The 144179-nt window shown below is 43.1% G+C and overlaps 2 protein-coding genes and 1 pseudogene across 4 annotated transcripts; 1 reads left to right on the plus strand and 2 right to left on the minus strand.

Moving 5' to 3' along the window:
- Positions 1-6481: 6481 nt before the first annotated feature.
- On the minus strand, positions 6482-21682 carry LOC135553422 (beta-galactosidase-1-like protein 2; annotated as a pseudogene).
- A 2353-nt stretch (positions 21683-24035) lies between these two features.
- LOC135553034 (beta-galactosidase-1-like protein 2) lies at positions 24036-60081 on the plus strand. Of its 2 annotated transcripts, XM_064985092.1 has the most exons (20): positions 24036-24219; positions 24906-25091; positions 25186-25254; positions 25352-25447; positions 25974-26082; positions 26339-26431; positions 26584-26665; positions 27148-27212; positions 29129-29213; positions 33118-33261; positions 33882-33962; positions 38990-39096; positions 42980-43126; positions 43247-43318; positions 43944-44022; positions 44194-44281; positions 44716-44830; positions 45032-45148; positions 45429-45536; positions 59231-60081. In XM_064985092.1, the coding sequence occupies exons 1-19, from the start codon at positions 24137-24139 to the stop codon at positions 45513-45515; spliced, it is 1905 nt and encodes a 634-aa protein (XP_064841164.1). In that variant the 5' UTR covers positions 24036-24136; the 3' UTR covers positions 45516-45536; positions 59231-60081. The 2 variants fall into 2 exon arrangements, with proteins under 2 accessions (XP_064841164.1, XP_064841163.1); XM_064985091.1 differs by lacking the exon at positions 59231-60081 and having other exon boundaries at positions 45429-46020.
- Positions 46050-60163, minus strand: LOC135553035 (galactosylgalactosylxylosylprotein 3-beta-glucuronosyltransferase 1-like). 2 transcript variants are annotated; one of them, XM_064985094.1, is made up of 7 exons: positions 60077-60163; positions 59259-59401; positions 57627-57698; positions 57017-57528; positions 50736-51032; positions 49452-49558; positions 46050-49195 (listed from the first exon to the last, which is right to left on the minus strand). In XM_064985094.1, exons 2-6 carry the CDS (start codon positions 59368-59370, stop codon positions 49472-49474), a joined length of 1080 nt encoding a protein of 359 aa, XP_064841166.1. In that variant the 5' UTR covers positions 59371-59401; positions 60077-60163; the 3' UTR covers positions 46050-49195; positions 49452-49471. The 2 variants fall into 2 exon arrangements, with proteins under 2 accessions (XP_064841166.1, XP_064841167.1); XM_064985095.1 differs by lacking the exon at positions 57627-57698.
- Positions 60164-144179: the final 84016 nt, after the last annotated feature.

Raw genomic sequence — 144179 nt, forward strand, 5'->3', positions numbered from 1 at the left:
CTTCGTTGTAATAGTCTGCATTCTGCCACTAAATGTCTTGTTTTTCAATGTATGTAACTTGCCTTATGACTGTGTTCTAGGCTACATATAAATACATGTCTATTATCACATTCAGACCCATCCCATAACACAAAAACAACATTACATACATACAGCGTGTTATGGTAATCATAGCTTTGTATTTTACCATGTTATTACTATATTATAATAACTTGCTGTGTCATTGTTTAATTTAAAATATTGATCATTTCAAAGCAGAACACAAAATGGATGTTTGTATACATCAATTGTTTTTCCATGATCAGGATTTTCAACAAAAACAAATTTATCATCATCTTTATGCTTCTCGAACACGATGATCTAAAATAATGAAAACAAAGAAAACACAGATCCATTTAACAAACTATTCTAGCCAGTATCAGTGTCTTGATTTGAGGATAAACTGTACAAATAATGGCTGATAAGCAATTTATAAGAATACATGACACTGTAAGCATAAGAACAACTTCTGAAAACACCTCAGAATACTAGAATGCTATATCTCTTGGAATTTATACATTTTTTCAGTTGTACCTGATTATTTCCACTTTTAAGCCAAGGTCCAGGGAGGTAAAGGGTTTATTGGGGAACGACAGACCTGTGGCGTCCAAGATTCTGCCCGTTGATAAAGACCACTCCTTTACTCCAACCCCGTTGCTGGAAACACTGTAATCAGTGACTTGACACTGAGAGTTAAGAGTTTCTCTAAGAACGTATTTTATCACTACTGTATGTGTGTCTGATGAGGGATGGGCCTACTACAATATACAGTACACCAATAAGCCAGAGATAGGTCTACTATACTATACGAATAAGCCAGCAGGGATACAATATGGGCAGGTGGTGCTCTCTCTCATAACCACAAAGCCTGTTGGGCTACTTTACACACAGGCAGACTGATCAAATTAAATTAAATTACATTTTATTGGTCACATACACATGGTTTGTCAGGACCCGGTTACGAACCCGGGTCTCCGGAGTGAGAAAGAGTCACTTAACCAACTGAGCCACGAATAGTCGGCAGAACCCAGAAGATGAGGCAGACACAGCAGTATTTGAGACGGTGTATTTAATAAAGTAAAAAGGGAAGTCCTTCAGGCAAACATATAACTCCACAACGTCAAAAGGAATTCCACGAGAACAAAGGTAATCCTCCAAGACAAAAAGGTAAATCCACAAGGTGGTAGGTATAGCATGAAAAAGCCTCAAAAGATACTCAAAAATAAATAAACAAGAACAAAAACAGAATTCCACAAGAGAGTACAACGGGAGCAACAAAAGTTCACAGCATACTAGGGCTGGGTGCTAACATACAAACACAGAGCAAAGAACTGAGGAAAACTAAGGGTTTAAATACAATCAGGGAAAATGAGGCACAGGTGCAAATAATAACGGGAAACAAGGGAAAACAAAAGGTCAAAAAGCACAATGGGGGCATCTAGTGACCAAAAACCAGAACAACCCTGGCCAAGTCCTGACAGAATCCCCCCCCTAGGAACGGCTCCTGACGTTCCTACCAGCTTTCTCGGGGTGGAGGGCCCTGAACTGACGAATGAGGTCAGGGTCCAGTATGTCTTTGGCAGGAACCCAGGAGCGCTCCTCGGGACCGTAGCTTTCCCAGTCCACCAGATACTGCCAGGACCGCTGTACCCGGCGGGAATCCAGTATCCGATGGACGGTATAAGCCGGCTGGCCTCCAATGACACGAGGCGGAGGGGGAGGTCTGTCTGCCGGGACAAGGGGAGAAAAAACAACAGGTTTTAATAAGGAAATGTGAAACGTGGGATTAATCTTAAGGGATCTGGGTAAGTGTAGGCGATATGAAACTGGGTTAACTCTCCTGGCAACCTTAAAGGGACCAATGTATTTTTGGGACAGCTTGCGAGACTCCATCCGTAGTGGTAAGTCTCTTGTGGAGAGCCAGACTCTCTGGCCGGGGTGCAGGGTAGGCCCGGGACGGCGACGTCTGTTGGCTTGTTGTTGGTACCTCTGTGAGGAACACATAAGATTAAGACGGGTCTTCCTCCACATAAGCCGACAGCGTCTGACGAACTTCAAGGCTGAAGGCACTCTGACTTCTGCCTCCTGGTCCGGGAACAATGGATGGGCATAGCCAAACTGACACTCGTGCGGGGACATACCAGTGGAGGAGGAGCGCAAGGTGTTGTGCGCGTATTCGGCCCAAACAATGAAGGACGACCATGTGGACGGGTTGTTACGAGTCATACATCGGATGGTGGTTTCCAGCTCTTGATTCATCCTCTCTGTTTGGCCGTTGGACTCCGGATGGTACCCTGAAGATAGACTGTCAGAGGCCCCCATGAGTTGGCAGAAGGCCTTCCAAAACCTTGAGGCGAACTGGGGACCTCTGTCAGAAACCATATCTTGAGGAATGCCGAAGACTCGGAACACATGATTAATTACCAACTCAGCCGTTTCCTTGGCAGAAGGTAACTTAGTCAGAGGGACGAACCTGGCCGCCTTTGAAAACCTGTCGATGATGACTAGGATAGTAGTATTGCCATGGGATGGAGGAAGGCCAGTAATAAAGTCCAACGAGATATGGGACCAGGGTCTGTGGGGAACAGGTAAAGGGTGAAGGAGTCCTTGAGGGCGGAGGTGAGAAGATTTGCCCTGGCAGCACACGGGGCAGGCCTTGACGAAAGTGGCAACGTCTTCTCTTATGGTGGGCCACCAGAACCTACACTGGATGAACTCCAAGGTGCGACCTACGCCCGGGTGACAGGTGAGGCGAGAGGAGTGCTCCCACAGAAGGACCTGAGTCCGCACTGCCTTGGGGACAAACAACCGATTGGCAGGACCTCCTTTCGGGCCCGGTTCGATAGCTTGAGCTCGTCTCACGTTATCCTCAACTTGCCACGAGATCGGGGCCACGATCTTAGCAGCAGGAAGGACAGGCATGTCCGTGTCGTCTCGAATGGCAGGAGTGTAGACTCGGGACAGGGCATCCGGTTTGAGATTCTTCGACCCGGGCCGATAGGTGAGGATAAACTGGAATCGATTGAAGAAAAGAGCTTGTCTGGAGTTCAACCGCTTCGCCTGCTGGATATACTCCAGATTTTTGTGGTCCGTAAGCACTTGAAACGGGTGAGAAGCCCCCTCGAGCCAGTGTCTCCATTCCTTCAATGCCATCTTAACCGCTAGGAGTTCACAATCCCCCACATCGTAGTTCCTCTCAGCCGGGGTAAGCCGGTGTGAGAAGAAAGCGCACAGGTGGAGCTTCTTGTCTTCACCCCTCTGAGACAGGACAGCTCCAACACCAACCTCTGATGCGTCTACCTCCACCACAAACGGTTCATCCGTAGTCGGTAGTATCAGGATGGGAGCAGAGAGGATGCGCTGCTTGAGTCCTTGAAAGGCCGTCTCAGCTTCTCTTCCCCACAAAAACCTTGCGTTGCCACCCTTGGTTAAAGCTGAGAGAGGGGCTGCCACCAAGCTGAAGTTCTTGATGAACTTGCGGTAAAAGTTGTGAAGCCCAGGAAACGCTGAACTTCCTTAACGGATTTGGGGGTGGGCCAATCCGCTACCGCCCCTACCTTCCTGGAGTCCATTTGGACTCGACCGGCTTCCACTACAAATCCCAGGAATTGTACTCGGGATTAATGGAATTCACATTTTTCCGGCTTAACGTACAGATGTCTGTCTAGGAGGTGTTTGAGTACTTGTCTGACATGCTTTGTGTGTTCTTGAAGGAAGCTCGAAAAGATGAGGATGTCATCCAAGTAAACAAACACAAATATGTTAAGCATATCCCTAAGCACATCGTTTATGAGCGCTTGGAACACAGCTGGGGCGTTGGTCAGGCCGAAGGGCATCACCAAGTATTCGTAGTGACCAGTAGACGTGTTGAAAGCGGTCTTCCACTCGTCACCAGGTCTGATCCGCACAAGATGGTATGCGTTCCGCAGGTCAAGCTTAGTGAAAACAACTGCTTCCTGGAGCAGCTCGAAGGCTGTGGCCATAAGGGGCAGCGGGTAACGGTTACGGACGGTTATGGCATTGAGTCCCCGGTAGTCGATGCAAGGACGTAATCCACCATCTTTTTTGACCACAAAGAAAAACCCTGCTCCTGCCGGGGAGGTGGATGGACGCATGAGGCCTGCTTCCAGAGCGTCCTTGATGTAGGTATCCATAGCAGCTCGTTCGGGAGGAGATAGGGGGGGGCAAGTGCCCGGAAACAGGTCGATGGGGCAATCATAAGGTCTATGGGGTGGTAGCATGGTGGTCCTCTGTTTGCTAAATACCAGTTTGAGGTCATGGTAACACTCGGGAACTTGGGTCAGGTCGATGGATTCTAAAGACCAGTCGATGTGAGGGTTATGGCTGTGAAGCCAGGGGTATCCAAGGATGAGAGGGAACTCAGAACAGGAGATCAGATGAAAGTTCATCAATTCCTGGTGTTGTGAAACTGAAAGTCGCAAGGAGGTAGTGACATGAGTGACAAGTCCAGATCCCAAAGGGCTTCCATCCAATGTAGTAACCCTCATGGGGTAACTTAGAGGTTCAGAGGGAACGCCATTCTCCTTCGCCCAGACACCATCCATGAAGTTACCTGCGGCTCCAGAGTCTACCAAGGCTTGAAGGTGAAGCTTGTGGTTGTCCCAGGAAAGGGTGACTGGAATGAGCAGACGGAAGTTGGACGGATGGGAGGAGGTTATGTTTCCCTTTACAGTTCCCCCCGGTCTGTACGGGACAGAGCGTTTCCCTGGAGCCCGGGACACGTGGAACGGAAATGGCCGGTTTGCCGCAATATAGACAGCGTCGCTCCCTCATCCGGCGGTCTCTCTCAGCCTGGGAGATGCGTCCAATCAGCATGGGTTCCGGTGGAGCCAGCGAGGATAAAGGTGGGGACTCGCAGCTGGGACTGATAGGGGCTAAATGTCTACGGTTGAGTTCTCTCTCTCTCAGACGCTGGTCAATGCGTGAGGCCAACTTGATCAGGGACTCGAGATTGTCCGGTGGTTCCCGAGTGGCCAATTCATCTTGGATAGTGTCGGAAAGGCCCTTCAGAAAGCACACCGTGAGCGCCTCGTTGTTCCAGCCACTCGCTGCTGCCACCGTGCGGAACTGGATGGCATAGTCCGTCACGCTGCGCCGACCTTGGTGGAGAGTCAGGAGCTGTTTGGCTGAGTCAGGACCACTGCTTGGGCCTTGAAACACTCGTTTGAATTCCTCAGCAAAGGCAGAGTAGCTGGCACAGCAGGGACTATGGGCATCCCACACAGCAGTAGCCCAGGCCAGGGCTTTTTCCGACTGCAGGGTGATGATATATGCGATCTTGAACCGGTCGTTGGGAAACGACGAGGGTTGCAGCTCGAAGGAGAGAGAACATTGGGTGAGAAACCCTTTACAAGCACTTGGATCACCTGAGAACCGTTGGGGAGGTGGAAGACGAGGTTCAGCCAGGGAGTTAACTGCCACGGGTACGTGAATCTGAGGTACTGGGACGGGAACTGTTGCTGGGGTAAGTCGATCAGATATCTGCTTTATGGAAGTCAGCATCTCCAACAGAAGATGAGAATATGAGTCATCTCAACTTTAAAGGTCCAATGCAGCCATTTTCATCTCAATATCAAATAATTTCTGGGTAACAATTAAGTACCTTACTGTGATTATTTTCAGTAAAAAAATAACAAAAATGGTTTCTTAGCAAAGGGCTATTTCTCAAACAACAATTTTGCTAGGACTGTCTGGGAGTGGTCTGAGGAGGGGAAAACTGAAAATTAGCTGTTATTGGCAGAGGTTTGGAACTCTTTCTTATTGGTCTATTAACTAATTTACTATATGGTGATATCACCACGTAAGGCCAAAAATTCATTCTACCAAAACAGGCTGAAATTTCAGGAGGTATTTTCAGACAGCTCGTACACTAAAAGTGCATTATGTTCATTTTCACAATTTTGCAGTATTATTCCAACCTCATAGTGTGGAAATATATATAAAACATAGGAATATATCACATTTATGAATGCACTGCGCCTTTAAGACAACCTGATATGCCAGTTAAAATTGCATTGATAACAGATGACAAACTGTAAGAGCCAGAATGGAAGTTGTATAAATTAAATGATCAGGACAAACCTCTTTAGGCAGTTTGGCTTCAGATCCAAACAGTAGATTGTAAAGCCCTTTAGAGGCACATGGTTCAATACAATGTCTCCCACCAGACCAAGAACAGGGTGACTTGTGACTAAAGATTAAGGGCTGAATGGGCGAGTATCAATACAATACAATTATTCCAAGACCTCATGGATACTGTCGCTATTTGTTGAGCATTCAGGTCTATCCACTTGTAACGACTATAAACTGATGTCACAGCAATAAAGGATTACACACAAAGGTCTACAGTACCTTCAATGTATGCTTTCTGCCATGGAATTCTGATTGTTAAAGTGGTAGCAACTAAAAATAGAATAACTTTTCACTGATCATCCAGGGATTTCCCGTAATTCACTCTTCCACAGTTCTCCATAAGTAAACTCAATGTTCTCTCTCCCTTCAATGAAAAATACATAAAACATGTTAAAACCACTAATTGAAGCACTGCAGTCAACAATGCATAGGACACAGAGGCAATAGAGGAAACATGGCTTTCAGTCGGACTGCAGAGAGTAATTGATCATTGAAACAGCAGATTTCCTCTTCGTCTGAAGAGGAGTAAGGATCGGACCAAGATGCAGCGTGGTAAGTGTTCATGATGATTACTTTAATACATAAACTGAACACTATAAAATACAAAACAATAAATGTGAACATGAACGAAACAGTACCGTGTGGCGACAAACACTCACACGGAAACAAACACCCAAAAACCAACAGTGAAACCCAGGCTACTTAAGTGTGATTCTCAATCAGAGACAACTAACGACACCTGCCTCTGATTGAGAACCATACTAGGCTGAACACAAAAACCAACATAGTGTCACACCCTGACCATAGTTTACTTTGTATGTTTCTATGTTTTGGTTGGTCAGGCTGTGATCTGAGTGGGCATTCTATGTTGGATGTCTTGTTTGTCTATTTCTATGTCTGGCCTGATATGGTTCTCAATCAGAGGCAGGTGTTAGTCATTGTCTCTGATTGGGAACCAATCAGCCTGGGTTTCACTGTGTGTTTGTGGGTGATTGTTCCTGTCTCTGTGTTTGTTGCACCAGAATAGGCTCGGTCAATTTGGTTTTTCTTTTTTCCTTGTTTTGGAAGAGAAGAGAACGAGCGCCATTCTCCTTGCGGAGATGGTGCAGAATACATCAACACGGTCGGTCCCTGGGATTGGGCTGGCCAACACGATTCGGTTTGCTTGGAAGGAAAAGGAGTTGGAACCTTTAGGACGGGAAACTTTTGGAAGGATAATATTGATGGGGATTCTAAAGCTGACGGTGAAGGACGTGTTTTGTTTCCAAGGCAACTCGTTGGAGGGAGCATACGACGTGGCACTAAATACAGAGGAGAAACATGATGATATCCTGAGAAGAGCAAGAGCAGTGGGAGGTGAGAGGCCGATGAGCCATTATGAAATAACAAGCCTGGCGAAGAACAACTTTAGGGTTGTAACTGTCAACATTTACAACACTTACGTTAAGGACGAAGAGGTGAGGGCCTTTCTGGGGAGATACATGGATAACGTCTCCTCAGCAAGGCACCTCAAAGACTCCCTTGGGTTTTGGAATGGGAGGAGAGGCTTCCAGGCCCTCCTCAGGGAGGACTCAAAGGGACATGGTGGCTACCTCCATCCTCCTGCTATGTTCTCCCTAGGTGCTGACAGGGGGACGTTGTTTTATGCACGTCAGCCCCCATTTTGCAGGCGCTGTATGGCCTACGGCCACATTTTCGCCTCGTGCAGCACGAGAAAATGCAGATTTTGTGGATCTGAGGAACACGAGGCGAGGGATTGTGACAAGCCTAAGGCGTGCCATGGGTGTGGCTCGTCAGCACACTTGTGGCGGGGGTGCCTGGCTTGTCAGAGGTCATATGCGTCTGCGGCTGGGGGGGGAGCAGGAGCGGGGGATGGGGGAAGAAGAGGAGGGGAAGGAAGCACGCCTCATGACCAGAGTACAGGTCCAGAGGGGAAGGCCGCAAGGAAGGAGGAGGAGCAAGAAGCGGCGGATGGAAGAGAGAAGGAAACAGAAGGCACGGGAGTAGGAGAAACAGGAAAAGTGGCGGAAGAAGGCAACCGAGTGGAGGAGCATGAGAGAGAAGAAAGCGAGGGAGGAGTGTTGGAGAAGGAGACGGTGGAAGAGCAAGTGGACTGGGGGAAAGTGCCCTGGTAGAAGAGATGAGGGGTATGGTGGAGGAGCTGGCGGGGGGGAGGGTGGTATCCCTCCACTGCCGCCATCACCAAAGAAGAGAATGAAGAGGAGGGTGCGATTGGCCGACAGTGAAAGGGAGGGGATGGCCAAGAGAGTGATGGGGGTGGGAGAAACGTCTGGGTTGCTGCTGGTTTCCCCAGGCCCTCAAGTTCTGTTGGGTGGGGACACACCTAACAAGACTCAGGACTGGGTACAGGAGGAGGTGGGGAGTTTTTTGTTTGGGGACTCAGCCTCCCCAATTTCTTTCCAATCCTGCTGCGGCACTGGGGAGGGGGAGGATTGTGGGGGTAGACCCAGGGTGCAAGGCACCCCGGAGCGAAACACTATTCCTACATCCTGGGTTGGTGAGATGGAGGAAGAGGGGGGGATGTCGGGAGTACGGATGGTGTTCTCACCGGTAGATATGGAGCAGGGGAGTATCGGGTGAGTCTCCTGTTTTTTTTTTTCTGTCTGGGTTTAGAATTTGAGTGTATTACATGTTTTTATTTTATTCTTTCATGGGGTCTAATTTTACTTTTGTTAGTTTAAATGTAAGGGGTTTAAGGGATTTTGTTAAGAGGAGGGCGGTTTTTAGTTATTTGGAGGGTGTGGGGTTTGATTTCACCTGAGGTATGGAGGGGATGTTAGTAGGTTTAAGAGGGAGTGGGACAAGGGGGAGTCGGTTTGGGGTATTGGGGGGGTGCAATCATCGGGGGTAGGGATTTTGTGTGGGCACAGGGAGGTAAAAGTGGAGGATTCTTTTGTGGTAATGCAGCGGAGGGTTATAGGGGTGGATGTCACGATAAGGGATTGTAAATTTAGATTAGTGGTGGTGTATGGGCCACAGGTGGTGGCAGACAGGAGGGAGATGGTGGACTGTCTGACGCCCCTGTGTGTCACAAATTGGAAATTAGTGATAGGGGGGGATTTTAATACAGATTTAGGAATAGGAGGAATAGCAGTGCAGGCGCCATTGCCGGGCTAATGGCTTGCCATGGTCTGGTAGATGGTGGTCTGCACACTACTCCGAGAATGGCCGGTCCTACATGGCGCAACTCCAGGGGGGTTGAGCGGAGGCTCGACTATATTTTTGTACCCAGGTCTTTGGGTAAGTTGTCTGGGCGGCTGTTGCCTGTTTTCTTTTCGGATCATGACGGGGTGCTCCTGCAGGTGGGGTCGCCAGTCTGCCTCTTTGGTAGGGGGTACTGGAAGTTAGATCGGGATGTGCTGGGGGAGCAGGCTTTTGTTGACAGGTTTTATGGTTTCTTTTGGAGGCTTGAAGGCCTCCGGTCCATGTGCGAGGGGGTGTTAGAGTGGTGGGAATTAGTTAAGGTGAGGATTAGGGCTTTTATAATAGGAGATTGCAAGAGGAAAAAAAGGGAGGAGAGGAGGGAGGTGGATCGTATCCAAAGGTTAATTGAACTCGAATACGAGGCAGGCAACCTCGGCGGGTCGTTTGACTGGGAGAGCTCAGGGAGTTGCAGGAGCGGAAGGCTTGAGCTTTCCTGGAGCTTTCCTGGAGCGTGCGCATAGTGGCTTTCTAGAACATAATGAGAGTTGTTCTGCTATGTTCTTTAAAACCTCTTGGAACTCCCCATCCTGGATCCGGGATCGTGACTAAAGCCTCAGGCTCATTAGCATAACGCAACGTTAACGATTTCTGAAAATCGCAAATAAAATGAAAATAATGAAAATAATTCGTACATTATATGTCGGAGCGGGGTGCCGAGTTAGTGTAAATAGTCACTTGGGTGATGTTTTTGACCTCTCGTCTGGGGTCAGGCAGGGGTGCCCACTCTCGGCTCTCCTCTTCGTTCTGTACATGGAGCCTCTGGGGGCTGCCATTAGGGCAGACACAGGGGTGGAAGGCTTGTTGATCCCTGGAAGTGGTGGGCTGCGTGTTAAGATGACGCAGTATGCCGACGACACTTCCTTGCTGCTGTGCAAGGACTCGTGCCTGACAAGGTCCCTTGCCATCTTTGGGGATTTCACCCGAGCGTCGGGAGCGGTTCTGAACCATGCAAAGTCTTCCGTCAAGTTTTTCGGAAGATGTCGCGGTAGAACGGATGTGCCCGGGGGGTTATCTCTCTGTGAGGGGGCCCTGAGGATTCTCGGGGTCCATTTTGAGACCTCCGGCTCAGCGACGCTAAACTGGAACATGCGTATCGCAGTGGTACAGAGGAAGCTAGCAATGTGGAAGGCTAGGTATTTGTCTTTTATGGGCAAAGTCCTGGTCCTAAAGGTGGATGTGTTGCCATCTCTTTTGTATTTGGCGTACATCTACCCATTGCCGGCTTGTCTGAGGAGGCCTCTAGTGAGGCTTGTGTTTCAGTTCATGTGGAGTGGCAGGTGCGAGTGGGTCGCCAGGGCACGCATGCTCTGTCCCATCGGGGAGGGAGGTAGGGGGGCACCACATTTCCCCCTCAAGCTGGACGCAATTTTTGTTTCTTTCTTGCTAACGGAGCTTGCTCATCCAGTGATACACCCGTCCGGTTACCTCCTGCGGGTGTTCTTCTCGTATCAGGCGAGAAGCGTAATGGTGTGGTCTAACACGGGTCCTCGGGGGGAACAGCTGCCGTGGCACTTTGGTCATGTAGGTTTAGATCGCAGGCACCTGTACGAGGAGGTCAGAAAGGCAGGGAGTCCGGCGCCTGTAGTGGGCATCTCGGAAGTGGTCTGGGAGGGAGTGCAGGCGCGGGGTCTGGACAACAGGCTCAAGGACCTGAATTGGTTGAGCCTCTATAAGTGCTTGCCGGTACGTTCCATCATGTACCGGTATAGTTTGGTGCAATCCCCCAACTGTCCAAGATCCTCTTGTGGCAGGGAGGAGACTGTGCGCCATGTCTTTTGGGACTGTGTCTTTGCCGGAGTAGTATGGGCTAGGGCACGGGGGTTGTTAGGTTTGGTAAGGGGGGATTTTGTATTGACGTGGGCCAGGTTAGAGAGAGGTGTAGGGAGAGCGAGAGGGACGGATAGGGACAGGTTTCTGCTCTGGGTTCTCATGAGTCTCTTTAAACGGGGGCTGTGGGAAGCCAGGAAGATGGTGAAGACAGGGAGAGATTGGGGGGTGGAAGGGATAGTGAGGAGGGTGGAAGGAGATTTGAAGGGCAGGATGAAGAGGGAGGAGAGGAAGTGGGGGCAGCATGCTGCTTGGGAGACGTGGAAGGGGGGTTTAGGGCTGGGTGTCATTTAGATTTGTAAGGGGATAGATTAGGGACTGGGAGATAGGGAAAGGTAGTTTGTAGGGTGACGGGGAGGGAAGATGCTCCCCTGAGGTTTTGTTTGGGGTTTTTGTTTTGTTAAAATTAAAATACCATTATTGGAGTATGTATGAAAATTATGAATTGTAAAGAATGAATGGTATTGAAGGTAATAAATAATTTTTACATTAGCTACATTTTGGTCCGCTCCTCCTTCTACAGACGAAAGCCGTGACAGAATCACCCACCACAACAGGACCAAGCGGCGTGGTAACAGGCAAAAGCAACAGCAGGAGCAACAAAAAAAAGAATGGACATGGGAGGACGAATTAGACTGAGAAGTACCCTGGGCTCAGCTTGGAGAATATCGCCGCCCCAAGGAAGAACTGGAGGCGGAAAAAAGCGGAGAGGCGCCGGTATGAGGAGGCAGCACGGCGACGCGGATGGAAGCCCGAGAGTCAGCCCCAAAAATTTATTGGGGGGGGGGGGCTCAGGGAGAGTGTGGCAGAGTCAGGAGTCAGACCTGAGCCAACTCTCCCTGTTGATCGTGAGGAGCCAAGGAGGAGACCAGAACCAGAGCCAGTGTTGGAGGTGAGCGAAACAGAGACTGTGAAGGAGTTAATCGGGAAATTGGAGGAGAGAGTAATGAGGGAGTTGCTGTGTTGGTGCTTTCAGTATGGAATTCGCCCGACAGAGCGTGTCGGGGATTTGATGGCACCTGGGTCAGCGCTCCATACTCGTCCTGAGGTGCGTGTTAGTCGGCTGGTGAAGTTGGTGCCAGCCTCACGCACCAGGCCTCCTGTGCACCCCTCTAGCCTTGCATGTCCTGTGCCAGCACTGTTCTCAAGATCTCTCTCTCGCCTTCACTGTCTAGCCCATCCTGTGCCACCTCCACACACCAGCCCTCCGATGGCAGCTCACCGCACCAGGCTTCCTGTGCGCGTCCTCGGCCCAGTACCACCAGTGCCAGCACCACGCATCAGGCCTACAGTGCGCCTCGCCTCTCCAGCGCTGCCGGAGCCTTCCTCATCTCCTGCGCTGCCGGAGTCTCCCGCCTGTTCAGCGCAGCCAGAGCCTTCCTCCTCTCCTGCGCTGCTGGAGTCTCCCGCCTGTTTAGCGCTGCCAGAGCCTTCCGCCTCTACAGCGTTGCCGGAGTCTCCTGCCTGTTTAGCGCAGCCAGAGCTGCCAGCCTGCATGGAGCAGCCAGAGCTGCCAGCCTGCATGGAGCAGCCAGAGCTGCCAGCCTGCATGGAGCAGCCAGAGCTGCCAGCCTGCATGGAGCAGCCAGAGCTGCCAGTCTGCATGGAGCAGCCAGAGCTGCCTTTCTGCAAGAAGCCGCCAGTCTGCATGGAGCAGCCAGAGCTGCCAGTCTGCAAGAAGCTGTCAGTCAGCATGGAGCAGCCAGAGCCGCCAGTCAGCATGGAGCAGCCAGAGCCGCCAGTCTGCATGGAGCAGCCAGATCCGCCAGTCAGCATGGAGCAGCCAGAGCCGCCAGTCAGAATGGAGCAGCCAGAGCCGCCAGTCAGCATGAAGCAGCCAGAGCTGCCAGTCAGCATGGAGCAGCCAGAGCCGTCAGTCTGCCAGGATCCGCCAGTCAGCCAGACCCTTCCAGATCCGCCAGTCAGCCAGACTCTTCCAAATCCGCCAGTCAGCACGACTCTTCCAGATCCGCCTGTCAGCCAGACTCTTCCAGATCAGCCAGTCAGCCAGACTCTTCCAGATCAGCCAGTCAGCCAGACTCTTCCAGATCAGCCAGACTCTTCCAGATCCGCCAGTCAGCCAGACTCTTCCAGATCCGCCAGTCAGCCAGACTCTTCCAGATCAGCCAGTCAGCCAGACTCTTCCAGATCAGCCAGTCAGCCAGACTCTTCCAGATCAGCCAGTCAGCCAGACTCTTCCAGATCAGCCAGTCAGCCAGACTCTTCCAGATCTGCCAGTCTGCCAGACTCTTCCAGATCTGCCAGACTCTTCCAGATCTGCCAGTCAACCAGACTCTTCCAGATCTGCCAGTCAACCAGACTCTTCCAGATCTTCCAGTCAACCAGACTCTTCCAGATCCGCCAGTCAGCCAGGATCTGCCAGAACCTTCCTCCTCTCCTGTGCTGCCGGAGTCTCCCGCCTGTCCGGCGCTGCTGCCGGAGTCTCCCGCCTGTCCGGCGCTGCTGCCGGAGTCTCCCGCCTGTCCGGTGCTGCTGCCGGAGTCTCCCGCCTGTCCGGCACTGCTGCCGGAGTCTGAAGAGCCCCTCTGTCCCGAGCTGCCCCTCTGTCCCGAGCTGCCCTTCTGTCCCGTGTTATTAACCTGTTGCGTCGCACAATCCCGGATCCGGGATTCTATTTATAGCCTCAAGCTCATTAGCATAACGCAACGTTAACTATTCATGAAAATTGCAAATGAAATGAAATAAATATATTTGCTCTCAAGCTTAGACTTTTGTTAACAACACTGTCATCTCAGATTTTCAAAATATGCTTTTGAACCATAGCTATTCACTAATTTGTGTAAGAGTATGCTAAGCTAGCTTAGCATTTTGAGTAGCATTTAGCACGCAACATTTTCACAAAAACCAGATAACCAAATAAATAAAATCATTTACCTTTGAAGAGCTTCGGATGTTTTCAATGAGGAGACTCTCAGTTACATAGCAAATGTTCAGTTTTTCCTGAAAGAATCTTTGTGTAGGAGAAATCGCTCCGTTTTGCACATCACATTTGGCTACCGAAACGAACCGAAAATTCAGTCACCAACAACGTCAAACTTTTTCCGAATGAACTCCATAATATCTACCGAAACATGGCAAACGTTGTTTGGAATCAATCCTCAAGGTGTTTTTTCACATATCTCTTCATTGATATATCGTTCGTGGAAGCCTGCTTTCTTCTCTGAATTCCATGGAAAAATACTTGCAGCTGAGGTTTGCGCACCAATTTCGGCGCAGGACACCGGGCGGACACCTGGTAAATGTGGTCTCTTATGGTCAATCTTCCAATGATATGCCTACAAATACGTCACAATGCTGCAGACACCTTGGGGAAACGACAGAAAAGGCAGGCTCATTCATCTCGCATTCACAGCCATATAAGGAGACAATGGAAAACGGAGCCTCAAAAATCCTGCTGATTTCCTGGATGCTGTTTCATCTTGGTTTTGCCTGTAGCTCACGTTCTAGGGCACGCACAGAGAATATCTTTGCAGTTCTGGAAACCTCAGAGTGTTTTCTTTCCAAAGCTATCAATTATATGCATAGTCGAGCATCTTTTTGTGACAAAATATTGCACTTAAAACGGGCACGTCTTTTTATCCAAAAATGATATAGCGCCCCTAGAGTTTCAAGAGGTTAAGTAGGGTTGCCGTGGCTAGGAGGTCACGGAAGCGGACAAGGTGGGGGAAGACTACGGTGAAGTGGGGGCCACGTCCAGCACCAGAGCCGCCACCGCAGACAGATGCCCACCCAGACCCTCCCCGATAGGTTCGGGGGGTACTGTCACACCCTGACCATAGTTTACTTTGTATGTTTCTATGTTTTGGTTGGTCAGGGTGTGATCTGAGTGGGCATTCTATGTTGGATGTCTTGTTTGTCTATTTCTATGTCTGGCCTGATATGGTTCTCAATCAGAGGCAGGTGTTAGTCATTGTCTCTGATTGGGAACCATATTTAGGTAGCCTGGGTTTCACTGTGTGTTTGTGGGTGATTGTTCCTGTCTCTGTGTTTTGCACCAGATAGGGCTGTTTTAGGTTTTCGCACGTTTGTTATTTTGTTAGTTTATTCGTGTATAGTTTCTTTATTAAAATAAAATGAATAACAACCACGCTGCATTTTGGTCCGCTCCTCCTTCCACAGACGAAAGCCGTGACACATAGAAAGACAAACATAGACTGCCCACCCCAACTCACGCCCCGACCATACTAAAACAAAGAATAAAATAACAGAACTATGGTCAGAACGTGACAATCATGTCCAATCTTCCGCTGTGCTATAGGTTAAGCAGCATGGACTTGTTGTCCATTAACAGGTGGGAGAAAAGTTAGTGATTGTGATTCCTCTGTGTCAGAACATTTGTCTGAAAACGTTCTGTTGGAATAATCCTAGCACCTTAGTGACAAACGCATTTATCAGCATCTCCAGAAGCTTTCACCTCTAACATGGTGTTGAATATTAACTATCCAGTTTTGAAAGCAGCTCAGCAGCACACCTATAGCCTGAATCTAAACACAAAGTATCACTATACCTTTCCCATCAGGAAGTGTAATCTCCACGATCTTATAGTCCAAAACTCCAATAAAGTGTCTGTCTACAAACACCTAGAAGACAAACCAACTTTATTAGTACAAATGATGTATTGTCATACAGTGTGGACCTTTTACTGTAGTAAATACATGTCATGTCGCTGTGTCTGTCTGTAGTCACCAGGGCTCAGTCTCTACAATTTGTCTTGATGGTGATGGTGTTCTCATATTGAGTGTAGCCTGACCATTATTATTGTTCTCCATGTTGACAGGCCCCTCTGACTTCAAGGGCTTGATGATGAAACAATGTCAATGTGGTGCATTCAATTAAATATCAACATCAACCCTTGAGTATTGCCAACTTGCCAAGCAGGCCAGGTCACAACAGACAGTATGCTACTTGACCCCTGGTTCACCTTGTCAGTTAAATGCAGGCTCTCCCAGTGATAGATGCTTCTGAATGATGACAGCCTCATACACTCTCCTGGCCTGGAGAGAGGGAGCCTCAGGAAGCTTCTCATCTGGGACACACAGATACACTCCAAGCTAGACAATTTCACAAATTAAATATGGTGCCTGTTATTTTCCAGAATGCAAATAGTATTGCATGAGAATGTTTGAAAGAGAAAGCTTACTGTGAAACTGGCCGAATAAATTCCTCAAGAGCTGATACTTGGTGGTGTAATCTCCAGCCTCGGATAACGGAGCATCATAATCAAAAAAAAAAAAAGATTCAGATTCAGACGACAACATTTTTCTTGACAAGGAAATGTACATTTGGGAAATGTCAGTTCAAGGGATACATGAAACTGGTTGAATAGCTTCCAACTTGAGGTTTGTAGGTGCCAAGGTACCCCACAGCTCCATTCATGAGGCCAAAGCTGGTTCCACCATGGAACATATGGAGGTTGATGGATACACCTGGCTCCAGTATCTGTGACACCACAGCCAACATGTCTACCAGAGGAGACATCTCCCGCATATTCAAATGTCTACCAGAGGAGAATCAATGCTAGACGGTGGCCACATAAAGTACTTAGCATGATGGATGGATGGTCCACTGTGGCTCAGTTGGTAGAGCATGCCACTTGCAATGTCAGGCTTGTGGGTTCAATTCCCACAGGGTAACAATGAAAATGTGTGCACTCACTACTGTTTTATTTAACTAGGAAAGTCAGTTAATAACAAATTCTTATTTACAACAACAGCCCAGGAACAGTGAGTTAACTGCCTTGTTCAGGGGAGGAGCGACAGATTTTTACCTTGTCAGCTCAAGGATTTGATCTAGCAATCTTTCAGTTGCTGGCCCAATGCTCTAACCACTAGCCTACCTGCCACCCCAGTCGCTCTGGACGAGAGTGTCTGCTAAATGTCTAAAATGTAAATAATAGATTAACTTTAAGCGTTGATATAACTAGGGCTTATATGACATGATTTTCATCTGGTTTGTAATGTATTGATTTGGAGTGAAACATACCCTCTGCTGGAAACGCATGGTGAGATTCAATCCAGACATCGAACCACCCAAACCAGTACTCCATTACATGCAGAGGTTTCTGGGGCTACAGTAAGGGCAAAGTCACACTTAGTCTTTGGACCACTATGTTTTCACAGATGCAAGACAAAATAGAAGAAAACACAGACTCATTGGCACTATACTTGCATGTACGCTAAATATTGTATGGTTCCGTTGGCCAGTCTTTGAAGGTTTACCATCTTGTGAACTTAAGAGAGGAAGGGTCAAGAAAAACAACGTAGCCCCTCCCGGTTGTCTGATATCAGTAGGAGTTCATTGATCCCTCTGGATGATAGAGCTGGCCAAAGGAGATACCGTTTCACTATACATTTAGAGGTCACTGCAAAAGTCTATACTGGGCATATAATATAATGCAGATAGTGAGAAACAGTACAGTGTCACATTACCTCCTTCATAAAAGGCATGTATCGTTCATCCTTTGCATATGAGCCGTACTCATTCTCCACTTGAACTGCAATGATGGGGCCTCCCTCCTCAAACTACGAACCTCTCTGCAAACAGATACCAGGACTTGATACTTCCGGCGCCGACAGAGATGGCGCGAGGCGGCCATAGGAAACTCTGCATTTTTTTATTTTTTTTTTACGTGTTATTTCTTACATTGGTACCCCAGGTCATCTTAGGTTTCATTACATACAGTCGAGAAGAACTACTGAATATAAGAGCAGCGTCAACTCACCATCAGTACGACCAAGAATATAACTTTCCCGGAGCGGATCCTGTGTTCTGCCTTCCACCCAGGACAACAGAATGGATCCCAGCCTGCGACCCAAAACAACAACGTCATAAAAGAGGCAAACGAAGCGGTCTTCTGGTCAGGCTCCGGAGACGGGCACATCGCGCGCCACTCCCTAGCATTCTACTCGCCAAAGTCCAGTCTCTTGACAACAAGGTTGATGAAATCCGAGCAAGGGTAGCATTCCAGAGGGACATCAAGGACTGTAACGTTCTTTGCTTCACGGAAACATGGCTCACTGGAGAGACGCTATCGGAGTCGGTGCAGCCAGCTGGTTTCTCCACGTATCGCGCCGACAGAAACAAACATCTTTCTGGTAAGAAGAGGGGCGGGGGCGTATGCTTTATGGTTAACGAGACGTGGTGTGGTCACAACAACATACAGGAACTCAAGTCCTTCTGTTCACCTGATTTAGAATTCCTCACAATCAAACGTCAACCGCATTATCTACCAAGAGAATTCTCTTCGATTATAATCACAGCCGTATATATTCCCCCCCAAGCAGACACATCGATGGCTCTGAACAAACTTTATTTGACTCTTTGCAAACTGGAATCCATATATCCTGAGGCTGCATTCATTGTAGCTGGGGATTTTAACAAGGCTAATCTGAAAACAAGACTCCCTAAATTGTATCAGCATATCGATTGAGCAACCAGGGCTGGAAAAAACTTGGATCATTGCTATTCTAACTTCCGCGATGCATATAAGGCCCTGCCCCGCCCTCCTTTCGGAGAAGCTGACCACGACTCCATTTTGTTGCTCCTGCCTACAGGCAAAAGCTAAAACAAGAAGCTCCCACGCTGAGGTCTGTTCAACGCTGGTCCGACCAATCTGATTCCACGCTCCAAGACTGCTTCCATCACGTGGACTGGGATATGTTTCGTATTGCGTCAAACAACAACATTGACGAATATGCTGATTCGGTGAGCGAGTTCATTAGAACGTGCGTTGAAGATGTCGTTGCCATAGCAACGATTAAAACATTTCCAAACCAGAAACCGTGGATTGATGGCAGCATTCGCGCGAAACTGAAAGCGCGAACCACTGCATTTAATCAGGGCAAGGTGACCGGAAACATGACCGAATACAAACAGTGTAGCCATTCCCTCTGCAAGGAAATCAAACAAGCTAAGCGTCAGTATAGAGACAAAGTAGAATCGCAATTCAACGGCTCAGACACAAGAGGTATGTGGCAGAGTCTACAGTCAATCACGGATTACAAAAAGAAAACCAGCCCAGTCACAGACCAGGATACCTTGCTCCCAGGCAGACTAAATAACTTTTTTGCCCGCTTTGAGGACAATACAGTGCCACTGACATGGCCCGCAACCAAAACATCTCCTTCACTGCAGCCGAGGTGAGTAAAACATTTATACGTGTTAACCCTCGCAAGGTTGCAGGCCCAGACGGCATCCCCAGCCGCGCCCTCAGAGCATGCTCAGACCAGCTGGCTGGTGTGTTTACGGACATATTCAATCAATCCCTATCCCAGTCTGCTGTTCCCACATGCTTCAAGAGGGCCACCATTGTTCCTGTTCCCAAGAAAGCAAAGGTAACTGAGCTAAACGACTGCCGTCCCATAGCACTCACTTCCGTCATCATGAAGTGCTTTGAGAGACTAGTCAAGGACCATATCACCTCCACCCTACCTGACACCCTAGACCCACTCCAATTTGCTTACCGCCCAAATAGGTCCACAGACGATGCAATCTCAACCACACTGCACACTGCCCTAACCCATCTGGACAAGAGGAATACCTATGTGAGAATGTTGTTCATCGACTACAGCTCAGCATTTAACACCACAGTACCCTCCAAACTCGTCATCAAGCTCGAGACCCTGGGTCTCGACCCCGCCCTGTGCAACTGGGTACTGGACTTCCTGACGGGCCGACCCCAGGTTGTGAGGGTAGGTAACAACATCTCCACCCCGCTGATCCTCAACACTGGGGCCCCACAAGGTTGCGTTCTGAGCCCTCTCCTCTCGTGGCCACGCAGTAGTGGAGAGGGTAGTAGTTTTAAGTTCCTCGGCGTACACATCACAGACAAACTGAATTGGTCCACCCACAGAGACAGCATCGTGAAGAAGGCGCAGCAGCGCCTCTTCAACCTCAGGAGGCTGAAGAAATTCGGCTTGTCACCAAAAGCACTCACAAACTTCTACAGATGCACAACCGAGAGCATCCTGGCGGGCTGTATCACCGCCTGGTACGGCAACTGCTCCGCCCTCAACCGTAAGGCTCTCCAGAGGGTAGTGAGGTCTGCACAACGCATCACCGGGGCAAACTACCTGCCCTCCAGGACACCTACACCACCCGATGTCACAGGAAGGCCATAAAGATCATCAAGTACAACAACCACCCGAGCCACTGCCTGTTCACCCCGCTATCGTCCAGAAGGCGAGGTCAGTACAGGTGCATCAAAGCTGGGACCGAGAGACTGAAAAACAGCTTCTATCTCAAGACCATCAGACTGTTAAACAGCCACCACTAACATTGAGTGGCTGCTGCCAACACACTGACTCAACTCCAGCCACTTTAATAATGGGAATTGATGTAAAATATATCACTATCCACTTTAAACAATGCTACTTAATATAATGTTCACATACCCTACATTATTTATCTCATATGTATACGTATATACTGTACTCTATATCATCTACTGCATCTTTATGTAATACATGTATCACTAGCCACTTTAAACTATGCCACTTTGTTTACATACTCATCTCATATGTATATACTGTACTCGATACCATCTACTGCATCTTGCCTATGCCGCTCTGTACCATCACTCATTCATATATCTTTATGTACATATTCTTTATCCCTTTACACTTATGTGTATAAGGTCGTAGTTTTGGAATTGTTAGCTAGATTACTCGTTGGTTATTACTGCATTGTCGGAACTAGAAGCACAAGCATTTCGCTACACTCACATTAACATCTGCTAACCATGTGTATGTGACAAATAAAATTTGATTTGATAGCTTGGATAATAAGGTAACTTATTTATGTACTTGTAGAGGCTTGATTATTGGGATGAGTTTGTCAAGGAAAGGGTTCTCTGCTTCTATGAAGACAGAGTAGGTTGTTCTCAACTTCATGGTTTTGTCATGGAACAGCCAACCGAAAGGAAAAAAATGTTATAAGGAGGTCTCATTGAACATTCCACATGTTGGCTTGGGTAAAATTGGACTAACCCCTGCTACAAAGTTAAAGGCTTAAAGTAATGGAAACAACCTGGGCAGCACTCCTAAGTCCCACTCAGCACAGATGTAGGGTCCTGGATGCAAAATCACCAAGAGCCCCAACTCTGCTGCTAGGCTGATGTATGGTGAATTTGGAAAGTATTCAGACCCCTTAACTTATTCTAAAATTGATTAAATTAAATATTTTCCTCATCAATCTACACACAATACCCAATAATGACGAAGCAAAAACAGGTTTTTAGAAATGTTAGCAAATGTATTAAAAATAAAAACTGAAATACCTTATTTACAGAAGTATTCAGACCCTTTGCTATGAGACTTTGAGCTCAGGTGCATCCTGTTTCCATTGATCATCCTTGAGATGTTTCTGCAACTTGATTGGACATGATTTGGAAAGGCACACACCTATCTACACAGTGCATGTCAGCGCAAAAACCAAGTCATGAAGTCGAAGGAATTGTCCATAGAACTCAGAGACAGGATTGCACAGATCTCGGGAAGGGTACCAAAACATTTCTGCAGCATTGAAGGTCCCCAAGAACATATTGGCCCCCATCAATTTTTAAATGGAAGAATTTTAGAACCACCAAGGCTTATCCTAGAGGTCATCCAAACTTAGCAATCGGGAGAGAAGGGCCTTGGTCAGGGAGGTGACCAAGAACTCGATGGTCACTCTGACAGAGCTCCAGAGTTCCTCTGCGGAGATGGGAGAACCTTCAAGAAGGACAACCATCTCTGCAGTTTTCCACCAATCAGGCCTTCATAATGGAGTGGCCAGACGGAAGCCAATCCTCAGTAAAAGGCACATGATGGCCAGGTTGGAGTTTGCCAAAGGCGCCTAAAGGACTCTCAAACCATGAGAAACAAGATTCTCTGGTCTGATGAAACCAACATTTAACTCTTTGGCCTGAATGCCAAGCGTCACATCTGAAGGAAACCTGGCACCATCACTACAGTGAAGCATGGTGGTGGCAGCATCATGCTGTAGTGATGTTTTTCAGCGACAGGGACTGGGAGACTAGTCAGGATTGAGTGAAAGATGAACAGACCAAAGTACTGAGATATCTTTGATGAAAACCTGCTCCAGAGCGCCCAGGCGAAGGTTCACCTTAGAACAGGACAACAACCCTAAGCACACAGCCAAGACAACGCAGGAGTGGCTTCGGGACAAGTCTCTGAATGTCCTTGATTGGCCCAGCCAGAGCCCAGACTTGAACCCGATCGAACATCTCTGGAGAGACCTGAAAATAGCTGTGCAGTGACGCTCCCCATACAACCTGACAGAGCTTGAGAGGATCTGCAGAAAATAATGGGAGACCCTCTTTGGAGGGATGAAAGAAAGAGTGATAAAATAGTGAAAGCTGCCATTGCTGCACTGCTATCACAAATGTTCCAACTCTAGGGACATAGACCAAGAAAATCACTTTGAGACATCATCACCCCAAGTGAGCCCGACCAAAACGCGGGCTCATGGACTATATTTGAGCAATATAAATATCTTGGAACTATAATTTACTCAAACCTCTTCTGGACTGCAAACATACAACAGATATACAAAAACGGCAACAAGGACTGTATTTCCTGAGTAGATTAAATACATGTCTGGTCAATAAAAGAATAACAACCATATTCTATACATCCTTTGATCTGAGTGTTCTCACTTTCTGTTTCCAAGCCTGGTACAATCAGCTATCCATGCAAATAAAAACCAACTGCATAAAATAGTTCTGCTGTCAAGCAACATCAGTGGAGTTCATCTCAGGGACATGGAAGCGCTGTTCTTGGAGAGTAGTAAGGGCAGGAGCGAAAATTGCCACCGGCCTGACACCCACTTAACCAAGAGAATCAGCTCCTACTATCAGGCCGCCGATACTGAGTTTATCTTTACAAAACCGCCAGAGCCCAGAAACCATTAATTCCCACCAGTATAAATCAATTGAATAAATAACTGCTCAACCCCTCCATATCCACCCGTCCTAAAATGTCCGAACTGAATTACGGACTGTATCCACTTGTGTTGTCTGTTGTAGTTATTGCTGGGATGTATGTATTTATGCTCCTATTGGTGTTCCCCTGCGGTTGTTTGTTGAGTTGCATGACACATTTCCCGAAAGGGGCACACAATAAAACAAGTTTTAAATTATAGACCGTATAACATAGTACAATATAAAGGTTGAAGCTGACAAACGACGTCAGAAATAATAGCGTCATTTATCGGATAGTTGGGCTGGGCAAGACCGTGGTGGCTACAGTCCATAGTGTGTTATGCGTGTGTGTGAGGGAGAGTCAGATAATTACACATGCAAAAAGATATGTTTCCCCCCCATTACAATCTATAAACAGTAGGTTGGAGCGCCATGTGGTAATTCATTTTTTCGCAAGTCCGCCTGATCTGTCTTTTTACTGATTTTGGTTGTAAGGACAAAAGATTAGTGTTGCCTCCCAGTCGGTTGCCTACAATATACAACTATCCGTTTCATAATGCATATTGAAAGCGAGCAATATCCTACGTCTATCAAAACGCACCTTTAGCGTACAAAGTAAAGGCTATAGCATAATGAACATCAAATTATGATAGCCTAATGAGAAACAGTGTGGGCTTTGTCAGAACTAACAATCAGACTTTCCACTTGCATTATGATTGGAAATTTGTGTAATTCCGGTGAATATCGATATTTTAATTCAATGTGGTCTATAGCGCTCACCTGTATTTTCCCCTAGAGTGAATTGCCTGTACTACAGTATTATTAGCCTATTCAGAAGTCTGTTCTTCCGGTGATGTGTTGTGTAACGCCGGGTCTTTGAAGGTGTGGGCTGTCAAAGCCGTTGTTACGACGTTGGATCGTTCTTCGTATTTTTTTTGTAAAAATACATCAATGGTCGCCAGGCTGTCTCTCATACGACGGTATGCCATTCTCGGTTTTATTATCGTCGGATATATTATCTTTCAATTCACACGGTAAGACTTTATGGGCGGGTCTCGAGTGTTTGCAAAGTTTTGTCCTGTTTGTTGTTGTTTTTTCTAATTTTGTCATGGACCTGCAAATGAATCAATATGCAACCAGTATCCCAAACTGGTTATTTAAGTAAAATATATTATAGGCAATGCTATTAAAGACAATTCATAATGAGAACATTTGATCAGATTGTTATTAGTATTACACAGAAGAAGTAGGCCTATACCAAAGGTGAAAAAAATAATATGCTATCAATAGTCTAATTAATTCAATGCCATTCCATATCCTTCATTTAACCTATCATGAACTTTCACCTGACCCACCTGCCCCGGACCTTAACCTTGTGTAGACACTTCGCTTTTATTTGAACGATTCTTATGGCACAGTGCAGTACTCATTCCACAGCATCGACAGTGTGAGCAATTGACTATGTAAATCTCCTGCATATTCAAATATAGATTTGCATTCTGGTCAAACAAGAAGAGTAGCATGTTTGTAGCGTATTTCAATATTGTTCACTGTGCTGAAAGCTTTGTTGATTTAACTAAAACTGTTGGGTATGTCTTGTATGCTTGTGACAAGTGTTATAAATACTTAGCTACTCACCTTAGATGCCATTGTCAAGTTTCTATGATTCCTATCTAGTCTAACTTTCTGGATTGACCAGCAGTTTGTCTTTCTCTTCCAGCCAACACCCAGATGTGGGGAGAATGAGCCAGAAAGAGGGACTGAGGGCCAACTCCTCTCAGTTCACTCTGGAGGGAGAGCCCTTTCGCATCTTGGGGGGCTCTATCCACTATTTCCGCGTCCCCAGAGCCTACTGGGAGGACCGCTTGCTGAAGATGAGGGCGTGTGGGGTCAACACTCTCACCACGTAGGGACACACGTAGAACACCTTATGTCCTCTTATACCACCACTCACTGCTTCTCTATGGAGAGATACTGAGAATGACTGCTTTACCTTTCAGATATGTGCCATGGAACCTGCATGAGCCAGAGAGAGGGGTTTTCAACTTCCAGGACCAATTGGATTTAAAGTAAGCAAGACTTCCACTTTTTTATATGATTTTGTGATGAAATTGTTTGATAGAGCTGTTGAGATTTTTTTCTGTGCTTTTCTCTTGTGTCTCTCAGGGCGTACATCAGCCTAGCAGCAGAGTTGGGGCTCTGGGTGATTCTGCGGCCAGGACCCTACATCTGTGCTGAGTGGGACTTAGGAGGGCTGCCTAGGTTAGATGTTCCCACGTTTTAACATTTTAGGTTGGTTGGTTGAAGCTCCCTGAATGTATAGGTCCCCCTATACGACGTCTCATCCATTTTTCCTCATTAATTATTGTGATGCTCATTTCCAGTGTGGTGCTATTTCCCTCAGATCTCTGGACAGAAAGTCCCACATTCCTTATTAGTCATGTGGCTAAATAGAATCATAGATCTAAGAGTAAAACCAGATATTGCTCACACACACACACACAGAATGAAAACAGTTATTTGCTGAGCTTTTCCCCCTGAATGAGTCATTTGACTGACTCTGATCATCATCTAAATGGATTGAGGAAGGGTAATTGGTCCAGAAATATCTCATTATGTACTACTAGATTAACCAGATTATAGATATTTGGAAATCTATTAAACTCACACTGCGTTATGAAGCAATCAATGCACTCATTATGCATTACTGTCATCAGTGCAACCAGTATTGAAATGTAACTGCATACATTGTTGATAACATTAGTTTTTATGTATTGTTTCTTCCTAGTTGGTTGCTGCGTGATCCAGACATGAAGTTGAGAACAACCTACCCAGGTTTCACAGAAGCTGTTGACTCCTTCTTTGATCAACTCATTCCAAGAGTTGCACCGTATCAGGTTACTATTTTCTCACTTTCTCACTACTCTTCTATTAAGTGCACTTGGGTTTCCAGTTTTCCGTTTCAATTGTGTGTGACAACGATATCAACGCATAGATATGGTCGTTGATAAGGGCTTTCACGAAACTAAAATATTCTTAAAATGTGAAGCTTGATGTTTTATCAATCCAAAAGGCTTTGAAAATATATTCTTGTGACTTATTCTGGAATCAATTGAAATCTCGCTCTTATTTGATTTATTATTTCAAACTCAGTATTCCAAGGGGGGCCCAATTATAGCAGTTCAAGTGGAGAACAAGTATGGCTCTTATGCAAAAGACGTAGAATATATGCCATACATAAAGGAGGTAAGACAATGCAGTGCATCTATTTTATTACACACACATAAATACACACCGTGCATCACTTTATCTTGACTTCACTACAACTACTTGCATTTTCAATAGTAGAATATCAACTTGGACATATGAGCATGATTGAGATGAGATCCTTGTTCTAGGCATTATTATCCAGGGGGATCGAGGAGCTGCTCCTGACCTCAGACAACCAGGATGGGCGGAACCTCGGGGGTGTGAATGGAGGTATTGTACTGACTGGACATACAGACAGCTGCACAATAGTAGAGCCTCTAGCCCATCTGACTGCAGTCGCTGCCTGGACTGTAGTTGGTATTCTCCCATAACACAAGAGCTCTGTCTGTGCCAAGGACCGGTGTGTGTGTGTTAGGCAGCTGCTGTTAGGCTTCATTAGAACTTCTCCTTGACTAATTCCCTTTCCACTTGAAGCCTAAACACAAAGGAGACAGACGAGCCTGTGCTGTTTAGATGGATACAGATTAAGCTAGGGAGAAAACATGACAAAAATATGATCTGTTAAAATGCAAAGCAGTTTCCTAAGCATGAGGTCACTGTAGCATCCCACTGTGCACACACTGGTTGAATCAACGTTGTTTCCACGTCATTTCAATGAAATGTTCCCAGTGGGATACTGTCATGCTGTATTTTATTTGTGTTTGCTGTGTATTTACTGTATGTACTGTTGAGTTTTTGTTTTCTATCAATAGTTCTAGAAACCATCAATTTTCAGAAATTGAGCCCAGAGGGATTTAAGTATCTGGATGCAATTCAAGTGAGTGAATGTATTGAGGTGTGTTCAGATGATCGTCTACTAATATTTATCATTAGATTTATCCAGCTCCTGTATTGTAATTGATCAGTTACTCAGTTTCATCTGACACCTGTTGATAAAACAGAGGATATTAGCTCTTTAGTCTTAATCTGTGAAATAAATTGCTTTGAACCACAGTCTTTGGATGCCTATAGACTTGGCCGAGTTTTTCAGAAGTTATCTGATTGGATTTCGGCAATCAGATAGGATTAAATGCAAAAAAGCTTTTTGAGAAATGTTTGCTAATTTATGGGAAAAAAAACTGAAATACCACATTTACAAAAGTATTCAGACCCTTTACTCAGTACTTTGTTGAAGCACCTTTGGCAGTGATTACAGCCTCAAGTCTTCTTGGGTATAATGCTACAAGCTTGGCACACCTGTATTTGGGGAGTTTCTCCCATTATTCTCTGCAGATCCTCTCAAGCTCTGTCAGGATGGATGGGGAGCATCTCTGCACAGCTATTTTTAGGCCTCTCCAGATATGTTAGATTGGGTTCATGTCTGGGCTGTGGCTGGGCCACTCAAGGACATTAAGAGACTTGTCCCAAAGCCACTCCTACGTTGTCTTGGCTGTGTGCTTTGGGTTGTTGTCCTGCTGGATGGTGAACCTTCGCCCCAGTCTGAGGTCCTGAGTGCTCTGGAGCAAGTTTTCACCAAGAATCTTTGTACTTTTCTCCGTTCATCTTTACCTCGATCCTGACTAGTCTCCCAGTCCCTGTCTCTGAAAAATATCCCCACAGCATGATGCCGCCACCACCATGCTTCACCATAGGGATTTTTCCTCTAGAAGTGCTGCTTGGCATTCAGGCCAAAGGGTCCAATCTGGGTTTCATCAGACCAGAGAATCTTGAGTCTTTTAAGTGCCTTTTGTCAAACTCCAAGCGGACTGTAATGTGCCTTTTACTGAGCAGTGGCTTCCATCTGGCCACTCTACCATAAAGGCCTGATTGATGGAGTGCTGCAGAGATGGTTGTCCTTCTGGAAAGTTCTCCCATCTCCACAGAGGAACTCTGGAGCTCTGTCAGAGTGACCATTGGGTTCTTGGTCACCTCCTTGACCAAAGCCCTTCTCCCCGATTACTCAGTTTGGCCGGACGGCCAGCTCTAGGAAGAGTCTTGGTGGTTCCAAACTTCTTCTATTTAAGAATGGGGTACCCTTCCCCAGATCTGTGCCTCGACACAATCCTGTCTCGGAGTTCTATGGACAGCTCCTTCGACATCATGGCTTGGTTTTGTCTCTGACATGCACTATCAACTGTGGGACATTATATAGACAGGTATGTGCTTTTCCAAATCATGTCCAGTCAATTTAATTTCCTACAGGTGTACTCCAATCAAATTGTAGAAATATCTCAAGAATGACCAATGGAAACATGATGCACTTGAGCTCAATTTTCGAGTCTAATAGCAAAGGGTCTGAATATAAATAAGGTTTTCCTGTTTTTTATTTTTAACAAATGTGCAAAAATGGTGAAAACCTGTTTTCACTTCGTCATCGTGGGGTATTGTGTGTAGATTGATGGGGAAAACAAATCATTTTATCCATTGTAGAATAAGACTGTAACTTAACAAAATGTGGAAAAAGTGAAGAGGGCTGAATACTTTCCGAATGCACTGTAACTTTTTAAAAACTGGTCCCTGATGTTCATGGAGTAAATACTGTGTCTACAAGGAGTAGCATACAGTGCCTTGCAAAAGTATTCGGCCCCCTTAAACTTTGCGACCTTTTGCCACATTTCAGGCTCCAAACATAAAGATATAAAACTGTATTTTTTTGTGAAGAATCAACAACAAGTGGGACACAATCAAGAAGTGGAACGATATTTAGTTTATTTGTACCTCTCTTTTGAACATTCCCTTTCCTAATTCCTCTAGCCACAGAAACCCAAGATGGTGATGGAGTATTGGTCTGGGTGGTTTGACCTCTGGGGTGACCTTCACCATGTTTTTGCTGCTGAGGGTAAGTCATATTTCCTCAAGCCGCAGGACCTTTGCCACACCGCATGAGTCCCACTTTATAGATTGGTCACATGGTGCTTAGCATATGGTCAGTTCTCCTTTGTGATATGTTTCTGTCAGAAATTAATATGCTTTCCATGTCTGCTTATTTCCAAGCCAAGCATCATAAACTTTTATTCCCCCCAAAATTGTATTTTGATCCATGTAGTCAATTTCAACTGAACCAAGCTGGGATTTGTATACTGTTTTATACTGTGTTATGCTTTTATACAGGCCTTCAGTGTCTAGAACCTTCAAAATAAATGGAAACAGCAAAGTCCCTATGGTCACCCTACATGTGTATATACACTCAATAGAAGAGTATTCCATGCAGTACATTCTATGCAGTACATACATGTGAATCATTCTCTCTCAGCAGGGAACAGTACAGTATGTGAAAGGGCTACTGACTAACCGTTTAATACACACACACCTTCCGCATAAAACTGTAGCAACTGCTTGCTTTAGGATATTTTGGTCATGATGGTGATAAAAAAATAAAAAAACATTTTCATAATTTCAGTGCGTCACTGCAGTAAATACTTGTCAGTTGTCATACAGCTTGGCACTCAGTTGTGGATGTGTATTAATGTCATGTAGATTTTCCAGACTGTCCTTCTTATGTTGAACAACAGCCACTGATGACTCGGGTCCCCAGGCCTGGTTTTGTCCACCTGTCATTGTCAGCAGCATCCACGTCTATCTCGCACACACAGGATCAAAATCAAATCAAATTGTATTTGTCACATGCGCCGAATACAACAGGTGTAGACCTTACCGTGAAATGGTTACTTACAAGCCCTTAACCAACAATGCAGTTCAAGAAATAGAGTTAAGAAAATATTTACTAAATAAACCAAAGTAAAAAATAAAAAGTAACACAATAAAATAACAATAATGAGGCTATAGATGGGGTGCCGGTACCGAGTCAATGTGTGAGGGCACAGGTTAATTGAGGTAATTTGTACATGTAGGTAGAGGTAAAGTGACTATGCATAGATAATAAACAGCAAGTAGCAGCGGTGTCAATGTGAATAGTCCAGGTAGCCATTTGATTAATTGTTCAACAGTCTTATGCCTTGGGGGTAGAAGCTATTAAGGAGCCTTTTGGGGCCTCCCGGGTGGCGCAGTGGTTAAGGGCGCTGTACTGCAGCTCCAGCTGTGCCATCAGAGTCCGCGCCCAGGCTCTGTCGTAACCGGCCGCGACCGGGAGGTCCGTGGGGCGACGCACAATTGGCCTAGCGTCGTCCCGGTTAGGGAGGGCTTGGTCGGTAGGGATGTCCTTGTCTCATCGCGCACCAGCGACTCCTGTGGCGGGCCGGGCGCAGTGCGTGCTAACCAAGGTTGCCAGGTGCACGGTGTACCCTCCGACACATTGGTGCGGCTGGCTTCCGGGTTGGATGCGCGCAGTGTTAAGAAGCAGTACGGCTGGTTGGGTTGTGTATCGGAGGACGCATGACTTTCAACCTTCATCTCTCCCGAGCCCGTATGGGAGTTGTAGCGATGAGACAAGATAGTAGCTACTACAACAATTGAATACCATGAAATTGGGGAGAAAAAAGGGTAAAAAAAGAGCCTTTTGGACCTAGACTTGGCACTGCGGTACCACTTGCCGTGCGGCAGCAGAGAGAACAGTTTATGACTTGGGTGACTTGCTAAACAAGGCATGCTCTGTCACTCCATGCTTGTTATTCATTATCTGGCTGCCCTTGATTTAAATCAGTAAAGTCAGCTCAATTTGAATGTCTAATTAAACATTTGTCTATGTTCTCAACTCAGCAAAAAAGAAACGTCCTCTCACTGTCAACTGCGTTTATTTTCAGAAAACTTAACATGTGTAAATATTTTTATGAACATAAGATTCAACAACAGAGACATAAACTGAACAAGTTCCACAGACATGTGACTAACATAAATTTAATAATGTGTCCCTGAACAAAGAGGGGTGGGGGTCAAAATCAAAGTAACAGTCAGTATTCGGTGTGGCCACCAGCTGCATTAAGTTCTGAAGTGCATCTCCTCCTCATCGACTGCACCAGATTTGCCAGTACTTGCTGTGAGATGTTACCCCACTCTTCCACCAAGGCACCTGCAAGTTCCCAGACATTTCTGGGGGGAATGGCTCTAGCCCTCACCCTCTGATCCAACAGGTCCCAGACGTGCTCAATGGGATTGAGATACGGGCTCTTCGCTGGCCATGGCAGAACACTGACATTCCTGTCTTGCAGGAAATCACACACAGAACGAGCAGTATGGCTGGTGGAATTGTCATACTGGAGGGTCATGTCAGGATGAGCCTGCGGGAAGGGTACCACATGAGGGAGGAGGATCTCTTCCCTGTAACGCACATCGTTGAGATTGCCTGCAATGACAACAAGCTCAGTCAGATGATGCTGTTTACACAACACCCCAGACGATGACGGACCCTCTACCTCCAAATCGATCCCGCTCCAGAGTGCAGGCCTCGGTGTAACGCTCATTCCTTTCGACGATAAACACAAATCCAACCATCACCCCTGGTGAGACAAAACCGCGACTCGTCAGTGAAGAGCACTTTTTGCCGGTCCTGTCTGGTCCAGCGACGGTGGGTTTGTGCCCATAGGCAACGTTGTTGCCGGTGATGTCTGGTGAGGACCTGCCTTACAACAGGCCTACAAGCCCTCAGTCCAGCCTCTCTCAGCCTATTGCAGACAGACTGAGCACTGATGGAGGGATTGTGCGATCCTGGTGTAACTCGGGCAGTTGTTGTTGCCATCCTGTACCTGTCCCGCAGCTGTGATGTTCGGATGTACTGATCCTGTGCAGGTGCTGTTACACGTGGTCTGTCACTGCGAAGATGATCAGCTGTCCGTCCTGTAGCGCTGTCTTATGTATCTCACAGTGCGGACATTGCAATTTATTGCCCTGACCATATCTGCAGTCCTCATGCCTCCTTGCAGCGTGCCTATGACACGTTCACGCAGATGAGCAGGGACCCTGGGCATCTTTCTTTTGGTGTTTTTCAGAGTCAGTAGAAAGGCCTCTTTAGTGTCTTAAGTTTTCATAATGGTGACTTTAATTGCTTGTTTTTGGTTCTTTGTACAAGCATGGGAAATAGTGTTTAAACCCTTTACAATGAAGATCTGTGACGTTATTTGGATTTTTACGAATTATCTTTGAAAGACAGGGTCCTGAAAAAGGGAGTTTATATCAGTAGTTCAAACTTTTTCCCACGGTGCCCCCTTGCAGAATTGGAGAACATTGGGGAATATCCCTATCCCCCCAACAATGTTTGTGGTCTTAAAAAACGAAATAAAGAAAATGTTAGCGGACATGGGCTAGTTGATCTGGACATTTCTGACAAGTTATAAATAGCTCTCTAAGGTATGCAATGACTAACATGACAAGAGGAACTGATGATCCACTACCCAATTTCGAAATTGCACCTTGTGCATTCTACTATTACAACATTCAAGAGTAAGTTTAATGCCAGACTGAGTTCCTTAATTGAAAAAAAAGGTTGGGAACCACTGTTCTATGCAAAATGTGTAGCTAATCAGTATGTTGAGGCAGGAGATTTTGAATGGAGATCGGGTTGTTCCTATAATGACTTATAGTTAAGTGTAATAAGGTGTGGCGGTTTTAATCCATATTGCAATTTAACTGATTTCAAGGGCAATAAGACACTTGGAACGAGTTCAATTGCTTGTCAAATGTTATCATACTTTTTGTTTTACTATTGGGCTCCCTGCCACAGCTCTTGAATATAGAGGTAGAGTTTATAGCAATGGATATGATACAGCTATTACGTGCACCAGGTCTTGTAGTTCTACTATGTCTCTGTACCCATCGGTAGTAAGTTCTCATTTGTCACCCTTCTTTGGCAGACATGGTTGCTATTGTGACGGAAATCCTGAAACAGGATGCATCAATCAATCTTTATATGTTCCACGGAGGAACAAATTTTGGCTTCATGAACGGGGCTTTTGCAATTGCCACGCCCATGCCTAAGCCAATGGTAACAAGCTATGGTAAGTTCTATTTAGATCTTTGTTTTAAAATCAATATGTTCTCATAGTTTACCTTGTTATTTCTCTTTATTGAAACATATCTCTGATAAGGATTGTACACCAGCCAGTTGTGCAGGCGGTGTTACTGTAATGCACTGTCAATGTACTGTTTTTTAAAGGCCAGTAGATGGTGCTGTCACTCTTCAACAGTGCTTGACCTCAGGCTGCATTTTAGCACTCACTGCATAATTAATTCATCAGCTAATAAAATGCATGGGAAATGTAAAAGAAAGACTGCATGATGGGTTTTATATCCTGTTTGGGACTGTTGAAATTGTAACAACCTCGCTACTCAGGAGAATGACATTGATGTCAAACACAGTAACAGTGGCACATTGGCACCTGCTCTTTAACCTTCAAGTTTATCAGTAGTCTGTATTTGCATTTTATTTTCTCCACTGCCTCTTGCCTCCATCCAAACTCCTGCAGCCGTATCTGTCAAGATAACCACAAAATATGTCTCCTGCTGGCTTGAGATGTTTGATAGGAGCAGAGAGAAACTCATCGGACACGGGAGGAGGTATCCCCGCCTCTCGCTCCTTGTGCCTCTTGCTGTTCTGATAGTAGCATTATCTTTTCAGATTACGATGCTCCATTATCTGAGGCAGGGGATTACACCACCAAGTACACTCTTCTGAGGAATGTATTGAGCCGCTATCACAGTGAGTGTCGCCGTGAGGGGCTCTTTGTATCATTCTCCAAAGTCACTTAATAAGACCCTATGGGGAACATTGAGTCTGTCTTGCCGAATCAGAGATGAGTGTGTGAGATTGATGCTGGGTATGGTGAACTACAGGAGCGTTTCTAAAACTCCCCTCCCCCCTACTGGGTGCATGTTTTTTTTTTTTTTTCCAGCACTACAAAGCTGATTCAAATAACAAACTATCATCAAGCGGGGAGGAGGGGGGGGAACACACCCAGGAATGAGTTTGAGATACCCTGGACTACAGTACAGCAGGGATAGGAGGGGACATCAGATTAGGGACACGCCCCACCTCCCACCCCTCAAACATACAGTCAGAGCAATCTTGCATTTATCCAGCCTCCCGGTAAACTAAGATCTTCAGGGCTATCTTAACATGTTTCATCCTTACGTTGTGCAGTATGTTGAACAATGAGCATTGACCTGGATGAGAGAGGTCACTAAAGCGTGCGTCAATGTTCTATTCAGCACCACATGACCTAATTCTGTGTTTAGATCCAACTTGATATATGCTATTGTTTGTCTCTCAGCTCATGAGTTTCATGAGTCATGCATATCCTGTGTAAGTAAGTAGCCTTGCACAAGCCTTGGCTTTGGCAAGCCGGATTGGTTTATAGGAGCAGGAGCCTTTCTTCTGTTTCTATAGAATGAGGCACCTTAATGTACAGTACAAGTACACCCCCTGGACAGGGCGCTAGTCTATCACAGGGCTTTTGAGTAATGCGAGTAATGCGTACCCATAGTCACAGACTAAAACATTATCTCTAATAATTGACCATAAATAGAACGAAAATACTGTCAATTGAATATCTAACACTTGGTTTAATAACATTAAATAAATAGTATAGTTCTTCAAAATGGACAATTGATGCTGTAGTGGTTAAAAGCCAAGGTAATATGATTTGATTATGCATGTGGCAGGCAGTCCAACTTGCACAACATTCTTTAAATTGAGTTCAAATATCAATCCACTGTAGAATCCAATGACATTAAAATTTCAAGTTTATAAGCTGCAGCTGATAACTTTGCCTCATACTTAGGCAGCCTGTTTTGCCACCTTAGTTGTGGGTAGTTGTCTTTGTTAGTGGCCTGTATAGCCCTAGTAAGCGTTGTTTTTGTTGGCGACATTTATAATAAAGTGAAATGTATGCTCACAACGCTGCACCTTGGTCCGGTCATTTCCCTGACGCCGTTTGTGACAATATAACTCCAGCTAGTAGTTAGGTTTGTTAAAATAGAGCCCTAACACAATATAGCGCTATATATACAGTATATATATATATACACTGCTAAAAAAAATAAAGGGAACACTTAAACAACACAATGTAACTCCAAGTCAATCACACTTCTGTGAAATCAAATTGTCCACTTAGGAAGCAACACTGATTGACAATACATTTCACATGCTGTTGTGTAAATGGAAAGACAACATGGGGAAATTATAGGCAATTAGCAGACACCCCCAATAAAGGAGTGGTTCTGCAGGTGGTGACCACAGACCACTTCTCAGTTCCTATGCTTCCTGGCTGATGTTTTGGTCACTTTTGAATGCTGGCGGTGCTTTCACTCTAGTGGTAGCATGAGACGGAGTCTACAACCCATACAAGTGGCTCAGGTAGTGCAGCTCATCCAGGATGACACATCAATGCGAGCTGTGGCAAGAAGGTTTGCTGTGTCTGTCAGCGTACTGTCCAGAGCATGGAGGCGCTACCAGGAGACAGGCCAGTACATCAGGAGACATGGAGGAGGCCGTAGGAGGGCAACAACCCAGCAGCAGGACCGCTACCTCCGCCTTTGTGCAAGGAGGATCACTGCCAGAGCCCTGCAAAATGACCTCCAGCAGGCCACAAATGTGAATGTGTCTGCTCAAACGGTCAGAAACAGACTCCATGAGGGTGGCATGAGGGCCCGACGTCCACAGGTGGGGGTTGTGCTTACAGCTCAATACCGTGCAGGACGTTTGGCATTTGCCAGAGAACACAAAGATTGGCAAATTCGCCACTGGCGCCCTGTGCTCTACACAGATGAAAGCAGGTTCACACTGAGCACATGTGACAGACGTGACAGTCTGGAGACGCCGTGGAGAACGTTCTACTGCCTGCAACATCCTCCAGCATGAACGGTTTGGCAGTGGGTCAGTCATGGTGTGGGGTGGCATTTCTTTGGGGGGCCGCACAGCCCTCCATGTGCTCGCCAGAGGTAGCCTGACTGCCATTAGGTACCGAGATGAGATCCACAGACCCCCTGTGAGACCATATGCTGGTGCGGTTGGCCCTGGGTTCCTCCTAATGCAAGACAATGCTAGACCTCATGTGGCTGGAGTGTGTCAGCAGTTCTTGCAAGAGGAAGGCATTGATGCTATGGACTGGCCCGCCCGTTCCCCAGACCTAAATCCAATTGAGCACATCTGGGACATCATGTCTCGCTCCATCCACCAACGCCACGTTGCACCACAGACTGTCCAGGAGTTGGCGGATGCTTTAGTCCAGGTCTGGCAGGAGATCCCTCAGGAGACCATCCGCCACCTCATCAGGAGCATGCCCAGGCGTTGTAGGGAGGTCATACAGGCACGTGTAGGCCACACACACTACTGAGCCTCATTTTGACTTGTTTTAAGGACATTACATCAAAGTTGGATCAGCCTGTAGTGTGGTTTTCCACTTTAATTTTGAGTGTCACTCCAAATCCAGACCTCCATGGGTTGATAAATTTGATTTCCATTGATAATTCTTGTGTGATTTTGTTGTCAGCAACTTCAACTATGTAAAGAAAAAAGTATTTAATAAGAATATTTCGTTCATTCAGATCTAGGATGTGTTATTTTAGTGTTCCCTTTATTTCTTTAAGCAGTGTAATATATATATATATATATATATATATATATATATATACACACACACATAGGTTCAGGGGTTTGTCAGAAATATTTGTGCTATTTTCACTATTACAATTATTGCCGCACTTGCTGGCGTTCGCTGGGTTGATGAATAAACACAGCCCCTCACTGGCCAATCAGAACGTGCTCCTTGGCGAAATATTAAGTTGTGTATTTACGGTCTTTTATGTATTGCCTTGGAATCATCTCCAATTCCAATGTTAGTCTGTTATAGTTTGTTAAATGGCTTACAGAAACAAAATGTAGAACCAAATACATTAACTTGAACCCATTTGCAGTCCACGTTGTTCTAAGTAATTGCGTGGCTTCAATAGCATTCACACTGATATAGGCTCAGCCTATACTTCATTATTGACAAGGCCTCAAAAGAGAACGAATAATTAAATTCAAATTCTAAACTAAACTTGTTTCAAATAGGTTGTCTCACACTTACAGGCACCATAATTTCTAGTGTTTTACGCAGACCCAAACTTCACAGTAGCTGGACAAAGATCCAATATAAAAAGGGAGATTGTCCACTCACCGTTATACTGCTCCCAAATAGGCCTGTGTTTTATTTACATAAATTGGAACCATTTTACAGATCACATTCACACATCTCCAGATGTTACTATCAAGGCGAGACCCAAATGCAGACACAGGAGGCAGATGGTTAGAGTCTTACAATGTTTATTATTCCAAAGGGGTAGGCAAGAGGATTGTCGTGGACAGGCTAAAAGGTCAAAACCAGATCAGAGTCCAGGAGGTACAGAGTGGCAGACAGGCTCGTTGTCAAGGCAGGCAGAATGGTAAGGCAGGCGGGTACAAAGTCCGGAAACAGGCAAGGGTCAAAACCGGGAGGACTAGAAAAGGGAGAATTCAAAAAGCAGGAGAACGGGAAAACCGCTGGTTGACAAGACGAACTGGCACAGAGAGACAGGAAACAGGGATAAATACACTGAGGAAATAAGCGACACCTGGAGGGGGTGGAGACAATCACAAGGACAGGTGAAACAGATCAGGGTGTGACAGTTACATTGCATTAACGGTGAGGTGAACCATTCTAATGCGATTTGTTGGAATAACATTCAAAGAAAAACAAGCACGTAAAAAAATAAATAAAAAAAACGACATGAAATACATGTAAAATGTAAGGATGTCATAAAAAGACTGGCATGGCTGTTGAAACAGCCTTCGTTATAGTCGGCCTAATGGAGGGCTTGAGTTTTCAACATATGAAATGGGAAAAAAGCAATCGTTAAAGGTTACAGATAACTTCTGAATATGATGTTCACCGGTATTCACCTGAGGTTCTCATCTCTCGTTTCATGATGGATGAAAAGTAGCCTACATCATGGAGGGGTTTTTATGCACGTCCAAAATGGGACCTGCATGGCTAAAATAATGTGGGCCTACCTACAATGCATAGATACAAAGGGAATGTCAGCTCTCTGTTTTACTCATCTCAAACGTTATATTTTAATAAAGGTTTTGGCGATTTAAGATTTATTTCCAAACGGTCTCAGGAGCCAAAAATGTTATGGACAGTCTTGACTTGCATTTGGCAAGGGGGGAAAGGCCTTAATTGAGAGGAGGGAAGGCTATGCTAGATTTTAACCAAATAAAATGAAATGGGAGAAAACTTTTAGTTTTTTATGTTTCTAAATACGAAGTACGCAGGCACCAAAATCACATTAGGCTACTCTTGGTCCATGCGCATATGAGCAGTGTGCTGGATAGGCTGCGTTTCCACTGCCAAAATTAATGCCGTAACCAACTGTGTTACCACTAAAACCAGCTTTTGGTTGGTCTTAAATATCCCTACCAGCCCTGCCTGAAATTAGCACTTTGGATCATGTTCTGATATAAGACTGGTAAATTGCCGAACATGGCGTTAGAGCTTGATAATGCTAGTAAGCCAATTTCTACATGACAAAATTGCAAACTAACATGCGTTTGACACTAGCGACAAAAATAGAGCCCTTAGAGTGTATTGATGTTCCTACAAAACCCTCTGTTCATGTTGGTAAACTCAAAAGTACAGTTTCTATCCACCAAGAGACTCCCACTCCCCCGCATGTTCTATATCTGACTGTATTTGTGTAACTCAGGTGAGAAGCTTCCTGAGGTTCCCTCCCTCCAGGCCAGGAGAGTGTATGAGCCTGTCATCATTCAGAAGCATCTGTCACTGTGGGAGAGCCTGCAGTTTACTGAGAAGGTGAGCAGCTAGGGCCCAAGTAGCACGCTGTCTGCTGTAACCTGGCCTGGACTGCTTGGTTGTGATGCACAGGACTTGGTTGAATACAATATCACAAGAATTGGTTGTATATCTATCACTAGAATTGATTGTATAAAGTATCACTAGAATTAGATGTACACTGTATGAGACCTCCTTACATGCACTCTTCATTGTATATTTTCTAGGCAAATGTAGCAGCGTGTCTGGTACTTGCGTAAACCATTAATTATTCACAAGCCATTGCTGTAATTTGCTCCCTTATGAGACGACAATTACTTTCCCACCGTCTAAATCCAGACACTTGTAGAAAGAATGTATTTCATAATTATGGTAATTGTCTTTCTAAAAATGGACCTTGACCTTTATATTATACAGTGCTTTGGAAAGTATTCAGACCCCTTGACTTTTTCCACATTTTTTAAATGTTACAGCCGTATTCTAAAAGGTATTAAATTGTTTTCCCCCCTCATCAATCTTAATGTTTGCTAATTTATAAAAAAAAAAATAAAAAAAATGAAATATCACATTTATATAAGTATTCATACCCTTTACTCAGTACATTGTTGAAGCACCTTTGGTAGCTGTTACAGTATTGAGTCTTCTTGGGTATGTCTCTGCAAGCTTGGCACACCTGTATTTGGGGAGTTTCTCTAATTCTTCTCTGCAGATCCTCTCAAGCTCTGTCAGGTTGGATCGGGAGAAATGCTGTACAGCTATTTTCAGGTCTCCCCCAGTCTGAGTTCCTGAGTGCTCTGGAACAGGTTTTCATCAAGGATCTCTCTGTACTTTGCTACGTTCATCTTTCCCTCAATCCTGACTAGCCTCCCAGTTCTTGCCACTAAAAAACATCCCCACAGCATGATGTTGCCACCACCATGCTTCACCGTAAGGATTGGTGCCAGGTTTTCTGCAGACGTGACGCTTTGAGTTCAGGCCAAAGAGTTCAATCTTGGTTAAATCAGACCAGAGAATCTTGTTTTCTGGTCTGAGTGTTTAGCTGCCTTTTGGCAAACTCCAAGTGGGCTGTCATGTGCCTTTTACTGAGCAGTGGCTTCCGTCTAGCCACTCTACCATAAAGGCCTGATTGGTGAAGTGCTGCAGAGATGGTTTTCCTTCTGGAAGTCTTTCCCATCTCCACAGAGGAACTCTAGAGCTCTGTCAGAGTGACCATCGGGTCTTGGTCACCTCCCTGACCAAGGCCCTTCTCCCCCGATTGCTGGGTTTGGCTGGGCGGCCAGCTCTAGGAAGAGTCTTGGTGGTTCCAATCTTATCTCATTAAGAATGATGGAGGCCACTGTGGGGACCTTCAATGCTGCAGAATTTGGTACCCTTCCCCAGATCTGTGCCTCGACACAATCCTGTCTCCAAGCTCTACGGACAATTCCTTCAACCCCCTGGCTTTGTTTTTGCACTGACATGCACTGTTAACTGCAGAACCCTATATAGACAGGTGTGTGCCTTTCCAAGTCATGTCCAATCAATTGAATTTACCACAGGTGGACTCCAATCAAGTTGTAGAAACAGCTCAGGGATGATCAATGGAAACAGGATGCACCTGATCTCAATTTCGAGTCTCATAGCAAAGGGTCTGAATACTTATGTAAATAAGGTATTTAAGTTTTTTATTTGTAATACATTTGCAAAAATGTTTTGTTTTTTAACTGTTCGCTTTGTCGTTATTGGGTATTATGTTTAGATTGTTGAGGACAAAAAAACATATTGAATCCATTTTAGAATAAGGCTGTAACGTAACAAAATGTGGAAAAGTCAAGAGGTCTGAATAGTTTCCCGAAACACTGTATATACACTGCCACTGTATTCATACCCCTTGACTTATTGTTGTGTTAGCCTGAATTCAAATGGATTAAATAGATTTTTTTCCCTCACCCATCTACACACTTCTTTTTTAATACATTTTTGCACATTTAATGAAAATTCTATACAGAAATATCACATTTTCATAAGTATTCACACCCCTGAGTCAATACTTTGTGGAAGCCCCTTGGCGGTGTTAACAGCTTTGAGTTGTCTTATGTATGTCTTTATCAGCTTTGCACATCTGGATTTGGGGATTTTCTCCCATTCTTCCTTCCAGATTTTTTCAAGCTCTGTTAAGTTAGATGGAGAGCGCGATGAATAACAATCTACAAGTCTTTCCACAGATTTTCAATGGGATTCAAGTCTGGGCTTTGGCTGGGCCACTCATGGACTTTCACATTCTTGTTCTGAAGCCATTCCAGCATTGCTTTGGCTGTGTGCTTGGGGTCATTGTCCTGTTTGAAGTAAATCTTCGCCCCCCTTTCTAAGGTTGTTTACAGTCTGAAGCAGGTTCTCATCAAGGATGTGCCTGTGTTTGGCTCCATTCATTGTTCCCTCTATCCTTACCAGTCTCACAGTAACTGCTGCTGAAAAACATCCCCATAGAATGATGCTGCCACCACCATGCTTCACAGTAGGGATGGTGTTAGACAGGTGATGAGCAATGTCTGGTTTTCTCCAGACATAGTGTTTGCATTTAGGCCAAAGAGTAAAATGTTTGTCTCATCAGACCACATAATCTTTTGCCTTATGCTCTGAGTCTTTCACATGCCTTTTTGCAAACTTCAGGCGTGCCCTCGTGCCTTTTTCTCATTTGTAGCTTCCGTCTGGCCACTCTACCATAAAGCCAATATTGGTGACGTGTTGTAGAGACTGTTTCCTTCTGGCAAGTTCTCCCATTTCAGCCAAGGAACTCTGTAGTTCTGTCAGAGTTGTCATTGGGTTCTTGGTCAACTCCCTGACCAAAGGTCCTTCTTGCCCAGTTGCTCAGTTTGGTTTTTGGGTAGTTCCATATTTTTTCAATTTACCAATGATGGAGACCACTGTGCTCTTGTAAACTGTGCTCTTCAACACTCTAGAAATTGTTTTATACCCTTCCCCATAATACTGTATGCCTCATAACAATTCTATCTCGGAGATCTACAGACAGTTCCTTTGACTTTACGATATTGTTCCTGCTATGACATGCACTGTCAACTGTGGGACCTTATATAGACAGGTGTGTTTCTTTCTCAATCATGTCCAAACAATTGAATGGGCCGCAGGTGGACACCAATCAAGTTGTAGTGACATCTCAAGGATGATCAAAGGAAATTTGATGCACCTGAGCTCAATTTGGAGTGTCATAGCAAAGGTTTGTGAATATTTACACGACCGTTCAAAAGACTTGGGTCACGTAGAAATGTCCTTGTTTTTGAAAGAAAAGCTCATTTCTTGTCCATTAAAATAACCTAACATTGATCAGAAATACAGTGTAGACATTGTTAATGTTGTAAATGACTATTGTGGCTGGAAACAGCTGATTTTTAATTAAATATATATTTAGGTGTACAGAGGCCCATTATCAGCAACCATCACTCCTGTGTTCCAATGGCACGTTGTGTTAGCTAATCCAAGTTTATCATTTTAAAATGCTAATTTATCATTATAAAACCCTTTTGCAATTATATTAGCACAGCTGAAGACTGCTGTGCTGATTAAAGAAGCAATACAACTGGCCTTCATTAGAGAAGTTGAGTATCTGGAGCATCAGTATTTGTGGGTTAAGTGACACCAAACTTTTGAATGGTAGTGTATGTAAATTAGATATTTCTGTATTTCATTTCCAAACATTTCAAAAAACATGTTTTCACTTTGTCGTTATGAGGTATTGTGTGTAGATGGGTGAGAAAAAAGCTATTTAATCCATTTTGAATACAGGCTGCAAGACAACAAAATGTGGAATAAGTCAAGGGGTATAAATACTTTCTAATGTCACTGTATCATATAATATATAATCATGTCAGATTAGATAGGATGTTGTTCTTGTTTCGTCCTGGTGCAGCCCTTGAAGTCAGAGAAAGCAGTCAACATGGAGAACCTTCCTGTCAACAATAACAATGGTCAGTCCAACGGCTACACTCTGTATGAGACCATAATCCACAGCGGAGGCCTTCTGAACTCCCTGAACAATGTTAGAGACAGAGCCCTGGTAAGTACAGACAGACACAGCTACATGGCATTATATCATAATTATTTCATGATATTAGCAAACGTCAAGTACCCTATGTCAGTAGATTATTTGTACTAATAAACTTCCCTTGTCTTCTAGGTGTTTGTGGACAAACTCTTTGTTGGAGTTCTGGACTATAAGATGCTGGAGTGTGCTCTGCCTGATGGAAAGGTATAGTGATAGTGTGTGTTTTGGGAAACAGGTAGCCTAGTGGAGAGAGTGTTGTGCCAGTAACCAAAAGGTCGCTGGTTTGGATATCTGAGTTGACAAGGTGAAAAATCTCTCGATGTGCCCTTGAGCAAGGCACTTAACCCTAATTTGCTCAAGGGTCGCCGTACTACTATGGCTGACTGTAAAACAACACATTTCGCTGCAGCTATCCGGTGTATGTGACAATAACACATATTTAAAAAAGGTTGTATTCAGGCTATAGGTGTGCTGCTGAGCTGCTTTCAAAACTGGCTAGTTAGTATTCAACACCATGTTAGAGGTGAAAGCTTCTGGTGATGCTGATAAATGCGTTTGTCACTAAGGTGCTAGGATTATTCCAACAGAAAGTTTTCAGACAAATGTTGTTCTAACAAAGAGGAATCACAATCACTAACTTTGCACCTGCCTGTTATTGGAAAACAAGTCAATGCTGCTTTTCTATCACACAGCAGCAGATTGGACTTATCTGCAGTCCAACTGAAAGCAACATGTTTCCTCTATTGTCTTTATTTAGTCTGCTTTGCATTGCAAACTGTAGATAACACCTCACATTTTTTCCACATCTTTTATGTACTTTTCATTGAAGGGGGAGAGAACATTGAGTTTACTCGTGGAGAACTCTGGGAGACTGAACTATGGTAAACTCCTAGATGAACAGCGTAAAGGTAATAAAATAGTTGAACCTACTGTATCTGGGTCAGTGATAGCCTTGTGGTTGTATAACTAGACACATCTATTAGTAAATCCTTTCAGAATAGGTGTTCAAAAGCAGCTAATTATCCACTGAATGTAGAAAATCAAAGACTGCCTTATTTCAGCCTTGGCTTATTTTTCAGGTCTTGTCGGAGACATTGAGTTGAACAATACCCCACTACGAGACTTTATCATTCATAGTCTAGATATGAAGCCTGGCTTTGTAAATAGGTTTGTACTGATCATGTACATCTTTCGATTTCCGTCTTCATGTTTATTTGTTCTGTTCTGAGTCTCTGTCATTGCTCGTGCCTACCTCTGATTCTGTTGAGTTGATTATCTTCTTAGTTCTCACTGAGCATAGAATTACAATGCCTGCCCAGATTGCAGAAATAACAGCTTTTTCATGTGGTTTCCCAATACCATGTTAAAACCACATTATAATCAACTGGGAAATTAGCGCCGTCTTGAAAATGCTTGCCCACTGAGAACAACACTACATCAAAAGATCAGAAGTGGAATAAAACCATTTACATATCCATAACTGAAGCCATGCCATTGTACACTCTCACAAATGATTTTGTTACATTAATAAATATGACGAGAAATTGTATTAGTCAGTAATTTCCTGTATTATAGTAGGGTGATCTCGTCCCATGTTTCAGACTGAGTGCATCGGGCCAGTGGAACTCTGTTTTCCAGAAGCCTTCCTTCCCAGGGTTTTTCCACGGCAAGCTATATGTGGGTGGCCATCCCAGAGACACCTTCATCAGACTGCCTGTGAGTAAAGCAGCCCAAAAGGCTCTATGGTTATGGAAGACAGCACCACCTGTTGCATAGGGTAGTAGGCCTGTCTCTGGTTTATTCATAGCTAGTGTATTAGGCCTCACACATCAGATCAACAAAGTGGTGAAAGAAGATCCCAGAGAAACTCTAAACTCTGATTTTCAAGTCACTGATTACAGTGTTTTTTATTCACAGGGTTGGAGTAAAGGAGTGGTCTTTATCAACGGGCAGAATCTTGGACGCCACTGGTCCATGGGGCCCCAGCAAACCCTCTACCTCCCCGCCCCCTGGCTTAACCGAGGAAACAACCAGGTACTGATGCCATAACTGTTACTGAAAAATCTCCCTCACCCTCCACAGGAGTTCACTCAGATGCCTCTGTTTGGAACATCACAGGTCAACAATTTTGATATACAGCTATAGCAGCTGGGCCACCCAGTGGGTTTGATGATATTGAACTTGTCAGTGCTTTGCAGGAATAGTCCTCAGACGACTTCCCTTTCCTCTGAACATGTTGTCTCCACACCTCGGCACCCTGCTGCTGTGTTGACCTCTGCTGTGTTTCAGAGCCTTTTGTTTTTGTTGATCTCAGGTTGTTGTCTTTGAGGAGCAGGAAACTGATGGTAAAATCCAATTTGCCAGCGAGCCTGACCTTGGAATGACTGTTGACGTACAGTGAGGATGGCCTGGCAGAATGGAGGTATGGTTAGGAGTTCCATCCTCTCACATTTCCACACTCTGCCTGCCATCAGGGACCTAGCTGGATAGCTACTCAGAATCGATGCACATCACTACACATGGCATTTATTTCCTGTTGGGAAGCCCCAGCCTCTGAATGATCCAGACTAATTAAGCATCCTGCTAGATCTTGCAGACGTAACTGTGCCTTCATTATATTCGATGGGCCACGGCAATATCTGGATTGCAATGTACTGCAATATCTGGATTGTACTTGTTGTTTGTGTATTACCTTTTCATACTGTATGTCTATTGTGATAATTTAGTCAGAGGATACTAATTTGGAGATTTCAGGTATTTTAATGTATAGGTGTTTGTCCGGATTCAAGGACACGTACTTTCACTATGTCATTGTATTTTATTTGATTGGACAGCAAATACATAGATTGTGCTTTTGAGATGAACCAGTGACATGTGATGGTGAATTAAACTGAACGATCAGTGCAGTGGAGACTCTCAAATACAAAGACATTCGCCAAGTACTTAACTTTTCAGTTGTTTATTTGTCTTGATAAATGTCATATGGTATCTCTGAGAAGGAGTCATGAGGAGAAATGAACAACCTTTAGAGTTACATGCAGAAGAAGTGATTCACACAAGGATGGAAGATGACTGTGGATCAAAGTAGGTAAAGGAAGGGGGAGTGTGATTTGCCCTAAGAAAGCATTTAGAGCCTAGTACAGTATGAGCCATCACCTTTGTTACATTATGTATGTACCGCTACGAAGCTAAACACTGGATGAGGCTGTTCCATTACATTAAAGCCGTTTCTGACTGTCAGAACAGTATCGCTCGTTGATCCAACTGTGAGAGTGTGAGAAAGCCAGGGATGTAAGGAGAAGTTTGAGTTTTGTACCGTCAGAGTACTACACTTAACTTATGATTCTATAAGTGATTACAACAGTGTAGGAGCAAGCTCCATTAAATGTCCAAGAGATGAAATTGCACTTCCATTATGTATAACTCTTAGTGTTGTCTGGGTTCATCTCTGCAGACAGGCCCTAACATTTTTCCTAAATTCACATGAATGAACACAATCAATTCTAAGAAGGTCATTAAAAATGAAGGCTATTGATAGCGATTGAAGTCAGCGCAATACAGAATTGATGGAAAATAATGAAATGTTGTGTCTCAGTTTGTTGGTGTTGCCCGCAAACCTAAATGTGACCTCAGAAGAGCTTGTCTGTGTGGTTTTTGAACCTCAGTGGCTGAGAGGCACAGATGAGAAAAGAAGAGGGTGGGGGCAAACATGGACCAAGAAATGTTCAATTATAATTCAATTTGACAAGAGGACATTCATACTTCAAATAAATACATAAATAAATATATTTCTATTGATTTTCGCATAAATATACAGACTTTACTTTACATTTTGGAGAATGGAAACAGATCAGAAGACATTGATTCTTGTCTAATGAAGTTAATGGTACTGCTGTGCAATCCAAAGTCTAAAGATGAGGTCAACATGGACATTAACAGATGTTGTTTGATCGCAAAACATTTGGTTTGAATTCCTCAATTAAATAATACTATTTAATAGAAATGGTCAGAAATGACATGCTGGTGTATCCATTTGAATACCAGTACCTGATGAGAGAGCATATATTGGGGGGAGCCGTATCCGATGGGGGAACAGTACCTGATAGGAAAACCGTATCAGATCTAATACTGCTTTGGATAATTGAATAGGTCATAACTATCCTGGTCATTAATCTCCCTTTTTCATAGTTTGCCATTAGTGTCTTCACCTACATTTGAGGTATTACTGAAGGATACATTAAGAAATTGAAGCGGACATGAAACCTTAATACTGCAAAGGTATAGCTGAGCATGACACCAATTCACTTGTGCTTGTCATTACGTTTTGCCTGTTATATCCAAGAATTGTCACAAAGCGTGTCGCAAAACTAACTTCAACCCGTACATGGTACAGTTTTGTCAGGGCAAGAAACTAGGACTGAGCATGCATGCATAGGATGGTGTTGCAGACTGGGGCTCTAGCATGGGGTATCTTACTAGTAGTTGTCCAAAGCAGAGGATCTTCTTCTAGTTTTCATGGTATATTTGATTTGCCTTCTTACCTGCTTACAGTTCATAGACCCATTAATGAATGATGGTTGTTTCTTGGAAACATTTTAGCATGATTGTCTGTCTACCGCTGATGAAACTGAGGTTGAGTATACAGTAACATTTCTACACTGCAGTGGGCTTATAGATTATTCGCTGTGATACGAGCGCAAATATCTAACTTATGTAGGCAATACACACTGTGAACGTAGGTGCTTTTGCACATTTTACTGTATATCTCGACTGTCAGTGCCTTTTAGCTTAGATAACTTCAATTGCTCTCTGTTGTCCTACTCTACTAGTTAGCTACTGTGGTTATATAAACCAGCATACTATATGGCCATCTGCCAAACTGCTCATCATTGGGTAATGATAATACTGTAACATATGCACAAAGTTGGGTTAAACCTAACGTGGTGATGTGCTGTTCATGGCATGTGATTGAAAAACAGGAGTGAACATGTGCTATGCCAGTTGTCATACATTGAGGTGTTCTTGGCAATGCCTAAGTCAATTCTTAGTTTTTATTTTACATCTATATAAATTCAGTTGTTACATTTTATCTGAGAGGACCTTACTATGAGTCCTCTAATTGTTCCTGTGTTAAATTAGTATGTACACGTGTTTCCACTTAGGAACACAGTCACTAGTGCTTTTAAGTGCTAAGTTATGTTTTTTGGAATTTGACCTGTAATATTGTGTGCCTCCCAAGAGTTAGGAGCCCATCTTGATGTCAGTTATTTCAAGTGAATAGCTTCAGTACACACTGAATTACATGTCTGAGAATGACACTGAAAATGGATGGTTCCCCAGCTTTAGCTTTCAAAATGGAGGCAAGAGTCAGTCAGTAGTTTTGAACTAGCAAGAAAATGCATGTAAACACAAAAAACTAGCAAATTAAATAAAAGCAGACATAGTTTTAGTTATACAAAAAGGACATTCCTTCCCTTTTTGAACTTTTAGTGTTTGCTGAAAGTAGAATTGATCTTCTGAGAGATGACTTGTTCGGATTCTCCATGATTGTTCTGTCTGAAGACGTGGAGGCCATTGCAGTACATGTCTATTAAAGGTCTCTTACAGACCCTACTAAGATCTCAGGATCTCATCCCCTGCCCTGAAGATCCATGTCTATAGAGAGAAAGACAATGGATATCTCATTAGCCTGTTCAGGCCAGTAAACACTTCATCTCATTGGCTGCCTAACTCCCTCCCTCCTGCAATGTTTGTCTCGTGTTAGGACACTACAGACGCAGTATGGTGTCATGCAGGTACAAAGAGCATCGATCTCCCGTTGATCCTTAATGACTCAACTCTCACGTCTGCTTCATGTTGGTGCTGCTGGCAACATTTAACCTGATAAATATTGCCATCTTGTACTAATCTGTGCTTTAATATGATGCATTTGTAATCCCAATATTAAAAGTGTTTAGTTTCAGTCAAGGGGATTAGGATTTGGCCCCCGAGGCAGTCTTTTCTGAAATGATTAAGACATGAACACTGTTTGCACTGGGAGATGGCCTCTTTTTCTTCTCAGGGTCCATATTAGACAACCACCTGGAACAGAGAGCAAGGACTCACTGAGAAATTACACACATTCATAATGAAGTCAATTTGCATTACAGATCAATATAGTTGTAATAACTATTTTAGCCCAAAAATGTGGGTGTCTGTAAAAGCAATGGATGATTTAAACAATATCCCGAAATGTGCTTATCATTGGTATACCATTTCCCTGTTCACCAAAGGTCATACAAATATTTGTATATAAATGAGTAAAAATGTCTGAGATTTGAATAATTGATCTCTTTACCATCGCCCGAGGAGACAACGTCAAATCTCCACATTGGGGTCTGTAAATCCTTTCTTTCCCTCATTTACAAGGACAGGTTTTTCTGTCCTAGTGTGCCAAACGAGAATCTGTAGAGAAATATCAGAGAGAAGAATCAGCATCAGGCAGCACTCTCAGGATCGAACACATACCCATCCACTCCTCCTCTCTCCTTTCCTCTCTGCATGGGCGGTGGTGATGTTCTTCTGAGCATCTACTCCTAGATATAGCAACAAGAACAGTAAAGATGGTACAATAGGAAACCTATCTATAAGAATGTACTCCTGTGTGTCAGCTCGACCTTGCTCAACATTTTATGATAGTGAATAGAGAGTGCTCCTGTTAGTGGAAAAATAAAAACTTGCTCTTCTTTTTTGCTCTTTGTAAGTGATGTAACTCGGTTATTTTGGGTGCGTCACGTACCGGTAACTATAGCCCCAATCAAGCCTTTGGAGTGGGATGATTTGGCTCTGGAGACCGGACTCACATCCAGGAGAGTGATGGTGGAAATGAATCGACGTATAGAGCTCATTTTCTTCCCCTCAGTCTCTGAGCAGCCCTACCTTTCATCTCCTCCACCTCAGTAATGAATTATGCATGGGGTGTGTTTGAGCTGCCTCCACCAGGAGCCAACTCCCACTTTACCCAGGTGTAGATGAGGTTAATAGTCACACTTGCGTCTGAAGAGGTAGATTATAAGGAGGAGAGTTGCCGGAGCACGACTCATCCCTCGCCCTGTGCTCATCTGGGGTGAATGCATGCTAGGATTCCCTCCCCAGCTCTTTTCATCTACTCCCCTCCAGGAGTCCTGAATATAATCAGGCTGAATATCCCATTATGTGAGTGTGAGTGGTGGTGGGCTAAGGCCCCTGGGTGACTCCTCTCTGCCCAGGGAGAGGCTTAGCAGCTGGGGCTAGGGCTCGGGCCAGGCAGGGAACAGCGAGGCAGGAGATGAAATGGGCATGAAACACCACACAGTGGCCTGAAGCCGTTTCCAATCACACCCACTATGTGAGGGGAGCCTGCCAGTTACCTAATGGATCCACTGACATTTTTAGCACCTGGTTATATATGAAGTTGTTTTGGAGAGAGTGAACTTGCCACTGCCTCTGCACTAAGGTTGGATCCACCAGAGGATCATCAGAGTATGGATTTCACATTTGCCTGACATTATATAAAATACCAAACAGGTAAAATGATTATATTCTGGTGTAAAATGACAGAGTATAACATGCAAAAATAAAGCATTTATTTTGCTCTATCTACCTTAGTGCAATTAGATGCTTTGGGCTCCAGGTCGTTGAGTGTGACCAGCTCCCGGAGAAGGCTGCTCTCCTGGTAGCCTCCCTTCACTCCTCGCAGCTTGAAGTAGGCCTGGGGCTTGAAGAGGATGAGCCGCAGGTTGATGGCGAAGCCCGCCATGTCGATGGCAAAGGGCCGGTGAGGGTCAAATACAGTCTTCCAGCCGTACACCTTGCCTGCTGCGTTGACCTTGGGAGACTCGTAGCGCAGACCACCAACAAAGGCCACAGGCCATACAGACACCTTCCTTGTTGACCTCATCTGGATAGAGAAGAAGAGAGGACAGAGAGAGTTAAGCATCTTTGCACTGTTTGTATTTTTAATGAACAGGATTAGTGTATCAGTGTCTATATGAGATGTGCCAACAAGGCAATATACATTCATTACAGGAGACAATAGTTTTAATTCCAAACAATGATACAAATCGAGCCAGATAATCTGAAAGCTATGGTGTGTATGTTACATGTATCACAGAAGCCTTGCAGGGCCACTGTGATGGATCCAGCCTAAGAAGAGTAAACGTGGACAGAGCTAAGTGGGTTTGAGGACCAGGGCCATTATAGAGAGTGGATTGGGAGAAGAAGAGCAGGTTGGTTGAGGAGATGCTTGAAAGGTGCCGAGCCTCTTCCATTCCTCAGAGGCTCAGGTTTGTCCTTTAATCTTCCAGTATCAAACAATCTCCTGGCTGCCCGGTCTTTGTCGACTGTATTTCTGCACCACTAGCAGCGAAAGAGAGCCGCCCAAATCATGAAAGGAAGTGTTCTAATGAGGAGGGCTGAACTGTTGAGTAATTTATCCACACTCAATGCAGTAGCAATAATAAAGGTGCTGGTGTTGTGGAAGTGCTTTTTAAATTAGGTGTTTAGCAGGGAGAGGGGATGTGTGTATGTGCTGGGTGGGACAACACTCTGGAAACGGGGCTCGCTCTGTGTGTGTCCCAGTATTCTAGCCGTATCTGATGATAGCCAGGCTAGTCACCTGTTACAGGAATTCAATTCCTCTATGTTTTAATACCCAATTAAAATGAAACACTCGGTCAATTCACAAAAATTTGTAAGACTCTTATTTGTATAAAATGGACAGAGATCGGTCTTTAAAATCAACCAGCTGCGTTTATTCTCGAGAGTACTGCCCATGATACATTTTACCACAGGTTATAAACTGAAAATGACGTCAGCGTTTTCTAACTGCTCCGTCTCTTCTTGACACTGGTACAAAGGCTGTATAGTTCTCAAGCCATCCCACATCGTCTATCCTAATTTAGATAATTTATGACCGAGCCAAGGCCAGCCCGTGTAGATAAGCCTTCGAGCCAGTCTGGCTATAAGTTCATTCATTTCTACCAAGGAACAGACAGTCATTGTTCTAATTCTTGATTATATTTACACACATTATATTCAGTACTAGGATTATAAAGAAAATTCATACATATACAGTAATATAATAGTATTCTGATTAGTCAGTCCTGATTGAAATGTATACATAATTAGTCATTATTGATAAAAATTCCCTTAACAGTATGATAGGGTGTTAGGGATGACATCACCCTCTCCCAAGGGTCATGTGATTTTTGTACATAAGAAAACTGACCTTTATCACAAGTTTAGATCATGCATATTTCCTACGAGTGAAATAGCTGTTTTCCCTCAATGGGTAGGTTCTGGAATGGAACTGGCTCAAGCATCGTCAAGGGGGTTGCCCCTCTCCCTCCATGCTACAATGTGAAAATTAATGTTTCCAATGCTGCCACGGGAATCATTGCTAAAACAGTACCCCGTCTCTCCTCTGTTTAGAGCTGAGCAGGTGAAAATGCCATAAAGTGACGCCCAATTTTCGTGGACTTGAAGTGTTTGCTCTCTCTCTCTCTCTCTCTCTCTCTCTCTCTCTCTCTCTCTCTCTCTCTCTCTCTCTCTCTGTGTGTGTGTAAGCTATGTTTCCTTTACTTGGGGAGGCCCACAGAGACAGCCTGCCTATGTTCTTGAAGTCGGAGCACAACAAAGGGAACTAATCCCAGCCTCTCCAGGTGTATTAATCCATCTGAAGCGAAGGAGATGGGGATCTGTACTGGTTCACAGAGGCTCTAAAGTGAGTTGTCATCAGAACAGGCTGATACTGCTATCGGGTGATTATACTGCTATAGGTTGATTATCTGTCTTTAATAGATGGAATTGGTGGCTTAGAGAACACAGTAGAAAATGGTTAGTTCAACTCCTAAACTGTTGCCCATTTTCATCAGTACACCACATGATTCCTAAACCAGAAGCAATATCATTATATTATATATATATATATATTATCATTATACCTTTTATATCCAATACTTATTTTATAATTTAAAAAAGTATTCAATTTAGGTGATATTGTATTCTCAGTGATCTGGTTCACAATGTTGAATGTGGATGCTGAAAGAGAATAGAGAAGGAAAGATATGATAAAAATAGAGAAGCAGACACTGCCTGTAAATACTCCTTGTGGCGTTGGAAAGGCAACAAAAGCATTTTTTTTATGAAAGCTTAATAATTAATGCACCCCTTTACAGTGATGAAGTTTAACTATGGCAGATGCATATTTCATGAGCTACACTACATGACCAAAAGTATGTGGACACCTGCTCATCGAACATCTCATTCCAAAATCATGGGCATTATTATGGAGTTGGTCCCCCCTTTACTGATATTACAGCCTCCACTCTTCTGGGAAGGCTTTCCAATAGATGTTGGAACATTGCTGTGGGGACTTGCTTCCATTCAGCCACAAGAGCATTAGTGAGGTTGGGCACTGATGTTGGGGATTAGGCCTGGCTCACAGTCTGCGTTCCAATTCATCCCAAAGGTGTTCGATGGGATTGAGGTCAGGGCTCTGTGAAAAACAGCCCCAGACCATTATTCCTCCTCTTTAAACTTTACCGTTGGCACTATGCATTGGGGGAGGTAGCGTTCTCCTGGCACCCACTAAACCCAGATTTGTCTGTCGAACTGCCAGATGGTGGATCATGATTCATCACTCCAGAGAACGCGTTTCCACTGCTCCAGAGTCCAATGGCGGCGAGCTTTACACCACTCCAGCCAGTGTACTTGGCATCGCACATGGTAATCTTAGGCTTGTGCGCGGCTGCTCGGCCATGGAAACTAATTTCATGAAGCTCCAGACGAACAGTTCTTGTGCTGATGTTGCTTCCAGAGGCAGTTTGGAACTTGGTAGTGAGTGTTGCAACCGTGGACAGACGATTTTTACGCTCTAAATGTTTCAGCACTCGGTGGTCCCATTCTGTGAGCTTGTGTGGCCTACCACTTCGTGGCTGAGCAGTTGTTTTTGCTAGACGTTTCCACTTCACAATAACAGCAATTACAGTTGATCGGGCAGCTCGAGCAGGGCAGAAATTTGACGAGCTGACTTGATGGAAAGGTGTCATCCCATGACGGTGCCACGTTGAATGCCACTGAGCTCTTCGGTAAGGGCATTCCACTCCCAATGTATGTCTATGGAGATTGCATGATGGTGTGCTCACCTGTCAGCAACGGGTGTGGATGAAATAGCCTAATCCACTAATTTGAAGGGGTGTCCACATACTTTTGTGTATCTATAACTTATTTTACTTTTAACAATTCACAGCAGAGTCTCTACTAGAGGTCGACCGATTAATCGGAATGGCCGATTAATTAGGGCCGATTTCAAGTTTTCATAGCAATTGGAAATCGATATTTTTGGGCGCCGATTTGCCAATTTCTTTTTTTTACACCTTTATTTAATCTTTATTTAACTAGGCAAGTCAGTTAAGAACACATTCTTATTTTCAATGACGGCCTAGGAACGGTGGGTTAACTGCCTCGTTCAGGGGCAGAAAGACAGATTTTCACCTTGTCAGCTCGGGGGATTCAATCTTGCAACCTTACAGTTAACTAATCCAACGCAATAACGACCTGCATCTCTCTCGTTGCCTCCACAAGTAGACTGCCTGTTATACAAATGCAGTAAGCCAAGGTAAGTTGCTAGCTAGCATTAAACTTATCTTATAAAAAACAATCAATCATAATCACTAGTTAACTACACATGGTTGATGATATTACTAGATATTATCTAGCGTGTCCTGTGTTGCATAAAATCCAACTGAGTATACAAGTATCTAAGTATCTGACTGAGCGGTAGGCAGAAGCAGGCGCGTAAACATTCATTCAAACAGCACTTTCGTGCATTTTTCCAGCAGCTCTTCATTGTGCGTCAAGCATTGCGCTGTTTATGACTTCAAACCTATCAACTCCCGAGATGAGGCTGGTGTGACCGAAGTGAAATGGCTGGCTAGTTAGCGCACGCTAATAGCGTTTCAACCTTCACTCGCTCTGAGCTTTGGGGTGGTTGTTTCCCTTGCTCTGCATGGGTAAGGCTGCTTCGATGTGGTGGCTGTTGTCGTTGTGTTGCTGGTTCGAGCCCAGGGAGGAGCGAGGAGAGGGACTGAAGCTATACTGTCACACTGAAAATACTAAAGTGCCTATAAGAACATCCAATAGTCAAAGGTTAATGAAATACAAATGGTACAGAGGGAAATAGTCCTATAATAACTACAACCTAAAACTTCTTACCTGGGAATATTGAAGACTCATGTTAAAAGGAACCACCAGCTTTCATATGTTCTCATGTTCTTAGCAAGGAACTTAAACGTTAGCTTTCTTACATAGCACATATTGCACTTTTACGTTCTTCTCCAACACTTTGTTTTTGCATTATTTAAACCAAATTGAACAGGTTTCATTCATTCTACTTGATTTTATTGATGTATTATATTAAGTTAAAATAAGTGTTAATTCAGTATTGTTGTAATTGTCATTATTACAAATACTTTTCTTTTTTTTTAATCGGACGATTAATCGCTATCGGCTTTTTTGGTCCTCCAATAATCGGCATCGGTATCGTAGTTGAAAAATCATAATCGGTTGACCTCTAGTCTACCCATGTCTCTCGACATGGAATGTTTCCTATGGTTTGGTCTGCACTTATAACGGAGGGTAGAGAAGCACAATTTTGCTTCTGCTCTGGGTGAGAGAATCTGCTTAATATGATGTAATGGAGCAACAACAGAAGGTTAGGTTGGCCATTACAGTTCCTTGCTGTACGTATTTGATTCAGCCGTTGTTTTTGTAACCTGTCGTATTATCATATTACTGACAACTCTGGGCAAGAGTTCATGACATTACACTCTTATAAAAAAGGGTTCCAAAAGGGTTCTTCAGCTGTCAGCATAAGATAACCCTTTTTGGTTCAACGTAGAACACTTTTTGGTTCCAGGCAGAACTCTTTTGGGTTCCATGGAAAACCCTCAGAACCCTGTTGGGTTACAATCTGGACTCAAAAAATGGTTCTTCAAAGGGTTCTCCCATGGGGACAGCAGAAGAACCCTTTTAGGTTCTGGATAGCATCTATTTTACATGAGTGTATGAATGATTTAATTTGTACCAGTTTTCATATTTCAAATGTCAGGTCAAGCTGAACAAGCTGGCATCTTTCCATTCAGGTTAATTCAAGTCCAGATCACAACAACATGGCATATCCAACTGCAATCTCTTAGATCAATGTCTACTTTCAACCTCTTCACATGTAGCTGTTATAGCCATCCCCTCCATGACTTACACCTGCTAGCAGGTCGATGAGAATGGTCTGATATTTACTGCTCTGTCAGTTGGGTCGGAGTGGTTTCTCACTGACTCTCTATCGGTCAGCCCAGAGGCAGCTAGCTTAAGCTCAGCCCTATAGGTTGTTACTCCCCCCTATAAAGAGTGCTGGTGCTGGGTGTAAGTGATGGAAGGATTATTGGGAGAGGGAGAGCACTCTGCCTGATTTCCAGGGAAAGGTAATAACCGACCCATCGATATGGATCGCACCATTTACAACCTGCCCCCTTCACACTAACAAGACCTGAGGCTAATGCCTCAGGGCCAAACAGCATCCATTCAAGCCAATCTGTCTTGAGTCAAAATGGATGGCCTGAGGCACTGACTACTAAGTTCAAACTTATCCTCGGACCACTGTTGTTGGCAATGGGAATCAAAATAATTCAGGTAATAACCACAATATATTACTACTGTACTTGGAGTAGGAGTAGCCACCATTAATGTTGAAATAAATAAAATAACAAAAATATGTACATTATGTGCCGTAAACTCCCCACTACCATTATATTCAGTGACACAAAAGTGAATCTAGTGGACCGTATGTGGCCATGAGATGCCAGTGAGCCCCAGGCCTGTACTGACCTCCTCAAACAGCTCCAGGCTATAGGTGTTGTCGTCATCAGCGAAGTAGACAATGCCTGCCTGGCTGCTGTTGGAGTTGAAGGTCTCTCTGAGCCAGCGCAGTGCCAGGTTCCTCTGCATGGTGCCCCGGGGTATCCTGGGATCCCGCGTGTCCGCACGCAGCTTATAGTTCCTGGGAGTCTCCACGTTCAGGTGGGTGTAGTTGAGACCCGTTTCCCGGAGCATGCGTGTAACGAGCGGGGTCCTCCTCTGAGAGTCTTCCACCAGGATCCAGTGCAGGTTGGCCACGTGGAGGAAGGTGTTGGCCAGCCGCGTCAGCTCTGCCTTCTGGACTGGGCGGCTGTAGGTGGGGGTGATTATGTGGATGGTGGGCAACCCATCGGACCATGGCGGTGGCCGCGTGTACACATACTCCGTCCTCACCACCTCCACTATGTCCTTATCAGAGGAGCAGTACTCCTTAGAGTCGCTGGACTGGCCCGCCTCCCTCCGCCCTCTGTCGGCTCCGTCATCTGCAGGGGAACAGGAAGACATGTAAGGCATTAGCACGCCCCGGGAGCGGGCTCGCCCGCTGTATAATCTCAGGTGACACAATGCAAGAGGCAAGTACCTGTGAGTCGGTGTCGATGGACTGCAAGCCTCTCTGGTATGATAAAGATCTCTTTTACTAGGTGGTGACAGGCTGCAAAAAGCGAAAGCAGGCAGCGTGAGGTGAGGGGACATCATGGCTACAGTTTGGTTAGGGCAGCAGCTCCCCTGGCTGCCCCTACTCATTCAGCTGGAACAGCCGTGGCAGGGACAGGGTCTATTCCAGTAGTGGAGCTATGATTATGTGGCCCCCATAGCCCTCTATGATGGATAGAATATCATTATTGGATCATTAACATAGTTAATTTCTCCCCACATTGTTCCATAGCTAATGGCAATCTTTATCGGTGCTCAGTTAGAGCGGAGGATCCTCTTTCAGACATAAAAATGGTATTTCTATGTCACACAGCAGATTAACACAATCTTCTGATGGCCTTATGTTCTGCGGTGGCTGACAGAAAGCAATCTGGCAACCTCCTGCTCCTTTTAAGACCAAACAAGGAGAAGGCTCCAGATGATTTGTGGAAACCTGCCTATATTACCTTGATGGCAAATGGAAAGAGACAAAGAATGCTATTGATTTACTGTCACCTTAAAAGCCCAGTGCTGTCAAAAATAAAATGATTCTGCGTTTTATATATATATATTTATATATATATATTGCCACACTGAGGTTGGTATAATACTGTGACATTGTGAAAATGATGCTAATTCTGTTTTAGTGTAAGAGCTGTTTGAACATACCAGAAATGTTGGCCTACCTGGCTACATCACCCGGCAGTATACATTAATAGACCAATAACAAAGAGTTTCAAACCTCTCTGCCAAAAACGGCTCGCTTCAGGTTACATATCCCTCCCATTCGGTTCATCCAATTAGGCTCCTCACTCAGAACACTCCCAGACAGTTCTAGCAAAATCCTTGCTTGAGATATTGCTATTTTTGTTTCTTTTTGACAATTTTAATTTAAAAAATAATAAGGTAAGGTACTTCATTGTTACGCAGAAAGGATTTGATATTGAGATAAAAACAGCTGCATTGGACCTTTTGAATATGGTTCTGTTCACCAGACAGAGTACTGTACTCACACTGTTGGTTTATTATGTCACTTAGGGTCACATTTATGGGGGGGGGGGGGGTTCAGAATGTGAGAGTGTGGTAACATCTCAGGCTTGTGTACAGTATGTGGGAGCCGCACAAACACATTGACTCAGGAGATTCAATAAAGCCTGCCTGGGAGCTATTAGGGAACAGTGATTATTATTTCAGATGCTGATTAAAGGGCATTAGAAATTAATTTAGTCTCCTTTTGATTTGAAAAGTCTGCTACAGTTTAACTGCTAAATAGATTAGCTGAATGACTGCTGAAGACCATAGCACCAAGCACAAGCTGCAAATGGGGCTGTGTGAATCAAAGGACATGTACCAAGAAGTGCAATTTTGATATCCTTAACTGACAAATTACCTATGTTACAGTCTGATAATGCACACCACCACATAGGGATCTGTAACAGACCCTGTGGAAGGCATGTGTTGTACTGTATGTACTGTACATTATATTCGGTAACTGGGCATGTGACCTGATTGGATGAATTGGCTATTGAATATTTCTACACCATTCAACAGACGACCTATGAGAAAGTGGAGGATGTACCCTTGCGGATGGCGAGCAGCGGAGCGATTGCGCTTTGGTGCCAAACGGTGATGAGCAGAGTCCACGGTAACACTATCAACACGATGGCAAGAATGTCTCTTCTCTTCGGCATCTCCAGGATTGGTTTTATGTCTCGTCATTACCTGCCAGGAGAGAGGAGGAGCGACAAACATGTCAGACACAAAGGCCTCTAGTTTAATTATCCACTCTGAATTTTATTTCAAAATGACAAGTTGTGGTGGGTTGGCTGAGAGAGCCACTGACTCTTTCTACCCTGAGGAAGCTGACAGTCTTTTAGCACAGCGATATAATACCTCGTCAATTCTGTTTATCTTCCCGGCGTGTAAAGACTCCATTTATACACATGCTGTCAGGCAGAAGGCTTCATTTCCAAAGTGTGAATGCATCTGACACATAAACATAAGCCCCATAAAAGCCTTCCACTGATAAAGAAATGGGTCAAGAAGAGTTTTAAGCAGTTTTTTACTGCGTCATTGGAGAGCAGGCAATGGGAAGTCCTCAGAGGAAATTGCCATTGTTGTGCTGCCTGAGTATCTAGAACTGCATACAGACAGACACTATGTGGAACAAATCATTTTGCCCCTTTTCAATATGCACATTTCATTGCTTTGGAATATCAGTGATTAGACTTATGGATCAATGTGTTTGTGCTGTGGAAGGCATACGTGCTGTGAGACTACTATGGTATCATGCACTCATTAAAGCCTATCATAAGCGGACCTATGGCCATATTACAATGGCTGAATGCATTGTGCTAAACATGTTGATGAGTATGGTAAATGACTATGATTCCTCACCCACGGTTAGAACTGGATCACGGCACCATCAATGGTGCAGCTGCAGGAGCCAGGCCCACACAGCGCAGCAGCAGCACGTCTAGCTGAGTGGTTTGATCGTCCACGACATCTCAACCAGCCATGCCTCCTCCTCACACACCCAGGAAACACCACCCGGTGAGCTGGATGGAAAACAACCGGTCAGGGCTTAGTCACTGCATTATGTCATCAGTCCGTCACATTATAGGAAGACATGACATCAGTCACATTAGGATGCCATTCAGACCAAGCCCTTCCAGAAACACAGCCCCATGTTTACCAGCACTCCAAAGATGACAACATCAACTCAGTGAGCTTCATTCTTTTGTCAACTCTAGGAGTCAATAACTGTACTCAAGTATCGGAAAAGGTTGCCTAGCAATCTACCTCAACTGCATGTGCATCCACAATGTAATGTCCCTGTCTCAACCATCACAGAACTACCATTCAAGAGCAGGAGCGGCGGAGGACTACAGTACAGAACTCCAATTAGGGCTAACGTCATTCATCACTGGGCAAAAACTGGTTGAATCATCATTGTTTCCACGTTAGGGCTCCCCAACTAGCGGCCAGGGCCCAGGTTTTAACCCCCCCCCCCTCCAAGTTTCCAGAGAAAAAAGCAACTAATTTTAATTGTTTGACATAAACACCTGTCAAAACACCAGGAAATCAACTCCATGTGATTAACATTTTGGAAATCTGTTTCCAAGTATTCCCAAGCATAATAGAGAGATATGTGATCATATACAAATATAAGCAAGGTTTGAAATAATTATGTTTTAGTCAAATATTATGCTTGGGCTTTTTGCGGTCAATTTGCAGTCTGCACATTATTTGTGTGATCATGTCACTGACCCCCAACCATCCACTCAAGAAAATAATCGGCCAGTGGCTGAATCTAGTTGAAGATCCCTCATCTATGTGATGATGTTGAATCAACGTGGAAAACTTATGGGATTTGCAAAAAGCTATCAACGTCAAGGCAGTTCTATTTCTTTCACCTAACTTTGAAACTAAATCCAATGACAGGTAACAATTTCTGTTGATTTCGAAGTGAATTCAGGTTAGTTGACAACTCAACCAAATGTGAATCGAAACTAAATGTTGAACTGACGTCTGTGCCCAGTGGGTCCTGTTTACAGAAGGAATCTGTGGCAGTGACAGGTTGTTTTCATTTCTCCCTAAGATATGGATACTGGGAGAAGAGCATACAGCCACTTCTCTTGCCAAGATTCTGGTGCTGTGGATGGAGAATGGTGATGTTATGAAACAATTAGCATCCTATCTCGTCCAAAAGCATGGGAATGAATGAATGCCACGGTGAGCCAGGATGTCTGTGTATGCTGCAGCTCAGATATTGGTCGGCTGCAGCTCGACTGGGTGTATAATTTTAGACACTTTGTGATGGAAGATCAAATGAACTGCAAAGATGTTTCTTTTATATTCTTCAGAGCAAACAACAGGGCCCCAGTTTTTTTATTGAGGCATAGTATAAATGCAAATGGCCTCTGACCTGGTAATTCGTTAGGGGGTTTGAAATGCACAAGATTTCTAAACAATCTCTCCTCACAACGACCAAGCTCGTCCAATTAAAAGAGGGTTTTCTGAGAATTCCGACCAAACAGATGAAAGCATGGTAATCAGGAACACTATTTTGAAACCGACTCACTGTAAGTGGAACAGAGGGAGAATACTTCACTGTATTGACAAAAATATCCGTGCTTTCTTCTATCATCGCTGCATCCATGCTCACACAGATGCACAGGTTACATGTTTCTCAATGGGAGTGCTGCAAGAGAACGTTTCCTTTCCTCAGCTCAACACATTGTGATGGATCAGAATAAGACAAACAACCTGTCTTTCCTTTATCAAAGAGAACTAGATAACAGATGCATCCTGACAGCCTTCAGCTTCTCTCTACAGTGTTATGTTATACATCTTGATTGAAAAGGATGAACATGCTATGGTCTTAATCATCAAGAAATCATTAGAAAAACAAAGTCAAAATATTCCCAAATTCACATCTGCTAACATGAGAAAGTTGAAGACACTGAAGTCTAATCTCTGCATGTCTCTCAATGCCCAATGTCTGAGCTCAATACCAGGTAGACTAGATGGTAACCCCTACTCAATACCAGGTAGACTAGATGGTAACCCCTACTCAATACCAGGTAGACTAGATGGTAACCCCTACTCAATACCAGGTAGACTAGATGGTAACCCCTACTCAATACCAGGTAGACTAGATGGTAACCCCTACTCAATACCAGGTAGACTAGATGGTAACCCCTACTCAATACCAGGTAGACTAGATGGTAACCCCTACTCAATACCAGGTAGACTAGATGGTAACCCCTACTCAATACCAGGTAGACTAGATGGTAACCCCTACTCAATACCAGGTAGACTAGATGGTAACCCCTGCTCAATACCAGGTAGACTAGGTAGTAGTCCCAGCTCAATACCAGGTAGACTAGTTAGTAGTCCCAGCTCAATACCTGGTAGACTAGGTAGTAGTCACAGCTCAATACCAGGTAGACTAGGTAGTAGTCCCAGCTCAATACCAGGTAGACTAGTTAGTAGTCCCAGCTCAATACCTGGTAGACTAGGTAGTAGTCACAGCTCAATACCAGGTAGACTAGGTAGTAGTCACAGCTCAATACCAGGGAGACTAGGTAGTAGTCTCAGTTTAATACCAGGCAGATTAGATTGTCGAACTGGGTAGAATGTGCTGGTGTTTTTCTCTCCCCCCACTATGGTGAACAGTAGAAATGGCACTGCTTAACAAATGTGAAAATTAAGGAATACAAATGTGTGTTTGATCTGGAGACTGCTAAAATCAATGTCTGACAGTGCGCTCGACAGCGTTTCACATCAACAACTTCTAACCAGGCGTGAAGGGAGGAATGGAGGGAGTACCTGCTGCTGGTTAAGTATCTACATGTTAGTAATGCACAGTACTATAGAGAGCAGCTGCACTGATTGGTAGGTACTGAACTACATAGCCTTTGACCCCACCCCTGGTGACTGCAACAACAGGAAATGGGAGAGGAGCACATGACAAAACACATATTTCCATATTTTGTACCTACAGGGGGTGAGAATAAGGGATGTGAGGTGCAAATGTACCATTTGAGGGTAGTAAAATTCCAATTTATGATAGGATACAGCTATTCACATTGAAGTTGCATAATTTAAACTCTACAAAAGTCTGACACCGTTATCTTCTCTCATCCTTTTTCCACGTCTCCTGTCTATATGAGAATGTACAGTATGTCATAATATACCACAAGACTGTTATTATTATACATCAGACTGTTAAACAGTCACCACTAGCCGGCCTCCACCCATTACCCTGCCCTGAAACTCAGACATGGTCCCTAGCCGACTACCACCCAGTACTCTACCCTGCACCTTAGAGACTGCTGCCCTACATAAAGTCATTGAACACGAGTCAATTTAATCATGTTTACATACTGTTTTACCCACTTTATATGTATATGCTGTATTCTAGTCAAGGCTCATCCTATACAACTACTGCTGTACTCCTTTTCTATTCACATACTGTCTCTACATATCATTCACGTACATGTATATTATTTTTATTCCGAATTTAGGTCCGGAAGCAAATTTCCTGCAATTCTATCAATTTTGCTCTGGGGTTTTGTACTGTGTATTTTTATACTGTATTCTCAACACTACCGGTCAAAAGTTTTAGAACACCTATTCATTCAAGGGTTTTTCTTTATTTTGAATATCTTCTACGTTGTAGAATAATAGTGAAGACATCAAAACTATGAAATAACACATGGAATCATGTAGTAACCAAAAATGTGTTAAACAAATTAAAATACATTTTATATTTGAGATTATTCAAATAGTCACCCTTTGCCTTGATGACAGCTTTGCACAGTCTTGGCATTCTCTCAGCCTGCTTCACCTGGAATGCTTTTACAACAGTCTTGCTTTTCCTTCACGCTGCGGTCCGACTCATCCCAAACAATCTCAGTTTGGTTGAGGTCGGGGGATTGTGGAGGCTAGGTCATCTGAAGCAGCACTCTATCGCTCTCCTTCTTGGTAAAATAGCCCTTACACAGCCTGGGTGTGTATTGGGTCATTGTCCTGTTGAAAAACAATGATAGCCCCACTAAGCCCAAACCAGATAGGATGGCATATCGCTGCAGAATGCTGTGGTAGCCATGCCGGTTAACTGTGCCTTGAATTCTAAATAAATCACAGATAGTGTCACTGGCAAAGCACCATAACACCATAACACCTCCTCGTCCATGCTTTACGGTGGGAAATACACCTTTGGAGATCATCCGTTCACCCACATTGTGTCTCACAAAGACACAGTGGATGGAACTAAAAATCGTCAATTTGGACTCCAGACCAAAAGACAAATTTCCACAAGTCTAATGTCCATCCCTCGTGTTTCTTGGCCGAAGCAAGTCTCTTCTTATTATTGGTGTTCTTTAGTCGTGGTTTCTTAGCAGCAATTCGACCATGACCATGATTCACACAGTCTCCTCTGAACAGTTGATGTTGAGATGTATTCTCTTACTTGAACTCTGTGAAACATTTATTTGGGCTGCAATTTCTGAGGCTGGTAACTCTAGTGAACTTATCCTCCGTATTGACTGACCTTCATGTCTTAAAGTAATGATGGACTGTCGTTTCTATTTGTTTATATGAGCTGTTCTTGCCATAATATGGACTTGGTGTTTTACCAAATAGGGCTATCTTCTGTATCCCCCCACACACACGCACACCTTGTCACAACACAATGCATTAAGAAGGAAAGAAATTCCACAAATTAACTTTCAACAAGGCACACCTGTTCATTGAAATGCATTCCAGGTGATTACCTCATGAAGCTGGTTGAGAGAATTCCAAGAGTGTGCAAAGCTGTCATCAACGCAAAGGGTGGCTATTTGAATAATCTCAAATATAAAATAAATTTTGATCTGTTTAACACTTTTTTGGTTACTACAAGATTCCACGTGTTATTTCATAGTTTTGATGTCTTCACTATTATTCTACAATGTAGAAAATAGTAAAAAATAAAGAAAAACTCTTGAACGAGGAGGTGTTCTAAAACTTTTGACCAGTACTGTAGCTCATTTTAATATTTCCTCTACTGTTCATTGCATTTTAGTTACACTGTTTAGATATATTTATTTACTGAATTTTTGTCAAGGCTCACTCTAAAGCAATGTAAATCTACTTCTTTACATATCATTCCTAGTATTTCTTCTGTAAATTCATCCAGTGCATGTACATATAGATTACATTTGGATTACTGTTTTTATTTTATCTGTATTTAACTATTCAAGTCAGTTAAGAACATATTCTTATTTACAATGACAGCCTACTGGGAAACAGTGGGTTAATTGCCTTATTCAGGAGCAGAACTACAGATTTTTACCTTGTCAGCTCTGGGATTCGATCCAGCAAGCATTCGGTTACTGTCCCAACTCTCTAACCACTAGGCTACCTGCCTCCCCTGTTACAATGCTATTTGGGTTGTTAATTAGATTCGTTCTGACATTTCTTGATTTCTTGTTGTTCTTACAGTTTTTTATTGATTATTGTGTACCTGTTTGACATTTTACTGCATTGGTAGGAGCTAGTAACATAAGCATTTCACTGCACCCACTATAACATCTGCTAAACTGTGTGTGAGACCAATAAACTTGTATTTGATTTATATCCAAAAATGGAATCTGCACCCTTCCCTCCCCTCCCTCAATGACTCATTCTTACGAATTTGCAAGGACAGGGTAGATGAAAGCTTTATGGAAGAGACTCCTGTTGCATATTGGAGGGTTACTGTAGACTCTTGTTGCCTATTAGAGGGTTACTGTTGACTCCTGTTGCATATTGGAGGGTTACTGTAGACTCCTGTAGCCTATTGGAGGGTTACTGTTGATTCCTGTTGCATATTGGAGGGTTACTGTAGATTCCTGTTGCCTATTTGAGGGTTACTGTTGAATCCTGTTGCCTATTGGAGGCTTACTAAAGGGGCAACATTCCATGTTCGTAATCGAGCCTGCCTCTGACGTTTGAGATACCGTTGGCTCCCATCTGCTCATATGTCTGGGATACCAATAATAACACCATTTTTCCTCGCCATTTTACCAGGGCATCATTTTGATGTACTCTCTATTCAGTTGGAGAGCCACAGAGGAGATATTTTGTGCTTGTCTGTCAAATCATTCACTCTTACTTATTAATTTATTGGTGTCCTACCAACTAGCCAGGCCTTGGAACAGATTTCTGTGACGTCTTGGAGACTTTCTAAGAGAGGGGCTGTGATCGGTCATTATCGATGTCCCTGTCACAGAACAAAAAATACCTTTGCCTGGAGGTGTCATAAATTTTCATTCTGGATTTGTGAGGTATTGATTCACACTGCCTTAATTGCTTTAGAAATGACTGAGAATAGACAGCCTGGCTGAGTGGTTTCTACAATCTCTACTTTTCATTGTGTTCTCTATTGTGCTTGTATTGGATTCAGAGAAGCAGACAGAATTAATACAGGTATTGAAAACCAAGATGGGCCAGATACTGTATGAAAGAATTGATTGCATTTTTGTAAATAATAGGTTCCATAATTCAAGAACGAGCATTGTTTTTGTCCTGTGTGTGTGTGTGTGTGTGTGTGTGTGTGTGTGTGTGTGTGTGTGTGTGTGTGTGTGTGTGTGTGTGTGTGTGTGTGTGTGTGTGTGTGTGCATCCATTCATTCATGTGGGCGCACATACAGTGCTAGCCTTAAGGTTTGTGTTATAACTTCTAGGTACTTCATACAAAGAAATTGAAATACTATAACATAATGAGCTACAGTAAATATAAGAAACTGAAGCACACCGAATTCTATTTACATTCTGTTTACTGTACATACAGCTCAGATGCATCCATTATAATTATAGCCTTCTCCATCTCCAGAGGGAGAGAGACCATACAGGAGAATAGGAGAAAACAACTTGGGCCTATAGAGTATCCTTGGAGCAGAGTATAATGCCACCACATACTGGACCAATGGCTATGATTCACAGAGAGTGACAGAGTCAAACAGGGCTTTGTGTATAGTCAACCAAGTGTCAACCAAGTCTGGGCAGATGTTGCACTGATGTCTTGGTAATGTGAAATTCAGAGCAAAGTGACTACATTCTTCTCACCATCAAAATATACATTTTACAGAAAGAATTCTCTATTTTGCAATGTTCTCTCATGGTTTATTATAAGAATGATACTTTCCCTATTGTAGGCTTATGCTGCACGGAAGTGAGCACGTTGGCGTGTAATCAAAGATAATCCATCTCTGTGCCTAATGGGTGTCTCCTTTTCACGTACAGTTAAGGCAGCCTGTGCAGATTTACACTCCTTGCTTTGCTTAACACAAGGCTGGCACTCTGTCCACTTTAATGCTGCTTAATAACTTAATCAGTCCAAAAGAGTGGCGGGGAGTACACTTTCCCATTTGATGTAGATGAGAATGGCTGTTTAATTTTCTGGAAAAGTTAAGTAAGCCATTTTCAGCTGTGGGTTGCCCTTGATTGATGGCTGGGGTCCTGTCCAGAGTCGGCTGCCTCAGCATTGATGAAAGATTTAGGCACCCATTCCAGGGCAGGTTATTCTCTGTTGATAACCTTAGCCTGTCTACCACTTTCCCCTTGAATTGATGTGCAACAGCTCAGCCAGGCAAGGAAACCTGAGATGAGGCACTCACACCTTGGGTAGAAAGCACACAGACATTCCCTATGACCATGGGGACTGAAACTGAAACCTCGGGCAAAGGGTAAAGATCAGGTCATGTCATGACATGTCTCATAGTGACCAATGTGTGGCGGTAAACTAATATGATTAGGAAAACAAGTAAAAGGTCAAGACGTATGCCTCTTGTAGGAGATCTAGGACACACATAAGATTTTCATTCTATTTTTATTTCACCTTTATTTAACCAGGTAGGCCAGTTGAGAACAAGTTCTCATTTACAACTGCGACCTGGCCAAGATACAGCAAAGCTTTATGAGGGAGACTGCTTTCTGTCGTTGTACCACAGAGCACCACAATTCAGCGTGAAGAGTGAACAGTGACATAAAACCAAGCAGAATCTTTTCACAAAAATATTCATAGGCTTTATTCACCTGACACTGTATTCACTTCATCCTTTTTTTGTCATTGTGCAATTATTTTATTTGACTTGTGTGCTACAGTGATACAACATCAGTTACGCTGTGTACTGCCTCGATTTTTAAATGCTGATTCTCAGTCCTAAAGTAATAATATTGTATTTTAAAGCGCTTATTTCACTGTGTGGAGCTGTATGCTGCTGATGCATGGCTATTCTACACCACAGGCACTGGACACACTGAATAGTTTGTTTAGCAATAATTTGTTCCATGACATCTACAAAATGTGAGATGAATCTCATATAAACGGTTCATGAGCCATCAGCATTGTACTGAATGCTATCACAGCACATTTAGAAATGTAATGGGTGTCAGAATCTGACCTTTTGGTGAAAAACGGTAGATTGTACAATTGTTCAGTTCATTGCCATAATCATGCACCATTTAGAAGTAAATATAGTAAGGTCCCAGTGTTCAGTGTGGAACAGATAAGTATGATTAATCTAGCCATAGATCAGGCCCATTCATAAACATAGACCAAGAGTTAGCACCAGGAGCCTCCTAGATAGATTCATGAGTTAATTAAAGTTAGTGTATTGAGTGGGAGTTTAGGCCAACACTCCCCACCGTCCCCTCCTCTCAGATGCCATAGCATGCCCTGGTGGTAGCCTGTTCCCCTGATGGGGGAGAGATGATGGATTCTTCACATAAAGCCTTCTCAAGAGCCAAAGTCCCCAATTACTGTATATGCCTGTGTGGAGTGGAAAAATATAGCATTATGAATCTGATCATCACTAATTAAACCAGAGGGAATTAATCCAAGGCTGAGGCAGCCAGCACATGATTTGTGTTGGGCTTGGAAAATAATTGGTAAAGGAATAATAAGGAGAGAGAATAATACCAGAACAGACTGAAACCATGAGCTGTGGCTGTGGCTGTGTTTTGATGGTTATTTATTGATGGTATTTATTGAATTACTGTAACACAATACATACAGTATAAGGTAGTTGAACATGAACATAAAATAGCAAAAGCAGCTATTGTAAATGCCTTGACAACATTATGAATCTGAATATCAACGATATGGATGATGACCATTATAAGGGGGATAAACTTTAACTGGACATTGATTTCAATGTAGACTTGCATTAGTGTGTCACCATACACATCATTTACCAGTCTACATGGGCACCATTTCTGTACGTACCTGTTGTTTTCTTAGTTGCATAAATCATTAGACTGTTGGCATGACATGCTTTCATTCGCTTTCACCTGCCACTAAAAGGCAGACTCCTGAAATAAACAATTTTGTTATGGAGTTTTATTTAATAGCTTTGGTAATTAGACACAGAGCTAGCTTTTAGTTGGTTCCTGCACACTTTTGCTTACTATATGAGAGTGATTCAGTTTGGTAATGCAGGCCGCAGGAACACATGTTGACCTTCATACAGGCACTGGATTGGCTACTCTGAAGTTAGAGTTGTGTGTTATGTTTGCCCGTCTAGCTGCTGATTTGAGTCTAAATGAAAAGCTAGTATTGATAGATTCATCTCATTCAACTCAGAGTACAAAAAACAGAATGATGTGGGCCATGGGCATGGCCTATCAAGCTACTTAATACTGAACATTACAGCTAAGGCTTTCTATATGCACAACAAGGCCACCCTGTATTTTGTTTAGTAAAGAAACACGACATGTTATTATACAAAAAATAAACCATCTTATTTATTTAACCTTTATAAGTCTTGAAGGATGTATTTCAAGTAAACCTACTGCAGCCAATTCATCATATGTAACTGACACAGTTTCAGCAATTAATAAATGGGTTGGTTGTTTAGCAAGAAATTTGACACATGACAACTATGGGACAAAACTGACAGGGTTTTATAAGCTATATTTTGTCTCCAATATTCATTGAAAGCATAAATACATTTACACAATGAGCACTTGTTGTCTCTCAAATACATTGTTGCAGTTGTTAGTTAGCTATCGAGCAAATTTTAGCAATATTTTATAATGTTTCAGCAATAGTACAGTAGAAGGAATAGAGCTAAACTAACTGGTAGGCTATTGATAGACGTGACATCAGTCAAAACACCTCAAAACAAGAAACGGTATCAAGAACAAGATAAAAAATAGTTGAAACGAGCCTCATACGATTCCCCACATGGCAGCCTCTTGTTATTGTTGCTAGCTATCTGGCCATCCAGAATTATAACAACACATGGCCTTCTGGCCCATTGAAGCGTGCGCATCGTTGAGGTGACGTTGTCAGCTAACCTGTCTAAAGATAGAGAATGTAGAGTTGAAGCATTTGCTCAGAAACTTCAAAGTGTACTCTACACAGACTGGGATTAAAACATTTTGAGAAGACATGACATTTAAAACCCATTGGTGAAATACCAAATAAGTGTCACCCTAGGCATAACTATTAATTAAGTAGTCCTATTTGTTTAGTTCATCCAGAGGCCTAACTGAAAATGACTCGTCTTAAGTTTAAGTTCACTTCTTAACGAGGGGCCTCTGACATTTCAATGCTCCTCTCTCCATACTCCACTGTTTTTGCCATCTCAAATAACCGACTGCTTGGCATATTTTTGTCAGCCCTTTTACCTCTGCTGTCCTTGTACATCAGTGGTGCTATCCAATATACAGAGTCACATTCCAAAGCGCTGGAGGGAACAGAAAAATGACACTCGCAGATCATTGTTGACACAGCATTTCTGCATCTGCTGATGCTACAGAACAGTATACTGTCACTGTCTCGGCTGGAAGATGACTTTGCAGAGAGACTCATCGTTGACTTTGATCACATGCCCTATTCTGGCTATTCCAACACTCAGAGGTTAATAATCTAGTCAGGATAATCCATTCTCGCCAGCCCTCATCACATCGAGAGATAGCTATGTCATTTGAATGTCTGGAAATGAGACTAGGATCGTCAGATACATACAGTAGAAGGAATAGAGCTAAACTAACTGGTAGGCTATTGATAACAAAGAGGAATACACCATTCCATTATATACTGTACCTCTCCAGTGGCACTGCCAGACAGTGCAACCATGCCAACAATACCCTTCTGGACCAGGTGGCTCAGAAATCTCAGATGATGATTCCATAATAAAACCCTTTGTTTCCATGAACCCTCTGTCTCCAACCCCTATCCCTCCATGACCCTTGCCAGCTAGAGCATAGTGATAGGATCACACAATCAAGACAGCGGGACAATTGTTCCTTCCTTCACACTGTCCATTACAGAACTTATATCTGTCCTGTGGGAGCTGGGAGGCTGTAGTCTGTTTGGCCGGGAGTCTAAACCATGGTGCACCCAAGGGACCCAGTAGCACTAATGAGGACCACAGGGGATGCAGAATTACCAGAGGAAATGGATCCAATTAAAACGCCCAGCTGTAAATTTCAGGGGAATGAGATGGAATATTTCCCTTTAATTAAGTTATTGGGGGTTATGGATGCTAGCACGGCGACTGCAATCAGGTGCCGTCAGCACTGCATTCAATCACACAATCCTTTATCCGCAGACCTGGGACTTTCTCCTCCGATTAGGCCTCCTGATTGGGCAATTCAATGGTTTTTTCCCCCCTACCCTGCATGGCTTGTCACACAAAAGTCACACAAATCCACTGATTTGGAATCTGACGTGATGTATGCCGTGTTTGAGATATTAATCCTATGTTACATTGAAATATGACCAATGCCACAGTGACAATGTGTGATCATTGTGGTTATTATGAAGTCACCCATTTTCGTCATCAGATGAAGTCAGAAGTTTACATACACTTTAACCAAATACATTTAAACTCAGTTTTTCACAATTCCTGACATTTAATCCCAGTACAAATTCCCTGTATTAGGTCAGTTAGGATCACCACTTTATTTTAAGAATGTGAAATGTTGGAATAATAGTAGAGAGAATGATTTATTTCAGCTTTTATTTGTTTCATTGCATTCCCAGTAGGTCAGAAGTTTACATGTACTCAATTAGTATTTGGTAGTATTGCCTTTAAATTGTTTAACTTGGGTCAAATGTTTCAGGTAGCTTGGGTCAAATGTTTCCACAAGCTTCCCACAATAATGTGGGTGAATTTTGGCCCATTCCTCCTGACAGAGCTGGTGTAACTGAATAAGGTTTGTAGGCCTCCTTGCTCGCACACACTTTTTCAGTTCTGCCCACAAATGTTCTATAGGATTGAGGTCAGGGCTTTGCGATGGCCAATCCAATACCTTGACTTTGATGTCCCTAAGCCATTTTGCCACAACTTTGGAAGTATTCTTGGGGTCATTGTCCATTTGGAAGACCCATTTGCGACCAAGCTTTAACTTCCTGACTGATGTCTTGAGATGTTGCTTCCGTATATCCACATAATTTTCCTTCCTCATGACGACATCTATTTTGTGAAGTGCACCAGTCCCTCCTACAGCAACGCACCCCCACAACTTAATAATGTCACCCCCATGCTTCACGGTTGGGATGGAGTTCTTCGGCTTGCAAGCCGCCCCCTTTTTCCTCCAAATATAACGATGTTCATTATGGCCAAACAGTTCTATTTTTGTTTCATCAGACCAGAAGACATTTCTCCAAAAAGTACGATCTTTGTCCCCATGTGCAGTTGCAAACAGTAGTCTGCCTTTTTAATGGTGGTTTTGGAGCAGTGGCTTCTTCCTTGCTGAGCGGCCTTTCAGGTTATGTCGATATAGGACTCGTTTTACTGTGGATATAGATACTTTTGTACCTGTTTCCTCCAGCATCTTCACAAGGTCCTTTGCTGTTGTTCTGGGATTCATTTGCACTTTTGGCACCAAAGTACATTCATCCATAGGAGACAGAACGCATCTCCTTCCTGAGCGATATGACGGCTGCGTGGTCCCATGTTGTTTATACTTGCATACTATTGTTTGTACAGATGAAAGTGGTACCTTCAGGCGTTTGGAAATTGCTCCCAAGGATGAAACAGACTTGTGGAGGTCTACAATTTTTTTTCTGAGGTCTTGGCTGATTTCTTTTCATTTTCCATGATGTCAAGCAAAGAGGCACTGAGTTTGAAGGTAGGTCTTGAAATACATCCACAGGTACACCTCCAATTGACTCAAATGATGCCATTTGATTTTCTGGAATTTTCCAAGCTGTTTAATGGCACAGTCAACTTTGTGTATGTAAACTGACCCACTGGAATTGTGATACAGTAAATTATAATTGAAATAATCTCTCTGTAAACAATTGTTGGAAAAATTACTTGTGTCATGCACAAAGGAGATGTCCTAACCAAAACTATATTTTGTTAACAAGAAATTTGTGGAGTGGTTGAAAAACGAGTTTGAATGATTCCAACCTAAGTGGATGTAAACTTCCGTCTTCAACTGTATATGTTATGTCTATGCACATACTGTACATATGTGTCTGAGTGGGTGGTGAGTATAATAAGAGTTATATTCCCTGAAAATGTTCCACTGTCAATTTCCTGTTAATCCTGGTCATAATCTGTTCCTGGATTGACACAAATGATACTGGCAAGTTTACGTGACCCTTCGGAATAAAGTTGACTCTTGACTCGTGCTGTGGTATTTATTGAACTCATTGTAGACAAGTCAGTGCAAATCGTTTATACAGTTACAATAATGTAATAATGCTGTATGTTTAAGGGTATTATGTGGCCACTGACAGTATGCACTGTTTAAAGATTACAGCTGTGGATATGTTCTATTGCCCAGCTCAACCTTGTCTGGTGGGGAATGCAATAGTAGAATGCACACATTAGGCAGGGGAATGGCTTCTATTCTATCACATGCTGCCTTATTGTGGTAAAGACCTTTACTCTGGGAATGAAAAGGGGCTGCTGCTGCTCAAGCATAGATTGTAATTCCTTCTCCAATTCACAGGGCTCAAACTGAAGGGCACATATTGATTTGACACATCTCGGGGCAAGAGGAGATTCAAGGTTTCTCCAGGCTCAACAATACACAGATCCCTGAGTTATGAGGAAAATCTCCACGGCTCGAATTGATCGCATACTGTTCCTCTCTGCCTCTTAACCAGAACAATCGGTTTCCGTTCCGTGTAAGTGTATAGGCCTATGTGTATGTAGTGTACCTTTGTCTAACTTTACATTCCATATTCTTCATCCTAACTCTGACTCATTAATAATGTCACAGTTCGCTTTTTATTCCAACAGATACACTACATTACAGTCACAGTACACCTGTAGCAGTTCATTTGAATTGGAAACAAAGCAACGCATATCATGCGCATATCATGCATTGCTTTTTTTCCAATTCAAATGAACTGTTCCAGGTGTACTGTGACTGTAATGTAGTGTATCTGTTGGAATAAAAACCAATGTGGTAATTGGTTTCCAACCCTACTGTGTTATATAAGTTTAGTAATCACTTGGGGCCCGAGAGCCAATCCCTTGTTTTCAAACAGCATAAACTGTAACATAGTGGCCATATGTTGAGCCAGAAAATGTAGCAGCTGAAATGAGATTGCCTTAGCGGGGATTGTTACTGCTGTATTGCCGCAGGGTGCACTGCACTGCTGCCGAAAAGTTGGGCATCCATCTCCCCCGGTTGGCCCCTACGGAGATGCAGAAAATCTGGGAGTTTGTGTTTCAGACGTGGCTGACTGTCTCCATCCCTCCCCCTTCTGACTGGTGTGATGGTGGGCTGTGAGGCTGTGATCTGCTACAGTGTGATTAAGTCACTTCATGCAGCAGGTACATGAGATCTCACAGGCAACGCCTCACAGCACAGCGCCTCAGCAGAGGGCTAGTTATCTCATCTTCCAGGGCTCACAGTGTGCAGGTAGTGTAGCATACTGCCAGCCAACTAGTTCTGGGGTATATCCATGCAGCACCGCCTCACATAAAGTAGACTGAACATGCTCACGCCTTATTTGGTTCATCTTGATTTATACTGTTGTTTATGGAGGAGTATGCATATTCAGACACATTCGTTTGAGCATTATTACTTTGCATACATGTTATTTGCATAGCTAAATCGATAACATGCCATGACCATGTACATACCGTATGTGACCTTATGGTACGGTGCCTTCAGAAAGTATTCACACCCCTTGACTTTTTTCACATTTTGTTGTGTGACAGCCTGAAATTAATTAAATTGAGATTTTCATTACCTCTCAAAGAAGGGCACCTATTGGTAGATGGGTAAAAAACAAAAAATATGAATTATACTGTGGATAATGTATTAATACACCTAGTCCCTACAAAAATACAGGCGTCTAGCCTAACTCAGTTGCCGGAGAGGAAAGAAAACGCTCAGGGATTCCACCATGAGACCAATGGTGACTTTAAAACAGTTACAGAGTTTAATGGCTGTGATAAGAGAAAACTGAAGATGTTAGTCCACAATAAAATAAATGACAGAGTGAAAAGAAGGAACCCTGTACAGAATATGCATCCTGTTTGAATTAAGGCACTAAAGTAAAACTGCAAGAAATGTGGCAACGAAATTAACCTTATGTCCTGAATACAAAGTGTTATGTTTGGAGCAAATCCAACACATCACTGAGTACCACTTTACATATTTTAAAGCATGTTGTTGGCTCCATCATGTTATGGGTATGCTTGTCATCATCAAGGAAAATTGAGTTTTTTTTAGAATCAAAATAATCAGAATCAAGCTAAGCACAGTCAAAATCTTAGAAGAAAATCTGATTCAGTCTGCTATCCATCAGACACCGGGAGACAAATTCACATTTCAGCAGGACAATAACCTAAAACACAAGGCCAAATATACAGTACACTGGAGTTGCGTACCAAGACGACATTGAATGTTCCTTAGTGGCCTAGTTACAGTTTTGACTAAATCGACTTGAAAGTCTATGGCAAGACTTGAAAATGCCTGCTTTAGCAATGATCAACAAACAACTTGACAGAGCTTCAATACCTTTTTAAAGAATAATGTGCAAATATTGTACAATCCAGGTGTGCAAAGCTCTTAGAGACCTACCCAGTAAGACTCCCAGCTGTAATCGCTGTCAAAGGTGAGTCTAACATGTACTGACTCAGGGTTGTGAATAGTTATGTAAATGAGATATTTCTGCATTACATTTTCAATAAATGTTCTAAGATTTCTTAAAACATGTTTTTTTAGGGTATTGGGTATAGATGGGTGCGAAAGAAATAATGAATTCAGGCTGTAACACAAAAAAATATGGAATAAATCAAGGGGTAGGAATACTATCCCCAAATAAAAAGGATCTCTCCCAAGACCCGAGTAGCAGATCTCTCCAGGTTCTAAATAATACGGTAATAATTGTTGTTTGGCCATTGATAATGAAAAGTGCATATGTTGAAATGCATAAATCTGCGTATGTATTTTAAGGGAATTTCCTGTATATTACAAAATGGCATGTGTGCACAATTCAGCCTTCAAACTACTGGAAACTGTCACAACTTCCCCCAAAGTCGGTTCCTCTCCTCCTTCGGGCGGTGCTCGGCGTCGCCGGTCTTCGAGCCATCATCGATCCATTTTTCATTTTCCTTTTGTTTTGTCTTGTCTTCCCACACACCTGGTCTCATTTCCCTCATTACATGTTGTGAAATTTAACCATCTGTTCCCCCCATGTCTTTGTGCGGAATTGTTTATTGTAAGTGCATGTGCACGTTTTCTCTGGTGCGCGACGGGTTTTGTACCCATTTGTTTGTTGTTCTGGTTTCCGGTGGTTTTATGAATAAACCTGCTCCGTTGATTACCCAGTTTTGCTCTCCTGCGCCTGACTTCCCTGCCACCAGTTATGCACTCCCTTACAGAAACAATGTTTGCTGGATGTTATGTGCGGTCAGAGAGTGCGTGGGTCATTATAAACACACAGTACATCACTTTTGATGGAAATGCCAAAGAAAGTGTCAACCAATCCATGCGTTTCCATTTCTCGTCCAAAACAATTTGCAATGTGTGACAGACCATGTGCCACTCTTGCCATAAGAAATAGCAATATAAAATGTTTTCATGGCTTAAAAATGACTAGTTCAGTTGTTTGTTTGGAGCTTTACACTCCATCTTCTGAACTTGAATTAATCCTCGAGAAAATAACCATAGTGTGTTGACTATAGTGTAGGTGGCAAATCCCTCTTAATTAATATTAAAGTACATTACTTCTCATATCTTTGATATGTATTTCTGCATGTTTTCCTGCTATTAAAGCCAGAGTCCTTAATCGGTCACGCCGCCTCTGTAAAATGCTGAGGGATCAGCCTGGAGAAATGTGACAACTCTCAAATTCAAAGACTTGGCTATGGATGCAAGGACTGACCATCCATGAGATCAAAATAATTGTTTTTACCATGTTTTGAGGCTATAAAGTGTTTGTTAACATTAAAGATGCGGTTGTGGATAAGTTTATGGACGTGTATTTTTCCCGATCACAGAGAGAAATACAATGAAAGCTTTTGGGGGCTGAGTTCTCACTCAATCATTTACGTTCCAATTTCTTATTCTACAAAAACCTCTGTCTCTGGGGTGTTTATCATCCAGGTCGAGGGAGAAACGCTGTACACTCCAGCAGAACGAGAAATGCTGTTGTATCTGACAGCAATTCTGCTGGGGTGGATGTGGCCTAACCTAAGGAAATAAGTATGACAGTATTTGTGTTGAGGGGATATCATGCTGTAATATTTGAGACTTTAGAAGCAGCATTAGAAAGGGGTATCCCTCAAGATTCCCCAAAACCAGCTACCAACATATGAGTGGTGAGGAATGACTATGCTAGTCATCTGTATTCTTGTCATTGTAGAGGTAAAACCCTTTGAGTAATGTCACGATACTCAATTATGTTGTTGTCCTTCTATAAACCATTATTATTTATTTAACAGGATTTACTCCCACATGCTTTGGTCAGAGCGGGACAGAAGCAGAGATAGTAGGGCTCGCGGGGGTCTGCAGGGCAGCTGTCGTATTTCTGTTGTTAATTAATAAGCAGGGTTGCTGAAGGGTTGCAGGCTGAGCTGCCAGGAAGCTGCACCCCACACTCTCCTACTATCTCTCTCTCTCTGCTCTGACACAGTGGGGGCGGATGTGTCTCTGTGGTCCTCTTCAGAGCTGGAAAGGACATCCTCTCAGTTGAATTCAGCCCAACTCCAGTCTCCCGGTGCTCTAGGACTCAGTGTGTGTGTGACAGCTCTCTCTCTCTCTCTCTCTCTCTCTCTCTCTCTCCTCTCTCCCCTATCTCCTCTCTTTTCATTTCATTTGAATCTGTCAGTAGGTAGCAGTAATGATTATTTCAGCATCTCATTTCACTGGGCCCACAGATTGGCAGAGCTAAACTAGCTCTCACAACAGCCAATCACGGTCTGTAAATCTGTGACGGGAGACTACCTGATTGGTTGGTCTGAACTAATTGAACTCATTTGGGGAATGAGAATGTCATTTATAGCACATTATTTCACAACACAGACAATATGTTCTTTGCCTAGAACGGAATGTACCTACTGTTGTAAAGATATTAAAACACTACTGCGCTTTTTCATTACAGTGTAATTACTTTAGAAATCACAATGATCTAATCCAGAGCCAAACAACACTCAACAGGAAGTCACATAGGTTTTGTTTGTGTAATAATACAGGAGACAAGACAACAATGAAAAAAACTAAAAAACATTGATTGCACCATGAGGAACAATACATCCGATATCCTGTTGTACCCTTTGTTTCTAACAATGAAGATCTCACCTAACAGGAATAGTAGTTGTCTCCCAGGGAACTGCGGTAAAATTATTTTATGTCCATTTTGTAGACAGCGTGCTGACCAGACTTATTTCAGCATTGTTTGTTTGTATCAGGCAAGGCTGAGGGAGAATGAGGAATGCATTCATCTGGCCCAAGTCTTTTAAGTCAAAAAGCACAAAAGACGACAGGCAGCACCCACAGGTTTTTCCCTCCACCAGCTTGCTCACTCCTCCCTCCTTCCACCTCTGAAGTTTATTTTTCTGCTTTTCCATCACATTCACCTTCACCTTCCTTCTTCCTCTCAGACCTCCTTCTCCTCTCCCCTCTCAAGCCGACATCTACCTATTCAACTCGGAGGTATCTGGCTCTAATAATACGGTATCAGGGTCGGGGGCTCACAGATGGTTGAAATAAGTGGATCTGTCAGTTCATTTCGCCCCTGTTTTTTCCTAATCCCTCCATCCCCTGTAAAAAAGGAATAGTGCACAGAGAGTAGGAGTGGCCAGAGGTAGCCCTGTTTTAACCTACATCATCCCACTTATCATGTCCCCTGATATAGACATGATTGTGTCATCACTTTTAAATTTAGCTGGAAATGCTAATAAATAATTCAGCAGTGCATTTGTTCATCTGCTATGAAACAAAACAGAGGGCAACACGACACAGGGCAGCACGAGCCTGACAGATTCTGCTCAGTGTATGATACACATACAGTAGTTTATGTTGGGATAAGAAATGGCACACCTGTTGGCAGGCCTCTGGCCCCGTAATGGATGCCGCCTGATATACAATTCATTGCCTTTTTTATAGGAAACTGTGTTGAAGGAAATAGTTGTGCTCAGTTTTGGCTAGAGACAGTGCATTCCCTACGTACAGTACTTTTGCTCATTTGGAAAATGACCAATGCTTATGGCCAGAATGGCAGCTTTACCTCTGGTGAGAAATGAAGATTCATGTCAACATAGAGCAATGAAGATACTCACAATCAACAGTGTTCTGCCCGTCTGCAGCCAGCAAGGATCTCGTCAGTTTTTTTGTAGTGTGGTCTGCTATTAACCCTGGCCTCTTAAGTCCTCATACATCCCTTAATTGGACAACCTTGGAGGGCGGTGGTTATGAGCGCTGTGGCTGGTGATGAAGAGGAGTGGATCTTTGGCTCTGGAGTGTAGCAGGGCTTGCAGGACGGCAGGTGGTATCCAGACCATGTGCACTGTCACGTCGTAAGGGCAGGCTCCTACAGAAACATGAAGGGAGAACAGGGAGTATTAGAATGGCCCTTCTCATTATAAAACAATGGGTCTTATTGAAGGGGTGGTATGATGGCGCTTCGGTGGGCAGAGGTTGGGAACGACATAGCTGCCATTGGGTGGATGTTTTATTCAAATGATGTAGAGATACATTTTAGTTCACAGACATGCATGCAATGAGGACTATTTACATAGTTTGTCATGTGGGTGTGGCTAGAGAACAATGCCCATGTACAGTTATTCAGGACCCAAGTGGATATTGGCTTTGACATTTTGAAGTGGAAGTGCTGATTGTCAACCAACTTCCATGAATTTATTCTTGGATTAATCATTTATTGGTTTGTTTCACCAAGGACAGGAAAACAGAATCCCGATGGGACGTTTACAGGACAAACCCACAGAAAAAGCCAAGCCATCCAAATAGAAATCTGCCAAGTTATTCAGACTATTATCTATAAATAGCTCTTCCTCTGAGTGTCGCCCCTGGGGAGCAACATTGAAGATGTCCATTTCTGAAAAACAAGACTAACACGCCAGCTGCACTTCTGCCCGATTCTCAGCAATTTCTTCACACGCAAGGGATGCTACCCATCCCTTTTCATAATTAATGAGAGCTGCTCTGTATTTTGCGCCAGCCACAGTATTATTTTGGCTGTGTTTGTCCGGAGGCAAGTCACTGCCACAGAGGACGGCTGAATGATGCCGCATGTGAAAAATAAGGGTGGCTGAAAACCAACACAATTACAGCTTATTGACAAGACAAACAACAGATGCCGTGCAATGACATGCAGCTGTTATAACCCTGATCTAAATCCAATAAGATAAGATTACTTATACGAACCCAATTGATCTCAACCATGACCAAAATATGATTTGTTTTTATCCAGCTAGCTAATTCCCAAACACGTAGTTTGACTCAAGGTCCTCCAATGGCAGGAGAACAACATACACTGTTACTACTCACTGATGTATACTATTTCCCATTCAAATTCTGATACTCATAAATACAACCTTGATAACACAGCACTCAGTGAATTAACAAAGACGCTGAATGAAGTCAAGATGGTAATCTTTGTGGCTTTCCTAAGCTTATTCAAAACTTGGTGAACAGTGATAACCAGGTGGTGGTATTCCCACTATGGTCCTGTTCACATCAGCTGACCACTCTCTCTGTCCCTCCAGTCTCCCTGCTGACAGAGACAAATGAACTGCGCAGACCCACCATGGTATGGATGAATCAACACCATCTCGCTCTATAACCCCTGTCCCCCCAGCTCTCTCCCAGTCAACCCCGACACCCATGATGACCCTTGACCTTTTTTACAGGCCTAATTCCAAACATTGATGATATCAGTGGCCAACGAAGATGACAGAAAAAGAATGAGACTCAATAGGCATAGCCCTATATGATAGAACATTCTAAATATGTTTCTTCTGCAAGACCATTGTGATCCACAGGGATCTGTGGGCTTGTTTTTGCTTTGCGACAAAAGCTGTAATTATGTAGAAAACAATCCATGACTTCAAACAGTCTGGAAGTGTAGCTGGTATTAGCCCATGGGGTCCACTCCATTTTAATTCAGACTCTACCTGATGTTGCTGCAGGGAGCGGTCTAGAGGACAAAGCACACCAGAGCTTTCTGGCCCTGGGTAAAATGAACACCAACTGCACAGAACTCTGGGACGGAACACTGTGTGATCTTGTACACAGGTCTGTCTCAAACAGTTACTTCCTCTCACCATCACCATGGTAACCACTTTCAACCTTTGATGGGCATGGTCTCTGGAGGTTTTTGGAGGATTTCCTAAGTCCCAGTCTTCAGAATGGCACACAGATAATCCTGCCCTTCTCAAAGCTGCTCATGCGGATCGAACCTCGCTCTGTATGGAACAGTCACACAAGCCTTCTAAGGCATACGGACACACTTAATGTCATCGGCTTTCATAGGAGAGACCCTGTGGACCAGAATGTATATTGTAGGAGTTTATTCAGTGAGTGGAAAATGCAACGGTGATGAATAACAAAGGCTGACGTCTATTGAATCTCTGATGCAGGGGTAAAGTGATGCCTGAGATAATGATAGGGGTGGCCCATACTGAAGACATCTGTCATTCAAGTGAATTTGGGTGGGTTTGTAATGAAAGATAATTAATCACGCCTTTGAGCACCGACTCTATTATTAATTCAGGCGTGCCCATGCTGAGTAAATGTTTCTTTATTCTCTCATAAGTGGTCAATATTAATAATGCACAAAGGGCCAAGTTCAGCATCAGTCTTTGCAAAGTTCTTGCGTTCGCAAAACGAAAAGGTTTCGTTAGACCATCAATGGTAATTGGAGGTGCTGTGGGCTTAGGTTTCTGTGGTTGGGAGGGACATACAGATGTAGGATCTTAATTTAATCATCCTGTTGCATGATAAAGTTTCCTGCTATATCAAACTGGCTCAAATTAAGATCCTACATCTGTAATTGGAGGTGCTGTGGGCTTGGGTTTCTGTGGTTGGGAGGGACATACAGATGTAGGATCTTAATCTAATCATCCTGTTGCAGGATAATCTTTCCTGCTATATCAAACTGGCTCAAATTAAGATCCTACATCTGTAATTGGAGGTGCTGTGGGCTTGGGTTTCTGTGGTAGGGAGGGAGGTAGTGGCTTGATCGATCCATAGGATAGCTGAAGGTAGGCACCAGGCAGCTCGTCAGCTCTCTGTGGAGGTTAAGAGAGAGGCTCCAGCGTAGCTGTCCTCTCACACACTGGACAATCATCCAAGTTGAGGGTCGCCTCACGGACCCATCCAATTAAATGAAATCATAATTACAGTAATAATTGAGTTGGATGGTAGCTGGTTCTAATTACCTCCACTACTGTCATTTAAAGATGCTTTTAATTATTACTTGTAAATTATATGACTTAAATCACATTAGCGCCTCACTTGAAATGTCTATGGTTTATAGCGTAATGTCATAATCCTGATTATATTTTAAGAATGTGAAGTATATGAAGCAAGATTGTTTGTACACCATCTCCCAATGAAGATATATGTTTTCTGCTCTACATGACATTTTAAAGAGTGATCATGCTGTGTTTCCTTTCTTCATTAAGGCTGTGGTGAACGGCCTCCTGTTCATTCTTTGCCTTGTTTATGATTTACTGAAGAAAATAAGAAATCTGTAGTGAGCTCCCCGACCAGACCAGACCAGCCATGGTTGCCATGGTGACATGTTAACTTTCACTGTCATCTTTACGCTGTCATTGGGAATGCTTCTCACTCAGAGGTTTAACCACAACAACCATTTACCATCTAACTGATTGTCTTCATCATCACCGGACCCCCCATGTTAGTTTGTGGCGGATAGGAAAGGCAGAGGGCAACAGCACTGTTTTCATGTGTGAAAATCCAAAAGGACAATGCCTCTAATCTCTGTGGAGTCTTTTTCCCTGGCACCTCATGTAATGACATTTGGTTTTGAGATGGCCGGTAATTGCTTACAGGTACAGATGATCTCACCTTATGCACCATGGAGAATTGGAAAAGTGAGGAACTGATTGAGGGCAGACCCATTCAGAGGACGAGCACATTCGTCATTTATGGCCACTATGTAAAAGAAAAACACCATGTACTGAACATGTATGTCCAGTTTCCCTATCATGCCTTGGGCTATGTTACTTCTGTACAGCGCAATACAGCATCTGTATAGAATACAACATAATTTGGAGGAACAATGAGGTGGATGATAAAAGTCCTATGCATGCCCCTCATGCACATTCATGTCGATGCCCGTACTCATACTTAAAGGACAGTAGACAGTGGACTTGGTTTGTCTGATGATATTTCCTCCACTTTATCAGCACTTGTCAATGTTGTTGGGTCCAGCCCTATGACCACTAATGTGTGAAAATGAATCAATTTATCTGCCGCTGACCATGCTAAAATCTCCTCAAAGTACTGGATTAGAGAGAGGCTGCTATTAAACCTTCCCGGCTGTGGGCACAGCAATGGCAGGCAGGGAGAGAGGTAGGCAAGCAGGGAGGGAGAGAGGCAGTTAGGGAGGCAGGCAGGCAGGCAGGGCCTGGTATTAGCAACACCAAACACGCTCCCTTCAGGAGGTTGGCAAGTAGTCAGGCCATGGCTCTAACCAACTCCCATCCCCTGCTCTCCTCTCTCACCCAGTCCTCCTCAGAGAGGGCTTAGGTTCTGCCAAAGACAGAGGACAGGAGAAGGTTGTGGCATTACAGCAACCCCTCACCCCACACACACACACATGCACACACACACACCCACCTATTCCCTTCCTCGTCTCCTCTTCTGTAAAAAGATATACTGATCTGCGCATAGAAATCCAAGCCCAAGGCAGAACAGTAGAGTGGTTCAGTATAGCGGTAGGCAGGATCCTGCTGCAGATCCTCCTTAGGGTGTAAATAAATAATAGCCCCTGGATGTACTGTATGCAGTGCTTGCTTTAGGAAGAAGGTCAGCTACTCTTGAATATTATACAAAATGCCAAAACACAATATCTGCTAAATACATAAATAGCAACAGCCTCAAGTATGTGTGTTAATTTTGCACAACGGCACAATGACCCTTAATTATTTCATCCATTGGTGCGGCAGATTTAATTTCTCTATAAAACCAAAGACTGTCGTGAATGTTTTCAGTGCCATTAATGTAATAGCTCTCTCAATCCCAATGTGAAGTAAAATAAAGTGGTTCCTAAGAGCACTTCCTGAGGATGGCGAACTCCAAGGAGGGAAGGACTGTATGGTCATTTCCTTTACAGTAGCAGACTGGCAGTGCACTGCAGAGCCAGAGCCCGACCTTTCAGTCTATCCCATTCATCTGCTACAGCTGTCACTCAACCTTTCAGGTTCATTCTGTAGCTGCAAGGGGTTCAATTAATCTTGGCAAAATGGGAGGACGGCTCATTTTCACCCTTGGTGAGTAGGTTACAGCTCTTCTGGTTACTTGGCTGTTTTCCCTCTGCATGTTTGTCCCTAGTCGCAATGCAGCCAGAATAGCAAGAGCCTTCAGCAGCATCGTCACCAGCCACTTTCAGAGGGACTCAGAAGGTGATGACATGCTCTGGGATTCGAATTTAGTCCCCTGCCTGTCCAGAATGTTTATGAGGGTACCATTATTGGCTTCAATAATAGACCTTTGGGAACAAGGGGAAATGGTGTTGTGAAATTGAGAGCTCACCTTGACATATTTATCACTTTATCGTCCCTAATTAGTCCTTCACAGCACTACATTTGATTATCATTTGAGGTAGCAGGCCTCTCCAGAACAATTTTGTTTTATTATTTATTGAGAGACTTTGTGGTCTACTTGACTGTCATGCAAAATACATGGCCATTGGCCAAAACCACACTCAGATTGAAGCAACAGAAGACCAGTTATGTCTCTGTTTGACGTGGATTATGATTTGGGTTGACTTCATTGTCTTAAAGTACACTTCCTTTATAAACTCAGCAAAAATACATTTCCTCTCACTGTCAACTGAGTTTATTTTCAGCAAACTTGACATGTGTAAATATTTGTATGAACATAACAAGATTCAACAACTGAGACATGAACTGAACAAGTTCCACAGACATGTGACTAACATAATTGGAATAATGTGTCCCTGAACAAAGGGGGGGTCAAAATCAAAAGTAACAGTCAGTATCTGGTGTGGCCACCAGCTGCATTAAGTACTCCTTAATGGACTGCACCAGATGGACTGCACCATCTCATGGACTGCACCAGATTTGCCAGTTCTTGCTGTGAAATGTTACCAAACTCTTTCACCAAGGCACCTGCAAGTTCACAGACATTTCTAGGGGAATGGCCCTAGCCCTTACCCTCCGACCCAACAAGTCCCAGACATGCTCAATGGGATTGAGATCCGGGCTCTTCGCTTGCCATGGCAGAACACGGACATTCCTGTCTTGCAGGAAATCACACACAGAACGAGCAGTATGGCTGGTGGCATTGTCATGCTAGAGGATCATGTCAGGATGAGCCTGCAGGAAGGGTACCACATGAGGGAGGGGGATGTCTTCTCTGTAACGCACAGCGTTGAGATTGCCTGCAATGACAGCAAGCTCAGTCCGATGATACTGTGACACATCACCCCAGACCATGACGGACCCTCCACCTCCAAATCGATCCCGCTCCAGAGTACAGAGTAAAGCTCATTCCTGTCCGTCCTGTCTCCCTGTAGCGCTGTCTTAGGCATCTCACAGTATGGACATTGCAATTTATTGCCCTGGCCACATCTGCAGTCCTCATGCCTCCTTGCAGCATGCCTAAGGCACGTCCACACAGATGAGCAGGGACCCTGGGTATCCTTCTTTTGGTGTTTTTCAGTGTCAGTAGAAAGGCCTCTTTAGTGTCCTACGTTTTCATAACTGTGACCTTAATTGCCATCCATCTTTAAGCTGTTAGTGTCTTAACGACCATTCCACAGGTGCATGTACATTAATTGTTTATGGTTCATTGAACAATCATGGGAAACAGTGTCTAAACGACAGGGTCCTGAAAAAGGGATGTTTCTTTTTTTGCTGAGTTTAGTCTTAGTATTCAAAACTTAATGGAAGCTTCCCACCCGCAACGCTCAGCATCTCCACATCCCTCCCTGACAATCTGACAAATATGTCCAGGAAAGAGCTGTTTTAATTCGGTTCTTCTCTCATTAGAATCACCACAGCCTTTATTCAATTGGATGTTTGACTGTCTTCTAGGAGCTCCTTTTGAATGTTTTATGATATTTATAGAATCGCATTGGGAAAAGTACTTCTGAGATTGTGTGGATTAACTATGTGCAGGCTTGTAAATGATTTCCTCATGATTTCTCTAACATGCATAACGTGGTTAGTGAGTACAGTCTACTATAGCTAGCACATTACATTATGCCAGTGAACACATCCCACAGCAACGTGACCTCTAATCACGTATCATATTACACGTTTCATTCCACAGCTGTGAACCAACGGCAATCTGAGCACGTCTGCGGCTCCAGACGCAGTCAACCACAACAATGAGAAAATCCCTTTACACGCTCCAACAATTGAATTCAATGTGAGTTGAAATTATATGCTGCCTCTCCCGGAGGTACCCCACTGGACACCTTAAAAGGTAATATACCTTCTGCTACAGAGTGCAATCACACCTTGACTCTGGATAATTAGAAGGGCTTGAGGAAATGAGAGGAGCTGCACTTGCCGTAAAACAGAGGCTTAAGTAATCTCCCTGAGATGAGAGACCTTATAAAGAACACTGTCCGTGCGTCCTTGTTGGATCAATGGTCTAGCATACCGTGAACATCCTGCCAGTGTTGGGATGAAGACGTGGTTAGCGGTTCCCTCTCGGCAGTAGTTAACAAGCTGTGCTGCTTTAAAAATATTACAAAAAAGACTCCTACACCATTTTTAAATATAACAGAGAGGCTTTATGTAAGAATGAGTAATGTGACAGCTACTAACATCAGGGTATTTTAGGATATAGTAATACTCTTCTTTCAGACTCATGTTAAAAACAACGTCCATTTGATTTACAATGCAACAGACACAGCGTCCTCTTTTGAAGTTGGGATGGGGAAACGAGTGTACTGTACGAGTGGACATACTGCACTGTTCTCACTGCTCAGCTCTCTCCTGACAGGTCCAATCAGATCGGAGATGAATGACAAGGCATTCTCCCTTGTCTGTCTGTTTGCCTGTTTGTCTGTCTGCCATTAGCAGTGCTGACTGAGAGCCTTCTATGAATAGTTCAGTCAGCGCTGTTCTGGTAGGCACAGTACTTCACGTTCTCCTGCGGATCTGATCACTACTTTGTCCCCGTCATCCCCCCACAGACTGCTAGTGTGCCAGCCCGGAACAGTACTGGCTTGGCATGACTGCAGTGGGCGTAGAAACTAAAGTCACAGCGAAGTGGGAGTTGCCCACACATTTAATCTTGATTTGATACTGCGGATACACAGGAAGGAAAAAAACTAAATCATTGACTGAGGAAATTCACTGTCGGCAGAAAAGAGAGGGGGGAAACCATTGGGTTTGATAGATTGGAGCAGTGGTTCCCAAACTTATTATAGTCCTGTACTCCTTCAAACATTCACCCTCCAGCTGCGTACCCCCTCTAGCACCAGGGTCAGCACACTCTCAAATGTGTTTCTTGGTTATTTTTTTGCCATCATTGTACGATACATTTATTAAACATAAGAATGAGTGTGAGTTTTTGTCACAACCTGGCTCGTGGGAAGTGACAAAGAGCTCTTATAGGACCAGGGTACAAATAATATTATAATAATAAACAATACTTTTGCTCTTTCTTTAACCATCTTACATATACTGTACAACCTTATTTGTTCATCAAAAATTGTGAATAACTCAACACAGGTTAATGAGAAGGGTGTGCTTGAAAGGATGCACATAACTCTGCAATGTTGGGTTGTATTGGAGAGAGTCTCAGTCTTAAGTAATTTTTACACAGTCTGTGCCTGTATTTAGTTTTCATGCTATTGAGGGCCAAGAATCCACTCTCACATAGGTACGTGGTTGCAAAGGGCCTCAGTGTCTTAACCTGTTGTGCATTTTGCCAAGGCAGGATACTCTGAGCGCAGCCAAATCCAGAAATCTGGCATTGGCTTCGGATTAAATTTTCACAGAACCGCATGTTGCAATTTCGATGAGGCTCTCTTGTTCAGATATCTGTAAGTGGACTGGAGGCAGGAAAGAGATAACAAATCCAGTTGTTTGTGTCATCCATTTGGGGAAAGTATCTGCGTAATTGCGCACCCAACTCACTCAGGTGCTTCGCTACATCACATTTGACATTGTCCTTAAGCTTGAGTTCATTTGCTCACAAAAAATCATATAATGATGGAAAGACCTGTGTGTTGTCCTTGTTAATGCAGACAGAGAAGAGCTCCAACTTCTTAATCATAGCTTCAATTGTGTCCCGCACATTGAATATAGTTGTAGAGAGCCCTATAATCCAAGATTCAGATAATTCAGGCGAGAACAAACATTACCCAGATAGGCCAGTCGTCTGAGAAACTCGTCATCTTGCAAGCAGTCAGACAAGTGAAAATTATGGTCAGTAAAGAAAACTTTACGCTCGTCTCTTAATTTTTAAAAACGTGTCAATACTTTGCCCCTTGATAACCAGTACACTTTTGTATGTTGTAAAAGCGTTACATGGTCGCTGCCCATATCATTGCATAGTGCAGAAAATACATGAGAGTTCAGGGGCCTTTCTTTAACAAAGTTAATAATTTTCACTGTAGTGTCCAAAATGTCTTTCAAGCTGTCAGGCATTCCCTTGGCACCAAGAGCCTCCTGTGAGAGAGTAATGGTTAATGTGATTGGATGTTAATTATTTGACTAGGCTCCCTGTATTTGGCATTGTGTTGTTATTTCGCTGAACACTAGATGGTTTAATTTTATTTTTGGCAGTGAAACGAGGCTACTCATGCGAGAGAAAAAAAAAACGAACCGAAATGTATAGCCCGTTGGAGAATATAAATGCGAAGAAAAACAAAATGTTAAAAAAATATATATCTATTAAAAAAAAACATGTAAAAAAAAAAGTGAATCATATTTTTATTTGACGTACCCCTGACGACATTGTGCGTACCCCAGTTTGGGAATACCTGGATTAGAGAACTCGTGTGAGGATAAGTATTCAACCAATAGCTGAATCGACAGTCTGTTAACTGAACTTGTAGATGATAACTGATCATTTATTTCACCCTGATTCCTTTAGGACATTTTCCTCCATCTGTCCATCAGGGTCTATTTCTCCCATGTCTGTCTCCTGGTCTGTCTCTTCTGTTTATCTCTTGGAGCCTCTCAACAGTCCATTTATCCTAATCAGTCTCCTGCCTCGTCTCTAGTCCAACCTTCCAGGCCTGGGACTCTGCACTCGTGCCATGGACACCCAGCCTCAAAGTGATCAGGCCCAGTAGAAAAGCTCCCATTTTGGGCTCTAAATGATCACCCCTGTGCCAGCTCCCTGGAGAGCCTTTGGGAAATGAGTCTCTCTCTCTCCTCTTTACAGCAGATCACTGATGTTTTAGTTTAGCTGTTCAAGAGAAGCCTCCCTCTGAGAAGACTAGCAGGTTGAGCTTTTCTGCCTTTGAGCAGAACTACAGTCTAATTGCCATCAGTTTGTGTGTGTATGAGAGAGAGAGAGCGCAAGAGAAAAGGGAGTGAGAGAGAGACAGAGAGAGAGAAAGAGAGACACCCTAATGAAGGAGAGAAGTGCTCACGTAGCAGATCACGTTACTGACACACTAAGGGAGAATGGTGACTGAATGGAGGGAAAATGCTATTGCTGAGAAAGTTTCAATTGTTTTAATAAAGCAATGGGCTGCAGATGTTACAAAGACTATAATGTTATAATCATTTGGTGGGTGCTTATATTTGTCATTTTTCATGGATATGTGTTTTTCACATTTTCCAACTCCTCCTGAGATACTGTAGGCCATGTCCAATTAGCGTTAAGTGCCTTGCCCAAGGGCACATCAACAGATTATTTCATCTTCTTGGCTCGGGGATTCAAACTAGCAACCTTTAGGTTACTGACCCAACGCTCTAACCGCTTGGCTACCTGCCACCCACTGCCTAGCCTACTAATCATTGTGTGGGACAACAAGATGATTTTCTGACCGAATCCATTGACCTAGCTAAACTGCACAACATTTCACAGGAATAAGTATGTGAAATATACTGTACATGTTCACCTGTGTGTGTATCTAATAGGATATAGAGAGTGCGGGTGATTCACGCTGTTTGTATGTATTGGGGGTGGCCCTGGTCACAGGAAGACGACATGTTCACTGGAGCTCCCTGTTGACACTCAACCATGTGTTACATTCGCTCAAGGCAAAAAAAAAGTGACTTCCTGGAATGAGTGATGGGATGTCGGTAGATATGTGGGCTAGCACTCTCCATACGCTGGTAGATAATGGATGCCCTTCCTGCCACTGGCGTACACTGACATGAGGACACGGCTGCCTCCAGCACGCTTCTTTATCAGCTCACCTAGGGATTGCAGCACAGACACACACACTGCCCACCATTGTGTGCCCCATTAACCTTCCTGTGCACATAACAGTGGCTGTTGTGTGCAAGGTTCCCCTCACCTCGGCCGAGGTATTTATCTGCAGGTAAGCAGTGCACACCTCCTAATGTGATACCGCAACACCTCACTGCAAGGCACACGTATTCCTGCCAAGCCCCCTGCTTCAAGGGTAGAGAGAGGTGCGGGAACATTGCCATGAAAGGCAGAGTTCCTTAGAAATGTGTGCTGTATCTCTCTGCTGTTTTCAAATGTGTTTTTCTGCTTGATTTAGAATGTGTTTCTTTGCTTGATTTAGAATCTGTTTGTCTGCTTGATTTCAATGTGATTGTCTGCTTGATTTAGAATGTCTGCTTGATTTAGAATCTTGATTTAGAATGTGTTTGTCTGCTTGATTTAGAACCTGTTTGTCTGCTTGATTTCAATGTGTTTGTCTGCTTGATTTAGAATGTGTTTGTCTGCTTGATTTAGAATCTGTTTGTCTGCTTGATTTCAATGTGTTGGTCTGCTTGATTTAGTATGTGTTTGTCTGCTTGATTTAGAATGTGTTTGTTTCCTTGATTTTAATGTTTTTGTCTGCTTGATTTCAATGTGTTTGTCTACTTGATTTAGAATGTGTTTCGTCACTTAATTTCAATGTGTTTATTTATCTATTTATTATTCATTTAGTACTGTTGTTTGTTTGCTGAGAGGCTGTGAGAGGACATGAAGACATTTGCTGTTGGGAAAGTTACTTTGTCAGACAGTAATGCACTTGGGAAAAAGATGCTCTTCGTAAATGATACTGTGATACATGCATTATTTGCATTGATATGTCAAAGTCTGACATGTCATCAAAGCAATTTAAGCATAATACTGACCTGAAGTTGTCAAATCCTTTATTAGCAATAATCTGATTGCTTTGCCATGACTGCGTGCCACAAAATGGAATTAAAAGTATGAGTGAGTTTTCTCTCTAAACAAAGCTGAACTTGCATTATAGGCAATAAATCCACTGTGATTATTTATTTTCTCCTCACTACCCCGAGCAATCAGGAAAAATCTATAATATATGCAAACATCCAACCAAACAAGATTTGAAAATCAGACAACAAAAAAAACACAGAGCTAAACCAAACAGAGGAAGTCACTCGTGCGATAAGTATTAGTCTGGGAAGTTAAACAATTTTACAGATTCCGTTTAATTTTGGCATGGGCAGTTTAAGCTACCGCATGAAAGTCAGAGATGAATAACTATGCTAACATGGTGTGTGTGTGTGTGTGTGTGGTGGCAGGGTCTCTTCATGTGTGAAGAACTCATTTGGCCCGGCCCAGGATTGCTGTTGCAGTCAGAAATATTGACGTTTCACACTTCTTTGTCCTTTTAAAACTGAGAATAAAATCGAGAGAATATTTTACTGAGAGCACTTACCCCAGCATCCATATAACTCCTTCCTTCCTACCATGAGTTAACAGATAAACTGGGGGGATTTATTAGAAGGAGAAGTATATTGGATTTAGTTGTTTAGAAAGGGAGCAAATAAGCTGTCAAATAGCACCAGGGAGTCCAGTACTGTCACCAAGGGAAGGGATGGGGAGGAATACCTAACACCAGGAGTGAGAAGGAAAATACAGTGCACAACCACAGTACAACTGAGGGCCTCACTTTCACCATACTACAAAGAAAGAGGCAAAGGGCCCTGTCATGTTTGAATTTAGCCATCTGCCCAGTCACATTTTTGTTGAGGCTTAAATAATGTTATTCTAAGCCCTCTTCATCAACAGTTGCACATAAAAGGTTTATTTTCTTGTCTTTAGTGTAAGATGAAAAATAACATAGGGGTAAATCCAGCTGGAAACCCAAAGAGATGGGACAAATGTATGTTTTAACAGGTTAACAGATTTAGCTGCAAAGTGTTTTAGGGAGTTTCAGGAGAGACATGAGCTTTGAGTGGGAAAGAGCCTCTCTCTTTCAGCTGGCGATACAAAGAGCCTGCGTGCACTCACACTGTTCACTTGTAATGTGATGGAAAGAGCTCCAGGGATGTGGTGCATTCAGGCTGTGTCCTGGTTACACTGTGTTGGTGATGGTGCTAGACTTCAGTCTCCAGGCCCTGGGCCTTTGTATGTGGCTGAAGGGAGAGAGGGAGGCCATGCATGATAGCAGGTTCTTTCTTATTTCCTGGCTCCATCCTAAGGTAGTTACATAAGCATTGAGAATGGACTCAATCCTGTTTACTCGGCTTAATGATTTTCATTCTGTCTGCTAGAGATAAGAAGAGAGCTTTGTACAAAGTTTTTGAAAAAGGCCCTTGGTGGTTCAATACTGTAGATTTTTCTGAAGAAGTATATACACACGTAATCACCTGTATACCTTTTTGAGTCAATACATTATGAACTCTTTACAAACGCTTGAAGGTGAAAATGAAGGTCAAACTTTGGTTCTAAGAGCAGGCTCAGATTATTTCTATCATTTATTACCAATATAAATTATGTAGATGCTTCTGGTCTGTGTCTTTTTATCCCCTCTGGGACCATCTATTCACATTTCAGTACACTTCCAACAATATAATTTATTAAATCTATTGAAACCTCCACTTTATATGGAGCTTAGAATGAAATCAGTTCTCTCTGCTCCCTTCCTCCTTGCGGTTTGCAATGTGGAACATGATTTGCGTCGACTCGAGTCTCCACAGCCTACTTCAGCCGCATCTGCCTCACTCTCACCACGAGGCATTTAAGTGGCAATTTGGGCCTTATTGAACTCTGCTAAAAGCACAGAGAGCAATTTGTCATGCATTTCATTGCCCGAGACAAAAGTTCAGAGGTAATATTGGACGTTTTATGAACTGTGAGCAATATGGGACCGGGGGCAGCGTGTGGGGTTCAAGTGTTAAGGTTTGCCCGTTTCAGCCAAACTAGGATTTTCCCCTTCGCTACCCTCCATCCTCCAGCTGGACATGGTCATCATTTTTCACTGAGGCCACCAGGCCTGAAAAGGATATCTGGCTTTGATTAATGTAACAGGGGCCTCCCTACTCTGTGATCCATCAGGGCTGATAGGTGTACAGTACTGAACACCACAATGGCATCAGGGACAGCAGACTCTGTCTCTGAGTCTCAGGAGACACCATGAGGACAGACCACCTGCTCTCTCATGTAAGCCCTCCCTGGATGGTGGTAGACACAGGCATTTTGAAACATGGAGAACACTGTCTGTACTGGAGAACCATTTGAGCAAGCTTAATGCAGCAGCAGCAGAATACTGTGTCCTCATGGGAGGCAAATGTGTAAACTCTGCTTTGTACTAGAGCTACACAAAGCAGGCTCAGCTCAAATTGTGCATGTGTCTCACCTTCAGGGAATTACTGCACAAGCTGTAAATATGATTTGGATTAATCCTTAATAATCTACACAAAGCATGGAAATCCCATAGAAAAAAAGTAAATGAAAAGTGTCATTAATTTGCTCCAGCTTGTTATTCTTCCCCAGAATCCTGCAAACTTGTGAAATAAAGGATTAAAATGGAGGGCTCTTGTTTGTTTTTTACATTCTAAATACCGAACTCCCAGGGAGTCAATGCATCCTCACTTTAGCTACACTTTAAACCGATCAATCTCTTTCCTTTCCCCTCAATCGAGACCAAGATACCATCTCCATCTCCAGGAAGGTCTATCTCGTAGAGGAGCCAAGACACATGAGGTGCATTAGACAGCCTCTCCATCCTCATCACAGCTGACCATTAGTTCCATAAACCCTCCTCTCTACTATTTCTTCAGGCCTTTCTAGCAGTTCCGTTAGATGTGATAGAAAGTACATGTATCCTCTCTCTCCTCTCTACTCATCCTGACAGCTGAACGCTGGTCAGAGTCCACACTAAACACAAGGTCATTTCAATGACATAATGCTGTGTATGATGTGTATGATCCTCTGTGAACCAGTAGCCAAGCTGAAGCTTTACAGCTGACAGATTGTATCTGTGGATTCACCTTGGGCCTTAAGGCAGAAAAAGAGCAGAGTTGTAGTTCAGGATCATGGTTATGGCTACCTACGGTCAGGCAAGGCTGGGTGAAGATGTAGGCTTGTACCCTGGGGATGAAGAGCTGTAGTGGTGGGCTAGCTTGATAGGAAGACCTCATGTTTTATAGGACACAGATATCATGTGCTTCTTTTCTCATCCTTGAGAGGTTGCTTAAGTTAGCTTTGTGTTTAGGTTCAACTGCATGGTGATGGTTATTTTTGGAATAATTTCTGCTATTTAAAACACACACACACACAAACCTCTATGAACCCTCCATATGTGTGTATGTTAATCTGATGAGAAAAAAACTTTTGTTTCTACACCCTGTTCTTTTGTATTGTCAGGGTTTATTCATGGATTATCCTGGATCAGTTGACACGTTTGTCAAATAAAATCAAAGTTTATTGGTCACGTACACAGATTTGCAGATGTTATCACAGGTGCAGCGAAATGCTTGTGTTTTTAGCTCCAAAGTGCAGTAATAATAACTAACAATACGCACATAATCCCAAAAAGTTAAACGAAAGAGACTCGAACGAGCAATGTCAGAGTCCAGAAAATATTCACACCTCTTGACTTTTTCCACATTTTGTTGTATTACAGCCTGAATTTAAATGAATTGAGATTTTGTGTCACTGATCTACACACAATACACCCATAATGTCAAAGTGGAATTGTGTTTTTAGAAATGTTTACACATGAATTACACATTTAAAGCTAAAATGTCTTGAGACAATAAGTATTCAATCCTTTAGTTATGGCAACCATAAAAAACGTTGTGCTTAACAAGTCACATAATAAGTTGCATGGACTCACTCTGTGTGCAATAATAGTGTTTAACATGGTTTTTAAATGACTATCCCATCTCTGTACCACACACATACAATTGTAAGGCCCCTAAGTCGAGCAGTGAATTTCAAGCACAGATTCAAGCACAAAGACGAGAGAGGTGTTCCTATGGTTAGCAAAGGAAGGCACCTATTGGTAGACATTGAATATCCCTTTGAGCATGGTGCAGTTATTTATTTTACACTTTTGGATGGTGTATCAATACACCCAGTCACTTCAAAGATACAGGCGCCCTTCCTAAATCAGTTGCCGTAGAGGAAGGAAATCACTCAGGGATTTCACCATCAGGCCAATGGTGACTTTAAAACAGTTACAGAGTTTATGAATGGATGTGATAGGAGAAAACTAAGGTGAATCAACTAAACGGTAGTTACTCCACAATACTAACATACATGACAGAGTGAAAAGAAGGAAGCCTTTACAAAATATTCCAAACATGTATCCTGTTTGCAACGAGGTACTAAAGTAAAACTGCAACAACAAAAAAACGTGGCAAAGAAATCAACTTTTTGTCCTGAATAATCCAACAAATCCAACACAACACATACCACTCTGAGTACCATATTTTCAAGAATGGTGGTGGCTGCATCATGTTATGGATATGCTTGTCATCGGCAAGGACTAGGGAGTTTTTTATGATAAAAATGAACGGAATAGAGCTAAGCACAGGCAAAATCCTAGGGGAAAATCTGATTCGGTCTTCTTTCCAACAGACACTGGGAGAAAAATTCACCTTTCAGCAGGACAATAACCTAAAACACATAGCCAAATATAGACTGGAGTTGTTTACCAAGACGACATTGAATGTTTCTTAGTGGTCTAGTTACAGTTGACGTAAATCGTCTTGGAAATCTATGGCAAGACTTAAAAATGGCTATCGAGAAATGATCAACAACCAATTTATACTAAGCTACATGGAATCTTTTTAAGGTCATACCAAAGATCATTTTGCTATTTGAGTTTGAATATTATGAACCCTTGAAGTATCAAAAATATATGAAAAATTAAGTACTTTGAAAGGCTGGTCAAGGCTCACAACACCATTATCGCAGGAAACCTTGACCCACTATAACTCAAGTACCTCCCCAACAGATCCACAGATGACGAAATCACCATTATACTCCACATTTCCATTTCCCACCTGGACAAAAAGGAACACCTATGTGAGAATGCTATTCATTGACTACAGCTCAGCATTCAACACCATAGTGCCCTCAAAGGTCATCACTAAGCTAAGGACCCTGGGACGAAATACCTCCTTCTGCAAATGGATCCTGAACTTCCTGAAGGACCACCCCCAGGTGGTAAGGGTAGACAACAACACATCTGCCACGGTGATCCTCAACACGGGGGTCCGTCAGGGGTGTTTTCTTAGTCCCCTCCAGTTCTCAGAGTTCACCCACGAATGCATGGCCACGCCCATCTCCAACGCCATCATTAAGTTTAGGCCGTCTCACCGACAACAAGAGACAGTCTACAGGTCAGAGACCTGGCAGTATAATACCAGGACAACCACCTCTCCCTCACCGTGAGCAAGAAAAAATTGTTGATCATAGACTACAGGAAAAGGAGTGCCGAGCACTCCACCATTCACACTGGCGGAACTGTAGTGGAGCGGGTTGAGAACTTCAAGTTCCTTGGCATCTACATCATTACCATACTATCATGGTCCAAACACACCAAGGCAGTAGTGAATTGGGCACGACAACGCCTTTTTCCATCTCAGGAGACTGAAAAGATTTGGCATGGGTCTGATCCTAAAAAAGTTCTAAAGCTGCACCATCGAGAGCACCCTGACTGGTTGCATCACCACTTGGTATGGCTACTGCTCGGCATCCTACCCCAAGGCTCTACAGAGGGTAGTGCAATTGGCCTAGTACATCACTGGGGCCAAGCTTCCTGCCAGCCAGGATCTCAATACCAAGCGGTGTCAGAGGAAGGCCCTACAAATGGTTAAATTCTCCAGCCACGCTAGTTATAGTCTGTTCTCTCAGCTACTGCATGGCAAGCAGTACCGGAGCGCCAAGTCTTAGTCCATTATGCTCCTTAACAGCTTCTACCCCCAAACCATTAAACTGCTAAACAGTTAATCAAATGGCTACCCAGACTATTTGCATTGACCCCTTTTTTTCTACGCATAGTCACCATACCCAAGAAAGCTAAGGGAACTGACCTAAACGACTATCGCCCCGTAGCACTCACTTCTGTCATCATGAAGTGCTTTGAGAGACTAGTCAATGATCATATTACCTCCACCCTACCAGTCACACTAGACCCACTCCAATTTGCTTACCGCCCCAATAGGTCCACAGATGATGCAATCGCCATCACACTACACACTGCCCTATCCCATCTGGACAAGAGGAATACCTATGTCAGAATGCTGTTCATTGACTACAGTTCAGCATGCAATACCATAGTTTCCCTCCAAACTCATCATTAAGCTTGAGACACTGGGTCTTCACACCGCCCTGTGCAACTGGGTCCTGGACTTCCTGATGGGCCGCCCCCAGGTAGTGAAGATAGGAAACAACATTTCCACTCCTCTGACCCTCAACATTGGGGCCCCACAAGGGTGCGTTCTCATCCCCCTCCTGTACTCCCTGTTCACCCAAGTCTGCGTGGCCATGCCCGCCTCCAACTCAATCATCAAGCTTGCGGACGACACTACAGTGGTAGGCTTGATTAACAACAACGACGAGACAGCCTACAGGGAGGAGGTGAGGGCCCTAGGAGTGTGGTGTCAGGAAAATAACCTCTCACTCAATGTCAGCAAAACAAAGAGATGATTGTGGACTTCAGGAAACAGCAAAGGGAGCATCCCCCTATCCACATCAATGGGACAGTAGTGGAGAAGATGGAAAGTTTTAAGTTCCTCTGTGTACAGTACATATCACCGACAAACTGAAAACGGTCCACGCACACAGACAGTGTGGTGAAGAAGCCGCAACAGCTCCTCTTCAACCTCAGGAGGCTGAAAAATGTGTCTTGTCACCAAAAACCCTCATTAACTTATCACCATAGCACCGGCTGGTACGGCAAGTGCACCGCCCACAACAGCAGGGCTCTCCAGAGGGTGGTGCGGTCTGCACAATGCATCACTGGGGGCAAACTACCTGCCCTCCAGGACACCTACAACACCCAATGTCACAGGAAGGCAAAAAAGACCATCAAGGACAATAACCACCCGGGCCACTGCCTATTCACCCCGTTTCCATCCAGAAGGCGAGGTCAGTATAGGTGCATCAAAGCTGGGACAGAGAGATTGAAAAACAGCTTCTTTCTCAAGGCCATCAGATTGTTAGACAGCTACCACTAGCACAGAGAGGTGGCTGCCTACCTACAGACTTGATATCATTGGCCACTTTAATAAATGGAACACTGGTCACTTTAATAATGCCACTTTAAGAATGTTTACATATCTCACATTACTCATCTCATATGTATATACTGTATCCTTCACTATCTATTCTTCACTATCTATTGCATCTTAGCCTCTCTGTCACTGCTCTTCCATATATTTTATACTTACAGTGCCTTGCGAAAGTATTCACCCCCCTTGAACTTTGCGACCTTTTGCCACATTTCAGGCTTCAAACATAAAGATATATGACTGTATTTTTTTGTGAAGAATCAACAACAAGTGGGACACAATCATGAAGTGGAACGACATTTATTGGCTATTTCAAACTTTTTTAACAAATCAAAAACTGAAAACTGAATTGGGCGTGCAAAATTATTCAGCCCCCTTAAGTTAATACTTTGTAGCGCCACCTTTTGCTGCGATTACAGCTGTAAGTCGCTTGGGGTATGTCTCTATCAGTTTTGCACATCGAGAGACTGAAATTTTTTCCCATTCCTCCTTGCAAAACAGCTCGAGCTCAGTGAGGTTGGATGGAGAGCATTTGTGAACAGCAGGTTTCAGTTCTTTCCACAGATTCTCGATTGGATTCAGGTCTGGACTTTGACTTGGCCATTCTAACACCTGGATATGTTTATTTTTGAACCATTCCATTGTAGATTTTGCTTTATGTTTTGGATCATTGTCTTGTTGGAAGACCTATCTCCGTCCCAGTCTCAGGTCTTTTGCAGACTCCATCAGGTTTTCTTCCAGAATGGTCCTGTATTTGGCTCCATACATCTTCCCATCAATTTTAACCATCTTCCCTGTCCCTGCTGAAGAAAGGCTGCCCCAAACCATGATGCTGCTAACCACCATGTTTGACAGTGGGGATGGTGTGTTCAGGGTTTAGAGCTGTGTTGCTTTTACGCCAAACATAACATTTTGCATTGTTGCCAAAAAGTTCAATTTTGGTTTCATCTGATCAGAGCGCCTTCTTCCACATGTTTGGTGTGTCTCCCAGGTGGCTTGTGGCAAACTTTAAACGGCACTTTTTATGGATATCTTTAAGAAATGGCTTTCTTCTTGCCACTCTTCCATAAAGGCCAGATTTGTGCAATATACGACTGATTGTTGTCCTATGGACAGAGTCTCCCACCTCAGCTGTAGATCTCTGCAGTTCATCCAGAGTGATCATGGGCCTCTTGGCTGCATCTCTGATCAGTCTTCTCCTTGTATGAGCTGAAAGTTTAGAGGGACGGCCAGGTCTTGGTAGATTTGCAGTGGTCTGATACTCCTTCCATTTCAATATTATCACTTGCACAGTGCTCCTTGGGATGTTTAAAGCTTGGGAAATCTTTTTGTATCCAAATCCGGCTTTAAAATTCTTCACAACAGTATCTCGGACCTGCCTGGTGTGTTCCTTGTTCTTCATGATGCTCTCTGCGCTTTTAACGGACCTCTGAGACTATCACAGTGCAGGTGCATTTATACGGAGACTTGATTACACACAGGTGGATTGTATTTATCATCATTAGTCATTTAGGTCAACATTGGATCATTCAGAGATCCTCACTGAACTTCTGGAGCGAGTTTGCTGCACTGAAAGTAAAGGGGCTGAATAATTTTGCACGCCCAATTTTTTAGTTTTTGATTTGTTAAAAAAGTTTGAAATATCCAATAAATGTCGTTCCACTTCATGATTGTGTCCCACTTGTTGTTGATTCTTCACAAAAAAATACAGTTTTATATCTTTATGTTTGAAGCCTGAAATGTGGCAAAAGGTCGCAAAGTTCAAGGGGGCCGAATACTTTCGCAAGGCACTGTATATATTCTTATCCCCTTCCTTTACTAGATTGTGTTTATTATGTTTTGTTGTCGAATTTGTTAGATATTAGGTTTTGTTGTGGCATTGTTAGATATTACCTGTTAGATACTGCTGCACTGTCGGATCTAGAAGCATAAGCATTTCGCTACACTAGAAATAACATCTGCTAACCATGTGTATGTGACCAATACAATTGTATTATATTTTATTTTATACCCCTACCTACATGTACATATTACCTCAATTTACCTTGAGTAACCTGTACCCCCGCACATTGACTTGAAACTGGTACCCCCTGTCCACAGCCTTGTTATTGTCATTTTATTGTGTCACTTTCTTTCATTTTTATTTAGCATTGTTGGTTAAGTGCTAAGTATGCATTTCATGGTAAGGTCGACACCTGTTGTATTCGGCGCATGTGACAAATAACATTTGATTAGATTTTTTAATATGATTTAAGAAAGGAATCAGGAAACATTTGACATATATTTAACCCCTTATCTTTTGGCAGTAAACAGTCTCCATATAGACTTCCATTCATTTTTTCAACTGGTACCGGGGGACCTTCAGACGAGTCTTGTGAGATCTGTGGAAAACTCCCAACATGTACGTGTCCGTGAGAGTCTCACCTTTCCACAGAGTGTTCATATTAGTGTGTAGCTGTCACGGATCCCTTTTCCCAGTTGTATAAGTGTATAAGTGCGTCCTTTGTTCACCATTGTCCTGTCAATTATTGTTCCAATGTCCATTGGTCGTGTGAGTACCTGTGCTGTGTTGTTTTGGCTTTCGTGCTGTGTTGTTTTGGCTTTCGTGCCATGTGTATTGTGCGGATGATTACGGGTCTCATCCCGTGTGATAATCATTTTGTGATTGTGTAGTTATTCGAGGTACTCCTCGCTCTTTTGTTTGGGTCTCAACCCTGTGTTTTGTATAGAGTTTGTTTGGTCTTTGTCCCCGTGCCTGTACATGGCACGCTGTAATTTGGGTAAATAAAAACCCATATTACACATTCCTGCGCCTGTCTCCCGATCCCTTTATACCAACGTGACAGCAGCCCAAACTCTTCGGACGCTACAGGCAGACTGTACCGATGGCTGTACAGACTTCAGACAAGTCCCAATATGATAAGTGGGGGTCGTAGAGCAAAACTGAGAACGCCATTGTGCTCGTTGGAATCTCATCTTTACCTAGCTTGTAGGCGCTACAGACGATTTGAGAATACCGATTTTTGAGACTTCTCATGACCTGACAAACACCGCTCTAGCACTGTCACCTTTTACCACGGATAAGGAAGTGTGACATTGGCAGGTGTGGTGGATTGAGAAGCATCCAATACCTTTGGGTGGTGGACCATTCTTGATACTGTACACACAGGAAACTGTTGAGCAGGACACACTCAAACTGGTGCGCCTGGCACTTACAACCATAACCCTTTCAAAGGTACTTAAATGTTTTGTCTCTCCCATTCACCCTCTGAATGGCACACATACACAATCCATGTCTCAATTGTCTCAAGTATTAAAAATCATTTAACCTGTTTCCTCCCCTTCATTGACACGGATTGTAATGGATTTAACAAGTAACATCAATAAGAGATCCTAGCTTTCAACTGGATTCACCTGGTTAGTCTATGTTATGGAAAGAACACGTGTTTCTAACATTTTGTACACAACTTGAGGCTGTTCTGAGGACAAAAGGGGGTGAATTTCAATATTGGAAGTTGTTCCTAATGTTTTGTACACTCAGTGTATATACTCTATAATGTTGCGTACAGACAGTAATGACAGTATATTTAAATGTGTGTATAGTAGCAGTTATACAAGGATGTGTCATGACTAGAATTCAGTATATAAAGAAATGTCCTCTCACTGTCAACTGCGTTTATTTTCAGCAAACTTAACATGTGTAAATATTTGTATGAACATAACAAGATTCAACAACTGAGACATAAACTGAACAAGTTCCACAGACATGTGACTAACAGAAATTGAGTAATGTGTCCCTGAATAAAGGGGAGGTTCAAAATCAAAAGTAACATTCAGTATCTGGTGTGGCCACCAGCTGCATTAAGTCCTGCAGTGCATCTCCTCCTCATGGACTCCAGTTCTTGCTGTGAGATGTTACTTCACTCTTCCACCAAGGCACCTGCAAGTTCCTGGACATTTCTGGGGGGAACGGCCCTAGCCCTCACCCTCCAATCCAACAGGTCCCAGACGTTCTCAATGGGATTGAGATCCGGGCTCTTCGCTGGCCATGGCAGAACACTGACATTCCTGTCATGCAAGAAATCACGCACAGAACGAGCAGAATGGCTGGTGGCAATGTCATGCTGGAGGGTCATGTCAGGATGAGACTGCAGGAAGGGTTCCACATGAGGGAGGAGGATGCCTTCCCTGTAACGCACAGCGTTGAGATTGCCTGTAATGACAACAAGCTCAGTCCGATGATGCTGTGAAATTCAATTTCTTACGTCAGTTAGAATCACCACTTTATTTTAATAATATGAAATATCAGAATAATAGCAGAGAGAATGATTTATTACAGCTTTTTTTTCTTTCATCACATTCCCAGTGGGTCAGAAGTTTACATACACTCAATTAGTATTTGGTTGCATTGCCTTTAAATTGTTTAACTTGGGTCAAATATTTTGGGTAGCCTTCCACAAGCTGTCCACAATAAGTCGGGTGAATTTTGGCCCATTCCTCCTGACAGAGCTGGTGTAACTGAGTCCGGTCTGTAGGCCTCCTTGCTCACACACGCTTTTTCAGTTCTGCCCACAATATTTCTATAGGATTGAGGTCACGGCTTTGTGATGGCCACTCCAGTACCTTGACTTTGTTGTCCTTTTGCCATTTTGCCACAACTTTGGAAGTATGCTTAGGGTCATTGTCCAATTGGAAGACCCATTTGAGATCAAGCTTTCACTTCCTGACTGATGTCTTGAGATGTTGCTTCAATATATCCACATAATTTTCCCTCCCAATGAAACCATCTATTTTGTGAAGTTCACCAGTCCCTCCTGCAGCAAAGCACTCCCACAACATGATGCTGCCACCACCGTGCTTCACGGTTGGGATGGTGTTCTTCGGCTTGCAAGCCTCCCCCTTTTTCCTCCAATCATAACAATGTTCATTATGGCCAAACAGTTCTATTTTTGTTTCATCAGACCAGAAGACATTTCTCCAAAATGTACGATCTTGTTGCAAACCGTAGTCTGGCTTTTTAAAGGTGGTTTTGGAGCATTGGCTTCTTCCTTGCTGAGCGGCCTTTCAGGTTATGTCGATATAGGACTCGTTTTACTATGGATATAGATACTTTTGTACCTGTTTCCTCCAGCGTCTTCCCAAGGTCCTCTGCTGTCGTTCTGGGATTGATTTGCACTTTTCGCACCAAAGTATGTTCATCTCTAAGAGACAGAATGTGTCTCCTTCCTGAGCAGTATGACGGCCTCATTGACCCATGGTGTTCATACTTGCGTACTATTGTTTGTACAGGTGAACGTGGTACCTTCAGGCATTTGGAAATTGCTCCCAAGGATGAACCAGACTTGTGGAGGTCTACAATTTTTCTGGGCTGATTTCTTTAGATTTTCCCATGATGTCAAGCAAAGAGGCACTGAGTTTGAAGGTAGGCCTTAAAATAAATCCACAGGTAGACCTCCAATTGACTCAAATTATGTCAATTAGCCCATCAGAAGTTTCTAAAGACATGACATAATTTTCTGGAATTTTCTAATCTGTTTAAAGGCACAGTCAACTCAGTGTATGTAAACTTCTGACCCACTGTAATTGTGATACAGTGAATTATAAGTTAAATAATCTGTCTATAAACAATTGTTTTAAAAATTACTTGTGTCATGCACAAAGTAGATGTCCTAACCGACTTGACAAAACTATAGTTTGTTTACAAGAAATTTGTGGAGTGGTTGAAAAACAAGTTTTAATGACTCCAACCTAAGTGTATGTAAACTTCCAACTTCAGCTGTATATTAAAAGTGGTTGAAACAGTATGTAAACATTATTAAAGTGACTCTATGTACATAGGTCAGCACTCTCTAAGGTGGACGGTAGAGCACCAGGTGGTAACAGTGGTAGCCGGCTAGTAACAGTCTGGTCTTAGTTTCTGTTGGCTGGGTAAAATGCATTGTTAATGGTTTTGTTGTTTATGTCTCACACAGCCATGTCACTGTATGTTTCTTGTAGTTTATAATTAACAACTAATCTACAACACGCTTGTAGGGTTGAATGACATACATGGTCCTCAAATAAGGAGGATACACACATTTTGACAGGTTAGTACCCTGTAAAGTCTGAATGACAGAAACAATCAGCTTGGGATGGGCAAATTAAAGCAATGAGTCATCAGTGACATCAGTGTGACTCATTGTCCATTTAAGCCACGCATGATGAATGATGAAAGCTGGTTGCCTTTGTAAAGGCTAAGAAATACCCTGATGCATCTGTATGCAGACTCTAAAGAGTAATCTGTTCTGAATTGAAAAACCACCCGTCCCTAACAAGATCAATGATGCAATTAAACATTGGACTCCTTTTGAGGATGAATGTACCAAACAAACTGGCATTTTGAACGTTGGCTATATTTACTGACTGCAAGTGTTTATTTCTCTCTTTTTTTACAATGTATTATTTATTGGAAATTTGAATATCCGTTTCATAGCCTTTGCTAATAACACCATCCTTGTGCCACTCACTTACACAGGTACAAGAGCAACTTAATTTAAAAAACAGCTAATGTAACGTTGTCTCCCTTCTAGCATGAGAATATTTCAAATGAGAGTACTTCTCATGCCAAGCTTATTGCATGCTAATTGTCAAATGCTGGGGTTGGATAACACTATTTCAGCTCAGAACACAAGCTTTGCGCAAGTCCCACTTTAAAGGTAGACAACAATTTCCTCTTTATTTAAATGGCTTTAAATGCTTATCCTGAGCTCATTCACTCAGGCAGGATGCAGTACCTCTAATATTTCTCATTACACCACATTTTAAACCCGAACAAAGAGGCAGAACGCAGTAAAGTCACCTAAAGGCCCTGTGTGGGTGGTGATATTCACAGCGTTACAGTACACACTCATGTCTATCCTGATAGGTCTCAAATCTGCGGATAATGTTTGCTTGAAATTGTTAGGTTAGATTACTCGTTGGTTATTACTGCATTGTCGGAACTAGAAGCACAAGCATTGCGCTACACTCGCATTAACATCTTCTAACCATGTGTATGTGATGAATACAATTTGATTTGATGATTTGATTTGATTTGTCACAACATGAGAGTGATAAAACCATCAGAAGCCAGACAGCATGTGGTGGGATGGGGATGCTATTACTCTGCTCTTTCCCACGTTCTGGGATTCAACTCATGTTTTATGGACCACATGAGAGCCAGTGTGCAGGCAGGCCATGAAAGCTTGACTGTTAGTGGTAATTGTGTAAAGGTGACATGAACCTTTATGTGGGAGAAAAGGTTATCCTGACTTCTTTTAACACCTTTCCCCCAACCTCCCAGCAACGCCTCTCTTACACCTGTGACCAATCCCAAAGGGAGGATGGAAGTGCATAGAGATGACATGTCTACGAATACTACCTCACAGCAAGCAGATGTCTATAGCACTTTCAATCAGCACTACAAAGAGAGGGAGTGACACACTCATACATACACACATGAAGTTGTTGAGTTTTATAGCTATGAAAGTGGAACCACTCTCTGAAAGGTATACATTTCAAAATAATTGTGCATGAAATTCATCTTGTAAAAAAAATATGAAGCCCCTTCTTCTTTTGTCATTTCATTCTCTACATTATTAAAGTTTCAGACTTCACTCAAGACAGTAGAGTGGCTGGAATTGAACTCTTAAATCAGACTGCCGTGTTGGAGATTGAACTGATCTACAGAAGTGTTTTATCCTGGGCTATAAGCAACACCCACAACATCCAGAATGAAGGAATCTGATAGGTACAGCTGACACGTGCTTCTGGCATTAAGCCTCACATAGTCTTGAAAACCCGACCCTAGCCAAGTGACTAGGGTCTGGTTTTTGCTTGATGGACTCTTTTAGAAATTTCGATAAGGTAAAAAAAAAAAAATATATATATATATATATATATATATATATACGGTGGGTCCTCTTTAGACAGACAATTCTCCCAACAAATCATGAGGCAGACATGCCAATACCTTGCAATTCGAGACCAAAGATTGCAGGCAAAATCTTTGCAGTAGTTTAAGTGAAGGTAGTTGATACAAACTAGCCACTTGTAAAGAATAACGTCTGTCAAAATAACCTCTGTGATGTCCATTTTGCTAGTTAATATTTGATATTTTATTCCATCGGATAAGGTAGTGACGGAGGCAGTGACGTAGTTCTTCTATGCCAAACTGACGTTCTATTACTTATAGACGCTGTTAAGCCCGGAGAGACTAAGCCTCACACTGTTCTGTTTTATCTAGAGCACTTTGTGCATTTATAAGATTAACAATACAAATCACATGTTTACAATGACAAATGTACGCTATCCTGTAAGGTCAGATTGGTATAAATAATACAGTTTTCAACATTCAATTCAGGAAGTAAACTAAAATTACAATTCAATAATAGAAATATTGGCATTTATTTTCAATGACTTCTCCATAAATTAATAAGTAGAAGCTATTTATTTCATAAGACTTAACATTTCTATATTTTTTATTCAAATCACTTCCTGAATTGACTGCATTCTATTGGAATTGAGCCAAGCCCTGGTTTGCATCCCTTTTCCTGATTTAGCTATAGCTGTTCCTGAATCACTGGCTGTCCAGCTGACACAACCACCTGCTGCCATGTAAAGTATTGTGGTGGTCTAGGAGATGCAGAACGAATGACATCTGGCTGCTTAACCAATTGTCCTCCACAGATTTGCATATTGAGATGCATGTTTCCCATCCCATGTTGAAACAATGCAAGCAATCTTGTGATAGTGTAGACTGATGGACCATCAATTTCACACTGTCTCATCTCCTGACATACTGTACGTAGATACACATTTCTGTAGTCATGTACTGTATAGTCATACTTGGATGGTAGAACAATGTTTCAAATCAACCTCATGTTTTAGAGACATTTTACATCCCAGTAGCCACAGCTTGTCTCTTACATATTGTTTCCCAACCCTATTTCCCTGTGCTGCTACTCCCTCACAACAACACAACAACCCAGAGACTGTCACCCTGGAAACGGGATGAAGAGATCTACGGCCAGACAGCAATGCCACGGCCAAGACTCTACTCGGCCCCAAAAACACAGACCGCTCCATTCCTCTCTGCCCAGACTTAGTCATGCTTCATCTGCACACAGTCGCATTCACAGGCAATGCCACTCATGACTGACTCACTTCCATGTGAAGCAGCAGTAGTATGCCCCCACATACACATACAGACCCCATACCATCGCTCCTCCCAGGCAGCCAGCCAGATGTAGCCAGGATGCCTTACAGATTAGGAATGATGTGAAATGTATCATAGTTTGTTCTACTCACAAAAGCTCCATCTCCCTCTCCCTCAGTGCTGTAAATATTGTAATGTTGTTCCTTTTCTCTTTGTTCAACGCAGTCCGTTTGTCATTCAGAGCGAGTGTCACAGTTTAAACAGCAGTCTACATTCTCTCTCTATTATGTCTCCACCTAAGAAGGCCCCAGATAGCTGCTAGCCATGCAGCAGCAGTAGCAGTATTGGCCAGCCTCAAACAACTTGAGGTACCACCAGGCTTGCAGACAAGTATAATTGAAGGAGGCCATGAGTTAAATAGACAGTGCTTTCTTTGAATTCTTGTGTTTTGGATCAACAATGAAAACATCCAAGACATCCACTAGCAAGCCAAGGAAGATTTGATACAACATGATTTGTCCAAGAAAGCACTATATACTCTCAGTATACTGTAAATGACAGATTCATGACTTAGTGCATACTAAAAGTACATGCTTTGACCAAAAATGACACAATTTCTGTATTAGGTCAACAACCCAGTGGTGCTACATCACAACCAAATGTAAACCCAATGAAGGGCAGTTTTTCTCACCCCCTCCACTGCTGAATAAACGCACTGGCATGGCAGGAATACTGTGCAGAAAATGCACTTACTCCCCTTAGCTCATCAATCACCCCCTGCAGTACAGTATATTCAAACCCTAGGAATAAAACATGAGCTGCACATTCAGAAATTCATATCCATTTGTGTAGCCTGTATGCTCTTCATTTGCCATATTGGCTTGGCTGGAACTGTATTGATTTCTTCCCCTTTCTCTCCCTTTTATGTGTGGAGTGAAACGCTTGTTTTCCTCCACATCTGTAATCAGCAAGATAGCGCACAGCATCCGTTCCATCTGACAAAGCCCTGGTTGCTAGCATGCTAGTGTTTAATATGAATACATTAGCCTTTGGAACACATCCTTGTGGTTGGTGGATGGGCAACAGGCTATGTTCATCCACTACCAATTTATTTTCCATTTTCAACCAAAAACCTTTCTATCACCACCTTTGTTTTTTTAACCTCACCAATCTCCACAGTAATGATGAGTACTAAGAGCATGTGAATGCTTTAGAGGTTGTTCCATGAGCTAGGGATTTTCCAGTATGATATCCTTCTGAGTCCAGTTAGAGACTCAAGTTTCAGTGCATAAAACCAGACTCCAATGGGAATCAATTGGTGGGGGTTCTGTGCGTTGCATATTTACGAGTGATTAGCAGTTGCCAATTTGAATTTGATTGGGCCAAAGTGTAAGGAAATGAAATGATTGGCTGTAATACTGTCAGGTGTAGCTGTAAACACCAGGTCATAAAGCAGCTCATTTACATGGAATTAATTCATGCATATAATGTTTGCCTTTGTCAAGTATTATTATCTCATTATTATCTCACAATGTGACAAGCACTTGATAATGCCTATAATTTCACGGCGGCCGTGAAAATGCAAAAGCCTATGTCAATCTATCACCCATAGTAAAAAAGTCAACCTATTCTATTCTGTGCGAGAAATAAATATTCTAAACATAGTCTGGGACAGTTGTGGGATGTGATAGAGCCGATTTAATACAACCACTAGCATCAAATAACGTTTTTATGCAATGTGGCTGATGCAACAGATCAGAACGTTTAGCTTAAAATGTTGATAAACTATGAGGCTATTTCTTCACATTATAAGCGCAGCAAAGCTAAAAGCCCAAATGTTCCATTAACGGAAAACACCATCATCAAAAGTGACCGCAAATGCAATTATGCATGTAATGCTTTTATTATAAAGGTGCATTTTTATGGTGACAATTATCTTCCCCAAACATGAAACTCACACGCTGCTAATGGATGCCAGTTAGGCTCTACACCCCTTGTAAAGAGGATTAATGTGCTTAATTTTAAGAAATGACTTGGCCACTTAAGTTGTGGTACAAACCTTATTAAAACATATAGGCCTATGGGCTAGGCTACATGAGGTGTGCGACTATGATTAAAAAAAGGCATTGTTTCTTATGCTGGGCATCATTCACAAGTGATAATTGTAACGGTTTTCCTCCTCTTCTGAGGAGGAGTAGGAAGGATCGGACCAATATGCAGCGTGGTACGTGTCCATGTTAATATTTACTTAAAATGAACACAAAAACAAAATACAAGACAACGAACGAAAACAAACCAGTTCTGTCTGGTACAGAGACAGAAAACAACTACCCCACAACCCATAGTGGGAAAACAGGCTGACTAAGTATGGTTCTCAATCAGAGACAACAATCGGCAACTGCCTCTGATTGGGAACCATATCAGGCCAAACACAGAAATACAAAACCTAGACTACACAACATAGAATGCCCACCCCAACTCACGCCCTGACCAAACTAAAACAGAGACATAAAAAAGGAACTAAGGTCAGGACGTGACAATAATATATAATTCACAAGAGATAGGCTAATATTGTCACCCATCAGACTATTGTTGATTTAATCTTGTCTTTACATATATTAAATAATATATGTGTGAAACTGTTTTGATTTCGAATGGACAATTATCATGCACCTGCATAAAAACAGGGGAGCAGGAAACAATACATGTCATCTATGCACTTAAATAGCGAATGGAGGACGCTTTCCCCGTGGTTTGTTTTCATGCCAGCCAGGTAGGCTATACTCCTGTTCTAAATATAAGCCATGTGCTTAACATTAGGAAAGTTGAGAAATAAATATACTAGGCCTAGCCTATAGAAAGCTGATGGGATCCTCGTCTTTTTATTAGCGGCCATCAATCTGTTTTCTCCCGCAATTGTGTAGCCTATAGAAATGTAGCGCAACATGAGCTCATGGGCTCTCATGAAGTATTTGATTACATTTTCATAAACATTTGCATTTGATGTCAGAGTGATGAGGGACAATAGAGTGCAAAGTACCAGGCAGTTAGCAAGTTTGGTAGGTTACTAATGACCAGCAGCAGCATCAGAGCTTGGAGAAGCCTAAATGACTAAACGGTCATTTTACTGCCTTCATGACTCGTGACCACCGGTGTGGCGGTAATACGGTTACCGCAACAGACCTAGTTGTGACAGTCGAAACACACAGGCTGAAATAGTCAGTGTAAAAAGTTGAGTCTCACAGGATGATGCAGGAAGTAGGCTGGAAACAGAAACAGGCTTCTTCCTGTGAAGTGTTCATTATGTGGATAAATGACAACATCCTCAATTTGATGATCTAACGTTGGAACACATACATTTGAAGCGATTGGAGACAAGTAAAATATGTTATTGGACTTTGAAGAAAAATAGCTGCACATACCATATTAATCCAGGAGTTAGTGTGTCATTTACAGCCAAGCTATTTCCCCAATTTCTCTCTCTCTCTCTATCTCTCTCGCCATCTCTCTCTCTCTCTCTCTCTCTCTCTGTCTGTTCTTCATATGACTGATGACTCACCCTCTGTGTCCTTAGGTGCACATAAAAGGTCGGAGTGACACAATCATGAAGCAATCAATTAAACAATGGCTCTTTGAATGTCCTTCCAAATGTCTCCCAGTCTCGGTGCTATTTGCTTCCATCTGTCTTATCTAAAATGTCCAAAAATCCTTATCATTGATTATGGTGGTCCCAATTTTGGCAAATGCCAAATAAGCCATACAAGAATTTTAGGTTTGGTTGCTTAAATCTGAGGAGCTGGGTGTTTTTATCACTGAGCTTTTAAAACATATCTCGCAGGAGAAGAAGGCTGAAGTTCAGTTCTCAACCAGCACTAGTGAATTGTCTTTATCAAATCCTCTGCTTTGGGGTAAGTAAGGCAGAGAATGTAGGAGAGACCTCAGTCTCTCCTGTTCAGCTCTTGTTCTCTATGCATACGATAACACTGGAGTGAGTCAGAAGCATAGACAGGCTGACGTCCAGGCCTGCTTATCCTCTTGAAGCCATCCCGCTGAACCATGGAAGCACTAATTGGTTAAGCAGAGCACAGGCGCATCAGTCTGACTCTCATTAACCACTGGGCCGGGGATAACCACGGCGGCTCTAATTTGGTTTGTCACTCAACGCACCACAGCGGAAGGTGCAGAAATGATATCTATGTCTCTTTTCTGAACCCATCAGCAGAGGCAAGGCCCTCCTCATTCTACAGCGTCTACACAGTGAGCCTTTAGCAGCGAAGTATTCACACTGCCGCTGTCAAATCAGCAGTGTTCTATTTGCTGCAGTTAGTCAACTAATCAACAGTCAGTGCCCAATATGTCACTTCCCATCGCTTGTGTTATATTTGAGTCACTATTGACCCTGACTGCAGTAGTGTGTGTAGCAACAATGTGATAGAGCAGGACACTGCACTTAGCCAACAAAGCACAGCTTGTTTATTGGCCTTGGAATATGAGCGTGTCAATACACCTAAAGCATACCACTGCTTCCCCTCTGGCATGTTTTCTCGCTGACAGAATCGATTGGCTATCTTTTTTATCTCATTAGTTGGTAGCGGGTAATCAATCACACAATGGCATGTGACACAGCTCTCCTACCAAATGTAACATAACCCCACAAACCACCCTTTTCGTCCAACTTACACTACGGTTAGCCTCAGCCAACTTGCAATGAGCTATTTGCTAGCATGTAACTGCTAACTGTGACTTGGCTTCCATTTTAATGATCCTGTTTCAATAATGGTAAGTGATGTTGTGTACTGGCATGGAGGGAACACACACACACAAACATAGTCATGGCTGACTAATTGTAACGGCGTTCTTCGTTTGTCGCAAGAAAGTCTGACCGAAATGCAGCGTGTTGGTTACTCATGTCTTTAATGAAATAAATGACGATACATGAAATAACTTATAAATACAAAAACAACAAACGGAACGTGAAAAACCTATACAGCCTGTCTGGTGAACACTAACACAGAGACAGGAACTATCACCCACGAATTACAAAGTGAAACCCAGGCTACCTAAATACGGTTCCCAATCAGAGACAACGAGAATCACCTGACTCTGATTGAGAACCGCCTCAGGCAGCCAAACCTATGCAACACCCCTACTCAGCCGCAATCCCAATAACTAAAAAACCCCACTACGAAATACAACAATATAAACCCATGTCACACCCTGGCCTGACCAACTAATAAACGAAAACACAAAATACTAAGACCAAGGCGTGACACTAATACGGCCATCTTTATAAGAAGGGTTTAGAAATCACCTCTCTGCAGAGAAATGAAAGCCAGTTGTTCATGGCTCTTGTGTAAACATAATTTGCATTACTAATGGCTCTTAATGTGTTCTTACCCCCTATTAATTACCAGTGGAATAGCCTTAGCAGGACCAGTTTCCCTCTTTCTGGCAACCCACAGTCAGCTATCTGCAGTCAGCTAGCTGCAAAGTCATACTAAATCTCCAGTGGACAAATCAAAAGTGAAAAGGTATTACTGAGGTGGTGATATTGTGTCCCACGACTGGTAAGAAATCAATGGCTGAGTGTAAATGCCATGTGTTTCTCATGTGAGCTGGAGCCCAGAGGAGAAGAGGGTAACTACAGTACATTTGGGTTGTTCAGAGGTTAGGTGAGTGGTTAGAGTATGTGGGTTTGTGTTGGACGTCAAGCACGGTCACCGTAAGCCTAACCACTACTGCCCAGGAATGTGGCTGAATGTGTATTTGGGAGGTGCAGTTCTATCATGAATGTGGCTGAATGTGTATTTGGGGGGTGCAGTTCTATCATGAATGTAGCTGAATGTCTATTTGGGAGGTGCAGTTCTATCATGAATGTGGATGAATGTGTATTTGGGGGGTGCAATTCTATCATGAATGTGGATGAATGTGTATTTGGGAGGTGTAGTTCTATCATGAATGTGGATGAATTTGTATTTGGGGGGTGCAATTCTATCATGAATGTGGCTGAATGTCTATTTGGGAGGTGCAGTTCTATCATGAATGTGGATGAATGTGTATTTGGGGGTGCAATTCTATCATGAAAGTGGATGAATGTGATTTGGGAGGTGTAGTTCTATCATGAATGTGGCTGAATGTGTATTTGGGAGGTGCTGTTCTGTCATGAATGTGGATGAATGTGTATTTGGGAGGTGTAGTTCTATCATGAATGTGTATTTGGGGGGTGCAATTCTATCATGAATGTGGATGAATGTGTATTTTGGAGGTGTAGTTCTATCATGAATGTGGATGAATGTGTATTTGGGAGGTGTAGTTCTATCGTGAATGTGGCTGAATGTATATTTGGGAGGTGCTGTTTTATCATGAATGTGTATGAATGTGTTTTTCGGGGTTGCAGTTCAATCATGAATGTGGCTGAATGTGTATTTGGGAGGTGCAGTTCAATCATGAATGTGTATTTGGGAAGTGTAGTTCTATCGTGTGTGTGTGTGTGTGTGTGTGTGTGTGTGTGCGCAAGGCAAGAGCAAAATTGAGGATGGCATGAGAGCTACTCCCCCCTGAAGCGCCGTGCATATTCTGCCTCTTCAAATATACTGGACCATTGTCGGAAGTGTAAATAATCGGTCCGCTGTTCAGCAATTACCAGCTCTATCTGACAGACCTTTCAGTGTATATAATAATAGCAATAGCGATGAGAGAAGCACAATGGATGGACGGTTTCCAGTAGAATACATTTTTTTAAATTCTGGGACTAAGTAGCACCCCTATTTACTCAAATGACAAAATACGTCACTCAATTCAGTGCTTCCGAGTTCAATGTATCAAACAGTTATATCCATGACATATAACCAGGCAAATCTGGAGAATCCCCTGCAGATTACAGACCCATAAATTTAATAAATTGCGACATTAAAATATGAACAAAACTCATTAGCAACGGAATGGCAAAAGTATTACCAGACTTGATACATATTTATCAAACATGGTTTGTTAAAAATAGACACTTACAAACAAATACAAAAACATGTTTTAGTATAATACAATACAACAAGCATTCAACTTTCCAGCTGAAATAATACATTTCATAAAAATATTATATAAATATCCTAAAGCAAAAACACACACAACATTGCATTATCTGATGACATTGCTTTGTTTAGGGGTACAAGACAGAGATGTCCTCTCTCCCCCTCCTGTTTGCCCTGGCATTTGAACCACTTGCAGAAATAATTAGACAGGACAAAAACCTAACAGGTAATACCAATTAACCCACCGAAGACATTCTTTAAAACATACAGTATACTCGGCCATAACAGACTTCATATTGGCAAAAAAAGTCACTGAATAAATAGGAAGGTTTTTCATGGCCCAAAATCTGAGGGTGGTTTTGACCTTCCAGATGTGTAATTGTATCAACACGCCACCCAAGGCTTTTACTTGCGACATATTTTTAAATGCACTAAAGAGGAACAAGGGGTACATATTGAAGATAGGTATGTTCATCCTCATAATCTTATTTCACATGTTTGTTTTCAATGGATGGAACTAAGAACATTAATATCATCATATTTCAAAACAATAGAAAATTAAACGGATTATACCAGAACAAATATCACTTCCGAAAAACACACCCCTATGGAACAATCCTTGGATAGCATTTCAGAATTCACCAATAAATTGATTCACATGGAAAGCTAAAGGGAACAAAACCATAAATGACGTGGTAATAAGAAATAAAATGATTTCCATAACAGGATTAAAAAGCAATTTTGGATTGACCAATGTAGACATTTTCAAAGTTGTATATAACAAGACTTCAACTTGCAACTTTTGGATGGAGGAATGTTGAGGGAATCCTATTTGAGTGAGAAAAATACTCATATGACCGGTAAGATATACAAAACCTTGCAGAAAGCCTATCCAGCTGACAGTCTCTTATATAAAAATATAAACTATTGGAACCAAAACTTAAAAATAACTGATATTGGCACAAGATGGAGGGAGTGTTGGTTCATAATGAATGTAATTACAGTTATTGAAAATGTATGCATAATCCAGTATAAACTAATGTATACAGTAGAATCTATTATACAATAATTCACAAATTCTACAGCACAACGGCAGAGTCATGTCTTAAGTGTAAAACTAACAATGACTCAATTATTTATGCCTTCTGGAAGTGCTATAAAGTCCAACAGTTATGGGCAGAGTTAGAAAGCTAGCTGTCATAAGTTTTATAATGTAAGTTCACTTTGAATTGATATACGTATTTTAAGACATGGTATATGGGGGTGTGGTGAGATACCCAATGGGTATACCCAATGGGTATCTCACCGCTTGACTTGTTTCCACATTTTTGTTTGGAATTCACTGCTCGACTGAGGGACCTTACAGATTATTGTATGTGTGGGGTACAGAGTTGAGGTAGTATCGCACACAGAGTGAGTCCATGCAACTTATTATGTAACTTGTTTAGTACATTTTTACACCTGAACTTATTTAGGCTTGCCATACCAAAGGGGTTGAATACTTATTGACTCAAGACATTTCAGCTTAGATTTTTATTTTTTTAAACATAATTCCACCTTGATATTATGGGATATTGTGTGTAGGCCAGTGACACAACATCATTTGAATCCATTAAATTCAGGCTGTAACACAGCAAAATGTGGACAAATTGGACAAAGTCTATGGGTATGAATACTTTCTGAAGGCTCTGTATATTGAGGAAGCTATTACTGGAAGTCAAATGATGCTCCAACATTAAGAGAGTGGAAGAATCAAATGCTTTATTATTTAAATAGACAGAAACATCATAACACAATTTGAAGTCATATGTGGTAGAGTCTTACAAGTTTTAGAAACAACATTGTAAAATGTGTCTTTCTCATAGACACAGGAAACAGATCTGACATAGATTTGGGACTGAAATGTGACAGTTTCATCTGTGACATTAGTTACATAGACTGAGAGTGAGTGAGTGTAATTGTCACGTTGTGACCATCGTTCTTGTGTGTTTTCCTTGTTTTAGTGTTGGTCAGGACGTGAGCTGGGTGGGCATTCTATGTTGTGTGTCTGGTTTGTCTATTTCTATGTTTGGCCTGATATGGTTCTCAATCAGAGGCAGGTGTTAGTCATTGTCTCTGATTGGGAACCATATTTAGGTAGCCTGTTTTGTGTTGGGTTTTGTGGGTGGTTGTCTCCTGTGTTAGTGTTTGTACCGCATGGGACTGTTTCCGGTTTTCATGTTTCTTGTTTTGTAGTCTATTTCATGTATAGTTTCGTTATTAAAAGAACCATGAATTATAACTACACTGCGTCTTGGTCCGATCCCTGCTACACCTCTTCTTCAGAGGAAGAGGAAGAAGAGAACCGTTAAAGTAATGTTCATTTCAAGACCACTCACAATAGATTAAAACACACATACTGTACAGATGTACTTACTGAAGAAAGGTGCTGCCAACTTTGAGATTTGCATTACTCACACACTCACACACTCGCTCACTCACTCACATACATAGCAATATTGATGTTTTATTTATTCCTTCTGTTAATGTTCAACAGTTACTTTGTTAATATTCTTCACTGTGAACCTCATCCTTAGAATAATAGTTAGTGCCCTCTATTCCTTCATCATTACCACAGTCAGAATATTTTACTCATGACTGAACTCCGCTTGTGTTCAATAGATTCTCACAAATACTTCCATCAGTTGTCAGCAGGATAGGCTGTTTGAGAAACAAGGTCTAATAAGCCACTTGCCAGTGCAGCCATGCATACAGCACTGTCACATTTGATATGACTTGATTTGAAGCAAACACTTACATGACGTGAGTGACTCAACTTTTATATGTATGCGTTTCTATGCTGCTATTGGATGCATGCTCTCAGCTGGTAACGGACTGAACTGACACCTGGATATTTTAGCACATTTGACATTTTTTGAAACATTTGACATTTTTAATCGAACCTTTATTTAACTATGCAAGTCAGTTAAGAACAAATTCTTATTTACAAAGACGGCCTACCCCGGCCAATACTGGGCCAATTGTATGCCGCCCTATGGGACTCCCAATCACGGCTGGATGTGATACAGCCTGGATTCAAACCAGGGAATGTAGTACTTTAGACCGATCCGCCACTCGGCAGTCAAAAGGCGTATGGAGTATTTCTGAAACCGAGGTTTGTTTCTGTCATTCCGAATTAAAAGGTACCACACTGAACAGTGGAAGTTATTTTCTTATTTTCTGCCTCTTCTACCGAGTACAATGTTTTTCAATCATCCCTCTCTTCCTTATGCACCTTTGGGAGTAAGAACAATGGTTCCCTAATTCTATTGTGGGATACGTAAGCATTTGATTTATTATTTTTATTTTTTTATTTTTTATCTTTATTTAACCAGGTAGGCAAGTTGAGAACAAGTTCTCAACTACAATTGCGATCTGGCCAAGATAAAGCAAAGCGGTTTGACACATACAACAACACATAGTTACACATGGAGTAAAAGAAGCATACAGTCAATAATAAGTCTATATACGATGTGAGCAAATTAGGTGGGATAAGGGAGGTAAAGGCAAACAAAAGGCCATGGTGGTGAAGTAAATACAATATAGCAAGTAAAACACTGGAATGGTAGATTTGCAGTGGAAGAATGTGCAGAGTAGAAATAAAAATAATGGGGTGCAAAGGAGCAAAATAAACAAATAAATAAATGCAGTAGGGGAAGAGGCAGTTGTTTGGGCTAAATTATAGATGGGCTATGAAGAGGTGCAGTAATCTGTGAGCTGCTCTGACAGCTGGTGCTTTAAGATTTTTGTAGTTCGTTCCAGTCAATGGCAGCAGAGAACTGGAAGGAGAGGCGGCCAAAGGAAGAATTGGTTTTGGGGGTGACCAGAGAGATATACCTGCTGGAGCGCGTGCTACAGGTGGGTGATGCTATGGTGACCAGCGAGCTGAGATAAGGGGGGACTTTACCAAGCAGGGTCTTATAGATGACCTGGAGCCAGTGGGTTTGGCGACGAGTATGAAGCGAGGGCCAGCCAACGAGAACGTACAGGTCGCATTGGTGGGTAGTATATGGGGCTTTGGTGACAAAACGGATGGCACTGTGATAGACTGGATCCAATTTATTGAGTAGGGTACTGGAGGCTATTTTGTAAATGACATCCCCTGAAATTGAGGATCTGTAGGATGATCAGTTTAATAAGGGTATGTTTGACAGCATGAGTGAAGGATGCTTTGTTGTGAAATAGAAAGCCAATTCTAGATTTAACTTTGGATTGAAGATGTTTGTTGTGAGTCTGGAAGGAGAGTTTACAACCAGACACCTAGGTATTTGTAGTTGTCCACATATTCTAAGTCAGAACCGTCCAGAGTAGTGACGCTGGATGGGCAGGCAGGTGCAGGCAGCGATCGGTTGAAGAGCATGCATTTAGTTTTACTTGTATTTAAGAGCAGTTGGAGGCCACGGAAGGAGAGTTGTCTGGCATTGAAGCTCAGCTGGAGGGTTGTTAACAAAGTGTCCAAAGAAGAGCCAGAAGTATACAGAATGGTGTCGTCTGTGTAGAGGGGGATCAGAGACTCACCAGCAGCAAGAGCGACATCATTGATGTATACAGAGAAGAGAGTCGGCCCAATAATTGAACCCTGTGGCACCCCCATAGAGACTGCCAGAGGCCCGGACAACAGGCCCTCCGATTTGACACACTGAACTCTATCAGAGAAGTAGTTGGTGAACCAGGTGAGGCAATCATTTGAGAAACCAAGGCTATCGAGTCAGCCGATGAGGATGTGGTGATTGACAGAGTCGAAAGCCTTTGCCAGGTCAATGATTTCGGCTACACAGTATTGTTTCGATGGCGGTTAAGATATCGTTTAGGACCTTGAACGTGGCTGAGGTGCACCCATGACCAGCTCCGAAACCAGATTGCATAGCGAAGAAGGTGTGGTGGGATTCGAAATGGTCGGTAATCTGTTTGTTGACTTGGCTTTCGAAGAGCTTAGAAAGGCAGGGTAGGATAGATATAGGTCTGTAGCAGTTTGGGTCTAGAGTGTCCCCCCTTTGAAGAGGGGGATGACCGTAGCTGCTTTCCAATCTTTGGGAATCTCAGACGACACGAAAGAGGTTGAACAGGCTAGTAATAGGGGTTGCAACAATTTCGGCAGATAATTAAAAAAATAAAGGGTCCAGATTGTCTAGCCCAGCTAATTTGTAGGGGTCCAGATTTTGCAGCTCTTTCAGAACACCAGCTGACTGGATTTGGGAGAAGGAGAAATGGGGAAGGCTTGGGCGAGCTGCTGTGGGGGTACAGTGCAGTTGACCGGGGTAGGGGTAGCCAGGTGGAAAGCATAGCCAGCCGTAGAAAAATACTTACTGCAATTTTCAATTAAATTGGATTTATCGGTAGTGACAGAGTTTCCTATCCTCAGTGCAGTGGGCAGTTGGGAGATGTTGTTATTCTCCATGGACTTTACAGTGTCCCAGAACTTTTTTGAGTTTGTGTTGCAGGAATCAAATTTCTGCTTGAAAAAGCTAGCCTTGTTTTTTCTAACTGCCTGTGTATATTGGTTTCTAACTTCCCTGAAAAGTTGCATATCACGAGGGCTGTTAGATGCTAATGCAGAACGCCATAGGATGTTTTTGTGTTGGTTAAGGGCAGTCAGGTCTGGAGAGAACCAATGGCTATATCTGTTCCTGGTTCTACATTTCTTGAATGGGGCATGCTTATTTAAGATGGTAAGGAAGGCACAAAAAAACAGGAATCCTGTACTGACGGGATAAGGTCAATATCCTTCCAGGATACCCGGGCCAGGTCGATTAGAAAGGCCTGCTCGCTGAAGTGTTTCACTGAGCATTTGACAGTGATGAGTGGAGATCGCTTGACCGCTGACCCATTACGGATGCAGGCAATGAGGCAGTGATCGCTGAGATCTTGGGTGAAAACAGCAGAGGTGTATTTAGAGACAGCCGAGATGTATTTAGAGGGCAAGTTGGCTAGGATGATATCCATAAGGGTGCCCGTGTTAACGGCTTCGGGGTGGTACCTGGTAGGGTCATTGATAATTTGTGTGAGATTGAGGGCATCAAGCTTAGATTGCAGGATGGCTGGGGTGTTAAGCATGTTCCAGTTTAGGTTACCTAGCAGCACGAGCTCTGAAGATAGATGGGGGGCAATCAGTTCACATATGGTGTCCAGAGCACAGCTGGGGGCAGAGGGTGGTCTATAGCAGGCAGTGAGAAACTAGTTTTTAGAGAGTCAATGGTGAGAGACTTGTTTTTAGAGAGTTGGATTTTTAAAAGTAGAAGTTCAAATTGTTTGGGTACCGACCTGGATAGTAGGACAGAACTCTGCGGGCTATCTCTGCAGTAGATTGCAACACCGCCCCCTTTGGCCATTCTATCTTGTCTGAAAATGTTGTAGTTAGGGATGGAGATTTCAGAGTTTTTGGTTGTCTCCCGAAACCAGGATTCAGACTTGCTAGAACATCTGGGTTGGCAGAGTGTGCTAAAGCAGTGAATAAAACAAACTTAGGGAGGAGACTTCTAATGTTAGCATGCATGAAACCAAGGCTTTTACGGTTACAGAAGACATCAAAAGAGAGCACCTGGGGAATAGGAGTAGAGCTAGGCACTGCAGGGCCTGGATTCACCTCTACATCACCAGAGGAACAGAGGAGGAGTAGGATAAGGGTACGGCTAAAATCAATTATAATTGGTCGTCTAGAACCTCCGGAACAGAGAGTAAAAGGAGGTTTCTGGGGGCGATAAAATAGCTTGAAGGGATAATGTACAGACAAAGGTATGGTAGGATATAAATACAGTGGAGGTAAACCTAGGTATTGAGTGATGATGAGAGAGATATTGTCTCTAGAAACATCATTGAAACCAGGTGATGTCATTGCATGTGTGGGTGGTGGAACTGAAAGGTTGGGTAAGGTAATATGAGCAGGGCTAGAGGCTCTACAGTGAAATAAGTCAATAAACACTAACCAAAACAGCAATGGACAAGGCATATTGACATTAGGGAGAGGCATGCTTAGCCGAGTGATCATAATGGTCCAGTGAGTAGTGAGGTTGGTTGGGGTCACGGCGATTCAGACAGCTAGCCAGGTCATAGGTAGCAAGCTAACAGAGGATGGAGGTCTGTTTTCAACCACCTCGTGCTTTTCCGTCTGTAGAGGGGTTCCGTGTGGTAGAGGGGACCAATCCAATTAGTAGATTTAGTTATAGTGACCCAAGAAAATGGTCCGATAGACCTATTCAGATAGCAGCCGATAAGACAGCTAACGATTAGCGGGCCGCAGATAGGCGTTCAGGTAACGTCGCGACGGAGGGGCCAGTTGGATAATCTGGGCAGATGCCCTTGGGCAGATAACGTCGGTAGTTCAGTCATGAAGGCCCGGTGGGGCTCCGCGTCGGCAGTAAACGGGTCCGGATAGGTGATTGTAGCCTAGAAGTGGCTAATGGAACTCTTCAGCTGGCTAGCCCCGGAATAATTGATGTTTGCTCTGGGACCGACGTAAGCAATAGTCACTCGGATAGCAGCTAGCTAGCTGCAAGATCCAGGTGTTAATGTCCAGAGCTTGCGGAAGAAATCCGGGGATATGGAGAGAAAATAGGTTCGGTATGCTCTGGTCTGAGTCGCGTTGTACAAAACTAGCGACAGCTTTTCGAGCTAAAGGATAGCCGTGGTTAGCTGAATACTAACGTTAGCCAGTAAACTGGCTAGCTTCTGGCTAGCTTCTGGCTAGCTTCTATTGTGGATTTCAGATTTGAGGTGAGTAATACTTGCAGGGGAGTGTTTTGAAGTTGAGATTTAAAAATATATATATATATAAAAACATATGCGAGGAAAAGATGTAACTATATATAAATGGGACACACGACAAGAGAATGATGACAAAGCATGGAGCACGCTTGACAAAGCATGCTTGAGATGAGACCAAGTGAAATTTCGTAAATCACTGTCTTGTAAACATCTCTAAGCATTTCTGAACTGTTCACATTATGCTTGACAATACTTTGTAATGAGACAACTGAACCAACCTGTATTGTCTTCTGACAATAAGCACCAAAAAGAAGAAGAGAGCATTTGTGTTGCCAATGCAAAAGCAGATGTAGCTACGAGTTTAGCATAATGAAACCCCTCAGTGGACAGTGTGAAATTGTCCTCAAGGCCATTTCTCCAGATCAGCCTTATTGGATTTAGCTAGGCGGAGGAGGACCTGATGCCCAATTGATGAGTATGGACGGCAGACATCTGTCCAGGGCCCCACCAATGAATGCACAAGTCACTGCTAACCTTCTGGCCCAATTATTCCGATATATTCACACAGAGTTTATAATAATGAGCTGCCATCACATCTGCGGGCGGAGGGCATTGAGAGAGAGAGTCTACACAACTACAGGACATACTGTGTAGCAGTGTATCCATCTAGACTGCAGACATATAAGCTGGAAACTTAAGGTTGTGATTAGCTGGGAGGGGGAGAATGGGTGCTTTTCAGACCTGGGTCAAATACTGTGCATATGTCAAATGCATGCAAATTCTTGAGCTGTTCTTAATTTACAGTGTATTCGTAAAGTATCAGATCCCTTGACTTTATCCACATTTTATTACGTTACAGCCTTATTCTGAAATAGATTAAATCGTTTTTTCCTCCCTCATCAATCTACACACAATACCCCATAATGATAATGCAAAAACAGGTTTTTCACATTTTTTTTGCAAATTTATAAAAATATAAAACTTAAATATGACATTTACATAAGTATTCAGACCCTTTACTCAGAATTTTGTTGAAGCAAAAAGAACCCTACAAGTTCTTCACACTTGTATTTGGGGAGTTTATCCCATTCTTCTCTCCAGATCCTGACTAGTCTCCCATACCCTGCCACTGAAAACATCCCACAGCATGATGCTGCGTCCACCATGCTTCACTGCAGGGATGGTGCCAGGTTTCCTCCAGACGTGATGCTTAGCATTCAGGCCAAATAATTTAATCTTATTTATCATTATCTGAGAGACTTTAGGTGCCTTTTGGCAAACTCCAAGAGGGCTGTAATGTGCCTTTTACTGAGGAGTGGCTCCCGTCTGGCCACTCTACCATAAAGACGTGATTGGTGGAGTGCTGCAGAGATGGTTGTCGATCTGGTTCTCCCATCTCCACAGAGGAACTCTTGAACTCTTTCAGAGTGACCATCAGGGTTCTTGGTCACCTCCCTGACCAAGGCCCTTCTCCCCTGATTTGCCCAATTTGGCTGGTCGGCCAGCTCTAGGAAGAGTCTTGGTGGTTCCAAACTTCTTCCATTTAAGAATGATGGAGGCTGTGTTCTTGGGAACCTTTAATGCTGCAGAAATGTTTTGTACCCTTCCCCAGATCTGTGCCTTTGACACAATCCTGTCTTGGAGCTCTACTGACAATTCCTTCAATCTTATGGCTTGGTTTTTGCTCTGACATGCACTGTCAGCTTTGGGACCTTATATAGACAGGAGTGTGCCTTTCCAACTCATGTCAAATGAATTGAATTTACCACAGTTAGACTCCAATCAAGTTGTAGAAACATCTCAAGGATGATCAATGGAAACAGGATGCACCTGAGCTCAATTTCGAGTCTCATAGCCAAGTGTCTGAATGTAAATAAGGAATTTCTATTTTTTATTTTCCATAAATTAGCAAAACATTCTACAAGCCTGTTTTCTCTTTGTCATTATGGGCTATTGTGTGTAGATTGATGAAAGATAAACACATATTTAATATTTTTTAGAATAAGGCTGTAATGTAACAAAATTAGGAAAATGTTAAGGAGTCCGAATACATTCTGAAGGCACTGTATACAATGTAATCAAAGTAATAGTCTCCCAAGTGAAAACTTCAAGCTAATGAGTCTATTCATGCTATCCTTAGATGTATGCATTTTTGTTTCATACATGAGCACATTATGATTTGGAACTGTTCGAGTCCACCAGAGGATTATGACATGGTACAATACCCAGTGGCGATTTTAGCATGTACATCTTTGTGGGGCAAACAAAAAAAGTTTGGGATGCATGCCAGCAAAGCCACTACACAACAATCTACTAAACAATACATTCATTGCACTATAACGGTGACAAACTGTGCTCACAGACTGTTAGGACCTACATAAAGCTGTCCCTACAGCAGAGTACCAACAGCAGTCCCAACACCTTACCAAACAGTTAATTCAGCCTCATTTACTGCCTTTAAAAAACATAGCTGATATGGCTGACTTGCTTAAACAAATGTGGTTTCTAATGACAATTGAGATGTACAAACTATCCGTAATTTCGATTAAGACATTAATTAGCGAGCTAGGATGGACGTAATCAATATAACAATTTGTTCAGAATTCAGAAGATGGGCCGTTCTTACAGTGTTCTTCCTGTACACCAAGTCAGAACTTTAGGATAAATAAAGGGGGCAATAGCAGACAATGAATGCTCTTACAATATTCGATGATTACATTTCCCTAAAACAGGCTATAGGCTACATGTGCACCACCAAGTCAGAACAGTAGTCAAAATTAAGGGGAAAATAGACCACATTATTAGGGTGAGGCACATGGGCTACTAACAGCTTACTACACAACATACACTTACTATTACTTAGCTACAGTATACATATCTTCCTGGTATATTACATAATTTATGCAACAGCGTACAATACATTCCTTGTTGTGCTGTGCCCACTTGAACGCAAAGGTGGCATGGCAGTTCTTTGTGGGCAAATTTTGTTATTAAACTTTGTCATCAAAGTCTTGAAATCTTTGGATTTATGGTGCTTTCAAGACAACTGGGTACTCAGAAACAAGTCAAATCATGATGACGTCAGTGATCTTCAGGTCGTAGCTCTGGAAAAAGGCACGAGTTCCCGACTTACAATTCTGAGTTGGGTGACCATACAAAACATATTTTTTCCCGAGTTCCCAGTTGTCTTGAACTCATTGAAGTCAGATTTCCACATTCCGAGTTAACAGTTGTTTTGAGCGTGGCAGAAATCATGCTGGATTGACAGCATGGCAAATGTTGAATGTTTATCATTTTAATCTTGAAAAAGAGACCCTGAAACCCAGAATTGGGACCACATACCCACTCCACTAAATAGCAGGAAGATGATTGCTTTGCAATGCTTGCAGTTCGCCACGGATTCCTTCCAAACCACTCATTATTGAATTTGCGATTTCCAAGTTGTTTGTAATGTTTATGTCCAATGGCCGATGAGCAACGAAACATAGTATCTATAATTTCTCTTCAATATTTCTCTTCATATGACAAGGGTTAAAAAGGATTTGCCACTAGATTTTCGACTTGATTAATGATGATGACTGCTAGCTAAGATTTTGAAAGTATTATGTTGACATCAAACCAATCAAATCTACTGTAGATATGTGATTTGACGTAATTTTATCTGTGGCTAATAACCTTGAGCCTTCTTGGATGGACACTTCTAATGTAACTCTATGGCAGCACCGAAGGGGCTTACATTTTCTAGGTCTACCCTTAGATTTGGCAGTGACCTAGTGTCCCCATGAGTGACAGAACACTGAGCCAATCACAGCACAACTAGAAAATATTACCAACCCCAACGCTCTGTGCTTTCCGCTGGCTGCCCCGTCACCACAGAAAGCATTAAACTAGGCTGGACACCTGCATTTTGGAGTTGCCTTACTCAAGAAAGCAAAAAAGAGACCATGTTTGACTAAATAATATATATATTTTTTTACATTGTTTGCAAACTTATATGTGACACGTACAGTGTTAATGCCAAAATAAAATTGTATTTATTTTTGCAAAAAATGTGGGTCTCAAAACAGGTGGGGCTCTGCCTGCATTTAATTCTGACTGGATTTTACTGTGAACATTTTACTTTTTAACACTGGTAATTCTCTCACACATCCTTAAAGTGGAAGAGCTTAGTGATTTGATTCTGGGGCCGGTGGCTTCAGGTTCACACTTCTCCTATAGAGCTGTTAATTAAAGGCTCGAGATGCTGAAGGCACAGCGGACGCCAACAGGTCTGACTCTATGTTTTATTACTTGATCTAACCCTACCACTCCAGTATCCCTGCACATTGATATGGTACTGGCACTGACCCTGTATATAGCTTACTTACTTTCTCGTGTTCTTCTTATTTTTATTTCTTGTGTGCTTTTGTTCTACTTTACTTTATTTTATAGTATTATATTACTGCATCATTGGGAAAGAGCTTTTAAGAAAGGTATTTCACTGCATGTGACAATAAAACATACAACTTTGACATTAAATCATTGTTGAAAATTTGTTGGATTGTCTTCAGCAGCCAGACAGACTTGATCACGCATACGCACAGATTCTCTTTGATCTGGGCTTGGGAGAGGTCAAGCGGGTGTTTTAGCAATGCCTGTCTGGCTAAATAGTCTTGGCAAAGCTGGAGTGACAGGGCCGGTTGGGTTTGAAGATTTAATGGTCTGCGTGAGGAGAAGGGGCCTCAGTCCTCAGTATCTGTGGTGGTGTGAGCCGAGCCAGTGTGAGCCATCCGACACACCACAGCACAGCCCCACTTGAAATGCTTCTGAACAACAACATCAACAGAGCTGTTCTCCGACCTGTCATCTCTCACTCTTTCTGCTGTTGCTCCTGACACTGTTTGACAGTGTTGAACCGGGTTAGACACTGATGCACAAGCCGCTCTGCTCTTCCACACCAAATCACATTTTATGTGACTAATTGGAGCTATTATGCAAAAGCATTATTTTCTGTTCAAAGCGACTAAACGTCAAACTATAATTGAATCAATAATCAAGCGTGGCGAGAGGTGGAAGTTTGGGATTGATTAAACAGAGCTCCTGTTATGGGGCGAGGGAGAGCATGTATTGACGCTATGCAATGTATCAGTGCGTGGGTTTGGTTTTTGCAGATGCCATGCCGAATACTGGCTTTGGGAGTCCAGCCATGCCAGCACTACACTGAGAGAAATCACTAACTTATCAATAATTCAAGTAGACTGTATACAGCTGTATCTCTGCTGTAAATATGTTTATAACTGCTAGTCAACACAGCAAAATATGCTGTCTACATTAACCTCAAGTAACTCCAGCAAAATGCGTAAGTCAGACGGCGTCCTGTGCCAATCCTGTTTCATACTTTGTAACGGGGATGATTGAGCCGCTGAAGCAGAAAATGAGTTAGCATTCAGGGCCCGTGGCGAAAATGGTCATGGTCTTAGTAATGTGTTTGTGGGGGATTAGTAAATCTGATTGGTCTCAGATCTAAAAACATTCAGTCAATGGATTTTGTAATGGGCTAACCCTCTGCATTACTGCTGTTGCCTTGTCAGCTTTTTACAGGGAGCTACAATGTACCCTTTGGCTGGAGCAACACAGGTGGAAGTGAGAGTGCAATGGCATCAGTATGCAGTGGGGAACTGTGAGGGCCTTCAACACCTTCAAAGAAGGCCCAAGGATTAGTTTTAAAATGTAAATGTACCTTTTAATTAATATTTCATATTTTCAATAACATTTCATAATATTCTAATGATATTATTATTTTCAATTATATTCTGATTTAAAAGTGATACTTTGGTAATTTTACATTTAAACTGTAACACATCAAAATGAGGAAATAGTCAAGAGCTGTGAATACTTTCTGAAGGCACTGTAGACAGACAGAAGGCATCTGCCATTCAACTGAATAGACTGATGGGTTTAGCAACAAAAACCGATGTGTGCGCAACCATGGAGCAAAACAGGCAGGGGTTGGCTCAGAATCAAAGGATTGTTCACAACATATAAACTATATTTCCTCTCCAAATCTTTACTGAGAAACATAAATACATTTGCACAATGAGCACTTGTTTTCTTACAATACATAATTACTGTTGTTGGTTCTCTAGCTAGCGAATTCTAGCCATATTAGCATAGACGTGACAAGAGTCAAGACACCTCAACAACAAGATACAACAAGCAGAAACAAGCCACCAACGATTCCCCACACGACAGCTTCATTGTTGCTAGCTAACTGACCATCCAGAATCATAACAGCACATGGTCTCCTGCCCCATCAACACGCGTGCATTGTTTTCGTTATGTTGTCAGCAAACCCATCTATTAGGGCAGAATTTTGGGGTGACAGTGGAATCAACTGATCATATTTTGACTTGTAATGGCTGTGAACGTTTTTACAAAAACTTATGCGAGAAGTAGTTTTCCCCACAGTCTAGCTAGCTAGCTTTTGTTGTAGGCTAGAATTTAGCCGCTGCAGCAGGTGTTATTGAAGAGGATGTTGTTGCTAATTAGTTTGCTTCACCCGTTTCAAGGTGAACTTTCAACAAAAAGTTACGTTTCAAATGGTCATCATCTGGTGAGTGGAACTGTGTTTTCTATTTCAGCACGCTTGCTGTTGTTAGCTATCTCTTTGAAAATAACTTATGTGTGTGAAACATCCCAGCTGGCAATGAGGAATCGGCCCAGAAGCGACCTTCTTCTGGGGGTCTAGAACTGATTGAATCAGCCCAGTGTCGGACTCGGCCCAGAATCAAAATTAATGATTTCCCAGAATCGGCCCAAGTACATAAGGCCGTTTCCATCTACCGGAATTCAGCCGACTTTGCCGGAATCTTACCAGAATTCCCCCAGAAGTGGCCCAATGCAAATTTAAATAAATGTATACAAAATTACCCGATTTTGTAATATTTAATATTACTATTACACATTTCACATTTCATACATACAATGAGGAATGAAACGCCATACACCAGGTGACTGTGTCGCTACGGCTCGATGGCCGAGCCCTCCCCTAACTCGGACAGCTCTGGGCCAATTGCACGTAGCCTCATGGGTCACGGGTCTCGAATCAGCATCTGTAGCAACGCAGTTTACATTGTGATGCAGTGTCTTAGACCGCTGCGCCACTCTGGAGGCTCTGGAAGTTTTAATGCTTATCAATTGCCTTGCACAAAGTATCAAAATACTCAAATACTACACAGGACTCTTAAAGAATTCCATTTAAATGTTAATTGTATTTTTTGAACACAGAAACAATGGGGGAAAAAAATGAAATGTTAATTACATAAAGCAGCTCATGGAATCATCTGCCAAAGAGTATCCTCAATTTGCCCGAGCTCCAAGTAATACATTTGGGCCAGATAACTCTCACTGGAATCGGCTCGAGCTCAATCACCCAATCCTAGCCATAAGTAATACTGCTGAAGGTGGCCACATGACGTCGGCTCGAGTCTGACTCTCAGCTGGAATCGCCCCAGATCCACTGTGCTAGCTGGGATTGTTGCATTTAAACTTTAGATCACAGGTTACTTTGTGTGCTGATTGCTGAATGTGAAAAATATGTTTGCAATGGGAAGTAATAGTTGTATGTTTCGATTGGGAATTCTTAGCTTAATGGTTGTGCTTTTCTATTCTTATGATTGGGACCTACTGTCACGCCTTGGTCATTGTATTTTGTGTTTTCGTTATATATTTGGTTAGGCCAGGGTGTGACATGGGTTTATGTATTGTATTTTCGTATTGGGGTTTGTAGTATTTGGGATTGTAGCTGATTAGAGGTGTGTGTTAAATAGGTTTGGCTGCCTGAGGCGGTTCTCAATCAGAGTCAGGTGATTCTCCTTGTCTCTGATTGGGAACCGTATTTAGGTAGCCTGGGTTTCGCTTTGTATTTCGTGGGTGATTTTTCCTGTCTCTGTGTTAGTTTCACCAGTCAGGCTGTAATAGGTTTCACGTTCCGTTTGTTGTTTTGTATTTATTAGTTATTCATGTATAGTTCGTTTGTTTGTTTCACTAATAAACATGAGTAACCTACATGCTGCATTTCGGTCCGACTTTCTTGCGACAAACGAAGAACGCCGTTACACCTACTGGCTTATTATGTCCTTGTGAAATGGCTGCTTATTCTTTCACATCATGCTGTGTGTGACTGCTGTCTTTCTATCGGCCCTATCTGTTTAACGAAAATTAACCTCTCGCACATGGAGTGCGTTGCATTCTACATTTGCTGTCCTTTCAGAATCACAAGCTTGTCACACTCACATCCTTTGTGTCACTGTTGTCGCTTTAAGTGATAGTGTGATGGTGATGGCGTTAGGCTTCCATGGGTTGTGTAAGCAGTCTGGTTGTTGTTGTTGTTGTTGCTGGTTGCATTATCATACAGGTGCTGTCTCTGTATGAGTGGCAGCCCAAACCATGGCTCAGTCCCCCCACTGAAGGCCTAGGTCCAATAGCCACGGTTCGCAACTTGTCTGTATGTATTCTGTCACTGGGGCATTTCTGCGTCTCTCTGGATCTGGTTCGCCAGGGTCTCTCTATAGGGGAGGAGGTTTCTGTACGAGGTCATTGTAGAAAGCGTGATTTGTTTTTCCTCTTTATTGTCTTTAAAGGTCATCGGCTTGTTTCCCTCCATCTATTCTGTCAGAAAATGGAGCCTAAATCTTTATTAAATCTGAAGGATTTATGACATGGCCCTTGGCTTTTGTCCACAGTGTTATTGAGGGATGTGTGTATTCCAGGGCTTATTGTTGTCTGCTGTTGCCATTATTAATATTTAATCTAAGTAACCACAGAAAGGATCTTTTTAAAGAACATGATGTGTGATCTGCAAGCCTTCCAGGTGCTCATAGTGCTCCCTCTTTACACAATATACTGTATGTCTGCAAAGCATGTTAAAACTCAACGCAGAATGCAAAGCTTACTGTACAATTTTTTACTACATTTGTTTAAATTTCACCTTTATTTAACCAGATAGGCTAGTTGAGAACAAGTTCTCATTTACAACTGCAACCTGGCCAAGATAAAGCAAAGCAGTGAGCCACAAACATCAACACAGAGTTACACATGGAATAAACAATCATACAGTCAATAATACGAGAGAAAAATATATACAGTGTGTGCAAATGAGGTAGGATAAGGGAGGTAAAGGCAATAAATAGGCCATAATGGCGAAATAATTACAATATGGCAATTAAACATGAAGATGAATGTGTAAGTAGAGATACTGGGGTGCAAAGGAGCAGAATAAATAAAATAAATAACAGTATGAGTAGAGTGTTGGAGGCTATTTTTTAAATGATATCGCCAAAATCAAGGATCAGTAGGTATGGGACAGATTGGTAGGTATGGGACAGAGAAAATGAAAGCTACCCATGTTAGATAACCTCATCAAGACCATAGAACCGAACAGGCTGCCTTTGTCGATACGTTAAGGGATCCTCTCAGCTAGCCTCCACACTAACCTACTGTATTATACTGTCAGCCAGTGGAGTGTAGTCCTGCATGTTGCAGCCTATATTCTTCTCTGAGCTCCCCATTGGGAGGAGCACTCCACAGCCTGCGACAGAAGCTGTGAGACTACCACCTAAATTATAGGTTGAGATCATTCTGTAAGAAGGAAAGATGGGTGCAACATATACATTGTTCTGTTATGTCAGTGTTGGAGTAACACTCAGGCAGTAGACTGCTGTCTATAGAGGAGAAAATACAGCCATGCTATACCGTGCCATCCTCTCCACTCCCAGGTAGGCAGAATACAGTGTGACAGCAACATACAGGGGTGGAGTGGGGGAGGTGCTGGAGTCAGGGGCTGCGCTAATTACTCTGCCCATAGCTACTCTGCTATTACGGATGTGTTTATGAAGGTGATGCCTTTGAATCAATGTTCTGTCTTTGTTTCTCTGTGTGTGTGTGTGTGTGTGTGTGTGTGTGTGTGTGTGTGTGTGTGTGTGTGTGTGTGTGTGTGTGTTTTTGTGTGTGTGTGTGTGTGTGTGTGTGTGTGTGTGTGCATGTGTGTGTGTGTGCGTGAGTGTCACATGTAATGTGTCAGTGATTGTGTCTGCCTGCATGTGTGTCTCATGTGGAGATGCTGCTGAAGAAAGGCAGACAGGCCTGATAGATGTGAACATGACTGATACTACATTGCCAGCTGTCTCCAATACCCCCCTCTCCCGTCCTTTCCTCTCCTTTCTTCTCCTGTCTTCTCCTGTCATCTCCTGTCTTCTCCTATCCTTTACTCTCTTGTCTTCTCCTCTCCTTTCCCATCCTCTCCTTTCCTCTCCTGTCCTGCCCTCTCCTGTCCTCTCCTGTCTTCTCTTGTCCTTTCCTGTCCTCTCCTCTCAGAACACAACCCCATAGCCCCAAGGGAAGATCCAAGTGCAGACACAAAATCAGCATAATGAGATTATGCATAAAATACCTGACTGCCGAAAGCCATTAATAAAAAGGTGAGACATGCATGAATGGTTCAGCCTCATTGGCTGCAGCGGTAAACAATATCCAGTGAGCAGCAGTAACATCAGCAGTAACAACAGCAGTAACAACAGCAGTAACAACAGCAATAAAAACAGCAGTAACAGCAGTAACAACAGCAGTACCAGCAGAAGTAATTACAGCAGTAACAACAGCAATAACAACAGCAGTACCAGCAGCAGTAATTACAGCAGTAACAACAGCAATAACAACAGCAGTAACATCAGTAACAACAGCAGTACCAGCAGCAGTAATTACAGCAGTACCAGCAGCAGTAATTACAGCAGTAACAACAGCCATAACAACAGCAGTAACAACAGCAGTACCAGCAGCAGTAGCAGCAGCAGTAATTACAGCAGTAACAACAGCAGTAACAGCAGTAACAACAGCAGTAACAACACCAGTAACAGCAGTAACAACAGCAGTACCAGCAGCAGTAATTACAGCAGTAACGGCAGTAACAACAGCAGTAGCAGCAGCAGTAATTACAGCAGTAACAACAGCAGTAGTAACAGCAGTAACAACAGCAGTAGTAACAACAGCAGTAACAGCAGTAACAACAGCAGTAACAACAGCAGTAACAGCAGTAACAAAAGCAGTAACAGCAGTAACAGCAGCAACAGCAGTAACAACAGCAGTAACAGCAGTAACAACAGCAGTAACAGCAGTAACAGCAGTAACAACAGCAGTAACAGCAGTAACAACAGCAGTAACGGCAGTAACAACAGCAGTAACGGCAGTAACAACAGCAGTACCAGCAGCAGTAATTACAGCAGTAACAACAGCAGTAACAATAGCAGTAACAACAGCAGTAACAGCAGTAACAACAGCAGTAACAGCAGTAACAACAGCAGTAACAGCAGTAACAACAGCAGTAACAGCATTAACAACAGCAGTAACAGCAGTAACAACAGCAGTAACAGCAGTAACAACAGCAGCAACAGCAGTAACAAAAGCAGTAACAGCAGTAACAAAAGCAGTAACAGCAGTAACAACAGCAGTACCAACAGTAACAACAGCAGTAACAACAGTAACAACAGCAGTAACAACAGTAACAACAGCAGTACCAGCAGTAACAACAGCAGTAACAACAGTAACAAAAGCAGTAACAGCAGTAACAACAGCAGTAACAGCAGTAACAACAGCAGTAACAGCAGTAACAACAGCAGTAACGGCAGTAACAACAGCAGTACCAGCAGCAGTAATTACAGCAGTAACAACAGCAGTAACAGCAGTAACAACAGCAGTAACAGCAGTAACAACAGCAGTAACAGCAGTAACAACAGCAGTAACAGCAGTAACAACAGCAGTAACGGCAGTAACAACAGCAGTACCAGCAGCAGTAATTACAACAGTAACAACAGCAGAACCAGCAGCAGTAATTACAGCAGTAACAACAGCAGTAATTACAGCAGTAACAACAGCAGTAACAGCAGTAACAACAGCAGTAACAGCAGTAACAACAGCAGTAACAGCAGTAACAAAAGCAGTAACAGCAGTAACAACAGCAGTAACACCAGCAGTACCACCAGCAGTAACAACAGCAGTAACAACAGCAGTAACAACAGCAATAACTACAGCAGTAACAGTGACATCTATGGACCAAGCCACTCCGCAGGGACACAACAGCTGTCTCAGGAGGTAAAGGGCTTTCTGGAGGGGGAGAGGGGGAGAGGGGAGGCAGATGGAGTGGACTACTGGTCAGACTCAGAAGGCAAGCACACCATCCACCGCTTCCGACCATATTACTTGCCAATATCCATTCTCTAGATAACAAGATGGACGAAATTAGGGCACGAGTTGCCTTCCAGAGAGACATCAGAGACTGTAACGTTCTCTGTTTTACGGAAACAGGGCTCACTCGGGATATGTGTATGTTGTCAGAGTCTGTACAGCCACCCGGTTTATTCACACATCGCGCCGACAGAAACAAACATCTCTCTGGTAAGAAGAAGGGCGGGGGTGTATGCCTTATGATTAACGAGTCATGGTGTGATCATAACAACATACAGAAACTCAAGTCCTATTGTTCACCTGACCAAAAATTCCTTACAATGCATTATCTACCAAGAGAATTGTCTTCAATTATAATCATATTGGTGTACATCCCCCCAAGCAAACACCTCGACAGCCCTGAAAGAACTTCATTGGACTCTATGTAAACTGAAAACCACATATCCTGAGGCTGCATTTATTGTAGCTGGAGATTTTATCAAGGCTAATCTGAAAACAAGGCTCCATAAATTTGATCAGCATATCGAATGCGCGACCCGGGCTGGCAAAATTCTGGATCATTGTTACTCTAACTTCCACGACGCATACAAAGCCACCCCTCGCCCTCCTTTCCGCAAATCTGACCATGACTCAATTTTGTTGCTCCCAGCCTATAGAAAGAAACTTCAACAGGAAACGCCCATGCTCAGGTCTGTCCAACGCTGGTCCGACCAATCTGATTCCACGCTTCAAGATTGCTTCGATCACGTGGACTGGGATATGTTCCGGATAGCGTACGAACAACAACATTTATGTATATGCTGATTCGGTGAGCGAGTTTATTAGCAAGTGCATCTGTGATGTCGTACCCACAGTGACTATTAAAACCTTCCCCAACCAGAAACCGTGGATTGATGGCAGCATTCGCGCAAAACTGAATGCCCGAACCACTGCTTTTAATCAGGACAAGGCGACCGGAAACATTACCGAATACAGACAGTAGCTATTCCCTCCGCAAGGCAATCGAACAAGCTAAGCGTCAGTATAGAGACAAAGTAGAGTTGCAATTTAATGGATCAGACTCAAGAGGAATGTGGCAGGGTCTACAGTCAATCACGGACTACGTGAGTAAAATATTTAAACGTGTTAACCCTCGCAAGGCTGCCGGGCCAGACGGCATCCCTAGCCACGTCCTCAGAGCATGCGCAGACCAGCTGGCTGGCGTGTTTACGGACATAATCAATCAATCCCTATCCCAGTCTGATGTTTCCACATGCTTCAAGAGAGCCACCATTTTTCCTGTTCCCAAGAAAACTAAGGTAACTGAACTAAATTACTATCGCCCCGTAGCGCTCACTTCCGTCATCATGAAGCGCTTTGAGAGACCACTCTAGGATCATATCACCTCCACCCTACCTGACACCCTAGACCCACTCTAATTTGCTTTCCGCCCCAATAGATCCACAGACGACGCAATTGCAATCACACTGAACACTGCCCTAACCCATCTGGACAAGAGGAATACCTATGATAGAATGCTGTTCATCGACTACAGCTCAGCATTTTACACCATAGTATCCTCGAAACTCGTTATTAAGCTAGAGACCCTGGGTCTCGACCCCGCCCTGCGCAACTGGGTCCTGGACTTTCTGACGGGCCGCCCCCAAGTGATGAGGGTAGGAAACAACATCTCCACCCGCTGATCCTCAACACTGGGGCTCCACAAGTGTGTGTTCTCAGCCCTCTCCTGTACTCCCTGTTGACCAACCATGACTGCGTGGCCATGCACACCTCCAACTCAATCAGCAAGCTTGCAGATGATACTACAGTGGTAGGCTTGATTACCAACAAAGACGAGACGGCCTACAGGGAGGTGAGGTGAGGTGAGGGCCCTCGGAGTGTGTAGTGAAGAGGCTGAAAAAATGTGTCTTGTCACCGAAAACCCTCATTAACCTTTACAGGTGCACAATCGAGAGCATGTGGTTAGTGTATCACGGCCTGGTATGGCAACTGCTCCGCCCACAACCGCAAAGCTCTCCAGAGGGTAGTGATGTTTGCGCAACGCATCACTGGGGGCAAACTACCTGCCCTCCAAGACACCTACACCACCTGATGTCACGCATCACGCCGACAGAAACAAACATCTCTGTGTTAAGAAGAAAGGGTCTGAATACTTATGTAAATTAGATGTTTCAGTTTTATTTTTATAAATGAGCAATATTTTCAAAACCTGTTTCTGCTTTGTCATTATGGGGTATTGTGTGTACATTGTTGAGGATTATTCTTTTTTTAAATCAGTTTTAGAATAAGGCTGTAACATAACAAAATGTGGAAAAGTCAAGGGGTCTCAGTGAGCTAATCCATTTCAGAAGCCTAGACTTAAAGCCCATTTTTGCTTGATCCAAAAATGTGGTCGGTGGCTCCATATGTGTGACACAATTGCGGAGCCTCTGGAGGCATGCAGAGGCCAAATCGAGCTCCATACTGCATCACCATACTCCTCTCAAATGTTGTAAGATGTGGAGGGCTATGTATAGCTCTAATCGATCAGTTGAAAGAACAGACTACTTTCAATTGACAAATATTTGTTTTAGTTTGGGACAGCCCTACAGCAGACAAACGCAAGCGCAATGCCAGATGGAGCATAATCTAAGACACCACAACATCCTCTTACAGTTTTAGGCCTGGCAGGTTGAGTACAATTTATTATGTGTTTGCTTTTCAACTGTTTATTAAAAGGCCAGTCGAGACTGGTGGTGGTGAGGCTATCAGGCCAGAGAAGTAGTGGAGAGTGGTGCAAAATAATCCCTACTTCCCTCCCGCTCTCCGTCCCTCGCTCCATCCCTCCCTGTTGTCTGCGTGTAACTGGTGGTGGCAGCTCTGAGTGAATGAATAATGTAGCACAAAGGGGTCTGGTCACGCTGGCGTCACTCTGGGAACAATTGCTGTGGTTAATATTCATTGCATGGAGATTTGCAGGGTAAAGGGAGAGCCCCTATGAATCACTTTACACTCTGCTTCCACACAGCAAAATTCCTCTAGCTCTGTAATCTGAATGTAAAGGTGGCAGATGCCATGCCACTGGTGGCAAGACTGCCCTGGTTTTACTGTTGCCCAGTCTGGGAGAGGATGGATGCAGACTGAGGGGAGAGTTTCTCACTCTGTGAAATAGGGCAGGTGTGTTTGTGTGAAGAGTGCTATGCTATGCTCTACTCGCTCCTGTACCCTTTCCACACATTGCCTCAGGCTGGTTATGATCCCTGAATCTGCTGAAAACCCTACTGCATTCAAAAAGCAAAACAACTTGTTTTGAGCCGACATCAAAAAAGTTGTGTATTTCACCCAGTGGAACAAGGTTGAAGACATATATCAGTGCAGTCAATGCAGTCAGAATGAAAGTCGATGGTCTTTACAAGCAGCCACATGCCATACTTTTCCTTAGGTCTAGAACCCTGCTGAATCCTTAGCTCTAGAACTTTCTGGCAGAGTTTGGCTACAGTGGCTAGGTCTTTTCTCCTCTAACCCGGCCAGTCATTCATACCCAGTGCGTCGGGCTGTGAAGTATGCATGGCGGTGATATAAATGTTAACTCATGAGTTATGGCTGACCGTTCTGGGCAAGCGTGGCCAAATGTATATTTTGTACCATCAGCATTCTACACTATGTACTGTAGGTCTGTGTGTCACAAAATCCAATGGCAGGCCCTGTTCAATAAAGCAGATTTGGATGCTATTTGCTGACAGAGTGAGTGAGTGAGTGAGTGAGTGAGTGAGTGAGTGAGTGAGTGAGTGAGTGAGTGAGTGAGTGAGTGAGTGAGACCTGGGTGAGAGAACAGGTGGGTGTTGGGCTGCCTCATGCCAGGAAACAACATGGATATGCCAGGTGCTGACACCAAATCCATGTACAGTTTCACTGTAGTTTGGACTAAAATGCATAAGTTTGAATGCTATGTCAGAGTATGGGTTAAGAACACTGATATGGCAGTGATATGTCAAAATTCTATTTGACCATAATCCTTAAAATTATTACATAAATTATTACTGGGTGGTTCTAGCACCGAATGCTGATTGGCTGCCAGACGTAAATGTGTTCAATCATAGCCATGGTATAAAATATATAATCATCTCTGGGCTCTATGCATTCTCTGGATAATAATGCAACTCTGTGAAAGGTCACACCTTCCTCGTCTTCAATATTTTCCATAGAAGAGTATCCTTTACTTAACCAATCCAAATTTTTTCTAGCGCCCTCTTTTTTTCCTTTCAACAGTGGCCTGTAGTGGCTTGTTCGACATGACATCTAAAAAAACATGTTTGTCCAGAATGCCTGATGTCATGATGGGTGTCAGCATATTTGGACTGGACGAGTTGAAATTTCAAGGAAACTTGGTTTATCCAACTTGACACATGCGTATGGACTTGGGACAGTGTCCCAGACTGGGGTAATTGCAGCCACACCGAGCTGTCTTTTCCAATGAGAGCACTGGGAGCCTCTGTTAATAACGTTAGAATACTACCCTGCGGCACAATCCGAGCTCTAATTGAATGATTTTTACATTTAGCTATTGCGGCCAGCAAGCTTATTACTGCTTGCCTTCTGCCCAGACCATCCCGACCATCCTAGTGCTGCCAATGTAAAATAAAATGGGTGAGGGGTTATAGTCCATCTCGTTAACTGAGGCATGGGCATCTTATTAGCATAATAGGCTAAACATGCTGCCCGTTGTGTTGATTAGATCTGGAATGTAGGACAGAACATCAGACAATGGTTTTCTGTTTCCAGAGTGGGGGAGGTGCTGGATGTTTAAGTAGTGGTGACTGGGGCACAAGGTAACATGAGCACAATGCAGAACTAAATAACTCAAATGAGAAACCGCTTAGAAAACTGTTATTCAATGTGCTAGTGCTTGATTAGCTAGGAGGTTTTGCTTAAATCATTTGTACTTTTATTTACACCATTTTGTTTTTCAGGCCGAATTGTAAATATTCTTGCTGCCTCTTTTTAATTATTGATCTGTGGAACATTCCCCATGTATTTAATCATATATAATTTTATCAGCAGTAAGTGGTCTTTTGACTTATAGTATAGTTGATTACAATAATTATGGTATTTTCTTGCAAGACTCATATTAGACTCAGACTTGAAATGGGGGTACATTGTAACATTTGTTCAAACTAAACCCTGACCTAAAACTATACTTATATGGTATTTAGACACATTCACATAATGATATAAAATCAGTTCTTTACATGAAGTTTGCCAGTACCATAAAAAATGAAAAAAGTCTTTATGCTTTTTTTATACATACTTTTTAATGGTAAAAGTATCTTATATAAGTATACACATTTTGGTTACTACATTTTAGGTCAGTATGACATGCCTAAAAGATAAAATGAAAATATTATATTCTGCCCATATAGTGTATTTTAATCCAAATATCAGTTTTAAATCAGAGCAGTTTTCAATTATTAGCCCTCCTTTTACCATTGAAGACCGTGTTACAATTAACCCCGTGGCCTGTTATTTGAACATCTTCTTGTCCCAGTTTGTAATCCCCACATGTTTTAAGATGACCACAATCATCCCTGTTCCTAAGAATTGCAATGCTTCATGCAACAATGATTACTGCCATGTCAGCACTCACTTCTGAAATAATGAAGTGCTTCGAGAGGCTGGTTATAGCACACATTAACTCCACCATCTCAGCCACCCTAGACCCACTCCAATTTGCTTACTGCTCCAACAGATCCATAGATGACGCAATCTCAATTGCTCTCAACACTGCCCTCGTCCACCTAGATAAGAGGAATACCTATGTGAGAATGCTGTTCATTGTCTACAGCTCAGTGTTCAACACCATTATCCCCTCCAAGCTCGTACCCTCCCTCTGAAACTGGATCCTGGACTTCCTGACGGGCTGACCCCAGGCTGTGAGGGTAGGCAACATCACCTTCACCACGCTGACCCTTAACACAGGGGCCCCACAGGGGTCTGTGCTTAGTTCCCTCCTGTACTTCCTGTTCACCCAAGACTGTGTGGTCACGCATGACTCCAACACAATTATCAAGTTTGCTGACGACACGACAGTGGTAGGTCTGTTCACCCGCGATGATGAGTCAGCCTATAGGGAGGAGGTCAGTGACCTGGCAGTGTGGTTGCCAGAGCAGCAAACTCTACCTCAACGTCAGCAAGACAAAGAAGATGATCGTGGACTACAGGAATCGGGGGGTGCGCACGGCCCCATCCACATCGACGGGGTGGCAGTGGAGCAGGTAGACAGCTTCAAGTTCCTCAGTGCCATATCACTAAAGACTTAAAATGGTCCAAACACATACGTCCAGTCATGAAGAAACTGTGACAGTGCCTCTTCCCCCTCAGGAGGTTGAAATAGTTTGGCATGGGCCCTCAAATCCTGAAAAGGTTCTTCTTCTGTACCATTGAGAGCATATTGACTCGCTGCATCACTGCTTGGTATGGAAATACCACCGCCCTCGATCGCATGGCACTACAGGGATTTGTGCGGACAGCCCAGTATATCACTGGGGCCGAGCTCCCTGCCATCCAGGACCTCTATAAACGGCGGTGTGAAAAGACCCCAACCACCCAGGCCATAGACTCTTTTCTCTGCTGCTGCATGGAAAGAGGTACTGGTGCATCAAGTCTGACACCAACAGACTCTTGAACAGCTTCTATCCCTAAGCAAAACTACTGATAAAAAGCTCACAAAATAGCTACACGGACCGAGTTTACCTTGTATCTTTTTGACCTTATATTTAAACATTTTGCACACTCACAGGGCGCTACACACTCACACATACGGTTACTCCAACACACACACACAAACACTCACTCCTTAATTTTCTCACTCATACATAATATGCACATACATTTATACTGACTTGACACACTCGCACACCCACTCACATGCAAGCTTCTGCTACTCTGTTTATCTTATATCCTGATGCCTATCCCTATCCCTACCTTACCCTATACACGTCTAGCATCCCTGTAAATATGCTATTGGAACTGACTTTTTAAATATGTCCTGTATATAAACAGCAAAAAAAGAAACATGCCTTTTTCAGGACCCTGTCTGTCAAAGATAATCCATAAAAATACAAATAACTTCACAGATCTTCATTGTAAAGGGTTTAAACACTGTTTCCCATGCTTGTTCAATGAATCATAAACAATTAATGAACATGCACCTGTGGAACGGTCGTTAGGACACTAACAGCTTACAGACGGTAGGCAATTAAGGTCACAGTTATGAAAACTTAGGACACTACAGAGGCCTCTCTACTGACTCTGAAAAACACCAAAAGAAGGATGCCCAGGGTCCCTGCTCATCTGTATGTACGTGTCTTAGGCATGCTGCAAGGAGGCATGAGGACTGCAGATGTGGCCAGGGCAATAAATTGCAATGTCCATACTGTGAGACGGCTTGTCTCTGTCACCGGCAACAACGTCGCCTATGGGCACAAACCCACCGTCGTTGGACTAGACAGGACTGGAAAAAAGTGCTCTTCACTGACGAGTCACGGTTTTGTCTCACCAGGGGTGATGGATTGGGGGTGTTGGATTTGCGTTTATCGTCGAATGGAATGAGCGTTACACCGAGGCCTGTACTCTGGAGCAGGATCGATTTGGAGATGTAGGTTCCGTCATGGTCTAGGGTGGTGTGTCACAGTATCATCGGACTGAGCTTGTTGTCATTGCAGGCAATCTCAACTCTGTGCTTCACAGGGAAGACATACTCCTCCAACATGTGGTACCCTTCCTGCAGGCTCATCCTGACATGACCCTCCAGCATGACAATGCCACCAGCCATACTGCTAGTTCTGTGCGTGATTTCCTGCAAGACGGGAATGTCAGTGTTAGTGTTCTGCCATGACCAGTGAGGTGCACAGATCCAATCCCATTAAGCACGTCTGGAACCTGTTGCATCGGATGTTGAGGGCTAGGGCCATTCCCCCCATTCCCCCCAGCAACTTGCAGGTGCCTTGGTGGAAGAGTGGGGTAACATCTCACAGCAAGAACTGGCAAATCTGGTGCAGTCCATGAGGAGGAGATGCACTGCAGTACTTAATGCAGCTGGTGGCCACACCAGATACTGACTGTTACTTTGACCCCCCTTTGTTCAGGAAGACACTATTTCATTTCTGTTGGTCACATGTCTGTGGAGTGTACACAACATTAGGAACACCTTCCTAATATTGACATTCACCCCCTTTTGCTCTCAGAACAGCCTCAATTTGTGTACAAAATGTTAGGAACATCTGCTCTTTCCATGACATAGACTGACCAAGTGAATCCAGTTGAAAGCTAGGATCCCTTATTGATGTTACTTGTTAAATCCGTTACAATCCATGTAGATGAAGGGGAGGTAAGTAAGTATGCTTACTTACTTACTTTATTGTGTATTTCAAAACTTGTGGGGGGGGGTGGGCATTTTATTTCTGCCACTTTCGGTTGAATTGTAAAAGACTGGTATGGCCCAGAAATGTTGTTGCAGTGTGTAATGGTAGCTAAGATATATATGTTGTTTAGATAAAAGTCTACCTCAAATAATATTCA

Source organism: Oncorhynchus masou, chromosome 13, assembly GCF_036934945.1.
Source record: "Oncorhynchus masou masou isolate Uvic2021 chromosome 13, UVic_Omas_1.1, whole genome shotgun sequence".
In the NCBI taxonomy this organism is placed as follows: Eukaryota; Metazoa; Chordata; class Actinopteri; order Salmoniformes; family Salmonidae; genus Oncorhynchus; species Oncorhynchus masou.

What these genes read in the sequence shown, in the direction of transcription:
- LOC135553034 (XM_064985092.1), top strand. Translation starts at nt 24,137, where the DNA reads ATGGTCGCCAGGCTGTCTCTCATACGACGGTATGCCATTCTCGGTTTT. An exon ending in GCCTGCAGTTTACTGAGAAG is followed by an intron (nt 39,097 to 42,979) that starts GTGAGCAGCTAG and finishes GTCCTGGTGCAG; the next exon opens with CCCTTGAAGTCAGAGAAAGC. An exon ending in TTAACCGAGGAAACAACCAG is followed by an intron (nt 45,149 to 45,428) that starts GTACTGATGCCA and finishes TGTTGATCTCAG; the next exon opens with GTTGTTGTCTTTGAGGAGCA.
- LOC135553035 (XM_064985094.1), bottom strand. Translation starts at nt 59,370, where the DNA reads ATGCCGAAGAGAAGAGACATTCTTGCCATCGTGTTGATAGTGTTACCG. An exon ending in GCTGCTCGCCATCCGCAAGG is followed by an intron (nt 57,699 to 59,258) that starts GTACATCCTCCA and finishes CGCTTTTTGCAG; the next exon opens with CCTGTCACCACCTAGTAAAA. An exon ending in CCATCGACACCGACTCACAG is followed by an intron (nt 57,529 to 57,626) that starts GTACTTGCCTCT and finishes GTTCCCCTGCAG; the next exon opens with ATGACGGAGCCGACAGAGGG.